This window comes from Parambassis ranga, chromosome 21 (genome assembly GCF_900634625.1).
Source record: "Parambassis ranga chromosome 21, fParRan2.1, whole genome shotgun sequence".
NCBI classification, from domain to species: Eukaryota; Metazoa; Chordata; class Actinopteri; family Ambassidae; genus Parambassis; species Parambassis ranga.
This window is the reverse complement of record NC_041041.1, coordinates 14,258,119-14,374,086: the sequence shown is the minus strand read 5'-3', so window position 1 is coordinate 14,374,086 and position 115,968 is coordinate 14,258,119. Positions and strand designations below refer to the sequence as shown.

Below are 115,968 nucleotides of genomic sequence, written 5' to 3'. Positions count from 1 at the left end.
GCTCTTTGAATGTGCCGTACATACAGAGAGCTGGAAAACAGGATCTAATCAATGTCGCCTGCTTTGTGAGGATAGTTAGGCACAGCCGGTGGTTTCAAGGTAAACATTTCAAGAACGCATTAACCCATCTCAGCCTGTTCACCATGTTTACATCTTGGTTTTAGGCAACATTTACAAGGGAGCCAACCAGAAACACTCATTATAACTCCTTTTTATTGATTTGAAAATAAACTCATCAAATATTTGAGTATCAAAGGTTTTAAAAGTTTCCAAAACACCATTCAGTGTGTGCAGACACCTGTTCATTCATCACTCAATTTACAACCAAAAAAGCCACAGATTAACAAGAAAGGTTACATTAAATCAACATACAAATATAAAAATATGTCATACTACCTAAAGCTAATAAAAAGGGCACAATATACAGTACTTGGTTTAATTCATGTGGAGAGAGTTGCTGCCCTATAGATGGCATAGAAGAGCCAACACAGAGCTGAAGTGCTGACTGCAAACAGTTAAGTCTGGCAAGAATAAAAAGCAGATATGAAGAGTGTCCTGAGACATAAGATAATGGAAATACAAACCTCCTCCAAACTGTCAGTGCATAATATGTTTACAAAGCAGCAAGCTTTTTGCTGTTTGAATCTCTGCTTCTCTGTGTGCACAGAGCTGCTCTCCAAAAGCCTGGTGACAGTGGAACAGGCGCTCTGTGTGCTGAGCAGTTCTGTGGATGGTTGTGACAGTGTTTCACTCTCAGATCATGAAGGACTGGGTTGGTTTGTAGTGCCTGAACTGTAGAGAACAGAGAGACATGGTACCGTAAATCATTTCCCTTTAACTGGCAACCAGTCTTATCAGCAACTTATCAACAGCATTTAGTGGCAACCCAAATTCATGCAAACAAAACAAGCCCCAACACGATAACAATCCCTTTGATCACTCACGTTCCGGGTTGGAGGAGGAGGAGGAGGCGGAGGAGGGTTGTAGGACTTGGCGCTGAAAGACAAAGGGTGACAGTTCAATCTGAGCTCATTACACAACGTTACGGAGAAGACAGTAAAGTACTCACCTCTTTGTTTTCTTGCTCTCTGTTCAATGACAAAAAAAGGAGAAATAATCAGGAAGTGCATTGATCATTTGTGTCGCTGTCAGAAGTATTTGTCTTCTTATCTTTTCTCATTGCAGGCACATTTACTCATAGTCACATTTCTGTCCATCACTGCCTCTCAGCCCTGTTTTAATAATAGATGTAAGTAATATTTGGCTTTTTAACAGCTAGATATTTGACTATGCTCACCAGCATCACTCAGCGTTTTCAGTTAATTTAACTGAAAACAAGTGACCACTGAAAGATGCTAATGCTCGCTCACACTGAAGACACTGATAATGTTAATCTGTGCTCTGCTGCAGGAACTTAAGGCTTGGCCTTGTTGGCCCTTCAAGCCTTTGCGCTTTTGTTGTCTTTATGTGTTGCCCAATTGATTTCTCACTTCTGAACAGTCTGATCAGGAGATGCTGCAGTCAAGACATGCCTATATTTATATGTATCATTAACAGGATGTGCAGTCTGCTCTGACTGGTCATCTCCACTAGTCCAAGTGGGGACAGTCCACACAACCTCTGCTGCTGCTTTTGTATATTGGAAAGCTATGGCTACCATCTTAACATGGAGGCTGTGCATTTAAATGTTTAAAACACACACATCTACAGCAGTATCACCCTACTCACTCTTGCAGCACCCTCTGTGTCGGCAGACACACACACATATGCAGCAGAATAGGAGGAGAGCCACAAAACCTGAAGCACCCGCTATTAAAATGGTCATGTTTAAAGGATCTGTGAGGAAAGAGAATACTTTGTCAGTCTTTTTGTCAGAAGATCATTATGTGTAAGCAGCAATAACTAGTTTTACTCACAGTCAACAACTTTCAGCTGTTGGGCCACACAGCTCTTGGGCGCCCCCACACTGTTGGAGGACTCGCAGCGGTACATTCCTGCATCTGTCTTGGACACACTTTTGAACTTCTGCTCAGAGACAAACACCATTTTTTAGTGGGTATGAGTGTGTGTCTGTGTGTGTGTTTGTGTGTACCTGCTTTACATGCATATTTATATTTGCTCACCAGTGTGCCCTTGTTTGTGTCGATGCTGTAGGGAGTATCTCCTGTGGCTGTCAGTGCCTTGTTGTCTTTGTACCAGCGGTAGGTGGCTGGAGGCACGCTGAGTTTGTCCTTGCAAAGAAGTTCCAGGCCTAAACCAACGAATACGGAGCTCGGCACCTCGCAGGATGGCACATGAGGAGGCACTGAGGTGGACATTTTGGGAAGTCAATATATAAATATAAAACATTGTTTAATGCTGATGCACCAGCAAGTTCCAATGAGAAGGTGGCTTTATTCTAAAAATCCAGTACAGTCACATTCCAGTCTTTTCACTGTGGCACCATTCACAATGTGGCTATTTATGCATTTATAAAATCACAGGCTTTACCAAGCACATTCAGGGTCACAGTTGCCTCTCCGAGGTTGACGTGGTCCTCACTGGCAGTCACCTCACAGCGGTACTCCCCCGAGTCCTTCTGAGTCACTGAGTGTATTGTGAGCGTAGCTCCCTCCATCTTAGCTCGCCCTGCGTAAGACCCTGAATAGAGAAGTGAGAAAAAGAAAAGAGCATCAGTAAAGTGTTTCTTATACGTCAAGAGGGCTTGATGTAGAAATGTATGCAGACAAAGCTTTTCCACTCACCAGTGAATTTGTTGTTAAAATAGACAAACGTCACTCCCTTCCCTTTCTTCTTCCACTCAATTCGAGGGTTCGGATCTTTTTCTGTCCTGAACTCACAGGCCAGCACAGCGTCTGACAGGAAGCACAGCAGTGGACTACTCATTACTTATCATAGATAGATTTGTTTTGTTGTTGTTGTTTTGTTGTAGCAAGTATGGATTATATTCCAAATACATATAAGCATAGTGTTTGTTGTTTTCACTCTAAGGCAATCTCATACATATAAATCTGTTTCAAATCAGCATAAACCTGCTGTGCAGTGGATTATGTGTTTTGGAAGAACACAAATTTATAGTAGTTTGAATTTTTATCTTCCTTTGCTTGTAATTTGCATTCTCCATGTTTTCCATGTCTACAGGGAGAAGTTATCCTGCATTTTGGATATAACTGTGTTGCTTGGCAACCATCCTGGTTTTGCTTGTGTACATCATGAGACCAGGTGCTGCCACGGCCACAGTTATTCAGGCTTGGTGCACTCAGTATTAATTCTAATTACAAAGTCAGAGTTAAGACCTACTTTTTCCACCCAGCTGGCATACTCTGCCCCAGTTATGTTTGTAATTATTCCTTATTTAGGATTAGGTGGTCAAATGCATCAGGACCTACATTTAAATAGGCTCAATAATACATTAAGAAAAGTGGTCAAGGGAAACCATGTGAGAAAGATGAAAACCTATGAAAATAAAGTCTCACCTGTGTGCTCGTGGACCTCCACATTGGGTTTACTGCTGCTTACTGTCACTGACAGACAGACGGGACCTGCCAGAGAATGATGATTAATACATAATACACACTGCTGAACAAAGATCTTTTCCTGCTCATATTCTTTATGGCAACATAAATTTAATCTCTCAGTATGATTTCAGAAAAGTCTGCAATCTGAAGCATAAAAATCAGAATCACTCATTCAAAAAGGATAAAGAAGCACATGGGGATGACTCACAGTCTGCACAAACTACACACACAAACACACAAATCATAAGCTTAAAGAACAAAAATCAAAATCTCTTAACTTTTCGACATCCTCACAACATAAACTGAGACAGTCTCTCAAGACAGTGACCCCCCCCCCCCCCCCCCCCCCCACACACACACACACACACACACACACACACACACACAAACACATGCGCACTAACACACATATGATGTGTGACGTTACGTCCTGGTGGTGCCAGGAGCGGTGGTGTGCAGGAATGCAGGTGATGGACGACTATTTGACAAGCTGCTTTACCCCTACCTGATAACCTCCTTCACTTATCCGTCACTTACACACAAACATACTCTCAATTTTAGCACACACACATACACAAACAAGGAGAAAGACAAAAAACTTTAAAAAGTCATGCATGGAGCCAATAATTAACATTAAATTCTTAACTTCTTCTTCCTCACAGAGGTTAACCTGCAGTTAACATGTCTTTGTCTTATTTAAAAGAAACAGACTGAGGTTGGAGGCTTCACAGAGACACACTGATATCACATGGAAGAAAAAGTCATGAATCCATAAACACAAATAAAAATCATTAGACAGGCCTTTATTTAAGGCATGCAAATGCATATTTCTTTAGTGTTGGTGGTTGGGGGTGGGGGTGGGGGGGTTCTGTATCAGTGTATGTGTGCACAGCGCACATGTGTTTTACTTACGCACACAAAGCCACTCTGTATGACAGTAACCTTACCCTTCTCAGCTGGCACAACACACACACACACAGACAACTGTGTGTATCACACACTTGTGAGGGTCTCTGCTGATTGATCCCCTGCACTGTATGACTTACTTTGCACAGGGGTCAAGGCACTTCATTTATACAGTTGTTCTAACATTATTATTTTTTTGCAAATGTATTTGGAAGCCCCATTTGACACTCTGCAAAACTTTAAAAAATGCTCAAATAAGTTTCAGATTTTCCTGCAAATATTTCTAATGTCACATTGTTAACATCATGTTCTTTATATACAACCTTCAACACACTGGAAAGTTTTTTTTAAGCAATTTTACACAAAATATTCAAAGGATATCTTTTTGGAGTCCAAACAGAAGATTTTAATCTTTTTATCTTTGGTCCTTTCAAGTAAATATATCAAAGATCTAAACACACACACGTCAAAGCTGCAATTAACAGCATAAAACATGTTGTTTAGAGCAAACTATAGCCTCTGCCCTTTAAAATTCCCACAGCAACATCAAATGCATTTTTTCCAGATAGCAAGTGGTGGTTTTTCATCTCAGTCCAATTAACGGCAGGGTCAGTCAGGGGCTATCTTCAGACTGAAAAGCAGGGATCTCAAACTCCTCTGCGGGGCCATGTGACACACCTCATCAGGCCGTGGATCTCGGGTTCAAACAGCATCAGAGCGGGTTTCAGTGTAAACATGAAGCCCGGCCACTCCCTTCGCAATCACTGCGCCCGAACACATCACACCTCCTCACCCCACACGTGGGGCTCTGCACAAACTTTATCACTCAAATGAAATATTATCAATAAAACAATGTGCAGTCACTCATCAATGTATTGAAAGTTGATGAGAACAATGACACTTTCTGTTATGAAAAGCACAATATTTATCATTAATAGCTTAGGAACTGTGCAAAAAAGATTTGGGATTGTCTCTCTGTGACTTTGAGTCACAGAGAGAATCATTTTAACTTTTTCTTTTTACAGTTTGAGTTCTAGTTTCACTTTAAAAAGTAAAATTCTGTTGACAAGAGCCATCCACACATCAGCAATCTATATACACTCCCTAACTGCATCCCTTTTCTCTAACTTTTCTTTTCTTCACCCTTTTTTTACTTACATATAGTGAGCTAAACACAAATTTAAAATGTAAAAACGAGCAACAGCCCATGTTAAAATGAGATGTCATTGGAAAACACAGCACATTGTTTATATACAGTCTGTGTGAAGGTTTAAAACACACACACAGCCTTGAACAGTCAACTACTTCTCCCGCTTAACACATTGAGCTGTGGTTTTGTGTGAGTTTATCAATATCCCAATATTTTTTAAAAAAGCGAAATATAAAACAGAACATAAATCAAATAATCAAAAACTCACTGTGGAAAAATGTGATGAGGAGAGGCAGCATCAGCACCTTCATGTTGGTCTCGTTCCGTCACAGTTGATCTCTGTCCTGAGGTTTCTGTGTGTGTCTGCTGAGTCTGGATGAGTTTTACTACAAACTGCAGCTTCTTCAAGTTTCATCTGCAGCACGCTCGTGCACTCTCACGTATCCTGGACAACTGACCGGGGGAGTGTGCACAAGTTCAGGGGGACCACCCTCCTCTTCTTGGCAGACAAAACACACAGAGGAAATACGAGCCTGGTTTATTTTGACAGGGATCTGCTGGCCTGCACCCACACTGCATGAAACTGTCCAATTGTGTTCTTACTGATCTGAGTTGTTTTTATGTTATAAGAAAGATTCATTACAAAATAAAGTGTAAGAAGTGATTTCCATTGTAGAATACAATGTTAAGATGCAGCACAATTCCACCACACCCAAAACATCCTCATTTATATTTTAAGTGTGTCCATCAAAAAATGATGTGGAAAAAATGTTCTCAGGACTCAATGAAGACCAAAATCAGAACTAGAAGAGATTCATATGGACATAATTAATTTGTAAACAAGTCTGTACTGATATGTTAACAGATAGAGTATACTAGTATATAAATACGTGCAGTTCAACCACAGAAACTATAGAACCATTGTAGGGCGTCCAAGACTGGTGCACGTTTCACCTGCAGAACCTTTCTATATGAGAGAAACTCATTTATTGTTGAGGTTCTGCAGTGGACATGACATTACAACTGTGAATTCACTGTGTTGGATGTGGTGTCATTGTTTTTGTCATTGCTTTGTGAAATAGACATAAAGGGGATGCATAATGTTTATAACTTGCAGCCACACAGCTGAATTCATTGTCAGTATGCAGTTTGTTTTATATTTCATGCTTTAATTTCCTTCTCATTTTGACTTCACACTCACATTGCTGTGTTCAGCCCCAGAAAAGCCTCCTGCAGGATGTCAGGTATGAATGAAACATCTTACATGTTTGGACATACATGTCCGTTTCCCTGAATGTATTTCATAAGAACATTTCTGTACATAAAGGATGGAAATGATTGTGGCTGGAGTTGTGTGTTTTTCATGTCAACAGTGAGGAGTGTGTAGGGGGGGTGCAGAGACGGGACAGCTGCTGTGAGCTACTGTGTCCTTGACTATTAGGTTTCTCAGCAGCAGCGCCCACACAACAGCACGTTGTCACTCATTCTGGTTAATGCGCACACATGCTTACATTTGTGGCCATATGCACACACAAGGGCCATACATGCAGACGCGTGTGTATAAGCACACACACACACACATGGACGGAGAAACAGTGAAATACTAACTCAACAAATCTCAGCTGCAGCACCTGTTCACAATCAACAATCCCAGCTGCTCTGCTGTGAGCAGGACACACTGATGTCATGTAACACACAGTGACACTTAACACACACACATCCATGACAACACAGCTCATTTTACACAAACATGTTCATGTTTTGTAGAAGGTCTAACAGGAATCATAATGACTTCATCATTTAAACTTCTTCACACCTGTTAGAGACCAACATTCACTTTTTTAGGTGCTTCATTATAACTTTAGCTAATAAGCAAGCTAATACCTGATCTGTATCAGGTATGATGGTGAAATATTTCCAGTGTTTTTCCCAAACGCAATGAGGAAATGAGAGGAGAAAGTGTGGACTTTGACAAGATAAGGTAAGAGGACAGCCTTTTTTATGACTTACTTAGAAGGAAGAATTAAAATTGGTGGGACAAATGGAATAAAAGCAACAACAGGTAATAATGAGCACATTAAACCACAGACTATAATCCTGAATACAGTTAAATCGATTGCTGTCAAGATGAAAACACTGGCAATGCTCTCGCTGATGCTGGCAGGTAAGTGATGAAACGTTTCCAGGTCTAACTTCTCCTTTACTTTATTTTGAAAGTTATGTGCTCTCTCACTTCTCCTATACTTAATGATGTTAAATGGACGATTGACCTGAAAATCAAATGGCTTCTCTGTGGCCTGTGGTGGTGCTTATCCATTTAGAGAGTTTTGGAGATTTCTGCCTTCTCTCTGATATGAACTAAGCTTGTAGTGCACATAATGCAAAAATGTGTAATTAAAAAAAATCTATTTGTCTATTTGCAGTTGTTCTGGGAGGGCCAGTGCTGCCTCCCGGTGAGCCTCCAAATCCTGTTTTACTGGAGAAAACCCAGCGCCCTCTGGTGGTAGACCGAGTGCCTGTGCAGGGTCATGTGGAGGTGGAGGATCCAGCACCACATCTGAGACTGAGTTCGAATGACGAGAAGAATAAACAGGCAGTGGACATGAAGCAGAGTCAGAGTGTGGTGGAGCTAGAGGTCAAAGTGGAGCCTGAGGTTAAAGCACAGGCAGGGGAGATGGTGGAGGGAGAGGTTAAATTACAGCCAGAGGTTGAGATGGAGGGGGTGTTTCAGGCAGATCAGGAAGTTAAAGTGCCAGATGTTGAGAAAGCAGAGGTTGAGATGGTGCCAGAGCTCGAATCTGACCAAGAGTTTAACGTGGAATCTGAGGTAAAAGTGGAGCTTCCTTTAAATGAGCTTCAAGAGAAAGATGAGGACCAAATGCAACATGAGGCCGACACTGATGCAGGCACCATGACAGAAGAACAGCACTTTAACACTGGGGAAGAACTCGAAAGCCGGGATGAGCCAGTGGATGACGAGCTAGTGGATGATGACAACATGTTTGAAGAGGAAGTGAGTGACATGGAGGAGATGCCAGAGTTGAGGGGCACATTTCTGAGTCAAGATAATGAGCTTGAGCTTGAAGAAGGTGCTGAGGGGGGAAGAAGAAGAAATTGGATTGAGGGAGATAAAAACCCTGTGGAGAGCAGAGCATCATCAGAACAAGCACCTGAAGGTAAACTACAGCAGCTACTGTTACTGTAAACACTGATGTAGTTTGCAATTCTGAGTACAAATCAAACACCTGTCTGATGTATTTGGGTAACATTTCCCAGTAAGAGAAGAAGAAAATAAAACTATGCAATAGTTCTGTAGAAAACAGAATATATAGAATCTTTTAAATAATTCTCTTTTGAAATATAAACTGCTAAGCTACGAAGCTTGCTCACCAAGAGGCGAAACAGACTCTGGAGAATCACACATTCAGCGAGCAGTCCTTTCCTGTATCTCACTGATCATCTTTTTCAATCATCGCTCAGCCCAGAGTTCAATCATTCTAATAGCAGACGTGAATGTAATCTCAGGTTCTGATGGATTCTGTCGCCTCACAATGACAGAGCACCATATTGGACCCATATTGGACACATTTGTCACAAACCACACGTCTTCTGAACACTCCAACGTTATATTTTTCAGCCAAACAAATAAGGAGAAATCAAGTCACACGTCCTCTCTATAACTCATGTTTGCAATGCTAAATATAGCTGCTGTGGGAAAATATTACTGTATTACAACAAAGACAAATGGAACTGTTATGTGTTGCAATAATAAGATACAAAGGGTGCTTTGATGCTGTTAATATTAAGGCTACATTTGCTTTTGATGAATAAACTCAAACACCAAAATGGAGCATGTTGTAATGCCATCACTTGACCACAGGATGGCGCAATTGTCCTGGTGTGCAACTTTATGGGAAGTGTTACCAGTTCTTCAGAGGACCAAAGAGGGCTGAAGACGCTGAGGTACTTCTGAACCTTTATTCTTCCATTCTTCTACTGGAGAACACTAACCCTGTCCTCTTTGTTTCCATGTAGATCTTTTGTCAGACGCTCTCCTCCCGTGGCCACCTCGCCGCCATCTCTACTCAATACGTCCACAGAGTGCTCATGGAGATGATGCTGAGGCAAAACGGGGCATATACACGCACCTGGGTTGGAGGACTACGCTATCTGAATGTGTGTACAAAACACAAGATAATACTAATCAAACAATGAGAATGATCCACAGCTTTACTGTGCCGTTTCTGGGGAATCATGTAACTGATGGCTCTGTCTGATTACCTGTCAGACCGGCCGCTTTGTCTGGTTGGATGGATCCCACTGGAGCTATGCTGATTGGCTGCCAGGGGAGCCCAATCATACAGCCAATGTAGAGAACTGTGTGGAACTGCTGCCTGGTGGTAAGAGCCTGTTTGTCTCTAACTAAGTTTGTTTATTTCATTTAATTACTGAACTCTGAACTGTATTTATGACCTGCTGTTTATCTGCCTTACAGGAAACGGACTGTTTAATGACTTCACCTGCTGGGAACCTCAGGCTTTCATCTGCTCCTATTAGTGAATGTACAGTGGTGTGTGGCACATTCACTTTTTTTTTACATTTAATCATCGTTGCAAAATTACTCAAACACCTTTTAAAGTAAAAGCTCTATTCCTCCACCAGTTGCTGTTTTGTTTTCTGTTTTTTTTTTCAAAAAGTTTGATGTGAGCAGGAGTTTTTAAAAAAAAAAAACAATGGTCCAGTCAGGATTCAGCAGCTTTTGAATGTGATGAAAGTTGTTGTGCTCACAGGTCCCGTCTGGTTGCAGTGCTGATATTTGAAAAGTGATATAAATGAACATAGTTTTGTTTAACTTTGTGTGTTGCTTATTTTAGTTGTGAATGTTGATGTTATGGAGGATTACACCACATTTTCATGGGACGATGGATGTATGAGAAAATGTTATATTTAATTCATTATTAATACATCAGGTTCATTGTTAGTGCAACGAACTGAAAATGAAATTTAGTGAATACAAATAAAGACAATAACAATAAATATAACATAGCCTGAGTAAGTGTTTCCAGGAAGAAAGACACATAATATTTTAATTCTGGTTACTATAGAATGTCCGTCATCAGACCCTTGTCTGCTACTAGGTGCATGTAAGGGTTAGTGTATATAAGGGTTTTTTCTTGCATATATTGTATTTATTGTTCTTTGATATGCTGCCACTACAACCTAATGTTCCCACTGGGATTAAAAAAGTAACCCTTAATCTTAATCTTAAAATGAGACCTCAGATTTAAATGGAATGAAACATTTTGCATAAACTGAATATACTCTAGATCATGTCTGTAAAGAGATTTGAATCAAATCAAAGTTTAGGTGAAATCCCCATGATGAACCCAAAGTGTTTTCTGTGAAGAAGAGAGAATTGACAGCACCACTGTGGACTCCACACAACAAACAAACCAAACCAGAGGAGAAAACAGCCTGATGGTTCTGAAGTGAGTATACTGATGCTGACATAAGTGACCTTTTCTAGCAGAAACAGATTATTGGCTGCGAGCTGATATGTGATGGAGCTGTGGAACTATACTGTATTTCCCTGAAAGAACCATAGAATGTGTTTGTGTGTCCACAACTCACATGGCTCATGGAATCCAGGCATTTCTCAGATGTCCAGATGTCATGATCGCTGTCTGCACACTATATTTGATTATGTACTGCTGTCATTGCCGCATCCACACCCATTGGATACCAATCCTAGGCTCCCCTTTAAAATTACAGGAGCTTAGCGCCCATTAGGTGATGTATTCACACACACTGAGGCTACATGTGGCGCTACTGTAAATCCCACTGCGCCTCACATGTTGCTGTGTGTGACTGTGACTCATTTTCCACTGGCCTACACATCCTTCTCCTGACCTTTGGACACAGAGGAGAGGATTACAGATTGGTTAACTGGCCCATCTTTATCCCTCTGTTATATCTGCTAATGCTCCCAACTACATGTACATTCATGGCTCTCATTCACAATTATCAATACTGAAATGATTATAGTCTTACATCAGCTATTGTTTGAGAAATGCAATCATGTGCACATGAGAGACCCTCTATTGTTCCCCCACCAGGAAAAGCGACTTGTCCTGGAGTTAAGAGATCACAGGTGTATGTGCATCTCCAGTCTATTACAGGAAAACTATCTGCTATAGCTTTGCATATTTTTAGACTCAGGACATTACCGGGCCTGGTGTGTTCTGTGTATGTACACTGAATTTCATCAGTAGTGAATGGGCTCCTGCTGTGGAGGTGATGCTGGTTTGTTGCGATGGAAATCCCCCTAATACCTCCACTGATTATTAGTGTTGCTGTTTAGATGATAGTGACTCAGTGTTGCTGCTCATCATCTGTCAGTTCGAGTCATTTTCTAGTTTCATGCAGGACAACCAGCTGCTGCTCCACTAAGTGTGTGTGTGTGTGTGTGTGTGTGTGTGTGTGTGTGTGTGTGTGTGTGTGTGCGCGCTCATGCACCAAAGCTGTGAATCCTCCCACCTAAAGCCCCACAGCTTACAAACACTTGGTACAGTGCATGCCTCTGTAACCATGGTCAATTTTAAACTCCCTGCTCTGCAGGCCAGGCAAACAGCTTCTAAACATCATCACAGTCTTTTATAGAGTGGATACATACCAGCACTAATCTGTTTACTTTATTCACCTGAGTTCTTTCTGTCTGTGTACACGGCAGCGCTTTTAACCGTTGTGTTAGAAATGATCTAATAAACTTTCACGATTGTCCAAAATTACATGACACATCGCCACATATACAAAACCTCTTCCTATTTCAGTCAGTGTGGGCTTATTTTCACTGAAATATAATGACCAGCACACTCGTGAAGATCTGTCTGTGAGCAGTCTAACACACAGTTCTACATCACACAAAACGAATAAGCAAAAAAAGTAATTTCTTTTATCATCCATCCATTTGTCCATGACTTAATAATAACAGAATTTACATAAATTTAAGTGCCACCGTGTCGCCAGTTTAGGGGGTAAAAGTGGGAAGCTCCAAATGCTTTAGATATTTAAATAAGTACATTACTACAGCCTCCACAAACAGTTCTTCACACTACTTATCCAGTGATTCCCTCTTAGTTGCATTGTTTTGTTTTTCTTGAGACATTTACCATAATTTAGCGCTGTTTTCTTTTTGTTAAGGTATCACAATTTTAAGCTTTCATGGATCATCGGAAAGTCTTTCTCCTTTTAAAATGTGTTATATATATGGCTAACAGACAAAGCACATACATATATATAGATATTCTATAAATCCTAACTGCTATGAGTCAAAGAGTCCCAAGAGACAGTTCAATTTATGGGAAATATTTAGTTATTTGAGAATTTATTTATGTCTGCAGCAATATTTTAACTCCCTGAATTCACTGGGATTATTTAATCTGTGAAGTGCAGCAGTGCTAGATTACACATTATTAGCTTCCATCTGCACACACAGACTGAAGGTTATTGCTCAGTCTGGTAAGGATGTTGCAGTATGAAAGAACACCTTGCAGGATAATACATGGCACATGTGAAGGGGATGAAGAGGGGGTAGGATAAATGCTTAATGAAGGAATTAAGGGGGAAGTGTCAAGGTTTCCAGGTCAGGCCTGCAGGGCACTCAGTTCATCTGCTCTCCTGCTGATTGAATAATAAATATCATGCCAGGTGGGATCCATCCAGTTCAACTCACACACATCAACCCTCACAGGATCCACATAAAGCTGCAATCCAGGCAGATTTTGTTTTTGAGATTTTCAGAGCCAGATATCTGGTTGGTGTGAGACTAGAATAAAGAATAATGAATTTAAAAAATTATTTCATTGGGGAATGAATGTTGAGGATGCTGTAGTGTTCAACACAAATTGTGAATCAGAAATTGATGTCAACAAGCAGGGAGGGGTCAGGATCTCTGCCTGTGCCTCCGTTTCTCTGTCAGAGACCCCTGCTTCACTCAGGGGTGTGTCACAAAAGATACAGCTCCTATAAACATGAGAACACAGCAGAGAGAGGTACACACACGCACACACAGCACAAAACAGAAACAGGAGGTCGCTGCTTCCAGGTAGGTTTTCCTCTTTCTGATGTCCAATTTTATATAAATTTGTTTCTGTGAACAAGAGAAGTTAGAAACCTAAATGCTAATTATTATTTATAAACTGTATCTTTCATAACTGTATTGAAATTTGTGTGGAATCTGATTTTGAAGCATCGCCCGGTTTGTATGTCTGCCTGCAGTTTGTTGACCTCCAGGTATAACCAGCTGTGTTTCCGAGTCCAATGTCAGCCAGAGACAAGTGGACTAAATCCAGTCCAAATTTTACTGAGCTTACCAGAAGCCACAAACACACAAATCATTTACAAGCACTCTAAAAATAAAAGAAAATTCTCAGACAGAGATCCTACAGCCGAGCATTGTAAACTGCAGCAACTGCAAAACTGACATTTTTCAAATGTTAAGAGTATGTTGTACTGCTTGTTAACTCTTTATGATCCAAGAGCTACTGTAGAAGATTTTGTGAAACGTAAAGTGTGGCTGAACAACAGCAGAGGTTTAATAAGAAAGAATTAGCTCTCACATTCACACAAGTGAAAGATCAGTTGTTATGGAGAGAACAGGTCCCTGTTGTTTACTTTAATCTATAATAGGAGCTAGAAAACTAATAGCTTCCTTTGACCACTCATTTATTGATCTTTAAATGTTTATTATGTCTGTCATGATGCAAAAGTTACAAAACAGCTCTACAACATTTAGTGCCAAAGCAGAGATCGTCTGTGGTCATCCAGCCTGTCAGCCGACAGGAGCCTCCTGAGAAGAAAATGGAAGTGGATGACAACAAGCAGGATGGAAAACTGCAGAGGGAGCAGGGGACAGAAGAAGGTAACTTTGGATTCAAACCTTAGAAACCTAATGATCGATACTTCAGCACAGTCTAATGGCGCACTCTCCTGTGCAGCTCTCTCAGACCAGAAGGTGATGGCTGGAGAGGCTCTGGACAGGAGGAACGTCTGGGAGCCCAGTGTCTACTACGCGCTGGGGAAGGAGTCTTTTTATTTCGCCGGGCACAACATCAGCATCCGAGAGTCTATGGATGCATACGGCGCTCTGATCTGGCCAGGGGTATGACCTGCCGTGAACACAGCCTCCCACGTTGTAACTGGGATAACGAGAGTTTTGTCCTTGCAGGCGATAGCTTTGTGCCAGTTCCTGGAGAACAACCAGCATCAAATGAATCTGATGGACAAAGCCGTGCTGGAGATTGGAGCTGGGACTGGATTACTCTCTATAGTGGCCAGTCTGCTTGGTATGTGGATTTTCTTTTTTTTTAGTAGTCTGCCCTTTGGTAAATTTGACACTGCTAAAGTTAGACACATTTAATTTCTGAAAATGAAGCACCCACCTCTGTGGCTGAATAAAGGAAACCAATGTGCCCCAAACTGAACTTCCTTTAATAGCCACAGGAGCTTGGCTTCAAAAAGCAAGTCAATCCCCATAGACCTCAATGTTAAAATACCCAGCTCTGGCTCTGGAACAAACATGTTTACAGCCTGTTCTTTATGTTTAGACAGCTGCTGACCCTCACAGGTCATTATCTATCTCACCTTTGGCAGCTTTGGGGTTAATATCTACTTTTCACAGGTGCCTGGGTGACAGCTACTGACCTACCTGACATTATGCCTAATCTGACCTTCAACCTTCTGCGAAACACCAAGGGCCGCTCCCGCTACACGCCTCAGGTGGCAGCCCTCTCTTGGGGTCAGGACCTGGAGCGAGACTTCCCCTCCCCATCCTACCACTACGATTATGTCTTTGCTGCTGATGTAGTCTATCACCACGAGTGCCTTGCGGACCTGCTGAAAACTATGCATCACTTTTGCCGACCAGGAAGTCGAACCACGCTGCTGTGGGCCAACAAAATCCGGTTCCAGTCAGACATGAGGTTCACAGAGAGCTTTATGAGCAGCTTTAACGCCACACTACTCAGTGAGCTGCCACAGCAGGAGGTCAGAATATACAAGGCCACAGCTAAGGAGTGACACATCAGCTGCAGGAACAGAGTTCTCAGGAAATGTCGTTTGCCTCTTTCCGATATTAGTCTAAGAAGAGAAAAGTCTGGTTTTGATATGTGCTTACATGACATTCCTGGACTGAGACATAAGCAGAAATGAAATTCCTGACTCAAGCTTCCATTTGAATAAGCTATTTTATTTGCCAATACTTTTTCAACTTTGTTCAACAATTTGTTTTTAAAAATAAATCAATTTGCTGTAAACACTTCTCCTATATATTCATGTCTGTATCATCTACACTACATAAAAAAGAGGGGAAAAAATAATTTCCAAAAACATGAATCTTTGCATTCTGGTGTTTTAGCTTTTGGTATTTTAACAGCTTTAAAATTAAAAACTACAAAGAAAGACAATAAAAGCACTTTCCATTAAATGGCATACACTCTATGGGAGCATATATGTAGGGGTGCCACAACATCAGATTTTCACTACACAATTATCATGATCATAATATCTACAGAAAGTCTGGGGAAAATGTCACTATCAGTGATTTCCATAACTTTGACAACGATTAAATGTCCAACAGTCATTATAATTGTGCTTTAATGACGTAACTAAGATCTTATGTGGGATAACATTTCTTGCTTAAGGGCTGGGAAAGTAACAAGTGACGGACATCAGCAGGATAATGGAGGAGAAAGTGGAGAATAAGCTGGTGGAATTGGTAGTAAGTAGCCAGCTGGCAAATTCATATTTCTGAGTGCAGGTGTAGCAATGTCTGTAATTCTCTTATAACATAATGTTTATTCCACATAATATTTATGCTTAGTAGCTAGCTGGTTATCGTCTTCTTTTTCTGCCATTTTATGGCAGGGGCAAGGTGATTTCATTTGGCAGTAAGTAGCTACAAACTACGCTGTGCTACAAGCTGGGTTACAACTTCTTTCTTACCATTTTATGGCGTGTTAAAGAGAATTACCCCAAGAAAACAAGAATGATTTGAAAACTTGAAATGATTTGAGGGGGGCTGAATGATTGGAAATACACATTACATAGATATTATGTGTATTTTTAACATGATACTGATTGATTGCTGCTGTATCGCAACACTCCTACAGTGTCTTTAACATGTGACTGTTACTTAGCACCAACGAAAGCACGCTAACAGTCTACGTCTAAGAGAGTTGCACTGATTCAGCATGCATGAACAAACATTAGGAGTGATTGAGGGGAGACTGAAGGAAACACAAAGGATAATAATGTTTGGATTTTTCATCACATTAATCTATACTGAAGTCCACTCCAGACTCCCCCTTATCCCTGCTCATGGTACTTTGGGGTTTTTTATTATTAACTGCTTTATTCTGTGGTCAAAAAGTTCAAATGAGACGTGTGTCGGTCCTGAGTGTTTGAGTCTTCATGCCGCATTACCAAGTCTATACATGGTGTTTTCACGATATGCAGCATGTGGAGGACTTTGGCTGCTCTAGTATGGACTCCCTGCGGAGATCGTTGGGCAGGCTCCCTTCAGGGCCCCAAACATTGAGCTCTCCATAGATGCCCATGTCGATCATCTCCTCTTGCCAAGGGATGGGGATGTTGCCAGAAGCAAAATCATCGAAAAAGGTCTTATCAGGGTCCTCCAAGGCCACCCCCTTAACCGAGGAGAAAGCCCCGACATCATCCAGACTTTTAGCATACACCACTTTGGGGTCAGGAACAAAAGGAGGAGGCAGAATACCTGAAAAAAGGAGATCTGATTAAAAATCACAACAAACCGTTGAGTGATCTCTCAAACAAGCAGACAGAAGATGATACCTCCATTCAGTTTCCTCCAGTTGATGTCCTTAAAAAATGGATGCGCTCTGATCTCATCACAGCAGTCATTCTTAAAACCCATCCTCTTATCAACCTCTCTGGCCAACAGCCCCTCACACAGCGACTTTGCATGCTCACTGAAGTTGTCCGGATAGTCCACCGTGCGGGTCAGCATGCGCTCCTTCATCTCTTCACGTTCAACCTGAGCAGAAGAAAAACAACCTCTTAGACCTTTATAAACTTGACAGAGGATGCTGTGTGCATACAGGTACAAATAAACAAACAAACCTTCTCTCCCCTGTTTCTAAATGGATTCTTAGCAGCCATGAATTCATACAAAGTCACACCCAAGGTGAAGTAGTCGACTGAGGTGTCATATTTTTCTCCTTTCAGCATCTCTGGTGCCATGTACCCTGCAGGAAACAAGATGGGGCAATTAGACACAATTTACAAAAGAGGTGTAGGACAGAAAAACATGTTTTTTATAGCTGCACTTATTGTCATCTGCACTACTGCTGTTTTCTCAGTAGATACCTGGTGTCCCGGCATAGCCTTTGGTCATCGTTTTGCCTTCTTTCAGCTCCACAGCAAGACCCAAGTCAGATATACGCACATTCCCTGTTTCAATGGAAATATCTTAATTACCCATGAAAAAAAATAAAAAATGCATTCAGCTGTATTAGAATGAGGGTTATTACCGTCATTATCAAGCAGCACATTTTCAGGTTTGAGATCTCTGTAGATTATTCTGTTTTGGTGGAGATGCTCCAAGCCCTGGATGATCTGAGCGATGTAGAAACAGGCTCTGGGCTCATCGAAGCCCGGGTTGTTCTCATCCACCAAGTAGACGTGGTACCTACAGGCAAACGGCAAACACAGGAACTGTGGCTCCATTGTGTAGAAAGCATAATAAGCTGTACACGTTTGAGGTATGATAGACAAACAACCTGTTGTATGTGTGTGCAAAGTTCATCTAAAGAGTTAAAAGGTTTGAACTTAATGAAGCAAGTCAGTGTTATTTTCATGCCCAAAATAAAAGTATATTTAATTTGGCATAAACTGACATGGCATATGTTACTGAGGCACTATGAGTGAGTGATTATGATTTGCATCCCATAATAACTGCACTATAGACTCTGTATGAAGAGGAAATGCATCACTTATTTCCAAACTAAAGCAGCAACATAACAATAAGGGATTGTGTTGGGGTGCATGTGCTACGTGCATCTCAGTGAGCTGAATGTTCATGTTGGTGTTTTCAGAATGTGAAGTTACTTGAGGTCTCCTCCATTCATGATGGTCATGACCAGACAAAGCTCTTCCTTTGTCTGGAAGGCGTACGCCAGCGACACAATGAAGCGGCTGTGAACCTTCTCGAGAATTCTCTTCTCCACAATCGCCCCCTACAGGGGAAAATTAGAAACAAACAAAAAAACATCTACGCATGAGTGACATTTTAAAAGAGACAAAAACAAGTGAAGTAAAAGGAAGACAAGCAAAGTGTGCTATTTGGAAAACAGGGTCAAATACACTTTTAAGAATGACCTCAGGCAAGTCAAGGGCGAGATATAACTGTGCCAAGGAGTTCCCTTCAGAGGAGCTTTTCAATAAAGCTCCCAGTAATCGCTCTATCCCTGTGTCTGTGTTTAATACAGCAAGCTAAAGCCAAACGAGACAGAGGCAGGGACAAAGATGATTAGTGCCACTGCAGCCAGCTCAGTGCAGAGCACTGTCTCTACAGCACAAAGCCAGCATTATTAATCAATAAAAAAAATCACTATGAGAGTGCAATGTGTCATATAAACAAGTAAAACCACTGCTACATACATTAAGGAGAACAATCTGAGCTTTCAGTACATTCATTACAGTGTAACAGAATTTCTGCACTGTTGTATTGCTATAATGTCTTCCCCCCTCACCTCATAGCCTTTCCTCTTCTTCAGCCTCTTCTTGTTCAGTTTCTTACAGGCGTACAGTTTTCCCGTTGCTTTCATCTGACAGGCAGACACCTCCCCAAACCCACCTTTCCCCAGCACACGGAAGTCCAGGAACCAGTCTGCGTCCATGGGCTGCATCTCAAGCCATTTCCACTGCAGGTACCTCTTAAGGTACATGCTTTCCAGGAAGAAAGTGTAGGGGGCCTCCCGCAGGTAGTTCAGCGTGGCAGTCAACGCTGCAGCAAACAAGTCATCCCCAGCAGCTTCCAGGCCTTCCTTCACCTTGGCTATGATGTCTTCCGACAGGTACGGGCAGTAGTGTTTGGCCGAGGGATCCATGTAGCGCTGGACAATCTTTGAGGATTTCTTTCCCCTGTCAGAGTCCTCTGCCAGGTCATAGTCCTCAATGTCTTTCCACAAGCGACAGGCTCCATGATACTCTTTATTTGCATCCAGGAATTCCCTAAAGAGGCGTTTGCCAATGGGTTGTTGTACACAGACTGTGTCAAAGGCCAAGTCTAGGGTGTCAATCAGGCCCTCACACACAGTGATGTGGGGCAGTTTGAGGCGAGAGTGGTACTTCTTATCCCGAGCTGCTGCTGCATTAGAGCCATCGATACTTCCACGGGCGTTGATGTAAGCAGAATTTGCTACTACAGTGGTCAGTCCTCCAATATCCATGTTGAGAGTGGGTGACTGTTAGGCAACGCAAAGAAAAGACATTGCAAAAGAGAAGAACCGAAGCAGAGGATGACTAATGTGGAGAGTACAAAAAAATGATAAAGCAAGAGTGAGACAACAGGAGACAGATCACAGCGAGCAGCGACAGAGGGAGCAGGAGAGAGGAACAGGACCTCGAGACTGGTGCCTGAACAAGATCCCAGCACACTTTGAGCGCTGTACCACTCTCATTCACACACACTCTCTCTCTCTCTCCCTCTCACTCTCCCACACACCTACACCTGAGTCAACACCTTTCGGTAATCCATTAAAACCCCATTGCCCCAGACAAAGTGTGCGAGCACATGCTGGAACAGAACAACAAGCAGCATACACTGTGCAGGAATATCACCAGTCCGTACACCTGCAGGTTGTTGCTATAGATCCAGTTTAATTAAGTAATCATGTTTATATGATAGATCATACATTATAAGTCACCCATATGCAAAAACAGTCTGGGCCAAGAAGCTGTTTTTAGGTATCCTCAATGGTATTTTTTATTGAAAAAACATGACTCCTCCTGCACTAAGATGCATGTACATCCAATGACATGCTTTCCGACCATATGTCTATAGCAGCAGCATTTTACAACAGAGCTGGTGCAGAAGGGTTGGTCGGGTCGCCCCCCCCCCTCACAGGAGCTAACTAAATATAACAAACAGAAGTAGGCAGCATCCCTTAGCATGTAAACGTAATAGTAAAATAAACAACTGTTAATTATGTTCCTTCTTGGCAGATCAGGTTACATTATGATGAAATCTGAAGCAACTGCCTGTTAGTGCAGTTTATTCAAACAAATAACATGGACCTAAACTCTCCTGTTAAGTCCTCAGTGCACTTTAAGAGAAACGTGAGCATAGTGCTGACCAGAAACATCTCAACTAAGCAAAAACAGGAAGTGATTTCTAAGACACCAGGCCAAAACTCACATGAGTCAGAACTATACAGCTATCATTTTGCACTTTGGTTTGTTAAAAACATCCACATCAGTGCTTAGCAAACTAGAAATTTCTCTGCGTTGTTCCAGATCAAGAGAAGCACACAGGCAGGAGCACCCTATTGCTATTTAAGATGTTAAAAACAATGTGCCTCCATCATTCAGCTGTAATATCACACATTAAAAAACTGTAAGCTACATTTTCCAGGACTCACAGCATGTGCTTCCTTGGCTCAACTCAGTTCTACATGTCAAAAACCTTTGGCCAAATAGGCTCCATCCTCAGTGTCAAGATCTGCTCTGTAGAGCCATAAAATTAACTGCCCACAGAACTGGAACTAAAGCTGCGTAACGCAAGTACAAGCATGCAATCTACCAGTCTCACCTCAGACATCATCTTCATGTCTGTGCCATCTGCAGCAGTGGCTTTTCTTGTGACAAATAGACACCTCCCTAAACATGCATATGTATAGAAGCCACTTCACATCCACATTTTTAAAGGAGCCTCAAACCAACAGGTTTTATTACAAGTAGAAGGGGTGTTGTCTGTTGGTCCACTTTTTTTGTAATCCTGCAACAAACGCAGAGAAAATGTCAGTACAAACTTATTAAAACAATCTATATTTATTTTCCAAACTTATATTAGATTACAGAAAAAGGTATTTTGGAAGAGTCAGTACACATGTTGCTCAGTTTTAAAAGGGAGACCTTCGAAGGGAATACATAAAGACCTATACAACCACACATTTTGTTACATCAATTTTTGAAGGTCTATTGTTACCACTGGCCTCTAAAAGGATACTATAAGCTACAATCGTAGGATGTATATACGTAATTAACAAACAAAGCTTATTTACCTATCAGGAGCCTGGGTTGTGAAAGTCTTTACCTTGCCATTGCCATTATTTTGTAAACTCTACCAAGGCGTTTACAGGGAGGTGATGGAGAATTCATCAACTCCAGAATACAAAAGAAAGAACATAAACAACATAACTAGCAAACAAGATCAGGAAAAGCAGCTGCCTACGAACAGAAGGAAGCCAGCCCAACACAATGGGGGATGAGAAACTATTTCAAACAATTGTCCAGACCACAAAACAACAAAGTATCAACACATCTGATGGAGCCCCATCCTAGGTTGTCATGGCAACAGTATTAGGCCATTAAGAATCCACAGTGTTGCGCTAACACGGCATGTCAGCAGACACTTTGGCCATCTTGGAACATTGTGATCATCATAACTGCAACATATTAATTGCAAAATAACTATTCAAACAAGCACATTATACATTCTCCAACAGCAGTTACAGAGTGTTTTCAGAGGGATGGCTTATCGAGAAGTGGAACAGACATACATAGACTTCAGGTGGCAGGGCCAGAGACTAAAGTTCCCTTGGACGACACCTCCCACTGACCTGTGGTGCAGGTGCATGTGATTCAGGAGCAGAAAAAAAAGACAGGTGCAAAAATTAACACCTCTGTTCTTTCAATATTCATCTACACCCCTGAGAGAGCCAGACAGAAATACAGGCATGGGTAACGGGGGGGAAGGGGGGGGGTTAAAGAAGCACACACGAGAGTGGACTAGGTGTCCACTGTGACAGTGGTTTGAAGGACTGTGCTTGCTGGGAGTGCCGAGGCGTAGGTAGGTTAGTCTTCATCATCATTCTCGTCATACTCATCCTCGTCGTCATCATCCCCCATGTAAGACACTGGAGTCTCCACACGAGACCCGCTGTAGTGAGAGTCATTTGAACTGGAGGCCATGGTGCCATCAGTGCAACCATCACTGCAGCAGAGACGCATGTGGTTAGAGAACAAAGGAGGACGAAATGAAACAGAAGGGGGGAGGGTTCTACCACTCACCTGCTTGCAGGGTAACGGGCTCCATTTGCAGAAGATCCTCCAGTGATGTAGACGTTACTGATGGGACCTTTGGCCATTTCTGTAAAGAATACATAATACGTCATATTATTGCTGGATTAAAGACATGACATTTCAGTTCTTTCACCTGCAGATCTTTGGGTGATGCAGTATTTTTACCTTAAAATAATGCCCCAAATAATGATGAGGCTGGTCCATGACAAATTTATCAGATGCTAGGCTGTTGAGGTTCTACACTACTCAGTTTGCAAGCCAAGATACTGAAGTTTTTTTTTCCTGTGGACCTTGTTTCCAAGATATACCAGTTGCTTTTCCATTAGCTTTTGAATAAATATCGTAACAGGTATTTAAGGTATCTACGTGCAAATATTAAAATATGTCCCATGTAGTCAACACCCATCAGTTCCATGCTAAGTGCAAACTTCGCAGAGGTGTAGTTGGTAGAACAAAAGCTTGGAAAATATAGGATCAACCAGATGCACATAAAGCATATTTATTTTCAATCTTCATCTTGAGCATAATCCAAAAACCAAAGACAATGGGTCCCAACAACTTGAAGGATGAAACTGAAGACTAACAAATCTGTCATGAACAAGATGTGCCAAATTTGGTTTCCTTTTTTGAAAGATGAGTTCCAAAAATTGAGCAGACCCTACATGCTAGTTGGTCAGTGGCTCTTCATCATTGTTAGCTCTTTGATGTGGCTGCTGCTTCTTTTACACTGTTAATTGTCCTTCGCTCATCCCCTAAGAAAGCTTTAAAATTTGCTTGCTGTGAAGCATTTGGTGCACACCAACAGTCTTATCTCGCACTTACCAATAACATAAGGCTCCAGAGCTTTGGGCACCAAACTACGCGCAACCTTCAGATCCTCTGGAGAACACTTCCCCACCTCCAAGCCACAGGCCATGCCCATTCGTTTAAGCACCTCAATGTCGTCGTGGATCTCAAACATGCTGTCAAAGTTAAACAAATACTCAAACCTAGAGATGTGAGGGAAAAACAAGACACAGGGACAGGTTAGTTCTCCAATAATCAAAACCAAGTGCTGCCTAAAGATGCTGCCATTTTCCCCAAGTTAAGATCACATAATTATTATTTATTAACATAATCAGTGTTTGCTTTTTGCTTGTTTTCATCTTAAGACTTCATACAGCACCAGGATCAATGTGAGTGAGCAAGTGATGCCACATGCCACATGACCTGAAGAGTAAAAAATTAATGTCATTTATTTTTGCTGTTTGGAGCTGAGCTGGGCATTGTTCTCTCATTTGTTACTTAAACTATTTCTGGAACACTTACTGAGCAGCAGTGTTAAGGTCTCCCTGGAGAGACAGCCTGAACACTTTTAGTGCAACAGATGATCATTACATACTTGTCATTGGAGATGCTGCAGTCGATGACGGTTTTCTTGCTGGTGTTCACGATAATGAAAGGTAGGTGGATGATGGAGTTAGAAGGTGGTGGTCTGCCGGCCTGCTGCTCTGTCTGCCTGTTCCTCTGAACCAGGTTCTTAAAAGCTATTTGCTGTAAGACAAGGAGTCAAGAGGTAAACACAACTGACATATGTTTCAATCTGATCAGCACACTTTTAGGTGACACAAGAGAAGCAACGTGTTTACATCTCAGCACAGATAAAAGCAGCGTAACAGTCCACATTTAACCACGGAAAATTAAACAGCCATTTTTAAGCTACTTCATACTAATGGTCTTTCCCAGCTTCACAGTATTGTGGTGCCTTGATGCATAGTTACATTTGAGGAGGCACATATTAGCGTCCTCAGAGACTAAACAGGTTCAAGCCCTTGGTTCATTCCCACCTGCAGTATGAGCTCCTGAAGCTGTGACTGTTTCTGCTTAATTCTCTCCAGCCGCCTTTGTCTCTCCACCTGCAGTTCAAAGAAAAGAATGATGTTTCAGGCTAAAAGCCAGGCCAAACCCACAGCACATTCATGTGAGGATGCTCTTCATACGGCGTCTGTACCTCCAGGTTTTGGCACTCCTGTGCTGAGTTTGTGGGCAGGCCGATCCATTTGATTTCCTTTTTTTCTTTAGAGATGATGTTCATGGCCATGAGTACATTAAGTGCATCGTAAACACGCCGCCGAATGTTCTTCTGGTCATACACGTGCTAAAATGGATGATCCAAATGTTAGCAACATCTCTGCAAGAGTCTGTATAGTCTACATCTACATATAAACATCAAACAAATTGCAGTGCTCACAGAGTCATTCGGTGACATGTGGTTGTCTGAAGAGCTGAATTCCGCCACCAGCTCGTCTGCTACTTCATTGTAGGTGGTCACTCCTTTTTTCTGCACCTTCTCGCACACTTTCATGGAGAAATGCCTCAAGCCCTTTCCATTTTTTTCCCCCTTTTTTCCACGCTTTCTGTAGACAGAACAGAACTCCACGTCACTACAGTAACGAGCACATTAACTACTTTGAATCTTATAAACGTAGGCTTTTTGAAAACTCACCCTGATGACCAGGGGGAGGCATCAGCTGGTTGACTCTGAGTGAGGAACTGTGAACTGGGTGTATGTGGACTATTTACCAAAATGGCATTTGATACTGTAGGCCTCTGGGGTGTTCCAATCACCTGTACAGGGAAGGACAATATTAATACTCAGCACTGGAAGTAATCTGGATACTAAAACTGTATTATGGTAACTGCAGGGATTAGATAACATTACACGAACATTCAAGATGGGGTTCACTTCAGTCTCCTAAGGAAGAATATCTTATGTTGAGCTATGTAATCATCAATCAATCAACACTGACCTTTGAATTTTGTTTATCACCTTTTTACGTCAAGTAATAAAATAAATTTACTCTTCCTTTGTATTAAACAAGATGAAACCTATTTGTGCTGTAAAAGTAGTTTAAAGAGATGGGGGGGGCACGTCATGTACATTATTTGTCACAGTGTGGCTGAAGATGCTGCTCGAAATTGGCATGAGGCCTCTCAGAGCTAGGTGATCTATTCCTTCACTAAGGTGATATCTAAGCTGATTTCCGTTATGTATACATTCCTTGTATATAATGGGATGATGGGTGTAATCCTGCTGACTGGAGAGTTGATAAGCTTAGGATCAACTGCCTGCACCTACCCTCCGCCCGGTCACCTCACAATGATAATTGAGGGGCTTACACAACAGTAAGACAAAGCGGAGAAAAACAGCAAGCAGAATTATGTGCGACTGCATCTGCTGGTGTGCTTTGATAAAACTACTGAAAGATTCACATGGTACATAAACATGATATTATGTGGCTGTTCACTCACCATGTGTGGCACATGTTGCATGTGAGCAGTAACGTTCACATTGGATGGCCCAAGGGTTTTGGGTAGTAGCTGTTTGGCCACAGGGGCAGCTGTAGGCTGGACTGTAACCAAGGACAGGACACCTAACAGACGAGAGAGAAGATCAGTGATGAGAAAAGCTGTTTGCTGAAACTTCATTGCCCCCTATTGTCCACCTACGAACACACAGGCCAGTACCTTGAGAAAAACGTACTAGGTGGAAAGGACTGCCAAAAATCATGACAACATATGAAATGTTTCTGTAAGCATTGAAACTATTAGTAGTTTCTACCTTTACTAGGGCTCAGATTCTGATCGATGAAAACCTTCAGCTCTCCATTTGTTTCAATCAGACCAGCCTGTGAAGGACAAAGGGTTAATACACAGCACACAAGCTACAAAACTGAAGTGTTACAAGAGTAAAGAAGATGAAAGCTTAACAGGCAAAACAATGCTGCATCAGATATCACAGCACCAGAGCCCACACAGTGGCACATGCATAAGGAAACATGTCTAGTGAATCAGTTTGAATTGATACTTGCATCTTTAGCCATGATCCCAAAGGACCGACAGGAGTTAGGCTTCGGGTTAAAAAGGTTTTCCTCTGTCAATCAATATTCAGACCCCTAAAAAAACAGAAAGTTAAAAAAATAAATAAAACAAGTAAATAATGACTGGTGAGTTTGCAGCTTTTTTTAAACATAATATTTTCCAATAATAACCCCAAGAGTAAAAATATCTGAATTTGTTTCTGGATTCATATTTAAACTTATTTCTAAAGTAAGGCCCATTTGTACTGCTTACTACGAGCACACTGTACAAAGCTAACTACATCAATGATGTTAGCTTCAGGGTACTTTAAACAAGACCAAGTTGACGGATATACGCACATTTCACACTTGAACACTTGAAGCGCATTTTTAAATATACCGGGTATGCAAAAACACATTAAACCATCTATAGATGCTCCCAACTTTTACTACGCTAAGTGTGCACAGGGCCTACTTCAGGTACCGAGTATGTCCGGAGGAGAGGCATCGTCGAACTTCTGCTACAGGTCACGCAAACATGCTAACTTTACCACAACAGCACTAAACTGTAAATGTGACAAAAATGACACCACTATACGTTCACAGACAGCCCGGGTGCACGCGGCAGCAATAGCATTCACAATATTTGCCAATAACGAGGAACAATCTTTTGTTGAGTGTAGCTAGCTAACTGTTACAGCTAACAGCTAGCGTTTCATCCAGCCTGCTGGCATTAGCTTGCTAGTTAGCTCATGCACGTTTTGAGACGGTTCACATTAAATTTAGCAGTTGTTGGTTCCATGATTCAGATTCGAGCTACAGCTGAGAATGAGTTAACATTTAAGAAACCAGTGTGCATTTAGCACAGTGAGTGGAGTTAATATTGTGATTGTGTGCACTTACGAGTGCACTCTCCAGTCTCTTCGACGGCTGTTGTTGTTGGCATTTGAGAATGGAGGAAGAGGAGGTCTAAATCCCCACTAAACAGGAAACAAACTAAGCTATGTCGGTCTACTTTTCAATAATTTTATAGTTATATATAAGCAATTATATATTTTTAGGCTTCAAGTATTTAACTCCTGAATTGTTTTATTCAGAAGTTTGTGTTTTGTGCGATAAAAGCCTCGACAAGGTTCGGTCGTGTATGGCAGCTGTAAGAAGAGTGATTATTTTGTAAAAGACGAAGCAGTGGAAAAGTAAACACATACAGCAAAACTAGATGTGATGTGTTTTTATTTATTTATTCATAAAAGTTCTTTGACATTTTTAATGCCCAAAATAATTTGTCACGTATTCTGAAATGCCCAGTACTGGTAATTACATTATTTATATGAAGCCTCTAAGTTAATCATGTTTACTTAGTTGTCAGATACTTGTTACCTCTTCATCTATTAGCAATAAACACAGTTAATAATAACGAGGAGTCTGTTCGCCAAAAGGTATTTTTGTTTCCAACTTTACTTATAGAACTACTTGTTGTGAATTAATTTTAGTAAATAAAATGTTACCTGCCTTTAGTTGGTTAACTAAATGGTGAAATGCACATTGTAATTGCACTGTTTGAATGAATTGTTGAAAATCAAAATATAATTTTAAGATATTAAACAACTGCCTTAAAGCTCTGTGCGGTCGCACAGCAGAGTTTAATATAACCAGTTCGATCATGATCACCGTGGACCGTTAATTTAGCCCTGTCGTTGACTCCGTTGCCGTTGGCTGCAAACGATAAGTTGTGAATTTGGTAGAAGTTACGTTAACCTACATGTATAAAGTACTTCGACAACTTCTAGTTAACAGTCGGTTGTTTTTTATTAACAAGCTAACTCGCTGTGACGGAAAAGTAGGACGTTCAGGCTTTGTTAGCCCACTGGTGTTATGCTAGCTAATGTTGTAGCGGAGAAGCTAACCCACAGCTGTCATCGGCGACACTGCCAGTATGAGCTGCAAGTTTTCCGTGGACACCTTTGAGTCTGCTAGCATTCAATTTTCAAGTCTGATAAAACATAAAAAGCTGGCAAAACACGTTTCTAAAGTCAAGAGCTTTCATTTGTGACAGCCCAGTATCGAGCCACAAGTCAGTAAATGCTGCTTACCTGTGCACTTCACAAGTTAGCAAAACGTTAGCTAGCCTTTTCTATCCACTCTCTGCTAGCCTTGCTACAGCAGCGCGTCTCACAATCTGATCTTGGCGGTGTCTCGCTTTAGCCGTATCTGATTGGACAGCATGGAGCAGACGAAAGCAAAGCGGTCAAAGTAGTTCATGCCCACAGCCTCCACCTCTCGGGATTGGTGGATAACTGTACCAACCAGCTTCAAAGATCCACACACTGCCACCTACTGCACGGGAGGGTGAGCTCACCCATGTAGCAACGCTTACTACAGCCATGGCTGCTGCAGCTGAGACTGCATTCAGCACCAAGGATCTATTTGTTAATGGCAACACTCACAAGCTCAGCTGTACACCAAGATAAAGATTCGATCATCTCTACGTTCTTATTACAATTTGAATCAAGGCTGGTGGAGGAAATAGATCAAATATGTTTAATGCATTATAACACAATGTTTAAGACATAAATCAGAGAATAAAAAGTTGAATTTCTTTGACTGCTGAATTTACAAATTTAAACAAACTGGGCATTTCACACAACAATTTTATCTTTTTACTTTTTCTGATTTTTAACCTTTTTTTGATTATTAATTTACACTTTTGCAAGTGGTGGAGTTCCGATGGTTAATTAAACAAAATGTACACTTCTGTTTAGCATTAAAGCAGCAGGAAATGATGATGGTACATAGCCTAAATGGATTGAAGGAAAAAAAAGAAAGAAGCTGAAGTCCACAGATACTCTATCAGTGACAGTGCTGTGTGTGTTATGCACACTTTTTTAAGGGTGTATTCATTTTTACATGAGATAAAACTCAGGCTGAGCCCCCTGTCAGCTCAGCTAACAGTGACAGGTCACTTTTCTTGAAAGATGATTACTTCATTATTGACAAAATTAAGGTTGTAGTGGCAAAAGAGTATGGTTAAAGACATGTTTGTTTTTTAGAGTCAGAAACTAAACATCTCTACGCACACAAGCTAAAATAGTTAATTTAAAGCATTTTTATATAGACAATGTTGTTGACCACATCACTGCATACGGCTGCCTAAAAGACAGGTGTGATGTAGGCCTACTGTGCACGAAGATTACATTCCTGTGTTGGGGACAGTGTGTGTGGATGCATGACATGTGGGTACAGAGTGAAGTGTGGTGGGCTTTTTGTTTTAAACAGCTACGTGTGTAGTTTCGGGGGAGTTTCTATTTACACAAAATATATTAATTTGTGTTAGTTTTCAGTTAGTAAGCGTAAATAATACAAGTAACCACAGTGACTTAGTGTAAACACAATCTTTCTCCTTTTGAACCTTTGATGTAAAAAAATAAAAGAACCTTTGATGTTGCCTGTTCGGCTACTTCCGCGCATGCGCACAATGAGCGACAGTCGGGCTACCAAACTGGTCAAACAGCGGGTGTAAAAATGGTAGGTAACCAAAATAAACACAAACCCAGGTATTGCGTTAGTGCCACTAAGACTTACCTTCAAAACTAACGTGTTATCAAAGTGTACGTGTTGGGTGTTTGGTGAGTTTACAGGGATCAATTATTTGTGTTCGCTGCTGTTACAGGGAAGGTCAGTTGATATTTTGAGAGCAGCTAGCATTAGCTACACGTCCCTTTTTGGCAGTCTGGTAACTTCGGCTGTGAGCAGGTCAGCTGCTGGACCACAAAGACGGACACACACGGGGTCGTTTCAGTAAAATGCTGGTTTATCAATAACCACACTGACAGTCCACTGTCGCGATATTATCCAGCCATCTGTAGTGTCAGTGATACATTCTGGCTAACTTAGCTACTGTTAGCTAATGTAAGTTACTAGCTGCTGGTGGTGTGTGTGTTTGGACGATGCTAACGTTGCCCATCTGGTAGCAAGATAATCCGTGCTGTGTCAACATCAGCCTTATCACGCTGTCTGCCTTGATACGCCGTCATTAACAGCACGGCAGTCACTATCGGTAGGTGAAGTCATAGCAGCTCGGTGAACTCTCCGGTTTCAGGAAATGCTGCTCCTCAGTGTTCAGATGCTGCAGCTACTGGGAGGACATAGCACGGTGGATTCACAGAGGACCCCATCTACTGCTCGAACGCTCAGCTCATTCTTAGTTCTATTAGTTAAGAGCAGTGTTAAATAAACTAAGCTAATCACATTTTCAGGGGTTTTTTTTCAACTGCACAGTACCAGACCCAGATATATTCATGTGACTATAGTCATATATAGAAGAATGAGGGAGTACTTCGTTTCTCTTCTTCTAGGCTACATCAGAACATTGTGAACTTAGCCTTTAAAGCCTCGAAATCAAATGTTTACAGATAGTGTTGCAGCCTGAATCAACTTTAGCAACTTTAAGTTACGGCTCTTTAATGGAAACATTAAATGTCCAGATCCAAGCCCAGTCACATGTAGTAACAGTCTGGGTCTTTGCATTTATAACTGAGTATAAATGATAAATAATACGTTATTCTCATAGTACTGTGTGGTCAGATTTTTCTATTTTTGTCCATATTGCCAAGTATTTCTAGCAGGGTGCTAGTGTTACACTCCAGACTTGTTGCACCTCTAGGTCCTGGCAATGGCATCCCATGTCTCTACTCATGTTACATCTATGACCGTAGTTATCTGAGGGGCCCTCTGAGGTACAGCATGTGCTTTGAGAATCCACAACATCCCCCTTCAGAAAAGCCAGCGTTGCTTTTGAACAGGACGCAGCGTCTCACTGCTCTTTTGTAACATGTTTGTTGGTGTGATTGGCTAACCCTTTGAAATATGTGTCAGAGTGTTTCCCAGTCTTCTCTGTCCTTTCCTACTGCTGCCTGAATGCCTGTAGATGTCTGCGTCTCGCTGTGTCTTTTTGTCTGCGTGTCACTCTGTGTTTGCGTGTTGTTGTCCATACTGCCAGGCCTGATCACGCCGGTGTGTGACAGCCCCTGTCCTGTATTTGTACAGCATAAGCTGAAGTCATCGCAGAGGGACAAGGTACGGCAGTTCATGTCCTTCACACAGGCTGGGGAGAAGACAGCTGTGTACTGCCTCACACAGAATGACTGGAAACTAGAAGTTGCTACAGACAACTACTTTCAGAACCCAGAGCTTTACTGCAAAGAGTCTATGAAAACCTCAGTTGACCGGAAAAAGCTGGAGCAGCTCTACAATCGATACAAAGGCAAGTAGTTAAAGGAGTATTCTGTGGTTTAGGATAGAGTTGTTCCTGAAATGTGACGTGAGTGTTACTTTTCCCCCCCTGATAGACCCCCAGGATGAGAATAAGATCGGTATTGACGGGATCCAGCAGTTTTGCGATGACCTCTCACTGGATCCAGCCAGCATCACTGTGCTGGTTGTTGCGTGGAAGTTTCGCGCCGCCACTCAGTGCGAGTTCACCAAGAAGGAGTTTCTGGACGGAATGACAGAGTTGGGGTGAGTGTTGACATCAACAGCGTGTGACACGCTCAGAAATGGGACGTAAACACTGAAGTGTCCTCACACCATAGCTCTCTAAGTGTAGCTCCAGGGAGGGAAGGCAGTCTATTAATAGATCCGCCCACAGCTTGAGTGTTCTGTGTCTCCACAGAGATTGACTCAATGAAAAGAGTCACAGTGTTTTGACTCTTCAGGCATCAGTCAGCTTTAACCAGTCTGCCATCAATGTTATGACTGCATTGCATCGACACTGTGGCCATGTGCAGTCCCTCACATGTTTGTTCATCTCTTTTTTTAGGTGTGACAGTCCAGAGAAACTGAAAGCCCTTCTGCCCAGATTAGAGCAGGAGCTAAAAGACAGCGGGAAGTTCAAAGACTTCTACCAGTTCACCTTTAACTTTGCCAAAAATCCTGGACAGAAGGGGCTAGGTAAGAAGAGTGACAGCAGTGACAACAAAGTTATTAGTTAGTTAGTTCAGTTTAAGACAAGTGTCCTTTGTTTCCATGTGCAGACCTGGAGATGGCTGTGGCCTACTGGAACCTGGTTCTGTCTGGACGATTTAAGTTCCTCGATCTTTGGAATAGATTCCTTTTGGTGAGTCTGCACAGAGAAAATAGAGATTTAGCAACACGGATGCTGAAACTTTGTGTGAAATCTGTACTTAGTATTTGGATTGCTATCACGTACAGATGGAGCAACATGTCTGCGATTGAGTGCAAGAATAAAACTCAATGGTTGCCATAGTTAAAGTTAAAAAGACCAGTTTTCAGACTTGTAAAAATAAAACTGGGGAAGCTTCAACAGGTACATTTGGAACAATGAGCATCCGACAAATCTTCATTTATACAGGTCTATACAAAGTCTTTATTTTCACTTAAAAATACTATACATGTTGGATGGAAGCTATTAGTATGTAGAATTGAACAATCTTGCTGTAGATTGAATGCCACACAGTTTGGTAGCCTGGCTGAGTCTCTAACTGTCACAACAGTACAACAAGGCCGTCATATTTCTAAAGCTATGGATTTCCAAGATGTTGGTAAATGAATAAAGTCCATATTTGCAGCTGCTGTTTTCATCAATATTTCCCCTTGCAGGAACACCATAAACGATCCATCCCAAAGGACACATGGAACTTATTGTTGGACTTTGGTAACATGATCGCAGATGACATGTCAAACTATGATGAGGAAGGTGAGTGATGTATGTACCTTCAGATTGTGTCCATGTCTGTTGCTTTGACTAATGCTGAAATTTTTTTTTCTTTTTAGGAGCATGGCCTGTCCTTATAGATGATTTTGTGGAATTTGCTCGACCAATTGTAACAGGATCAAAACGTAAAACTCTCTAAATCCAAACCCCAACTCTGGAGGAACCAGAACGTTGTTTCTTTTACAGTGACTTCATAGTTTTTTTAAGACTTGTACAAAAAAAAAGTGAAAATTGTAGACTTCAGAGAGACAACAGAAGCACTTGAAGCTGTCAGGAAACCACCTTTCAGGGAGCTGAGTTAAAAACTTATGAGAACAACTGGCCACATTTTCTGTCCTCTGGAGACTTGGGCATCACATGGAAAGTTGCCAGATTCTCAGTATCCTGGATGCCCCTCCTGCTCTGCTCCGGGAGGAGCACTGCTGCCCTGTCAGTGGGCATAGACACCGCCGAGAGGAGGTCCACTGGCTTGCGTGGACTGGAGAGGAGAAAGCTGTGTGTTTTAAAGATTCTTCCTAGTCAGCTTTGTTTTGTTATATGAAGCTCTGCGTGGCTGTGCATATGTCCCTCTGTCTAACTCAAACTTTGGGACGGAGTGCTCACTACACCAGCACCAACAGAACTGTTGCAGTTTTTACTGTACATACTGTATCAATTGGGACAGTTTACAAAGAGAGCTATATGAAGAATAATATAAATATGTTCAGTTTATAAAAGATGATTGTTTTATGTATAGTAAATTCTAACATCTCTTAATGGGATGCCTCAATATTGTGGATGATATGGTTTCATTGTTAAGTGGATCTGTCAAGGCATAAATTATGAGCTTCTCATCGAAAGCATGTTAAAGATGTTTTACATCACCTCGACCTGGTTTCACAAATTTCACTAAATTAAAGGCAAAGCTTTAATTTAGAGGATGGATAATGGTTTGTGGCATTCATTTCTCCTTGAAATCTAAATGTAACTCCACAGTTTATTTTAATTGATAAGTTCAGGAATGAGTTGTTTTATTGCTCCAAAGCATTTTTGATGCTAAAGTGACTTTTCAGCAGCATAATGAGAATTTTAAAAATTACCAATCGGCCAACCTTTAAGAGTGCATGACACATATCTGTTCGTTAGGTGAGGACAATAAGGAGGGCAGTCACAAGATGACGTAAAGTAAGCCTTAAGAATAAGAAAACTGTTTGATATTTATGTTTTTGTTCAACTCCATCTGTCCAGTGTTACTGAGGGTAGTGACAATTAGAACATATTGTTGATACATCTTGTAAGTAGCATAAGTATATTGTTCATTTAAGAAAGATGAATAAAGCATGAGTTTTTTCCATAATGGTATGTGTACTTAGCTCTTTTGTGTTGATAAGGTTGATAATGGTCGCACACAGTATAGAGCAGCTCGTAATGAGAGTGTATTTTTAATAAGAACCGTTTTTAGGGAAAAACTATAAAATGCTGTTTTGTAAATATTACTGAAAAAATTAGCATATTTACAATAGACACATATGTTGTGTCATTGGAGCACAGGTGCACATTTTGTTCTTATTACATGTGTGTAACAACTTTTTTTGTGACTTCACAGCCTATGAAGGACATGCTTTGGGTTTCATATCAGCCCATACTGAGTAACATACATGCACATCTATACTGATATGTCTGTTATTACTACCATCTCAGCCAGTTTGTAAAGCAGGAAGTTTACTTACTTATTTGGAGCGGGTGGTTAGGGGCTACTTTGAGGCAAAACTAATGAATCGTAATTCATTGGGGGAACTGCTCAGTTAAACCTATGTAATGGTGCATGTCTTAATTATTATTTCTCACGTGTATTTAGCCATTTCACATTTTTTTGCATATTGATCTGAACTGCTGCACTGACTGAAGAAAACAACATGAACATTTGTTCATAATGAATTATTCTGCCGCACAGTCTCATTATATGGCAACACTGTAACCGGTATTATTGTAATACAACAGGAGCATTTATGCCATTGTGATAATGTGATTAACTGTTCATTACTATTCCTTATGTATGGTGTGAGGTTCTGCAGGGATCACAGCAGTTTACATGGCTTTCAGCACTTATTGACAGAGTGACTTTTATGGAAACATACAGAATGTTAATTCCCAATTGGATATATGAATTTACTATTGTGAATAACCTTGTACAACATTTTCAACCAGCTACCTTAAACAGTGTTTGAAATATGAAACGTGTGTTTCCTTATATAATTTCTCTGCTGCCTTCATATCCAGCCACAGACGTCCTGTGTTTGGTGCCCTCTAGTAGCAGCGTGAGAAAACACACTGACAGAACACAAACTCCATTCCCTTCGACCATCTTTATTTCTATAGACTTCAATGCCTCCATCTACAGGAACATGAAAAGAAATGTTTTTCATATAACCTATGCAATTACTGCAGTCTGTCATGGTTAGTGATATGCAAGAGGATTATGTCCTCTAAGCAACATTACTGTTCCTCTTCCTCCAACTGTTGTGCAAACAATGCACACACACACACACACAGACAAACACACACACACGTCTGTGGATGTTCCTCTAGTTATAGCCCCTCCTCCAGGTGAGCACTGTAAGGTGAGACACATGAAACTCAGACTGCCCTGTTATTTACCTCCACGGCAGCACAGTCCTTTACCGAGGGGAAAAGATGAAATAGCGTCCTGTTTTATAGGCAGCTGTACCTGCAGCACATGACACGCACAATGGAGGGAGAGATGACAGGAAACGCTGCCCAGGCTCTGGCGTGTTGTAATGACACTGACAGGTGAGCTTTGTGCTGGTTTTTCTGCGTTGTTGAAGTGTATGTTTTCTCGTTGTTTTATTGAGTTTTGATGAGTTCACATTCATAATAGACTAGTGTGGTAACACAGTGTAAAGGCCTGTCGCTTCCTCTCTGACGGCTGGTTAATATATCAGCTTTCTGCCCTGTATGTTCACTTAATATTTTACTTTGTAGTATTGTAAAGATGCTACAGGATTATTTAGAGGAGGGAAAAACACAAGCTGTTGTGGAGTTATGTTGGAGCTTGAATTTTACTCCTTGCTCCCACTTACAGGTAATATAATACTCACTATTCATCTGGTGAAGGCACTTGATCACCCTGAAACCCTACCTGGTGGAAGTAGCCGCTGTCATTGCTGAAAAACAGGGAAAGAAAGAGGGGTGGGGAGTCCTTTAAGTCCTTTTTTATATGCATGTATTGTCATTGTAGAGGACTGTGTGTATTTGTCCCTGCAGAATTGACCCCTATGGCTTTGAAAGGCAACATGACTTCGAATCCTACAGAGAGATGATGAACGAGTATGTAGCTGTCCTCCACAGGAGGTCCATGAGATGGACGAAGCTACTTCAAGAGAAACCTCAAGTGGAGAAGAACCTCACAGGTACAAACAATGAGTTAGAACACTCAGGTGCGTTGATGTTCTGTGATTGTGTGGTTTTAACTTCAAATGTGTTTTTCGGAAGTCAAGAGATTTGTGCGTAAAGGTGTCCCTAATGAGCACCGGACCAGGATCTGGATGGCAGCAAGTGGCGCTCAGGAACAAATGGAGAGTAAACCGGGTTATTACCAGTCACTGCTGGCCATGGAGCATGACCACAAGCTGAAGGAAACTATTACTACCGGTGCAGTCCACCTTCACATGCCAACTTCTATCATTACTTAAATCAATTTACAGCAGAAAAATCCTCCTTTTCAAGAATTTCCCCTCAGGGATAAATAAAGTAACTCTGATTCTGATTTCTGCCAGATATGCACAGGACCTTTCCTGATAACATCCTCTTTAAGAACAAAGCTGAGTCGGGCCTGCAGAAAGAGCTCTTCAATGTCCTGCTGGCCTATGGTCACCACAATCCCACAGTGGGTTACTGTCAGGTGATGAAAAACACACTGTCAAAGAGAACAGTGACTCCACACTCTCACACAATGTTTACCTAAAGAACAGGACCAGCTACTTATATATGGAGGCTTTTTCCCACAGTGACTTTCTTAACTTACTGCCTCACAACAACGGATGGTTGTAAGAGAGTTTTGACTGATAAAAGCCTGTAATCTAAGATGCTCTGTATGTTTTAGGGCATGAACTTCATTGCAGGCTACCTCATCATCGTCACCAAAGATGAGGAGAGATCTTTCTGGCTTATGGATGCCCTGGTGGGCAGAATACTCCCAGGTAGACTTTCCTTTTTATATAAAACTGTGATCGCACAGTTCTGGACTGACATAAAACTACAACATGTACCTGCTAGACTATTACAGTCCAGCCATGATGGGGCTGAAGACTGATCAGGAGGTCCTTGGGGAGCTGGTGAGGACCAAAGCCCCTGCAGTAGGGCAGCTCATGGCCCAGTATCCAGGCATATGGACACTGGTGGTGTCACGCTGGTTCATCTGCCTCTACATCGACATACTGCCAATTGAGGTGACGGATGGTTTGGCTTTGAAAGGGGCTCATGGTGATCATTTATCAGACGTTCTCCTTGTGTCTTGTACTTGCAGACAGTTCTGAGGGTCTGGGATTGTCTCTTCTATGAGGGCTCCAAGGTACTTTTCCGTGTTGCCCTGACTCTCATCCTTCACCATCAAATGGAGATTCTGAGAGCGCGCTCTCTGCCTGACGTATGTCAGTGTTTCAAAGAGATCACCTGTGGAGCGTTCACTCTGGACTGCCACAACTTCATGCAGGTGAGATGAGGAAGGGGGAAACCTTGTTCTTATCCATCCCACCAAGGAAGTATCCTTGACCTTAGGGTAAGGTCTGTAGAATCCTCGCATTATTTAGAGGATTATTATCAAAATCTATTAATTAGGCAATCTATTTGCGTCCTTCATGATAACTCAGACTCAATGTTCAACTATGCTCCATTAACGTTTGCCAGAACATTGACCTGTATTGAGTCCTAATAGATAAACCACAACCAGAGATGAATGATAATAACATGGCTTTCTCTCAAACGCCTTGTTTACAGAAAATCTTTTCTGAACCTGGAAGCCTGTCAATGGCAACCATCACTAAACTGAGAGAGAAATGTAGACAACAGATCCTGGAGGAAGAATCCAGACAGCCATGAAGCTCAGGACTCCGTGTTTCACACTGTTTGACTGGATGTTATTTAGGATTTACGGTAACCGATTCCCCAACAGCTGGCGGAGTCGGACTGTGGCTCTGTATGTGATTTAGTTTTTAATTGCATTCTAACCCAGCAGACTGATCATGTAAATGTAAAAGGTGTATTTAGGATTTTTAAGCTTCTCTTTGCATTTCATCTTTTATTGAAACTGAAACCGAGTGAATACCTTAACCTTTTTCCGCATTTTGCTGATGCTCTTCTGCATTTTGCTGATAATCTCTGAGTTAGTGAGTTTTAATAACTCCCACAGCTACAGTTTATATAACCATTACATACTTCCTACCACATCTGATTTTGTTTTTAATGTATTTTTGGTCATTGTGTCTGTTCAGTCATTGGACATCCTCTCTGGCTCCAGTTTTGCAAATTCATCACATGGACAGATGTAAATTTAAAACAGGCCTGGGTTGTTTTTTTTTCAGGTAACTTAGCCAACTTACTCAACAGCTACTTTAACAGTCAAATGCCATGTTTGTCAAACTTCCTTCTACCCCACTTCTACTCACATGTATAAGTCAGGAGCAGTGTTGTTAACTAAACCTTAAACTGTGTAAATTTTAATCAAACTGAATCTTAGTTCAGATTCTTTACACAAGTGTTAAAATTTTATAAAATACTATAATCTACTTCTATAAAGTCAAACAAATAAAACCAACCAGGAAACAGGTTTGACTACTGCTGAAGCATGAAGGCAAAACAAACGTTAAATAGGTTGAATCACTCACTTTTATTGACCTCTCCTTTAAAAAACAGTTCAAATAAATGCATTAAAACCTTATTAAATCACTACTTGGATATTAAATGAGGGAAGGAAAAAACATAAATATCTGTACTTTCTCCTATACATGGAACTAAATGCATATTTATGGTAGTAACAGTACACAAAAGGCTGTGAGAGACACAAATGTCCTGTATGGCAGCACACAGTGTCAGTGAGTGAGTACCTCTGTGATAATTGGCTTTATTTGAATCCTATCCATGTTAGAGCTGGAAAGGCACTGATGAACACTGACCAGAGACATTTGGCCATTTAAAATCATTAGGGCTGTCACTCAGGACTTCAGTGCAATTTCTATTTCCCTTCAGCAACCAAAATCCCAAGTGGGCCCAAATTCAGAGCAAACAAACAGAACCACCCAGTGGAGTATGTTTAATTAACATTGTAACAACAAGTCCTACAACTCCTGAGCTTCTTCATCTAAATCAACAATGCTGCTTCAGAGATTGTTTAAGCATATCCTGGTGTGTGCGTGTGTTTTGTAACAGCAAAATCCATTAGAGTGACTATCATCATTGTGGGAAATGCACTGTTTTTTTGCTTTCGTGCAAACTTACTTAGTATGAAGATAAAGGATTGTTTTAGTTCAGCTTTAGGACTAGAGGAAAAGAGAGAATGCTAATCCACAAATCATAATCACTAACATTCAACACTTGGCTTTCATTTATTTAATCAAAGAGAGACAAGCCAAAGGGTAAAATAATAAGCTGTGGTTCAACAGGCGGGTTCTGAGCAGCATGTTCACTACCTAGCATCTTTGCAAAAACATGGCACCTAGCCCAGAAATGATCTGGCACATATAAGCAAAATGTAATGTGAAGTTTACAGAGTTGGTACATTTGATTATTGCACCCCTTTCTTTCTAGTTAAAATGCTAAGCTAACAGTCTTCTAGATGTACTTTCTGTCAAACTATTTTCAGCAAAAAGCAAGCAGATTTCCCACAGTGAATGAGGGCCTGTGTCCACAGGCAGCTTTTTATTTTCTCCAAACAAAAAGCTCATATTGAATCTAGCTGAAAACAGTTCAACTTCTGTTCGCGCAATGTCACTGCACATCACTGCACCACCAATCCGAATCAAGAACAAGTGGAACAAGTGGAACTTACAATGACATTCCTGTCAACACAAGAGCAGAGAGCTGCTGCTGCTGTCAGAAAGCTACTTCTCTTCATTGTTTTTACTCACCTTTCTAAGGTAAATTAGAATTGCCAAAGTGTTAGAAGACTATTTTGTAACCCAGCATGAGGGAAACACAGAATTAGGTTATGAGCACCTTTACTGCAAAAAAAAAAAAAAAAGCTGCCTCTGGACACAGACTCTAAAAACTAACACTGACTGTATCTAGTCTCCAAACAAAACGTGCCGTGTACATTTAAGAGGGAAAGAAGAGAAATTCATCAACAACCCCAGTTAAAAAAGTAGTTCTCAATGCCATCCTAACTGAAGGACTCTTCAAGTGTCCCTTTTAGTGTGTTCCCTAAATGTCAGATTTTTACTTTCTCAGCTGAATGAAGTGTTACTGACAACAATATTCCCTTTATAACAAGAAACTTAATTCCAGACAAGACCACTTAAAAATGGTCACCCCAAAACAAGACATGGAAAATTGGCTATCCAATCAGATCCGTTCAGATCCCAAATTTCTTTCATAGAAATCGCTAACAGTACACCAACACGAGAACTCTCACTGTCCTTCTAATCAACATGCATCCCCTGCTTTAATTCCAGTTAAGAGTTTTACTCCCTTTATTTTTTATGAAAGAGCAGGTCAGTTCTGAAATGCCTCCACATAGTGATAATGACTAGTGTTACTGATGAGGGCAAAGCAGCACACACAGGCAGGGAGACAGATGATGGAGGGGGAGAGACAGCAGAGAGAAAAGGGATGAGCATCTCATAAAACAGTGGTTAATTTCATAGGTGAACAGAGCCCTCTGGCCTGGGGGAACATGTGAGACATATGACCTCAAATGGTCTGGTAGCCGGCATGGCTCCTCTTTCTGCCAATGAGATAGGCCAACAGCACAACGAGGACAAGACCTGCTAAAGCTGCTCCAACTATGATGGGGATTAACATGTCATCTTCATCCAGCTGGCATTCCTCAGCTGACCGATAAACAGGGAGAGACAGAAAGGGGGGTTGGGGGGGACACATGAGTGCAAAATAAGCGGATGTACATTTCTATCAGATTCTGTTTGGTGACTGTGTTTACCTGCTCCAAACTGATCTCCTGTGACACCAAAGGGCTGCAACTGCACCTGGAAGGTGTTAATGGACAACCCTGGGGCAACACTTAGAGTTTGCTCCTCACGGCACATGTATGAGTATCCTAGGGTTCCCCGCAGGTAGTCAAGACTGCGGTTACGAAATGAGACAGGCTCTGCAGGAGAAGACAGTGATGAAACCACGGCAGAAAGCATGCTTAACAAGATCCATTTTCATTCATATGGCACTGATGACATCCAGAGTCTAATATGTGTAAAATCGATAGATGAGGATGGTGACATGCAGCAAAGAGTCAGGGACTGGAATCAAACCCAGGCCACTGCAGTGACGACTACAGCCTCAGTTTATGAAGCATGGAGGTTTTTGGTTATATGCAATGTTTGATTAACCTAAATGTTGTAGGGTACATTTATAAATCAGTCAATATATTGTATGTGTCAGTTCACAATGTGTAGCTCTGTGTGAAACACCTATCACTTTCAGGTTCTTCTTGCTATCTGCTATATTACAATATATCCAACTGTGTTTTAATAATTTATTCTATCTTCTATCTAAACAAAAACAGACGACGCAACAAAAAGACACTATATTGAGCTATTAGAATAGGGTGGATGCTTATTAATTATATGTAGGGTTGCCCACACGCAACCTCAGGTGTGAAGTGCACTTACCTTTCATGTCTGGCAAGGCAATTGTCAGAGACACTTCACTCAAGTAGTACTTGTTGGATGTAGAATTCTGCAGAAAAACAACAAGGTTGTCAAGTTAGTGATGCTGCTGTCAAGCACATAAACTTTAAGCTCCTGCTGACATCTAGTGGCTTTGTCAGGAAGTGCAAAACAAAAGTAAAAACAGCCAAGAGGACAAATGTCACATGATGTATTATCTCACCAGAGAGAAGACAAAGGTGAGGTTGGTTTTTCCTGCATCTATCAGCAGCAAAAGTGAGGCGGTGTCTGCCTCACAAGATCCAGAGGTTGTTGTCTGATTGGGTTTAATGTTCACAACATCCTGCACAGTCTGGAAATACACAATGAAAACATTTAGAGTTAACACTGAGTTCCTAAGTCCAGCTGTGTTTTTATATTTTAGACATACCTTATTCTGAGGGACAGAGCTGATGGAGATGTTGAGCTGGAGACCCATGTATGCCAGTAAACAGGTAGTGCCGTTGCTGCTGGTGACCTTGTAGATTCCTCTCTCAGGTCTCTCGGGGTCTTTGTGAGGTGCAGTGGTGGTTTGGACAGTCGTGGGTGGGGCAACAGTAGCAAAACTCTGGTGCAGGACAACAGCTGCAAAACATATGCTCTTATAGGTCAGGGATTTGAGGCAGTAAATATTCAATAACTGCAAAAAATAAATAATAAATAATTATTAGACACACCATAGGGTTATTTTAGCTAACATTCAACATGTTTCATCATTATCAGGCACAGAATGAATAGCTGACAAATTACCAGCTCAGTTATTTTCAATAGTACATCCTAATGTGCATTGCTCCAGAAAGCCTGCTTCTCCAAGCAAATACAATGTCCACGTCAACTATCAAAAATACTACCAACGTATACGAACAGCCTCCCTGGTTTCTGACCCAAACTAATTATTATTTTCTTAATTAAGAAATTCTATTTTACCTATGTATAAAAGAAAACGCAGGAAAGTGTGTGACGTGTGAGTGGTATTTATTTTTATCACCGTAATTTAACTGATAGTACAACAAAAACCTAGCTACACGTCTTAGTAAGTAGTTTTAAAAGCCTGTAATGTTAGCATCGTTGTCCAAACATTTTGCTATGCACATCGACAGCAGGTTTTCAGCGTCCTTTAGATATGGTACCGTTGTTGTTGTTTTTCTGTCCGCAGTTGATGAGAGACAAATCAAATACTCACCTAAAATCAGCGGTAACGTTACTCGCAGGCACCATGACTGGACACCACCAATCTGCGTCATGCTTCTCCTGCTACTGGCCGGCTGCCTCAGCTCTTTATTCGGGTGAAATCACAGCAAAACCGCCGCAGACAAACGCAGCTAGTTAGCTCTGGTTAGCAGATGTTGTGCTAGCTAGCCTAAAACGTTAGCGTCACAACAACAGTAAGGAGGAAAAAAAGTCAAATGCACGGATTAGCGGGAATAATAAGGCAGCGTTCCTCGCACTTTTAACAAAAGTCAACACTGTTCCAGGTAACTTAGCTTTGCTTAGCTTTCTCCTGCTCTGTGTTAGCTGTGAGCTTAACCGAGCTCGCTTTTTACACTTTTACCACCGCTGCGAACGCTGACATCGGAGTCACGTGACCCACGAAACACCCAGAAAATCACGTGGTACACTGTTATAAAAACACATGACGGAAGTAGTCAGGTCTACGTCAAGTAACAAAAATACTGCATCGAGAACACCATTTAAAATACTACCGAGGAAAGGCACCGGGTAACAGCATAGAAATAATCCAAATATTCAAAACATATTGCTAAAATTATTAAAAGTACTAATTTTACAGCAAAGCGAATTTATCACCAGCATCAGTGACAGTATGCAGTTTTGTACTATGTAAACAAAACATATACAGTAGTACTGTCAGGTTGTTGTCCAGGATGCTGTCTGAGGCTGAGGCAGGTGAGGGTCTTCTGGTTTACTGTTAGAAAGATAAGTAGATAAGTGCTGTTAAAATGTATGATAAACACCTAACAACTAAGGAAGCTTACTTTTACACCAAGAATTAGCTCGGCTGTTTATTGTTACGCCCCTGGGTCGTATTATGCGACATATTTTCACACATAAAACCTGTCCCCCCTTATAACACATCATTTCTTAGCTTTAAATACCTTTAAAACTAAGATATATATGTTTCGTTCAACAAATACAGAGCTGATGCTGGAATTGTTATTTTCCCTCTTCATGCTAAACTAAGCTTAAGGCTAACTATCCTGCAAACACACACAGAGTAGCTTGAATGTGGGCATGTGAATGAAGCCTCCTGGGGTCAGGCCTTAAGTCAGAAGTATTACTTTTTACACAGCGGTGTCAAACAGAAGTGTCACCTCTGCAACATAACCTGGCCTCACTTTTCTGTCTGGTGGCTCCACAGGCTCCCAAAATGTAACAGATCAGTGTGATTGTGCAACCTGACACAGACACGAGGCTCTCCAAAGACGCAGAGGTCCTGTGTCTATAACCCCTTCCTTTACACACACACTCTAACATTTGTGAATCAGAAGGGCAACCTGTCTTCTGACCTTTTGTTTAAATGCAGTTACTTAAAAAGTCAAATCAATCTGCCTGCAGCCTCTTGGTGAACTGCTCACATTTCTCTTATTGACACATTTTGTATCTCAGAAACTGCACAGAATGTTTATCTTCATGTTGATACACATACACATGGCTTGGTTTGTGCACCACATTTTTGACTGTTATGGGCACTGAAAGCTTGTTATGCACAAGTACGTCAGAGAAGGACGTGTCAGATTAGAAGTTATATGCTTGATCATCCAGTCATGAAGACAGAATAATTCAAATATGTCTTTACAATGCACTGATGTGTGCCTCTGATTATAAACCACTGTATATCTTTCAAGAGATTATTGTACATCTGTAAGAAGCTGTAAGAGTGGCCGTCAGTAGTGTTCCCACTATATCATGATCAAAAGTTTGCCTACCTGTTTCAGCAATGCTAAAACCACTCTGGAAAAAGAAAAGATAATTTTCTTTAAGCAAAACAGTTGAACTAACCACAGCTACTGAGACGGCAGTGGGTGTTTGAAGAATTACGCACCACCCAGTCTCAGTCCATCGGCAGGTTGTCAGTTCAGCCACTTCCTCTGATCAGAGTGATCAGAAAATAGAGTCAACAACAAGAAGCAACCAAGATAGAAAAGTTGATTCTTCAAGGAGAGAGAGCCATGGGCACACTGACAGGGGTCTTGGTGCTGTTTGTGCTCCTGGTGCCTGTTTCTTGTGCAGGTAAGTGACGCAAAGACAAATTATTTTCTGATTTTACACGCTCAATGATCTTGACGCCCTAATACGGAAGTTGTCCTACACTTCATGCAGTTTTATTATATTTATTTGAAATATCTCTCTATAATATGAACAGTTTTGTTCTGCAGTATTTCTTCATGTCTAGATCTGTGTTTGTGTTTTTTTTAATATGTCCATATGAATCAGTGAATGTATGAGGTCTGTATTGCAAAACAACTGCTGACAGTAGAGAAACATATTTTTCCACACAGCATTATCTTGAATGGAAAAAGTTGTTCAGGGTAAGAGAAAGAATTTAAATATGATCAGTCATTCACCTTTTACATTTCCACACACAGGAAACATCAGAGATCACAGTCCCTTTATGTACAAGGAGGCCTTTTATTGCTTGCTGTATAAATGCATCTGTATTACAACGTTTACAATTTGCTTAAAAACATTTTATGAGCAGAATATGTTCTATGGATAAAACCTCTTAATTAAAGACCAGGTTGAATAAAAAATGATGAACACAGTCAAATCTTGTCATGTATTGTAGTCAGATCTGCCATGAAGACAGATGTAGAAACATTTATTGACCTGTTAATAAATTAAGGGTGGAAATATTCTACCAGTTAAACATGTTTAAAGTGTAATATATTGCATTAATCATACTGCATTGTATCAAATTACATTTTGTTAAATGCTAGACCAACACTAGAATGTGCATCAAATTATTGTCGGTAATGTGTTTAAATGATTCCCCTCAGTGTAACCATCATAGTCCCATCATAACACCCTACTGCTCATTTATATGTCAATTACGTATACGATGTCATCTCAGGTAGAATTTAAAATCTGAACTTGACACGCAATGATTGACACATTGGCAGTTTATTGCTCATTAAGTGGATTTAACAGGCACAGTTGAACATTTTTAGGAAATAGGCTAATCCTCCTGTGTCTGAAAAATATTCAGGCAAAGGAAGTATTTGTTACTGCTCCTGCATGATTAAAGAGGCTTAACGCTGGCTGAATCACAAGGCCGTGTGCTTTCAGACAATGTACAATGAAGGATGAGGACATTCAAAACACAGGAGCAGAGTCTTCACTGAGGCTTCAGAGGAACTGAGCGCTCACTGTGAGAAACATTTAATCACATAATAGTTGACACAATGCGCAGATGACAAAACTGTTGATGAGCTCAGGAGTTGCTATGGCAACTATTTGGAGAATTACAGTGGCTGACTTGTTTGTAACCTGTAATCACAAATCTAAAATCTAGATTTAAAATCTAAAAATAATCTTGGAGTAACAAAGCATTAGATTCGATGATAACGTTAGAGTTTATCAGAATCACCATCACGCTGCTACAACATGGCTTCTGTTCCAACCGCACAGCACCATACATGAGCCTCAGCGAAACCTCAGAGCGGCCCATAGCTCTGACAGGAAGACTCTGACTGAAGTGCAGATATGTCGTTTCTTGTTTCCTGTGTCGGGGGTCTTGCTTCATTTTCTCATGTGTCTTGCTGTGTTGGTGTTTTCCATCCATGTCATGTCACAGATTCACACACAAACATTCAGAGTTTCTCCCTGAAGAAGCAGAGGTGAAGCAATCGATCCACTCTGTATGCAGTAACTTTGCAGAAATTAGATGGTTTAGTTGGAAGCGGCGCAAAGTAAGAGCTCATTTGAAAATACTAGAACCATTGACAATGGAGTGTGTTATCAGGAGCACAGAGACACAGGACTTAGGGTTACTGCTACTACCAGTACTAGTTCCTGGGCATCACTTGGTCCATGCACACGTCTCACCTGGTGAAGGAGGCCCAACAAAGGCTCTTCTTCCTCAGGAAGCTCAAACGGACTGGACTGTCCCCTCAGTCCTGACAAACTTCTACAGAGCCACAAGAAAGCATCCTCTGTGGTCTGGGAGCTGCGCTGCACAGGACAGGATGGACTTGGTGGTGAAGACAGCACAGGGGGCTGTAGGGAGTCCTCTCCCACCAGTGTCCATATTTCATACCATGTGTCTTACTGTGTGTCTTAAGCCAATTTCATTGTGTCTTGCATGATGACAATAAAGATTCTTGATTTTTGATACTATATCAGGAACTATTTGCTGATAAAGAATCATTTCCTGCAGGATGCATAATTGTAACTTTTATTTTAGATGAGTGATTGTGTGATGGGAACTTATTCCTACGATCAGCCGTCAGTGGAATGATTCTCTCTGTTTGTCCTGTAGAGTCATTTTTCACTGAGCCGATCATCTGTTACTTCCTGGATGCGTTTCTGATGGTTTACTGCATCATCTTCACAGCACTCTTCTTCAAAGAAAAGGTGAGCATAAAGTCAACTGATCGTTTAGTTTGGTATTATAAAGTTACTTTAGTAGCATGAAAATCAAGTATTTCCTTAAACAAAATTTAATATATAAAAAAGTTTTTTTCAGTAAATGTTCAAACTAATTGTCAATTTATTGAATGATTGGCAGGTTTAGGAGAGTTAATAACCTCTGCTCTCCTTTCTCTTGTGTAGTTTGCCAACATGCCTCCTGTTGTTGTGCCTGTAAGTCTGCATCATCTCTTCAGTGTTGTTATGTTTGAAACATATGGACATTTCTGCATGTAAGTTTCCCTTTGTGCTGTCTTTCCTCATCGAATAAACAGGAAGATACAGCCATCTACCAGGTAACCACGTCAGTTTTAACATCATGCCTCTGGTGTGATATACACTCTAACATGTGTTTTTCTGTATTTGTAGGAACTTGAGAGACCAGCGGACGCTGATCCGTACCAGGTGCTTGAACCATCAAAAAGACGGGTATGCCATCATTAATATACTTTTGTTTTGAATGATCACCTTCTCTCCTGCTCCTGGTGCTTAATTTGTCCTTATTCATTAAATTCTAGAAAAAAGCTGGGAAGAAAAAGAAACCTGAGGTAAGATGGTTTCATACCTGCTGTCATCAGAGCTGGAGATCAGCTCTGACTTTAACCATCTCTCCTCTCTGCAGCAGAACCAAACCCAAGCAAGCAATATGGCCCAAACAAGTCTCTGATTCCCACAGTCCCGCCTCCAGTTCCCCAAACATCTCACTGATGTTCTTCAGTGCCAGGAGACTGCTTAAGTACACCTGCAATCATTCACCCATCGGTCAGTCATTAAGCAAACAATCAAATCTCTTCTTTGTGATGAGCTGCTTTTTATTACTGTTGTATATTTATAGCATTTTATAGACTGATGAAATTATCATGAGCTCCTAAACTTGTATAATCTGACAGAAAATAAACTCTTGCCATGTTGACAGTGTTTTCCATGTTGTTTAAAATAACCACCAAAACTATCAGTTTATGGAACCCGATGGTTACTTTTATACAAATCCAATTTTCACTAAAAGCATTAAATGCATAAAGATATATTATTCACATGGCTAGCTTGCCCTTTGCACATCCATTAACCTGCGTCGTCCTGCAGTGCAGGGTCACAGGGAGGCCAGAAGGTTCCTGGTTCGATTCTGAAGCCTTTCTGTGTGGAGTTTGCATCTTCTCCTTTTGCCCGTGTGAGATTTCTCCGGTTACTCCGGCTTCCTCCCACATTTTTAAAGACATGCTTGTTAGGGTAATTGGTCGCTCTAAATTGCCCATAGGTGTGTTGAGTGTAAATTTGTCTTTATGTTGCCCTGCGATGGATTGGGGACCTGTCCAAGGTGTACCCTGCCCCTCTCCCATAGATAGCTGGGATATCCTCCAGCCCTGATGGTGACTGATCCCAACACAAGACAAAGCACATGTCAAAACACTTGGAAAATGGTTTAATGATGTTTACAACAAAAGAGAACTGTACATTTACAGTAAAAGATTATCTTTATGTGTATAAAAAAAACAAACGAAAATACAGCAGACAAAATGCATCAAAATCTACTATGTATCCTGATTCACATACTTAAAACTCCTACACAATCTTTCAGTTCTATGCCTCCATGACTGAAGGTGTTTTTTTCTGCTTCTTCTTTTTTTTTCCTTTTTGTTTTTTTTTTCGTTTTTGTAGTCATCTCAGAGCAGTGTCCCTCAGTGTTGTATTCCATAATGGAAACCAAAACATTCGAGTCCCGGAGAGTGAATTAACATCAGACTGCAGGATAGGAAAAGAAGGGAAATAAACGGGGACACATTCCTTTAGATGAGCCCAAGCTTCCAACGTGAAATGTTTTACAGAATGCATTTCTGGAGATACACAGACATAATATGTACATGGTTGGCTTTTTTCAGTTTTTTTTTTTTTCCTCGTTTTGAAAGCCGTGGTCACTTGGGCTGTGAACTGATAAATCACACACAACACACCCAAAAACATACAAAAATACTATATCTTGAACCTACCAAGAGTAAGACAGTTCTGCAATTAGTTCCATGCTGTGACAGAAAAAAGAGATTACAACAAACGAGAAACAGACGCTTTTTTTTCCCACGCAAGTTTTTCTCAGAAATATACCAAAATATACATCTAAGCTTTGGAATTACTGAGGCTAGGACTAAAGCCAGTGCTGGGTTTGTCTCTTAATACACATGCTGCAGGGTGGAAAGGAGAGAGAAAAACAGACACACAGGACAGAGAGTTATCTTTGGTATCTGCATTTGTCAAAAGTTAAATATTTGGATTTTTGCTTTGGAATAGCGCTTGTGAGGAATCTCACTTGTAGTAAAGCATTAAACAAAGTGTCACCGAAGCCCACCGGGCCAGAGGTCTGAGCCGGAGGGACACAGTCCATGCAGAGTGAAGGACCATGATGCATAGTGTCACAATTGATCAGAGTCTGTAGTGAAGAGACAATGTTGAAGCTGGGGATGGTGAGGAGGGGGAGGAAAGGGGAGGGATCACACAGCAGTGAGTTTAAATGACCACAGGATGTGTATTCCTGGAGTCAACAGGGGACTACAGTGTATGGGTGATGAGGAAAAGACAGAAGCACTGAGAGAGACACACAGAGAGGCAGGAACAGCATTTTCACCACAGTCCTTAAGAGACAGAGAGAGAGAGAAAAGGAGAAGAAGGAACATCCTAGCAACAATGCTCAAGACAGACAAACATATAAAGTCCTGAGCAGGTACAGTGTGCACAGGATTAACCCTCAGTGTGTATTAACAAACATCACCCAGCTACCACCACATTGGTTCATCGTGTCTGTTGAAGAATCCCGCTCAGCCACCTGTTCACCGTCCCATCCCCGCCCACCAGGCACTGAAACCGCTGCAACCCGACAGGGGATGTCAAAAAGCACATTCACATGCAATAAAAAGCAAAAACTCTTTTACAGACGTGTCGAGGTGAGAGAGAGAGAGAGAGATCGTGCAGCTGGGATTTGATGCTGAGCGGTGAGGCGGGGATTGGCGAGAGATGGCGTTGCTCATATACAATCAAGATAGAAGTCTTTGGTTAATGTTGGTACCACAGGGAAATGAGAGCAGGCTGCAACAGTGAATCATCAAGTGGGAAGACACACACATACCTGTACCTGGTCAGACATTTAAAAAAAAAAAAAAAAAAAAAAAATAGGATTGTCAACTCAAAAAACATAGTAAGGGGTGATAAACTTATCGGACAACAAAATGTTTCTCTTGAAATGAAAAACAAAACGTGTGCAACACAGAAAGAAACATCAGACATTCATGAGTACTGGTATGTATTCTGTCGCCCCCTTGTGGCAGCTTTTCCCACAACCCTTCACATAAGTACGGATATGAGCAGGCTTCTCCACAGACATGTGTTTGTGTATTTTTTTAACATTTTTCTTATTTCTTAAGTAGATTAAAGCAGGTTTCACTCAGTCTTGAGTTAGAAATGAGGTATACAACAGCTCCTTTTATCCTTATTGGTGCTCCACACTTTTTTTTTTTTTTTTTTTAAATCGACATTAAAAAACAGCAAACCAGTGTGGTGGGTCAACATACTCAGGATTACCTACTGAAACTGAAGCCAAGTAGACAGATCATATAAGCTGACCGCAAAGCATAAAAGATAGCTTGGCCTGTAGTTAATCAGCAGAGAACCTCTTCATGCAATGCTTCAAATACGTTCTCCTGTCTCACCATATTAAAAAAAATACTCGCTGGAAGATGGGGGGGAAAATGCACCATAATGGTTTGCAGACTGCCCTCTCTATTCTCTCTTTATAAGACTCATTCACACACACACACACCTGCTGGAATTATTAGCAAAGCTTTTCTCACAGGTCATTTCAACCTGTCCATGTCACACCTAACACAAAAGGTAGCAATGCTATCATCTCGCGCTTGAAAATGCCCAAAGTACTCTGTATCGTTTCAGTGAAAAACAATGCACCAGGTGAGCTCAAGCTCTCCCTCACACACTCTCACACACACACTCATACAACAACAATGCTACAATGCTCATGTCATCTACGTAACAATAAGGCATAAATGATAATGTTAATCTTCTTTGAAACTAAGAAAGCCAGTGATCTTGCCCTCTCACACTATACAAAACAATTAAAGGCATAAAGTAATATTTCCAAAAAACAAATGATTGTTAAAGACAGCACAGCAAATCAAGTCCACAATGACTCAAACAAAAAACAACATATCTATTAAAAAGTTTAAGATCAGATGCCTCAAAGTCTCCTACCAACCACAGGACCGGTCTGTCAGGAGCGCCTGAATGAGACGCACTCTCAGCTTTCTCCTTATTTTTTGGTCTTAACAGTTAATATTTTAAAGAAAAGAAAAAATAGAAAGAGAGAGAGAAAGAAAAAAAGGGGTTGGGGGATTTTTTGAGTAAGCATGATAAACACTACATTCAGTCTTGATAACATACTGGTTCAAATATAAAATATGAATATCTTACACGTGTTTATATATATTTTTATATGTATAGAATTAAGAAAAGATCGTTTCTCTAATTCTTAAGTCTTTCCTCAGATAAATATTTCATTAACATCCTATGGTGCCATCTAGCAAAGTAACTACAAACAGCACTGGAACAGGACTGAGTTCTTCAGGCCCAGACGAGGGGAAACCAGCAACACAAGCAGCCAGACAGCCACCAAGCTGCAAAGACAAAGGCTTTTACTTTGGCAAGAAGGATCTCAAAAACAATATTTAAACCTGGAAATACCCCATAAATAGTAGTACTAGAAAATAGCAGTAGTAGGTTGTCCTTTTTATGTATGGTTCATCAGTATAAACTCTGAATGGCGAGCCAGACAGTACTTATACATTCTATACACAGAAATGTCTCAAGGTAAACCTTTATGCTGAAGTGCTGCTGAGGTATATTCAGTCGAAATAATTCAACAGAAAAGAAGTACACACAAGGATTAACATGGACAAAGTTTTCACTGCTTACAGTCTGTGGTAATTTGTCATTGTGAGCAGAACAATGCTACTTTTGTGTGGGGTTTAGCTACACCCCACCACTGTGTTGGGCAAGATCGTTTTGAAACTAGTCCGCAGACAGATTTCAGGAGCAACACATTGGCTGCGTCTCAATTCAGGGGCTGCATAACAGTTGAGTGACAAGAATGTCAGAATGACTCATTTGAAGGAGCCAATGGATGCATCCTCTGTGAACTATGCAAAGATTTACTCTGCACTGAATTTTGGTGTTTTCAAAGAATACAGCAGACTCTAATGCCTGAAGAGAATGTTAAATGTATTATTTGCAGTTGTCAGGGTTTCTAGGCAACAGGAGAAACATGAAATCATGAGCTCTTACAAATCTGTCTTCCTAAGCTTCAACTGTGTTCTTCCAAGCAAATCACGGAGGGTTCGGCATTGAGTTATGGGTGTGTTTTAGATTGGTTTAGGTTTGATGATGCCCTGTGGTATTGTTATTAGTGAAGGTGACTTTTATAATTACTAGCTGAATTGCTAGATTTCACTGCTCCGAGTGGTTCAAGTTAGTCCTTTACAGCGGGTGATAGATGTTTTATCCAATCACCTGCCAAGTAAGAAAACATTAAGATTTGTGAGATCACAAACTCCCAAAATGCATCTTGCCAGTGTTCAAGCTACGTGCTTGTGGTCAAACCACAAACGTTCAGTGTCTGTGTCCTCTGAGGAAGTACAGAGGGCAGTTTCCTAGCGAGACTTCCCAGATGGTTCTGCGTAACAAACCCTGTGGATCATGGCAGCTGATGGCACAATAAAAAAATCCTTTGTAGCCCAGGCAGTTTTATTTAACAGCACTCAGTGCAACCTCTGTAAGTCTTAAAATAGTGTAGCCCCTGAATTGAGAAACAGCTACTGTTTCTTAACATGCTGGTTCAAGACAGTGGCAATGAGAGGTGAAGTAACGTCATCTGACGATCAGATTAATGCATTTACACAGGTGAGCCCTCTATCTGGGAGGGACGAAATTACCGAATCCTGATTTTCTCAGGATTCAGTTGTAAAGCTATAAGTAAAAGCATGCAGGCCTCTCAACAGCTCAGCCCCAACAGGAGCTTAAGCAGCAGGTTGTTAAAGCTAAGTTAGTTTCTGTGATCCGTATCCAGCAGCACCAAGAGTGGGAACATCAGGTTATAACCAGGGTGGGAGAGAGAGGGGAGGAAAAATTATTTGTGGAGACTGTATGAACTTGTGTGCTCAGACAGGCACATCAACTACTGAGGAAAACCACTTTGGTTCAAGCTGTTGTTTATGGCTGAATATTAGCACAAATCCAAAAAAACAGACCCTTTCCACTATGCTTCTGAAAAACCTCAAACTGCTATCACAACAGATCAGAAAGGAAAACAAGCCATCAATGGCTTTCAGGGGAAAAAAAAAAAAGACTCATGCCACAACACACCAATCCCTCTCTTTTTGGTCAGTTGTGCTGCCAATTCAAAATTGAGTTACGAGACACTTGATCAAATTAAAAAATGTTATCTTTGGAAAATGATCATCAAAATATTGCATTTCTATATACTGTTGACAGTGAGGAGAGATTCTGTACTCATAAATATATCGACTAGACTAAGCTACACTGACTAGACACAGAAATTATTTTAACAAATATTTTTGGTATATCTTAAAGTATGTAAGCCAGTCAAAGGACTGCAGACAAAATAAAAAGACAGAATTTCATTCCTTCCAAAACAGGCAGACTGCAGCTCATCAATCCAGTTTTTGGTACAGATACTGTGCACAAGTAGATACGACGGTACTACCATAAAAAAATGAAAAACAAAAAATTACAATAACCCCATCTAGCCAACAATGCCACCATATATTTGATATGATGACCACATCCAATGACTAGTCTTCCTAAAAAAGCAGACCTGCAGAACCTTCAGCATCTGCCTGAGCTGTCGACAACACATGACAAACATCAACCTCTGGATCCAAACACAATGTACAGTTTGTCCAATAGATCACAAACCAAAACAAATCACCCTTAATCAGACGCAGGACTGCATGTCTGCAGCTTACCTTAAAGCTCTCAATGTAATGTCATTTTCTGTCGGTGTCTATAATCCTCACCTACACCGTCATTTTACAAAACCTCAGCAGCCTCTTCACTGCTGCAGCACGTAAAACTCAGTGTTTCCAGAAGAGTGACTCGAAGAGACACACCAGGTCCCTTCGACCATTAAAGCAATGATAACCTTTATCGGCCACTTATTACTTGTTTTTAAAGCCTTATAACCACGATTAAAAAGTGATAGTTAAAATCTTAACTTAATATTAGACTTACAAAGTTTTGAAAAAAAATAAAAACAGTAATGATAAAGAAAAAGGTTTCTAAAATATAACTTTGATATGATTTACCTCAAGGCCTGTCCAAAAAAAAAATGGTGACACACAAAAACCTCCATTAGTGATGATGAACATTAGTAGTAAATGAGTTAAGTTTGAATGCTAAAAGTTTGTTTTTGGTTAGAAGTATTTCAGAGAAAATTCCGACCTGGAAATAGAAGGATATATGTACAAAATGTGAACACCTTGGGGGTGCCAAAACAATTTTTCTTCCTGGACACTTGTCAAGGTTCATGAGCAGTGGCAGGCCAATAATGACAACTGTGTCCATCTGGCTACTGTTTGTGGAAAAAACATCCAAGAATTAAAGCAATAAAAAAGCAAAAAAAAAAAAAAAAAAAAAAAAATCAGAAAGTCAAATCCAACCTTTTTTGAGGTTGTTTTCTTTTTGGTGGCAGCAAAAAAGATTAAATAATGGTAGATACAATGGAAAGAATGTGGGGTGGTTAGTGAAGCACACAGCCTATATCAAACAACCACCCTATTCCCAACACGGTGTAATAGGAGTAGTGCTCTGGTATAAATAGGGTGCTCATTTTTTGATTGCACCTCGATGGAGCTTCAATGAGCCTTGGAGGCAGTGGTTATGGTCGAAGCTTGCACAGGCACAGCAGCCGTGGTGGCTTGATGATGACCATCGGTGGTGACCTGGATCCCCCCCGTCCCAGCTGATACCAGGCTGACTGGGTTGCTGGTGAGCAGCGACAGGTTCTGCGGGTTCAGGAAGAGCGGCGTGGTCACCAGATTGGGCGTGTTACCAGAGGAGGTGTTGGCAAACAGCAGGTTCCCACCATCCAGAGAGGTGATGGGGATTGTGCCACTTGATGCCAGTGCTGTAGAGAAGATTTAAAAAACAGAGAGCCAGTTACAATATAAAGCAGTAAGGCAACGAGAAGACAGCGAGAATCAGATATGAGTTTCGAAGCCTTTAAACATTCCTTAAGAAGATAAACTAATTCAACAAACCCACAGCAAAACTATAAAAACAACATTGTCCTGGCTTTACTACACACCTTGAATGGTAGCCAGGGTGCTGTTGCTCATCAGAGCAGGACTCAGAGCACTACCAAGGGCACCAGGCGCCAGGCTGAGGAGGGCTCCCCTGGACATGAACACAGATCATTTAAATCAACATAAACAATACGACAGATGGTCACATTCAGAGACCTTGTTTGAACGTGGCTCATACTAACCCTGGAGTGAACTGAGAGGATGCCATCAGTCCTGGGTTGAGCCCTGCAGCAGCAGCCATTGCTGCAAAGCTAGCACTGGTGGGTAACTGTGCAGCACTCTGCAGCGCCGCAGACAGACCTGGAGCTGCTACCATCACCTGACCCATCCCTAAAGTGGTCGCTATGGATGTTGGGGCCTGTGTGACCATAGTCTGCGCCTGTGTGGCAACCTTACTCTCTGTGGTTGTGGACTGAATAGCCGTTGGGGATGGGCTTAAAGATGGAGAGCTGGTGGCTGTGGTAATCACAGGTGCAGTGGAGATAACAGATGCAGTGTTTGTCGCTCCCACTGTTGTGCCTTGTTAGAAGAAAACATTTTACATTTCAAGCAATTTCATACACACTTTCATTAAGGCACACCTGGACACACCCACCTGTGAAAGACAAACTGGAGATGCTGGTGCTAGTGAGAGGCATCACTGGGTTTACAGTCAGAGTGGTGGGTGTGTTTATAGTCGGACTGGTCACAAGGCTTGCTGTGCTGGCCACCTAAATGACACAACAAGAGGCAGACATTGGCATTTTATGCACAACCATCCACTGTCAAAATAAAGCAAAAATAAGTGGGATCAGTCCTCACCAAAGGGCTGCTGGGGGTAAAAATTGTCTTAATGGGGTTGCTGCCTCCTCCACTGTTGCCACTACTCGGGGGGTTGATCCTTTTCTCTTTCTGTCGGCGATTGCAGAACCAGACCCGGATCACCTCCTTCTCCATGTTGAGCTGTTCAGCGATCATGGTGATCTCTTCAGAGGTAGGTTTTTGGTTCTGCTTGAAGAGGGCAAAGAAGCCAGAGATTCCCTGTGAGCACTTAGGAGATCACTGTGTGGCATTTTCCTAAGCTACATAACAATTAAACTTCAATAATCAAACACATAACACAGTAAAATCGTTCAGTTTTTCACCTCCAGAAAGCTCTTTTCTAAGGCCACTCGGATGTTGGTCTCAATACTGGTCCTTTTCTTGCGTCTGCGGTTGATCCCCTCTATACCCATGCCCGGGGAGCCCAGGGCACTGGGGCTGGACAGGGCCTGGTCAGATGTCAGGTTCTCTGCACAAACAGCACCGACGCAAAGGAAGGGAAGGGAGGTAAAGACGAGGTATGCATGGTAAAAGGCACACAGAATACAATGGTGAATCACCTGATGTTTCAGGCGGGTTCAGGGACAAACCTGCATCATTGAGCCACTTCTCCAGCAATGGCTTGAGTTTGCACATGTTCTTAAAGCTAAGGTTCAAGGCCTCAAAGCGAGAGATGGTAGTTTGGCTGAAGTCATTTCCATACAGCTTCCCCATGGCCAAGCCAACATCCCCCTGCACCAGACACAGAGAAATATGAATAATGTAAATAAGAGTGTGCTGTATTAATGAGTCTGATGATTAATTCCACTTCCCTCTTTCCTAAACACAGAAGAGCAAGAAGTTATCAGATCTAAAGAAAATATGACTGAACCTCTGATTACTTCTGTCTTACAAACCTGCGTGAAGCCCAGTTTGATACGTCTCTGTTTGAAAGTCTTTGCAAACTGCTCCAGCTCCTCCAGATCACTGGGCTCCTCCAGGGTGGGGGTATCCAACCGTTTGGGAGGTGTCGGACTTTGGGGCAGGGACTGAATAGGTGTGACAGCTGTTGTGCGGGTTGGAGTTGCAGGCTGGAGAGAGAAGAGACATTTTAAAAAAAAATGTGATTAGAAGACAGGAAAAAAAGCTAAATAGGAACCAGTGTCAATAAAAACACTGCATCAAGCATGATTTGTTTCAAACACCTGGATTACAGCTGAAGATGTGAAAGCACTGCCAAGAGTACATTACCAACCTGAGGTGCGAGGGTGATGCTTGGTTGAGACGGCAGGAGGTTAGCTTGGCTTTGAGGTAGAGTTAGAAGACCCTGGGCTTGCAATATGCCTAAAGAGTGAAAGATGGGTAAATATACAGCTTCATTGATTACCTAATTCACAGAATCCATCGCTTTTGATTTCTTTAACTGTGCAGGAAATTTGCTTACCCTGTTGGGCCTGTGTTGGCTGTGAGATGATGAACTGAGGCTGCAGTGGTGTCGCGATCGGGTGGCCAGGCTGAACCAGTAAAAGCTGAGGCAGACTCTGCTGTTGTAGCTGTTGCAACAAAAAGATAGTATCGGTACTGCACACAGCGCATAAAAAGGAATATGAAAATTACAGACTTGCTAGGCCTAAACTGTGAAAACAATTCTGCTGACACAAATTTAATTTGTTAAAATATTTTTCAGGATTTGCAGGAATTCTGGGGTGTGCCTTACGGAACCAATCTGGATGGGCTGTGACAGGGGCAACTGGGTAATAGGTGTAGCTGCAGAGGCTGAGATGTTGGCCCCAGTGGTGCTGTTCTGGTGGCTGGCTGACTGCTGCACAGCTGCAGCCAGAAGCTGAGCTTGGGCCTGCTGGAACAACAATTGCTGCTGCGCTGGGGTCAGGGTCAACTGCAGAAAGGTAACACAGAGAGAAAGAAGGGAACCAGGAAGTAAGAAGTGTGATTAAAATTATAAGCCACAGTCTAGCAGATGTTGTCACGACACCAAGTTTTGGCTTCGATACCTTTGTAAAGTTTCATTTCTAAGATTTCTAAGAACTGTGATAGAACAATAATAATTGTGTATAGTAGTTTTAGTATCACCGAATGGTTGACTGGACTATTTGACGCATTTACAGTTCATTTACCTTGACCTCAGCTTTGAGAATCAAGACTTTTGATCTAAATGTAACTTTTCACAGAGGTATCAAAGTAGAATTAACACCAGCTACCATGCAACAAAATGAGCCTTTACAGGCAAATGGAGAGAGGACTCATGCAGCTGAGCCAGGCACAAAGCGCAAATGAGCATGTTGATGTCATGTTCAAACTCAAATCTACATGCACAGTAAACATTCACTCCCGCATAGCACAGCAACAGCCGCATTCAACAGTCTGGTCTTCTTAACTACAGTAAGGCCTGAGGGAGAAAATGGATACGAGACATGTCAAGTGATTGGCCTGACAATGAGTGCAAAGACACACAGGCTATGTTCAAACACATCCCTCCATTTTCAGTTATGGAGGAATTTGGACACATAGACTGACGACCAACAAGGATGAACAGGCGCACAGGCAGAGAAGACACCAGTTGTCCACTGCAAAATCAGGGCAAGCCATCATTTTACCAGTCAATCTTTTATTCAGTGTCAGGTGTCATCCCAGAACACATACACCAGGTTTTTAACGCAGAGCAACAAGGCCACTTACTCCAGCAATCTGTCCCCCGGCCAACATTAATTGGGTTTGAGGCAATACGCTCTGCTGGACGGAGGTCGGAAGAGCACCCGAGTCTTCCGACTTAGACTAGTGGAGGTGAAGCAGAAAAGGGGCTTAGAGGAACTATTCCTTGGGGCTATGACTTAAATTCATGTCATAGTTGTTATCATAAATGTAGGAATAGAATACTATATGCTGTCATCAAAAGCATATTTGGTTCAGGTTTACGGTGACATTCTAACTGGCAAAAAGCATAAAACTGACAATACAGTGAAATAAAAAGCAAGTATTTGTGCTACCTTTGTGGCTTTTTCAGAACCAGCCTTCAGTCTTAAAGCAGGGAGAGGAATTCAAATTAAAAGGCAGCGATAAAGTGGGCATTTAAAATGTGCTGCAGCCTTCAGAGACAAGGCAAGTGAAGAGAAGGGAGGGGGAGTTGAGATGCTAATTAAAATAACTGTTATGCAGTGCATGTAAATTCTGCATAGATTTGCATATTCTCGGCCATCTGTTTCCGAGCAACCGCAGAGCAGCTAATTAGCATATAGGGTTGATTAATCTGCCTTGTTGCCAGGCGACACTGGGAGAGCCTGGCTCATTTAAATGAACTCTTTCTGCTTGTGCATGTTTGAGTGTTGATGAGGAGAATACCTCTGTTCAAACTTCACATTTCATTTTACAGCTACAAAAAAAATCCCTTATGTTAAAACAGTACCTGCTCCTTATACAAAAAACAGGAACAATCAGTTGAGGGTGTGATGTTATGCGTGTGTGTCAGATGTGGTACCTGTTGGAGGAGGGCTTGTGCATGTGCATTAGTGATTGCACTTGTGGTTGGCACTGTCTGCCTCTCAAAGTCCAATCCATTGGTTTGGATTCCTGGGGACAGAAATACAGTTTATAAAACATGCTGTCAGGAATTTAATAAGTTTTTAAGGAGGTTTAATAGGGGACAAAATCTAAGCCATTGTTAACACATAAAAATGAGGAACACAAACTGCAAGCCCAACTAACAGTTTTCAGGTGCAAAGAAAACATATTCAAATAGGCTACAATGTAAAAGCTGTATGTGTCTGTTGAATAACAGGCTGGTGAATCATCCCAGAATTAATAATTCACATGAAAATTAGAGGCATGCAACATCTCCAACGAAACAGAAATATAGACCTGTGTAATGAATACACAATGCTCACTGACTTTGATCATTTGCATCACAGAAGTGCTGCGGTATTTTAAAAAAAATAGTGTAATCTGAAACACGAAGAAAAGTGCACTGCGAGGAAAACATCTCATTTGACACCCAGGACTACTCACAAGGACTCAAACCTGCCATCTCTCTTTTAATAATGAAGTGGACTGCAGTGTGGTTTCTCTGATTTACACTGCAAAATGCTTTAACCTGTTGAATGTTAAACCTGCCCTGAATGAGTAGGTGACACATCCTGATTTCAGCCAGGCAAAAAAAAAAAACATGGTGGTCACTCACCGGTGTTCTCGTCACCACTTTCCATTGCACATTTAGTAGTTTCTGAGTGATTATTCACTTTAGCATCTGAAAGAGCCAGACAGAGTCATAGTGAGACAAACTTGCACATGGTGCCGCTAAAAAAACGCAACAACCCTGCCTCAATAATAAAGTGTATCGTCAGTTTTTTGTAACCTGAATATTTACCATTATGGCACAACATTTACCTTATAAAAATCCATTTCATCCAGTAAATGATATTAATAAAAGGTGTAATCATAAACAACTGATGTCACAAAATAAATAAATAAAAATAAACACTGACACTATCCAGCAACAAATCATCCAGCTGAGCTCTGTCATCATAGACTCACCCGCTCTTGCTCCACCTGTATTTTCCAGCATGATTGCTGAACCTATCAATTAAAATTGTCACGGCCGGTGCAAACCCACCAACAGGGCGGCTGGCGCTCTCTTCTTCCTCCTCCCACTCTTCCCTCTCTTCACTCTCCACTAGTCAACAGCAAGCAGACTTCAGTACCACCAGAGTTGCACACAGACACAGTGGCAGTGTCCGCCCCACGGTTCAGTGAACAACACTGGGAAACGCACACTGGGAAAGCCAACAGGGTTTAGGCAAACAGCTCTGCTAGCCACTCTCTGCACTTTTCTTTTCTTACAGCTCTGCCGCCTCCTTTTACAGAGCCTACTCTACACTCCCTCTCTCTCTCTCTTTTTCTCTCTGTCTCTTGTGCCAAGATTGTCTGTACTTCTGAAAAAGTTCACCCTCTCTCTCTCTTGCTGGAATGAAACAAATGACAAGTGCAGCTGGCGGCCTCCTCCAACTCCACTGCCCCCTCCTCTCCAACTCTATAATGAAGCATAATCAGTATTCAGCTGATTAAAGCCGTATGCAAATCTGCCCCTGCCTCGTTAGCAATGCAAGGCTTTGAAGTCCTGCGAGCGACGCATTTCACACCGGGCTCTGAAAGCTTTCTGCATAATTTAAACCCCTATAAATATTTATCAGCTCATTAGCATATTAATTGGATGGCTTTTGGAGGACGATAAAAAACAGGGGAATAAGGACGACAGAGAGAGGGAAAAAAGTGCTCAAACTAGCACTTGGCACAGCAGAGTGTATGGAGGCAGCAGCAGAAGACCAATTACTGAGCGAGTGCAGGCCTAAAAAGTAATTAGCTAAGAGCAGGTAAAGGGCTGAAGATATCCCAGAATGCAGTATGAGGTCTGTCGGCAGTGGTCTGGGCATGTTAGCAAGGCGGACTGCATTAATAAAGCGGCTACGACTGCTTGTTCAAAACATCTCAAAGAGTCTCAGAGACCCGGCCCAACTGCTAAAAAAGGAGGAGGTATGAGTGGGAGGGGGACTCGCTCAATCGGAAATAAATAACTCCACATTAATCCACCACAAGCCTGTCATTACTGCTAGACCCCCTGTGGCTAAAGCATTCCACGGCGAGTGACTACAGAAAGTGGGTGTCAGGCTATTGCTGTCTATGTTTATGAAGTGTTTGTGGATTAGCATATTTAGATTAGCTTTACATTCCATTAGTATTTCATTTTGGGGGCTTTTTAAATTCATTTTCAGCTTGTGCCCATGAGTCATTACAGCAGAGAAACACTCTGGCTACAGGGCTGCACAGGTGTCCAGTGAATCAGAGTGGCTGAACTAGAATGCATGGCTGTACTGTGGTCTACAGGGGAAAGGGCTTACCAGCTAAATCCATAACAACTGCTCCTGGCTAAAGCTGGATCCATACTCCGCGAGACAAAGACATTTTCCCCCCCTGCAGACGTTACGCCCACAAAATGACGTCATTTTTTGTCTCTGACCGCCCGCTGATCCGCACTCCTGTGCACAGGGTCCGGGCCGAACTTTGTCTTTCAAGGCTGTGCGGCAACCATGCTGTGATTGGTCGGAATTTATTGTGGGCGTGATGAAAGTGGAGAAGCGCAAGAGCCTCTCCAGGTATATAGGTAGGTGTATAAACAGCACTGATTCAACAGATTTAGATAAGACCATACCGGTTTGGCATGATGAGCAATAAAATAAAGAAAGAGGCAAGTCAGGGTGATTTGTCACCAATAACTCCAGACAGCCCTTCACACATACCAGATGTTATTACCATTCTATATACTCCTACATACCCGGGCATAATAGGCTCGTTAACAATGTCTGTATATCTTTGCTATTGTTACTTTTAATGTCGCATCTTCACAGCTCATCACCGGACAGTTTGAAGTATCGCAGGCACATTGGAACACAGTAGATGTGCAAATGTGGTCATAAAGGCACAAACACTGAATCTTTGCTATTGTTACTTTTAATGTCGCATCTTCACAACTCATCGTCGGACATCTCACGCTGTTGCAGGCACCCTCTCTGTATAATGCCCTCTTGCCATGGCACAAGTCCTTGTGGTGTGTTAAAAAACTCAGTAAAGTCTTTCCTTATAGTTTAGTGGGCGGGCCGTATGAGGAGTTCTGCACACACGCGTCTCGCGGAGTATGGTACCTCAGTGCGGAAAAGACCTTTTTTTTGTATCTCTTACCACCCGTGGAGCGCGTTCTCCGCTCTTTGTCTCGCGGAGTATGGATCCAGCTTTAAGCTCCAGTCAACTTCATCACTTATCCCACTGCTTGATGAAAGGCATTTACATACTAACTGACAAAATCAAACAAAGTCAAAAGGGCCTGATAGCCTTAACACACAACATACTGAAAAACAAATAGACCATTGTCAGCAGGGTGAGGAGCGCCCCTGTTTCTAGTATCAATTAATCTGACATATTCCTTGTTTCTTCAGTGTTTAATCTGACTAAATATTAAGACGTTTAATGTGAATTAAATTCAAAAAGAACCCAGAAGATTTTGGAGAGGCAGAAACATTTCAGTCCTTTTGGATTACTGTGCCATGGGAGGATGCGCCTCAGCAGACAGAAGTACACTAGATACGAGGTAAAAAATTTGCGTGCCCACCCAGGGGTCATTTTTATCTGTCTGCCAAATTGAGTCAGAGCTGATAAACACTTTGTGACTACGGCAGAGTAATTTAAACCAGGGTAAACACATGCTGACTGTACCCTTTTCCACCACAGACAGAAACCAGACATTAGTGAGTCTTAGTTATTCTGTGAGGTATAAAACGAGAGAATATCTTTTATTTATATCATTTATTATGTGGCAGGTAATGTGAAAATAGCTACCCTGGAGAACTTATAACAAAACTGCATTATATATCATCCAACTGTTGATTCCCAGAGTGCAGTTTTTAGTTTCACTCCAACACACTGTTTACCAATGTGGCTTGTGACAGGGCACATACAGATGTCACACTAGTGTAAAAGGTCTGTAAAGAGGTCAACCCAGTGAAAAGTGCCTTAGAGGTCAAGAAATCATGACTTCATACAACCAAAAGGGAAAACAAAGGAGAAGTAAAAGCAGAGGCAGTTATCAGCAGTACACTCCAACACATGTACAATTACTTGGTTGAATGGTTTGCAAATCCTTGCTGTGGAACAATGCATTACACAAATATCTTGCGAAGAGAATTTTAAATAGGTATCTCATTAGCACTGTAATATGGGGAAGGCTGGCTGAATACTGCAGAGCCGTTAATGTGAGCAGTGAGATTCAACATCAGACACAGAGCAAAACTTAATTAGCACATCCACATTCTGCCCTTCTACCTACATTCTTCATCATAAAACACAGAATAATACATCAAGACCTCTTTTTCCACATCTGGATCCGTCTGTAGAATTTGGAGTAGTGAGGGTGTGTGGTGATGACAGATAATCATTTAAATTGTGGCACTTAATAACCAGGCAACCTGAAGCTTCCTGATTTAATTCAGTGTCAACAGGAACATCCAAACAATTTAAAAAATCTTTTAGTCTAAAAACAATCTGACGGCAGAGAATAGAAACAGCAACACCAGTCCACAAGTGAGCAAAAAAAAAAAATACAGGATGCAGTGAATTTGATGAACAGTAATGGGGCTAACACTGTGGTCTCTCTCTCTTGGGTGGTCATTAGCCAGCTGTCTATAGGCTAGGTGGAAAATTCAATCTAACCAAATTAAAGTGAAGTTTCTCAGGGATGCAGGAAGGAACATTTACCTACTTCCAATCAGCACATGCAGAGTTCAGCCATATAATTCGCTCCTACAGCTGGATACACACAACCTGTGTACATTATATGTGTATTAGCTGTTGTTATTTACCTTATTTTTTTGTCATTCTTAATTGTTGACATTTAGACTCATTAAACTGCAGCACCTCATTTTTGACAGCAAAAGCCATGTTTTAAGTTGTTAGCTTAAAAAAGTGTTACTGAAATGATCACTAGTAGTCTCTACTATGTCAAATACAGGACAGCGGCAAGTAACAAGATAGCTGTTGCTTGATCATCTACCATTCAATACAGACTCTCAAAACAAATTCACCTCAAAAAACATGTTTACATCTTCCCTTGGATGGTAAGCATACAGTGACTGACAAAATCTGGCAGGTAAGTGTGTTAGTTGCCTCTGCATATAAAGAGCAACCACACATCTTCTTTATCTTGCTGTATTTATAATTAGGCCCTCTTGCTCTGGAATGACTTCACTTTACAAGAGATCATCAGAAACAACTAGTTATAGTACCCAGGACACCACCCAACTCTTATCAGTTCTGATTTTCTTCTTCCACAATGAAAAAAAAGCTTGTCTGACTGAAGCCTTCACGGAGGCCTTCTCAGTACTCCGAGATGGCAAGTACTGAATTTATTACTGCAAATGATGCATTATTCATACCGACTGTGTTTACATCAATGAATATTCATGATGGAACTACAAGGCTGGAATGAGGGAGGAACTGTAAAACTGATTAAATGAGAAAAGTAGCCTGTGAGGAAGACAGAATTATTTCTCATCTGTTCTTTAAGTAGCCCAGTTTAACAAGCCATTTTCTGAGTGAGTCTATTTCCAGACAAGCACAAAAGGCAAATAAAATAATCAGAAATGTATTTATAAAATGTGGCTACTTTTTCTTAAAACCAAGTTTATGTTGTGTAACAACTGTTACCTGTGAAGTATCAACATCAAGATGAACTTTTTTTGACATTACAAAGAATACAACCAAAAGCAACATTACATCCTGAAACATTTGGATTTCAGTGGTAAAACCACACAAAACAAAACTTTGCATTTTCATTCATGCAAAAATGATTACGTCCTGCTTGACATTTACCTCCTAAAAATTTTAACATTGGACAACAAAGAGGACTCATTGTAAGACTCGAAGTACAGAGAGGTTGCGTCTTGCATGTTCTTCCACAGGACACACCTTGTGGTGTCGAGTGTGATTCCATCTTCTTTAAATTCTGCCATAAAGTACACAAATCATGCAATATAAAAGACGACTGTACGTCAAGACAGTCGTTTTTACTTGTTAAAACTGTTCAAATACAGACCCTTTCACACAGCCTCTCTGTTGCAACACTATCTCCACTAACCTAACCACTCACCTCCACCAATTGCAGGAGAACAGGCCAGAAAAAGAAGAAGGTATATTACAAAATATACATTTTTATATACAAAAATCATGTTAGCAGGATTTTAAGTTTGTGATTGAGCACAGGTAGAATAAAGCATGGGTTTCCAGGGTTGCATTTAGACGCACAAGCTTTGTGTGAAAGTGGCTTATTAGACGAAAATATGCAGAATCCAGCATCTTTGTTTCTAAGGGCATCTCTCATTTATATCAGGCCATGGTATAAATGTACGAACTTTTCATAAAAGTAATCGATGGCATCAGCATTGTTCTTTTCATGTAATCAATGAGCAAGTATGTGGACTTGAAACCACGGTTACAGGAAAACAGAGGAAAAGCTTGTTGTCGCACAACAAAACCCATGATGCACTTTTCTGTAAGAAAAAAAAAATATATATGTAGCCCTTCCGCCTTCGTTTTGCTCTCAACATGACAACTTTTTTATTTTCACATATTTTTCCTCTCATTCTAAGATCTGCTGAAGAGGTACAAATCAATGAAGTTTCAAACAAAACTAAATGATATTTTACCAGCTACATTCTTCCACATTCCTAACCTGACAAGCAAAAAAAAACTTTTAAACTGGATAAGCACTGCATATTTAAATAACTGCACAATTCAAATAGAATTAAAAAGTGTCTGCATCTATACTTTATTTTTCTAAAAACATTCCTGCACTAGTTATATTAAACGTCTTTTGCGTTGTTACAACAAACTAAATGGCAAACCTATGGAGTGAAAAAAAAGTGACAAGCTGTGTCTTGCCCAGCCATGAAAGCAGCAGAGAATAATAATGCCCTGCCTGTTATTACTGTGGCCTTCCGGAAGTGGGCCTCACCACCCCTCCCTGTGCCTCCGAGGGGGATACACAGGTACAAGCTTTGAATACAGTACAGCCTACAGATTTAAAATCCTGCGACACAGAAGGGTGTGACAGGTCCACACCAAGCTTTACAAAAACTGCTTAGTGATAAGCAGGAAAAGTTGGACCAGTACTAGTAAATTATTTATTTTAATGAGATGGATTAACAACCAGACAACTCCCACCTGAAGTGAAAAAGTGCTCTGCCAAACTTCACTAAAACTGCACACAAACACAAACAAGAAACATCTTTACTCTTCACAGCCTCTTCAGCAGCCGAACACAGAAATCCTATCAGCATTTAAGACGCTAGATGAAATAAAAACGAGTGTTAGCTTCGGGGCAAAGTTGTAGCAAGTTAGCTGCTCGGTACACAGTCGCATTCCAATTAAAACAGACAAGGCCACATTTTCACACACGCTGCTAAGTCTGTGATACAGTGTTGTGTTGACATGCATTTATTGTGGCGCACAGCGTGAGCTCCAGCTTCTCGTCGGCTGATGGAATATGCTGAACTCCGCACTCTGGTTCAGGCAGGCCCGCATGAATAACACAACAGGCTGCTGTGGCTCCGCTGCGCCGAGCACAAAAGGCTCAGGAAAAAAAAATGCTCTGCTATAAAATCACGTCGAGCCGAAGCACACCGAGCTGACACCGTGTGTTTTCACGAAAGCCTGCTTTGCTACCCATTTACTGCCCACGAGTAAACCGCAGTTTAAAAAAGGAACAAGCACCGGCCACTACCCGGCTCGTCAAAAATGAATATGCAAACCTCTTTCAAAAGCTTCAGTGTGCGCATCAACACAAAGCCAAGCGCTAGCAGGCGAGCTAAAGCTAGCTTGCTAGCATCCTTATTTCAATCAAACTGCGTTCGCTAAATATCTAAATATGTCACATATGAAACAGAGTCACGACGGCGATTACTAATAAAATATGCTAAATTGTATTTGTCGACAGGGGTATGAATATGTAGCGGCGTACAGCCGTCTAATCACACAAAGGGGGGAGGCATGTTTCCATGTAATTTGCCGTCGCACTGCAATAGCTCGTTTCCTCCTATGTCAATTTACAGTTGGCTAGCTGTGTGTACAGCAACACAACGCTTATTATCGCCTGCCAGTCAATCTGCCTTTCATCAGCATCCCGTTATCATAAATTGTGAGTAACACAGTTTGAATATGAGTATGAATATGTAAAATGCTGTAATCATTACCTGGTCCTGAACTCTCATCTTGACTCGCTGCTCCTCCGTCCGCCATTTTGAATATTTAACCCGAAATCCCAGCCCTGAGCCAGACACACACACACACACACACACATATACACACAGACACACCAGCAACAACAACAACATGTGCACGGACACACACACACGCATCCCCCTGGGCAGAGTGGCGTTTGTTGGTGGTGTTGCTTATTTACATACCTAAGGAATCATCCATTATATTAAACATGTATTATTTTTACGCAACACTTTTACATACTTTTGAATGTTTCAAAATTATTGAAACATGTAAATTAGTCTGATTCATAAAGACTAATGTCAAGTCTAAATAATTAATCTACACATTTTTAGGGAAGTCAGTGTGTTACAGTCAGACTCCATCTTAAATTGAAATTGCAAGTGACTTATTATTAATCTAAATAATGTACAACCTGAGATAGGTGTTATCTAGAAATGTAAAAAGTTATACAAAGCAACAAGAAGCAGTAGAAGAATGCATGTGTTTTCATTTATTGATGAGAGAACAAAAACATCATTTTAACATAATCAGATATATTGGTGACCCTGACTTGACCAGATAAAGTAAATTTCACTTCTCTATTATGAAGGGGCATATTTCCTTATATCCCAGCAACTTCCTTCATATTGCCCATTGAGCTATTGTGCTGATTATGTCATTACCGCCATCTCACCAAGTGTACAGATTAATTAACAGGACAGATGTGTATTGGCTCTTTAACTGCAAATCTCTAATACTGTAAATTTACCAGTTTACAAACTGAAATCCAAGATCCAATCATTCAGCTGATTTTCCAGCAGTAACAGATGCTTGACAGAAGTTAACGCAGCACAGTATTTTTGAATTGTGTAACACCCCCAAAACTAAATGCATACCTGTTTTTTAATATGGATGATTACACAATACCAAGTCTGGGGCAGTACCTGTTTAACAGGCGCTCTGCACGGAGTCCCACATTCATTACAATTGATGATTGACAAAACTGAATACGCCACAGCAACTGAAGAAGATTGTGCTCTGACTTTCCTGGCATGGTACCGTGCCAAACTTTAATTTTAACAGCTTTATCATTTGAACTGAAAATGTATTGATCAATTTTAGGCATACAAGAAACTCATAGTGCCATACAATAATGACCAGGAGGACACACATAAAAGAAAGAGGGATGGGTAATGTAAGACAGTAACTTACATACACATATACACAAATGAATGTTATATGTATGTGCACGCCTGTGGTCAGTACATTCAACCTGCTTGAAGGTACAATGTGTACAATTTCTAATGTTTAGCAATGTTCAACAAATGAATCAGTAAACCAACAACGGCTGAAGCTCATGATTCCATTTCATTCCTCTCCAAGACTACGACTATGCTTTACACAGTGATGGATGATGATGGATGACAACGATGTTTAAACAACTACAAATGCATTCTTTAGTAACATTACAGACTGAAGCTATTTGGGGTTATTAATCTAGACTATTAGTACTGTCAGTTGATGTCTGAAGTTACCACATGTGTACTTGTACTTGAAGGGAACAGGGTGTACATACAATACACTGGTGACAGAGTGCACAACAGATGATGTTTGCCCAGGGCTTTTCAACAGGTAGATCTAGCCATGCACAGCTCCACAGCGTCTGCTAATAAATGTTAATACCATGTAGATGTCCTACCTGGAGTCGTGTTTCCTGGAATGTGGACCAGGCTTAAGCAGTTATTGACCTGTTCATACCATATGAAGCCTGATGGAAAAACACTGCAGGTTTTAAAACTGGTTGAAGGAAAATATTCAACACATCCTTTAGAACTAAAATACTGTAACCAATATATATATTTAGGAAAAGATCATAGCTTTTGATTATTAAAAAGCCACCCCTTCAAACTGTGGACAAACTAACATGCTCTTATTCTCAAGGCCACAAGAGGTCACTGGCGTAATCTGTTATTGTCTTCTTAAAATGTCACCCAACACACCAGTTTACAAGCAGAAAAGAGATCCCCACATGCTCACTTGTATGGAAAAGGTGTGCCATGATAACAATGTTGAATAGCAACAGACTGGATACTCTGGCTTTTGGCACAGTATGAGTTTATTATTGTCGGGGTTCTATCTATCTATCTATCTATCTATCTATCTATCTATCTATCTATCTATCTATCTATCTATCTATCTATCTATCTATCTATCTATATGTATGTTCTTTGATCTTAGATGAAAGATCTTTGCTTATCACATTTAGCTCTAATTTCCATGTTTGATCAGAGAAAGCAGATCAATGATTGGACCTCTGGTGCCATGTGACCATGATGACTTATTACCTGGAAGGTACAACTTCTTCATACTGCGCAGTTCATCACGAAGGTCATAGGCGGGCTCCCGCTCTCTCTGGACTGAGAGCATCAGATTCAGATACATTTTTACTGGCTGGATGTTTTTATCCTTTTATTGAAATGACGATGGAAAAGCAGCTGCGATGGCGACAGCTTTTTCTCATTATCACAGGTGGGCTTTATACTTTTTGTCCTATTCTTTCTCCTATATGTGACAGCCATTGCCACACCTTATTGTGCTGGTATAATCAGAGTTAATCATTAACATAACTGCTTGCCACTTATCCGGAAGCAGGCTGAAAAGAGATCTTAAGGTGGAACCACTGAAAAGAAATGCTACATTACACAGTTGATGATAAAACCGATGTAACTATGACTTGGAGATTTATTCTGTGTATATCTCCTTATCCCAGTGCTCCCCTGCTGCAGCAGTTTGCAGGTTTCTATTCCAGTGGCAGAATATGAGGTTGCAAGAGGCGGTGATATTAGCATGACCTGTTCCTTCGTCCCGGCCCGACCAGTGGTGAATAACTTTGTCCTCTCATGGGAAGCTTACCCTGACAAAGACGGCGATGCATTGGTAAGAAGACAAACTCTGCATAAAGATTACTGTTTTCAGCTTTATCATTTAAATCCTAATCTTACACAGTGTAAGACCAGGCATCAATCTGCTTTCTGTTTCACTGAATGTAATTCGGTGTCTGTGCATGTAATTGAAGTGAACTTTGTCCACTGGGCGATGAATGGGTGGGAGAGTCAGGGTTACTTCTTGTCACTGCTGCACACATCAGATGATTCAGAGACTGAGAATTTGGTTTTTATTCATTAAAACTATGTACATAAAAGGGCCTCAGGTAGGAGGTGTTAACTGTAACCCAGTGTTGTCAAAATGGCAACAAATGGGCTCCACTAGGTGAAAATAAGGTGAATAAGATGGTGGATCAGGTCAAATCATCACCACTGGACTTGTGAGCTTGTCAGTTTACATTATCTGTGATAACTTTTCTCATGTCATAGTGTTTACTTGTAAACTAAAGCTGCAGTTAACTAAGCAGAAATCTCATGTGTTTAATTCTCCAGAAATCGGTGGCCACCTACTTTCTGAACAGCCCAATTGACATCGCACCTGCTTATGAAGGCCGAGCCTTCTTGGAGGTTGACATTACCAACCAGGTGAGCACACTCCGATTAACAAAGGTGACCATGCAGGACAACCGGCGATACCAATGCAGCGTAAAAATACCCGGTGATGATGAGGGAACGACAGCTGCAAGCACTTCCCTTCTGGTCCTAGGTGAGAATTAACTGATATGATTTATGTGTTGTTTTTTGTACTGTGACAGATGTATGCTTGCATTGTCTCATCTAAAAACATCATTAAATAAAAACAGTAACATCATTTTTGGGTGTAATTCCTTACATTCCAGTGGCTCCCTCTGCACCAGTCTGCATACTTCAGGGAAAAGCCGAGTACTTTCACAATGTTACACTCACCTGCAAATCTGAGGAGGGATCCCCACTACCTGCATATGATTGGAAGAGCAACAGTGTCAACAACATTCCCAGAGAATTTCCACCGAAAACCGTTCAAAGTAGGCTTTTCAACAACCCACACATTAAATGCCACACACACATTTGTCAGGAGTCTGTCTCTTTAGTGTGTTGTTTTTGTATTGCAGAGAATGGAGCTCTATCTCTTTTTAACATTTCAAGAGAGACGTCTGGCTTCTACATTTGCACATCAACCAATCGGATTGGTTCTGCCAGCTGCAACTTTACCTTAGCTGTGGTGCCCAGTGAGTCTTAACATTATTTACCTCCTCATATATCCACAATGAACACATGGTTATCTCACTTTGATGCCTGCCCCCTGGTGGCCAAAGATAACTTGATGTAGCATTAAAAAATGTACTTGAAAACTGAGGAATCTCATATAATAGATTAGTAATTAATTATCAAAAGGCAATGATTGCTGAAGAAGAATAAAGTCTATATTGTAGCATTGTGTCATCCACAGAAAGACCAACAATAGGCAATAGGTAAGGACATAATACTAGAAATTAATTTCCCTCACTTTCTCTCTCTCTCACCAGTATTATTATTTATTATTTAACCACAACCATGATCTCTAACCTTAAAATGTAAACATATTTATCTTGTTAAAAATAAGCTGTAAATGCTTACGGAATGGGAATCATCTCTAGACTGAGTATATTATCCTTTTCCCTCAGGCAGCATGAATATTGGCTCCACTGCAGCTATAATTGGAGGAGTTGTTGCAGGTTTTCTCGTTCTAGGCATTCTCATTTACTGTTGCCGGAAAAAAGGCAAAAAGGAGAAGTATGCTGAAGGGTATGTAGGCTGGCTGTTTCTGTTACAACAATATTTCTGTTTGTGAGCTAACAGAATCCAAGTCATCCGACCATCCACCTCTGTTAAATTTCATGTCCTTGTCTTTCTTAGCGCGCCCAGAGAAATGGAGTTTTATGACCGAGACGCTCCTGAAGCTGGAGAACCGTACTTGGATGAAAAGTCAAACAGTGAGAAGAAGCAGGTTATCCAGTATGAAGACAAAGACACTGATCATCAGACCAGTTACAGTGAAGGACCAGTGGGGAAGAAGTCTGATGAAGATCAGCACAGTTATAACAGTGGTAAAGAAAGGCATAATGGCAAGGGTAGTGATGCTGGCTCTCAGCATTACCAGGGCAACCAGCACGATGGCTATCGTGGAAGTCGTGATCACCTTGACGATCAGCGTGATCGCTCTCGAGGTAGTCGTGATCGTCTTGACGAGCAGCGTGAACGCTATGGAGGTAGTCGTGATCGTCTTGACGAGCAGCGTGAACGCTATGGAGGTAGTCGTGATCGCCTTGACGATCAGCGTGAGCGCTACGGAGGTAGTCGTGATCACCTCGATGTTCACCATGAGCGCTACGGGGGTAGTCGCGATCGTCTTGACGATCAACGTGAGCGCTATGGTGGCAGTCGTGATCGCCTTGATGATCAGCGTGAACGCTACAGGGGTAGTCGCGATCGCCTTGATGATCAGCATGAACGTTACGGAGGTAGTCGTGATCGCCTTGACGATCAGCGTGAACGTTACGGAGGTAGTCGTGATCGTCTTGCCGATCAACGTGAGCGATATGGTGGTAGTCGTGATCGCCTTGATGATCACAGTGATCGCTATCATGGCAGCCAGTACGAATAACCATGTTACTGAATGTTGTTTTCTATTTTTTGTCCTAATTGACTTACTTTTATATCATTTCATAGCTAGAGAACCTATGCCACAACCTACATGTTGGTGGTGATGCAAAAAGCAACAACTGTGGTTGGTATTTTTGGTGGTATTGTATTACCTTACACACACTGTTGGGTTCAGAGCTAATAATGGATCACAGTTTCTCTTTCATTGTCTGTTTTGACATTTTGTGATGTAATTTTATAGGAAAGCTAACACACTGTAGCTCACAACAGTATACAGGGTACAGTGTAGATTTGATGCACAGGTATAATTCCAACTCAACAAAGCCTTTCTAGCATACGGAGCCCCTCTGATGACATGGTCAAAAAATAAATAAATCGTGGTCACGAAATATGTATAATGTGAGCACGAAATACTAGTTTGTTCACACAAAATACTATTTCGTGGCCACAAAATACTAATTTGTTCACTCGAAATACAAATTTGTGGCCAAGAATTAGTATTGTTGTTGGCGGGGTGCACCCTTCCCTGGCAGCTGCAAACGAATTAGTATTTCATTTTATTGATTTTTTGACCATGTCATCAGAGGGGCTCCGTACTAGGGGACAGTTAGTTAGTTAGTTGTGAACGCCTTGTCTCTGCCATGCTAACCATGCAGATGTAAACAGGTACACTGACTTCTTAAACCAGGGTGCTAAGTGCAAGTCTTGGCCTGTCTGCCAGTGATAAGCAAAATTAGCAATCCTAGTTTTTATTTTTACGTTTTATCTTGTATTGAGCTTGTTTAGCATGTGTAAAATTACAATTAAAGTATTTCAATGTTAAATTTTTTCATGTGATAAAGAATCTGCATTGAGAGTAAAAAGTGTGTTTTTATGTTAAGCTCAATAAAACCGAGTTTTACTTTACTGTGCGAACTTGTGGCCGTTTGTGTGCAGTGAATTCTTCAGAAACTCCATGCCAACTCTGACCTGCTTTTATCAGCCGGCTGCCGTCCTCCTCCTCTTCGTCCTCCTCCTCCTCTTCCTCCTCCTCACAGACATCTGCACACTGCTACATTAAACTACAATGACCGCAGCACAAACACTGGCATTACACTGTAAGTGAACACAGTGCGGGGTCTCGGGAAGTGGTCTGTTTCCTAACATACTCTCTGCCTGTGTTGTGGCGCTGGACTCACCTCTTCCTGGAGTGGTACAGTCCCGTTAGACGCAGTCAGTGCGCAGAAGCCAGCCACAGTTAGCGGACCACGACATGACATAACATGCGGATAAACTGCACTTTACTTTAACAAACGGAGTGTATGATGAACTTTTACCGGCTGGCTTTATTATTGGGAGCAACAGGTGAGTCCTATTTCTTTCCTTAAAATATTAGAAATGCGTTTTACGACCGCAGCAGCAACAGGTTGATCCGATGTAAACTTACTGATAATCACATACAGGCTGTAGAAGAATGAGCCAAAAATCCTTTATGTTTTACATGTTATTTTTTTGTCATTAAAATGAGTTATTCCCCCCCATCTATAATGGTGGTTTGCCCCGTTTTAACAAATTATTGACAGTGTGGATTTTAGGGGCAAACCAAGTAATCCTTGCTGGATTTATGCCTGGTGTTCACTGTTGAGTAGAAACTATGTGATACTTGGATGGTTGTGGCAGTATTTAGATACAATAATAATATAAATCTGTATGTTTTGCAGGATACATATATTTTATAAGAGCACAAAGTGCTGAACATTACCTGGTTTCAGCCTCTTAAATGTGAGAAAATCATTCACATCACGCCATTTCTAGTAGTATGCAGGGTTTAGACTCTACTTTAGACTGCTTTGGCATGAAACAACAGGCATTTTACAGCAAGGAAACTCAAGAATAGACATAGGCTGGCAGTGTACCCATGGCTGTGCATCTGTGAGATATGCATGCTGCAAACTTTCTGAGCATTTTGTCATTTTTCAGTGAAACTCTATCATCAGACGTGGAGATTATATTCCAGTTTATCAGCCCCTTTTTGTTGGGTTAATGAGTCAATGTGAAGGAATGCAGTGCAAAGTAAAAAGGCAGGAAATGTGACAGCTCAGGAGAGGAAAAGGCCGCCTGTATTCAGGAAACATGCAGGGTCCAGCAGCAGAGCTTTGACCCACAATACCCCCCTCGCTATAAAGTGTGATCTAGTCTTGAAATGAGGACTTTATTCGGTGTGAATGCAGGGTGGTGAAGAAGAGGCTATAACCTGCTCATTACCCTGCAGTGAGTCACAGTAAACAGCAGTTAACAGGTGTGATGCACACAGTAGTTTCTGATGGCATTCATGAGCAACAGTTTGGTTTAAATCTCTTGTGAGTAATTGGTCTGTTCACATCCAGCTGGATGAGACCTGCTTACTCCCATTGGTTGGGAGTGTAGGACCTCCTCCCCCACCTCTCAAGTGAGACAGGAGAGGAGGGGGCCCTAACAATGGACTGGTCCATGAAAAAAGACACAAAGAGAAGACCACAGCTTTTCTGTGGGAGGAATGCACCCCTCCTCCTGTGCTCCATATATCCTGTAAAATCATTTGGCCTAATGCCGAGTACCAACCCCTGCTTGTCTGAGGGAGGTATTCATAATAATTGAATGACAAGAAAAGCTCATAAATTTCTTTCTGAATTATTCTGAATTTCTTTCAGTCATTTTAAGCCCAAGTGTTGATGTGCAACTCTTAATTTGCTCCTTAAAACACAGTAAACAGTACACACCCTGAGTGGGAAAAACACTGCGTGGTAAATTTTCTTCATTTTTAAGGGATTAATCATCATTTTTAATCATTTGTTTGTGAGTTTTCTGGTCGGTTAGTCAGAAGAAACATTTATCATCATCATTACCTTGGACCCTGAGAAAATGTTAGTCACATAAAAATACTAAGTATAGTTCACTGTCAACCTGGAAATAAACTGGTTTGATCATATCAGATAAATGTGTTAAACACAGGGTGTATGATCCTCCTACTGGTCTTAAGGAGAGGCAGGCCTGTGGACGTGCTTTTGTTTTGATTTCCTGTTCTTCTGGGAAATGTTTAGAGCAAGTTCCTGCCCCACCTAGAGCTAATATGACTAGCAGAAAGTACCCACAACTGCGTCTGACCCACTACCATCTCCTCCCTCTGTGATGACAGCCCCCCCGCCTCTCCGCAGGCCTCCCCTGCCCCCCACGCACACACTGGAATTTAACCTTCCTGACCCCTGAGTACTGAGCAGCAGAGGAGCCCCTACACGCCTTATCTCTGTTCCTGTCTGTGCTCCTGTTTGGATATGATGCAGATTACAGTTTCTTATCATAAAGTCATCTGAAAGAAAAGACACATCTGTTTCTTCAGCAGTTTAAAGTCATAACTGGCACCATTTTCCTGACTTTAAACTGCTTTTGTCAACACTCAGATCGCCTGGAATCAATCCACACATCATCTACTAAATATAGATGAATTAAGATGACACATTTTACATAAGAGACATAACCATGACCTTTAAAACCATTGATACAACTCTGAAAGTCACAGGACTACACCTTATAAACCGGCAGCTAAGCTTTGATGAAGAACATCTAAGTAAGAGAATTTAAACTGTATATATTTTTATTTTTGTATTGCATTATACACTGGTTCATTAGCCAGTTGTTTTAATGAGTGTGTTACAGCCCCTGGATATGGGGAGAAATAAACTGAATGTTAACACCCTAATCAGAATGGTCTCTCTCACAGAAAAATCAACTCAATCAGCCAAAAAGCTACTGACAGGGGTCCATTTAGAGCCAGTGGTGCAGGAAAGTGATCAAAGTACAGTAAAATCAGTATTTCTAGTGCTGTGGTCTAATCTAATGGCTTCCCTGAGAGGCTGTCTGCTGTGTAAAATGTTTATAAGTTTAGTGGCTGCTTTACATAAACTGCTGTTCTTTGGTCAAGTAACATAACATTTGTGTTATTCATTTGTCAAATTAAATGTCAAGGAGTCAGACTGACTTCTTTCCACTTGCTTCCTCTCTTTGTGTGTTTGTGCGTCAGTGTGTGTTTGTGATGGTGTGCATGTCTCACTGGGGGAGACGCAGCGTTTTGCGATGCTCTTTCAGTCCGTGGTCCTCAAGTGTAGGTACCAGACGGCCTCCATCCAGACGCCGGTGGTGCAGTGGTGGTACAAGTCCTACTGCAGAGACCGCACACGGGAGTCCTTCACGCTGCCGGAGACTCTGGGCATCACAGCTTCGGAGCTGGGAGCCACATCCCACCTGGAGTGCTCCGACAGCAGCCGCACAGTTCGGGTCGTGGCCTCAGCGCAGGGAGCCTCCATGACGTTGGCTGAGTACTACAAAGGCAGAGACATCGGCATCGTAGACAGTAATGTTATCAGTTTTCTGGCCTTTTTCTAAATGAAACTCTTTTGTCTTAGTTACACAATAAAGCAGGCACAACAAACACAACCCCCTGCCCTTTACACCTCAAGCCTTATCAGAACAAAACACACATCTTCTTCTATTCAGGTGTGTCAACAAGACCTCCTGCTGCATTAAACTCTGGCTGCCATGACAGTATTTCATTGATTATCTTAGGGTTTATTTGTATGCTGTTTTCATTTAAGATGTGTATGTAAGTATAACCTTGTTTTTTGTGACTGTGCAGAAGCAGACCTGCGTATTGGGCAGCTGCAGTGGGGCGACAGTGGAGTGTACTTCTGTAAAGTCATCATTGCTGATGACCTGGAAGGGAAGAATGAGGCCCAGATGGAGTTACTGGTGCTCGGTATGTGTGCTCATTATTTCTGGCTACACTTCTTTTTTTGTTACTTCTGTTTGTTTGCATTATACTGTAAGTTAAGCCAGCATTTTATCTTGTTAGTAAAAGTTTTTTTTCATTGTCCTGCATTCCCAAGTGTCTGTACTTCTGCCTCCATGGAGCCAGCCAAATGCTGTTTGCTTCTTTCCATGGCCCCGATCCTCCATGACAGACTCTATTGTTTAGACACTTTAAATGGTGGTGTGGACTTGGCTGGACTGGTACTGTCAGTTTGACACTTGGACAGAGATCCAGTCTGTCACAGACCTGAATGACTGTACGCGATCATATCGTGCTTTTATTTGTGTTTTTGTGTGTCTGTTCACCGAGGACTGTGTTATTGATTAATGATTACATGCGGCCTCCTAATCTTCACTGAACTTATATTTATGTGCTAAAGGTCAGACAGTCACCATCTGTAGTAGTGCTGTAGCAGCACTGAAAGAAACTGTGCACACTTGTCTGTTGCCATGACAACATTCCCATTGAGATGAGCCACGTGTTAAGGTTTGCTGGTGGAGCATGTGAAGAGAGAGAGAGATGTAAAAAGGGGAAGATCTGTGCTACACTCTCCTTCACCGGTATGATCTGGTAGTTTGCTGATGTTAGATGTGCTTCGTCTGCTCATTCATTCAGCTCCTCCACTGAGCACTAAGCTGATTATAATCGGCTCTCAGGAGAGGAGAGGGGGGAGCTTAAAGTTGTGAGAACAACAAGACCGGTTGGATTTAGGTACCAGACCTCTTAGCTTTACTGCATTGCAAGTAGGAATAATTACAAAGTAAACACACTTTTTATTTGTTGTTTATTTGTTTGCCAAGAGTATGGAGTAACTTAACAATTCAATCTAGACAATAAAATGTAAATGTAAATCAATGCTTAGCTCAGCATAGGTGAGGAAGGGGTTTTGCTGAACTGCAAACTAATCTTAGTGCTAGTAAGGTCTAGTGATTATATTTAGGCTTTGAAAAAGGTGTTCATTTGTAAGGATTATCATGTTAAACAAAACGTGGAAGTGTCCTTTACGTTTGCTTATAAACCTTTGGGCCTTTGGCTTTCTGTTGAGGGAGCCTCTGCAACACTTCTGGGTTGGCTTACAAACAGTAACACCCCTGCAGCACTGTCATTTGGTGACTTTTTACTTCGTCTTATCTTTAAGGCAAACACTGTTTTTCCAAAATTCCTTCAACAACTTGTTTCTTTGCCCACATTCCTCTCTGGTTAAAAGTCTCTCTTGGATTTAGACTTCATTCGCACTCGCTCCCTTTTCTCTCCCTTTGTGTTGCAAAATCTTCTCATGTACCTCCTCATTTCTCATTCCCTGACCCTCCGTGCCCCCCCCCCCACCCTCCCTCTCAGGGCTGCATAGCTCCTCAGGTTGCTCTGTGTTACTGATGGTATGTAGATGACAGTGCCAGGCCAACGTAGCAAGGTGACTTTTTTTCCCTCTTTGTATTAAGATGCTTATTCAGTGCCTGACTGCCTGGAGGTTTTTCATCTATCCACGTTAGTCAGACACACACCAGTCAGTGACTGGTCTTTACTGTAATCACAGCCTTATCAGAGCTCATAATCAGCACACGCTAAAACACACCTGTTGCTGTCCCTACTTATATCTGTATGTAACAGTAATCAGACTCCCTGAATTATTCTGACCTCTTTATTTTATGAAGCACATTGTTTCCCACTTTAAATACTTGTCCTAGAATGTGTCCCAGTTTCCACGTGTCCTCCCCCACTTGTCTTTCACCCTGCCTGTCAGAGCACATCTCTCTTGTTGCATGTGGGTGTGTGTGTATGCATGTATACCAGCATGTGCAGTTTTAATGTTACCAGAGAGGCGTGTTTGGTGTGCACCTAAGGTTAGAGTCAAAGGAAAATGAGTGTGGCTCTGAACTGTAAACATGAATGTTCATGGCTTATGCTCATAGTCAAAGAAACTGTTTGGGCTTATATATTAGCAGCATGAACTCCACAAACTCTAATGTCAGCATGCTAATATGTTTAAGGTGCCTACAGAGAGCTATTTTACTACACTACTACACCACAAAGCAAGTATATTCAAACGTACAGATATGAGCCCTTCTCTCTGTCTCATGCTTGTTATCTATCATTCAAGGAACTGAAGGGTTTAGTTCAGCCTCAGATGTTTGTGTGGCTAAAAAAGAAAGGAATATGTTTGATGTGGGCTTGTTCTCTGAATGTTTGCTGATGCTGATTGTGTAAATAGTTTCTTCATATTGCATGACTTAATCATCCACTCTGCTACCAAATTTGCCTGACCTTTTGACCCCTGCTTCCTGCTTCCTCTGCTGGCCTTCACCTGTGCTCTCCCTCTCTCTGCAGGCAGGACAGGTGAGCAGGACGACCTACTACCTGAGTTTGCTGTGGAGATTATGCCAGGTACGGCCACTCAGCTGCACTGTTGTCTCACTGCCTGCCTTTTCCTCGCTTTCCTAATGCCTATTCCTGACTCTCAGACTAACACGTGGACATTCATTCCACTGTTGAAACTGAACTTTCCTCTTTTCCTTCACTACGTCACACTCCTGCAGTTTTATCACTTCTGCTCGTAACTTACATAAGTTCCACAGAGGATAAATAGATTGTCTTTGGTTTTGAGGGATTTCTGTTTTTCGGTGCACCCTGAGGAAGTGTGTTGTTAGTGTCTGCAAGCTTTTGAGATGTGCTGGTGGATAAGAGTCACTCAAAGCTCTCTCGAGATCTGAAGTATCCTATTTTAGAGCTCTGGACACATCATTGGAAAGGGTTCAGATTCAAAAGATACGACCACTGCAAACAATTTTACTTCAGAATTCTGACTTTTTCAGAGTACAGCAGTTGTGCAGGACTTTTTTTAATGTATTGTTGTAATGAGCATGTTCACATTCAATCCACTGCCAAATGAATCCTTACAGTACTGAATAAGCCTCTCAGCAGCAGGTAAATGTCTCCTGTGAACTGGAGCGTAAATCTTGTTTTAATTCTCACCCTGGCGTCTCGGTCACAGCAGCTTGGTTTATGTGGAGCCTCTGGTGGAGCAAAAACATCCAAAAACTTTCTAGTAATAAGAAATAAATAAATCAGATCCAAGATGAGGACAGACACTACATACACATGATCTGATTTGATGAGACCAAAGCCATTCAAATAAAAACCTGTAAAAGTTTATTGTGTTGCTGACCTCCATTGTTTGGACTCATATTGTTGTATATAAGTGTGTGTCTTCTAACCTAGAACAGTGTATTCAGTCGTTTCCCCTTGCTCTGTGTATTTATCAGTGTTTGTGTGTTTTTTTCACACCAGAGTGGGCCTTTGTGGCGTCTGTCGTCCTGGGCAGTGTGCTGCTCCTGCTCCTGTTGGGAATCTGCTGGTGTCAGTGTTGTCCTCACTCCTGTTGCTGCTACGTCCGCTGCTGCTGCTGTCCTGACACGTGCTGCTGTCCCACGCCACCGTGAGTGACACCATCCACCACACCGCCTTCTTAAAAACAGGTGTTTTTCAACATGAGTGCTTAGAAAGTTCAGTTTCACTTGACAGTGTATGAAGCGGGGAAGATGGCAAAGCGTGGACAGCCTCCTCAGGTTCCTGTGTATCCCTACTACATTCCTGGTGTGCCTGCTGTAGTTCCTCTCGCTCCTTCATCCCAAATGGAGCCAAAGATCACCTCCATCCCCTCAGTGGAGAATACCCTGGGTGGAGGTAAGTCTGTCTTTTTGTTTTTGTCTCTGTTGTTTGGTCTACACTGGGTTTTATAAGGTTTTCATCTGCTTCATTTATTAGACAATAGAACATATAGAAACAGTAGATTTATAAAGCCAGAGTGAGATAATGATTCTTTGGAGTGTTTCTCATTGTCACACAGTCTAACACTAATTACTCTGAAGAAATACTGGATCCAAACCACTAACTGGACTAACCCTCATTTCACCTGTGATCTGTCAGAAGTGTCTGTCAGCATGATGCATGTTTGTGATTTTAAATACTCACATGTGTCTGTGTGTGTCATTGCATGGTTATGTCCTTGTGTGTGTGTGTGTCCGCATCCACAGTGCGCAGTGGTTATCGACTGAAAGCCAGTCCAGACCAGGACTCAATGAAAGTTCTGTACTACATAGAGAAGGAGCTGGCTCAGTTTCCATCCAACAAGATGGCTGCACTTAAACGTAAGCCCGCACAGATTAGGCCAGTTTATGTCATCTGTGTGGCAGCCTGTGTATGACTGTGTCTGTGTTTTATGTGCATGGTATGTAGTGCTAGTTTCCATCTTACATTCATACCATCTAACAGGGGTGTGCTGGTTTGTGGGGTCACTTCATTTGTTGCTTCATTAATGCATTACAGTAAAAATCAGCAGAATCCATATCGGGCCAACGACCATTGTTGGATTTAGTGTTTTACTCAATAGAGTGGAGAATAACAAAAATAAAGGTGCTACAACATTACAAGAGTGTTTAACTCAGTAAAAACATCAGTGTTCATATTTGCAGTTATTAAGTAGTCTTAAAAATGTTGTTTTTAACAAAGATTGAATAGCAGTTATTAAAGTGAAGTGTCTGTCCTAACAGCCCGTAGCCTTTCAGAACTGAGCTCTCTTCATGATGGAGGGAATTCAGATTTCAGACACACCTATCAGACGGTCCAGATGAAGGCTCTCCCGCCCATCACAGACATCGATGACCAGTCAACGCTGAGAGCACCTGCACAGAGCCGGAGGCCCCGGCGAGACAGAGGCATACACTCAGATGATGAACTTGACCGCAGGTAATGTGAAGAGCTGCATGTTGCTATACTTGTTAAAATAATGGTGCTTGGTTACTATTTTATTAGTATGCTAACATGCTTATTCGTGCAACCAAGGGGATGTCATTAGTTTTGCAGGTGATTGGTCTTAAAAAACGAATGTAGTCAACTAATCGCTGAAGTACTCCAGATATATTTAGCCTGGACAAACCTCCTATACTACTTAACTGACTGATGCTGCCAAAAATGTGGCTAGAGGTGAAAAACAAGAGTCAAATGTCAGAGTGATAATCCCAGGTGACTTGAGAGTGTCTGTGTTTAAAAATTCTGTTATGAACATGTGTAAGAGGCATGCTCCTTCCTGCTGTAGGTGGAACCCGCGCTCAGAGCACCTGCAGAGGAAAACATTAAGCAGAAGAGGACGCACTGGATCCCTGGACGAGCTGGAGGAATTTGCTCGATCCTACGGCTCCCGTGGTCGTCGTGCTGAGCCTCCAGACCGGCCCTATGCACGGGACTACAGTCCTCCCAGGCGCTTCTACAGAGATGAAGATGATGGGTGGGGTCGCCGCAGCCCCTCACCTGCACTGCAAAAGAGAAGGGACACATGGGACAGCGAACGCTCTTTGAGACCATCCCAAAGCAGAGGCTATGACGACGCCTTCCTCAACAGTGTGCTGGAGAGTAAAGCGAGGGCCCGGGGAGGGGACAGAGGAGCTGTGAGGGTGGACGAGGACAGTGACACTCCTTCTAAAGGCAGCTCCAGAGGAAAGGGCAGTGATAGTTACTACAGCCGGTCACCTAGCAACCGACCGGAAGAGGAGGATCCTTTGCCTCCCTACTCTGAGCAGGAGTCGGAGCGGTACCGTAGGCCTGACCTGACCAGAGACCGGTACCGTACAGCAGATCCTCCCAGGTCAGAGAGATACAAACCGCCTGAGCCAGCCATGAGGCCTTTCTGTTACACCCGCCCCCATCAGGGGATGTCCCTCACACTGCAGGGGGGCAGAGAAGACAGAGAGAGGAGCAGAAATCTGGTGAGTTACTTGTAGCAGGAACAAGGACTTCCTTCCTCATCTGCTCTGCAGGAAAAGAGCCACTGTAAATAATCCTTTAGTTTTCTTATTGTCAACAAATACCAGTATCTGTAGCTGGAAGTTGAACCAATGCCTAGTTTACTTCTGTTTATGTAACGTTTGCTAAAAAAACACAGAGCCAAGCTGTTTTAGTAAATGCCAGTTAAAAGAATAAAACCAGGACCTGTCCTTTGACCCACATGTCCTGTTTTGGTTTCTGTTGGTACAATCACCTGTTGTACCCTAAATTTAGCTGCTTACTGTATAAACAGTAATTAGCGGTAATCTCCTGGAAATGTCGATAGCAACATTTAATTGGCTAATGGGCAGAGCTAATATTAGCTGCAGCATTGAAGCATTGCTGACTGCTAGCTTACATAAATTCCTTAGATGAAACAGCATTGTGGTACTTAGTGAAACATGACCTGTATAATGTACTGTATAACTCTTATGTGGTGCTGCATTTACTGTTTCACCTTAGCTACCATGTCCATCCTGAAATGTCTCATCGTTTCACACTCATGTGTCAGTGTGGATGCAATTATATACCCAAACTATCAGGTATTCTCTGTGCACAGCAGTGCTCGGTTAGACGGGCCATGTGGGTACAGTTTGTTCTGCTGCCCTCTAGTGGTAAAAATGCATTATTACACGTTTTACAGTGTGACTGAGTAGCTGTGTGGAATGTGGACCTTACATGAGATTTGTTGACAATAAGAAAACACACATATTTGTCCTTTATTATCTGAAGATGTTTTACAGTATTTGTCAGCTGTGCTTTGTGTACATAGGATTTAAAGTCTTAACACTGAACCATTATAATTTGAGGTTTTTTCTTGTTTTTTTGTGTTTTTGTGTTTTGTGTTTTTTTACATAAATTGCCATTGAATGAATGCAAATCTCTCATGACATTGACTTTCTTACACTATCACACTGTTATAAATGCTTCCTGGCTTTTCAAGTATAAACTGGTTTTACCTTCCTTGGTATGCAGTCACCAGCACTAACTGACTGATTTCCGTGAGCAGTAATAAATCTCACCAGGCTGCACTAACCCCGCATGAGCATGAATGTGAAGTCTCTAACATGTGGCTCTTGGTGTATTTCTTTAACAGAGCACTGCACTGAGCAGAGACTCTCTCATAGTGTGACAAGGCTTCCCAGCCTCGGCCCGCACAGCGCAGCCAGTCCGTTCATTAAACCCGTCCTGCAGCTACGCAGGAGGAGCTAACTGTTCCACCATCAGCCACGTGAAGTCTGCCTCATCTCACTGAAATAACATCACAGAAAAACTCTGTATGGATTTTACTCCTGCATGTACTGTACTTTTTTATTTTTTTAATCTGTTGCATTTAAGTGACCGGCCTCACACTAGTGCCAATATGTTTGTTTTTATTATAATTATTTGCCAATAGTCTAATGTAACCCAGTCTTCACACGTCTCTCTCAGCACTCAGGTTCACTTCTTTTTGCATCTGTTTGTTGTTATATTTGTGACTTGAACTGCACCTTGAATTTGTTCTGCAGTTTTTTTTATTGCACTGCTTAATTACATTTTTAAATAAAGAAAATCTTGCAGAAGTCTCTTCTCTGTTTCCACGTTGGGGCCCATACAGCTCTTGTGGAGTTCAATTCTTTGCCCTAATTGGACCGTTTGTAGTATTTATGTTTTTATATTTGTAAATCAGCACGAGAAGCATCATGTCTGCTGGACTAGGTGTGTAAATAACTGGAGACAAAATTAGCTTTTTGAATATTTGACCCTGTCTAACATGCATATCAACCCCCCTTGTATACAGCAAAGACTGTATGATATGATTTACTGGACCCTTTCAACTGAATATACCTATTGTGTGCCATCTATAAGTGGTAATTGTGTCTGATAAAGTCTGTGTACCTTGAACAAAGCCTGTGTTTTTATCAGAACTTGTCAAATATACACAGCTAAACTAACAGAGCTTTACCAACAACAGAGTTACACACAGTCAGCAGCATTCACGTGTGCAGCTTTATCATGTTTACATGAAGTGTTTCATGGGTTTCTGTCATTTCTTTAAGTCTCACCTTTGCTTCTTTTCGTAGGTGTTCTTTTTATCGTTGTTAAAGAAAACATTTAGTAATGCACACACACAGGACTGTCACCAAGTGAAAAGGTCCTCATCACACATGACAAAGACGTGCACTGAGTTTAGGAGCGGAGCCGCAAACGGACGTGAAGACAGATCTCTTCATCTATGCAGAATTCACACCGGTGTTCAAGCCCTCTTCTGTGAGCTGAGAGCAGCACTTGAGCTCAGCTCAGATGGGCCTGCTTTGTGTTTTTATGGTGGAGTTCTCTGGGGTCCATGTCCTTGACGACAGATGTAAACATCCCCTGCACAAAGAGCTGTGACTCTCATGAGTCATTGTGGGAGTGGACTTTGCACTCAGACATGCATGACACGATGGCCCGCTGCTCCTTCACTCAATTTACATTCAGATTAACCAGGATTATTATTTTCTCAGCTAAAGGGAACAAAAGCTTGAAGAGTGGCTGAGTGAATGAAGAAAGAATTCACATCAAAAGAAACACAGAGGGCCGTGTCTGAACTGGAACTTCTCTTTATTTATCAATACTTAATACTTCCACTGCAAACTATTGATCACATGGTTTGCATATAAATTCTAAAGTGTCGGAATAAGATGGGAACCTTTGCTCTGTATTGAAGAGTAAACACAGTTTACAGATCATTGGAGGAGGTGATTTGTCACTCATGGTTACACCTGTCGGAGGGGGCGGGGCCTGTGATGTCACCTGAAGCTGAGTGGGGGGAGGGGCGGCCTCTGCGGGAAAGTAGTTCGTCAGTGAGGCTGTGAATTTACTCCTCTTTGACGGCAGATAAACACGGCCTGGCTCAACATGCTGTCCTGAGTGGGTGCCGTGCCGAGCAGCGCCTGCATGACGCCTTTTTACACACAGTCTGGGCTTTTTATTTAAGACGCCAAAGGATAAAGGAAAAGAAAAGAGAAAGACGCTTCCGCGGAAGAGCAGCGAGATGGGAAATATGATACTGATGGCGCTTCTGCTGGTTCACCTGCCAGGAGGTGAGGCTTTCAAGTCTTTACAGTAAACACGCTTTAACCTAAAAGTCCTGCTGATACCGTGTGTTTTAAAGATTATATTGAGGAATGTGGGGAGAAGCTACTTAAATAAACAGAAACTGGCCCAAATGTCTCCACGTTAATGATCGACAGGTGCAAACAGGATGAGGCCGACGTCACGTGACTACACCCCCAGTTTATCAAAACAGAAAAAAAACATTTATACAAGTTTTGACTAGTATCAAAGGCAGAGTTTGTTCTAATACATTAGATGACATGTTGTCTCATTTCAAATTAAAGTATGTTTATTTTTCCCCTGTTGGTCTAATTAATCCTACATTTAATGACAGAAACTCAAATTTGATTTTATACATTTAGTGTCTGCTATAAACCAGAATTCATAATCAAACCATCCATTCAGGGCTTCCATAGTTTTGACCTTGGATTTTATATATATATGTTAATGTGCACTTCTTCTCTGCTCGGCCCTCTCATTTAACTGTTTGATATTTTGTGTAGTCTCTTCTTTGCTTCCTGTAAACATTGAACACATTCTGCCAATATGTTCACTAAAAACAAACATGATGTTATCAATGATTTTATCAGCTGAGTAGGCTTTGTCTGCTCCTCAGTTATTTGATAGATGTGTAGTGAATCAGAATTGCTTTATAACAAAGCTCATTAATTTCCTGTTTTTATGGGAACAAATTAAATCACTCATTTTTATTCATGAAATTAAAAGTAATTCATGTATTATTCATTATAGGCTGTTAGCCTATAAGATGTGGCCGTATAGTATACGTTAAGAATAATGATTACAATAATATTATTTAGACTTTTTAAATCAATGGAGAAAGCTTTCACATGTCATTTATTGTAAACATTATCTGATGCTCTTCTCTATTTGCTGAGGTTTCCTGTCATCAGCTTCTGCTCTTAAAGTTCTATTCAGATCATGACTGACAGCTGTTATTACTTCTAAAGATGCACTACAGTGAGTGCACAGTGGAGAAAACTGTTAACCAGTCCGGTCAGATTCTTATCTATCCTGCACTCAAGCACAAAGCTGTGAGTTACTGTAATATGAATCTGTGTTATGATGCCTGGCGCTTCATGTGTCACATTTCTTTCTGCCTCCATCAGAACTGCTGTCCATTCAGGTGATTGTCCTGGAGCCGGTGAGGAGTACGACTCTGTTTGCCTCTGTGATTCTACGCTGCGACTATTCAACCTCAGCAAACCCTCAAGATGTCCTGGTCACCTGGAAGTACAAGTCCTTCTGTAAGGACCCAGTGCTGGAGTACTACTCCACAGGTGAGGCTGCAGGTGGAGGGACAAAGATGGGATTTTAAATGTAGTGATGCGTGGGGGGGGGGGGGGGGGGGTGGCGGCAGAAAGGCATACAAACACTGGACTTTTGACTATGTTTATTATTATGTCTTGTAGTATTAGAATAGCCTAATTTTACAGTAAGTACTTTAACACATGCCATAATAATATTAAGCATAGACAATGAAGGCATTATTTATTGTTAATTTTGCAGTATAACAAAAATACTGCTATTTTACGGTGTTGCCTGTTTGTCTGTAGGTTATCAGGCTGCTCTGCAGCTGGGTCAGGACCCCTCAAATGACTGCCCAGACCGCCAGCGTACTGTCCGCACAGTGATCCAGAAGAGGGGCCTCAATGAGCCCACACTAGGAGTCGAATACAGAGAACGGAAAATCACCATTCAGAACAGTAAGTGTGATTCCATCATGAGTAAATTCTTTACTTAGCACTTAGAGGAGTACACAAAAGTCAACGTAAACATCTGTGCAGATTTCATGCTTTTACTGCAGTGAAGCAGTTCATAAGAATTCAGTTTAGTGTATTTACTAATCCTAATATGGTGTCATCTGTCCCCAGAGGCTGACCTGGTCATCAATGAGGTGATGTGGTGGGACAATGGTGTGTATTTCTGTACCATTGATGCTGCTGGTGACACAACAGGCGACTCGGATAGTGAAGTCATACTCATTGTGTACCGTAAGTTGCTTCAGTTAGTCGAGGTCACACCAAACACACCAAATGTCTTAGCAGTGCTGGAGTCAGTAATTGTGCTTTCTTTTTCCAGACTGGCTGACGGTCCTGCTCATCATCCTTGGTGCTCTCCTGCTTATCATTCTCTTCTGCATATGCTGCTGTCAGTGCTGCCCGCAGAAGTGCTGCTGCTACGTCCGCTGCCCTTGTTGTCCTCAGACATGCTGTTGTCCAGAAAAAGGTAGAAAAGACACTTTGTTGTTGTTTTGTTGTTTCTTGTACATAGGACAGGATTGGAGGCAATAAAATTGTGCATTTGATTTTTAGGACTTTTTGCATGTGTATATACAGTCTAAGCTACAACTAGAAGCATTATAATATTATTCTTAATCAAAATTGTTCATTCCAGCTGTGATGCAGCATCGAATGCTGCGAGAAGCTCGGAAGGCAATGGCTCCTTGGATGAATGGTCAACCCATTTACGCTCCCATTAGCTCCAATGCCTCCACTCAGGGCGTCCCCATCCTGTATTCAGGTGAGTAACACAAAGACACAAGACTTGTACTTTAATGTTTTGTTACATAATCTGCAGCTGTATGTTTGGTTTGGCTTCAGAAGTGGGAGGAAATAAAACCCTGAAACTATGTGAACATTGAACTTTAACACACCACCACAGCAAATATGTTGTGTACCTGTACCAAGTTTATATTTGTTACTGAAAGAAAAAAGAAAGCTAAACTGTAAAAAAACAAAGCTGCCTGAAAACAACTAGCTCTTTTCTCTGAATTCTGTTTTGAAGTGATCTCATTGTGACTTCCAGGTTCATATGCAGACTATCCAACCAAAGAAAACTTTGCCATGGCTCCCATGCAGCTGGCTCCCATGCAGCTGTCACCCATGGCCCTGCAGTATCAGCACCCCCCTCCTCCTCCACCACCACACCATGTCAACAGCAGCAGGCATGGCAGCCTTCAGGGTGCCAACCAGGTGTTGGACTACCTGGAGAACCAGGTGAGAGGGCTGGATGTTGCAGCACCGCAAATAGCTCAACATCCTGTTCAGAATATGCCCCCAGTACAGCCTCACCTGCAGCACACTCCTCCAGCAGTCCCCTACACACCTGGACCCCCAAGTATGTTGTCAGCACTGGATGAGATGGGGGTCAGAGGAGTGGAGAGACGGGTGATCACCCTGCCACCTATTATCCAGCGGGTACCCAGCTTTTCCTCACGCAGGGTGCCTAGTGGAGGGGATGTGGCCCGGGGTGGCCCCAGAATGTCCAGCCAGTCCAGTGGAAGTACCAGTCGCTCAGGAGGAGGCCTCCCTCGCAACAGCCGAGGGTACAGAGACGCCTCCCCTCCGAGGCGGGGGATCCTCCGTGATTACAGTGATAATTCAGATTGGGACAACAGCCGGGGAAGAGCACCTCACAGGGGTTCAAGAAATGAGAGAAGAGGCTCGACAGGAAGGAGAAGAGGTGGGTCCAGGCCTAGTTCCCGGAGCCATGATGATCTGATGGAGGAGCTGCACAGCAGAAGAGCTCGAAGAGATGCAAGTTATTCTCCTCCTCAGCGCCGCAAAGGCTCCTGGAGCTCTGATGAAGAGGACAGCAGCAGGAGAAAAGGAGGCAGAGTGAAGGATTGGCCGGAGAAGCCCCCCAGCTACTACTCCATCGATATCCAGCAAGGACGCAAGAACGGACACAGAAACTACGACCGCCTTTCTGTAAGATCCACACACAACCACTGACACACACAATAAGTCAGCAGTCTGCTGAGGTATTCTGTGCTGTGTATTCTTGTGCTGTTAGGTTTGTCTGCACCTTTTCAATCTTGGTCATTGATGAAATTTAGATGGGCTTATTTCCTGGCCAATATCCATTTTTCTCTCCTTACAATACAAAATAAATAAATACAATGCACTGTTTTTCTTCAGTTCAACCCTGCAGATCTGTTAGAATGACTTTAGACCATCTTTTGACTAGTTTATTTCCTCTTTCTGTAGGTATTGTGTGTGCCTTTGGTGACTCATTTTACCTCTCTTTAATCCTAACCCCACCTTTGTCACTTTTCTCTCTTAGGATAGAAGCTCCCGTAGCAGCACCAGCGTAGTCATCTGAAAAATGTCTCTTTTGAAATGTGTAGCTAAATGTTTTCACTCTGTTAAAAGTGAAGACAAAGTGTACCTTTAATCTAATTCAGTTGAAAGAATAGTTGTTGTAAAACGAAACAGTAATGTACTGTATTGATATATGCATACTCTGAGTGCACTGCAAAAAAAATAGTTTTCTTTTTTGTTATTGATAAAATATGCGAGTCATGTCCCTATGTGATTTGTGTTGGCCTTCTGATGTGTGACAGCATGTAATGTGTGTCTGCAGACACAATCTCTTGTGTTTTTATTAACAGTAATTCTTTTTATGTATAAATTCTTATACTATTTAAGCGTCCTTTTTATATGTTTACTGCTAACATAAGCAGCATCAGCATCCATGGAAGCTGTGCTACATTAACATTTGTAGGAAGACAGAAAGATGAGTGGACATTTTGGAGGCTGGATGTGTATAAAAAAATGTTGATTTTCATTAATGTTTGTTACAACTATAAATATGATTGTACTATCATGAAATTTGTTTTTAATAAAATATTTCTGTGAAGGGTTTTTTATATATATATATGAGAATCAATGGTAAAATCTAACTGCTAGAGACAGCCCGTGATGTCGTGCTGCTAAAAGTCATTGCTGCTGTTTTTTTGTGGTATCGGTGCTCCATTGATGATATATCTGTGGATGCTCTCATTCATCCAGGTCATAGTCATTTCCAAGAGTTTAAATCGAGGCAACTGGACTCAAGGATTGTTTTTTGAAGACGTTTCGCTACTCCCCCAAAAGGCTTCTTCAGTTCTGCTGAAGATCCATTGATCCATTGATGATGGCTTTTTTATTGTTATGCTGCACGCACAACTCAGAGTGAGCATACAGTTGCTAACTCGTTAAACTCCTTAAAGAGACATGGGTCTGCAGTAGATTTTGGGAGAATTGGATCTCCACCAGGAAGCTGTATAAAAATGTACATGTATCTGAGAAGGTGAAATGACAGCTGAAATCAGAGTATATAAAGTATGTCATACATTATTCTGAGTAATGAGGGGGGATTTTGACACATTGGAACATCACCAGACATCCCTCATTCAGTGTAGAAGCCTTTTTTATATCTGGTGTATACTTTTAAATGCTTATGTGGGAATAACATTGGTTATGCCTTTAGTTGTGTAGCTGCAAATACCCCCACCTAGTGTTTGTATTCTAAACTGCAGCCACTCTTTATTTAGCATAAAGACCTGTGACCGGTTCCTGCAGGTGGTGAGCCCACGGAGGTCGGCCCCACATTGCTCTTTCGGGCTGTACCCAGCTGGGGAAAGACCCGGCCACCAACCTCAGGCCTGGCTCCAGGGTGGGGCCCCAGCTGAGAAGTACTAGGTGACATAACGGGTCTTGCTGTGACTTTCTTCAGTGGGGGTTTTTGAACTGCTCTTGGTCTGACCTGTCACCTAGGACCTGTTTGCTTTGGGAGACCCTGAGCTATGTTGACCCTGAGCTATGTTGTTGGGGGCATTAAGCCCCCAACAACATAGCTCCTAGGATCATTCAGGCACAACAAACAAAATCAGGGCCACAATAGAATAGAAGAGGAAGAGTCAGCCTGCTATATTACTGCACAATCACAAGAACAGTGTGTGTCTGTGTATATGTGTGAGTGTGGACAACTAAACTAGAGTCCCTTTCCCACCAATCTCATGATGGATGAGAACACATGTAACCATGGTAACCAGGCAAAATAGAGGTTGTGATGTTGTCCACCTTTTTTAAACGGCCCATGGTCAGTGCAGTTTATTTTTGACAGGGAGTCAGATCAACAGGAGAATCAACTTCATTGAACATTTTACTGATTTTTAGTGAACTTACATGTCTAGGAATCAGCAAGCCGGACCACGAGCTGGATCCTGTTGAAGGTTACTTCCTGTTAAAAGGGAGTTTTCCCTTGCCAATGTTGCTCTTAAGGGGGTTCAGGCCCTGGGTCTCTGTAAAGTGCTTTGAGGCACATCTGATTGTAAAATGCGCTGTATAAACATAACTGAATTGAATTGAATGTAAAAGGAAACAAGAACAAAGCATATAACCGTATTAATGTAAACACTAGTTGCTATTAAATAAAGGCATTACAGTGAGTGTAATCTTATTGAAACAGTGTGATGCCGGGTTTGGTGTGCAGATGCTGAAGATGGAGCCAGTGTGTTTACTCTGTGAGGCAGCAGCAGCAGGGGCGGGGCCTCCTCTGATTGGTGGCTCGGAGCTCGGAGAGGATGACTGACTGGGGAAGTGAAACTGCCCAATGTCAGAGGAGCCTGAATCAGCTGTTAGCGTTCGGTCCACCCCTCTGAAAACAGCCACCGTTAATACCAGCAGCAGGCGGAGAAGAAGACAGAAGTGCCTCATATGAAGATAGAAATCTGGTGCACAGCATTTTCTCGCAGTTTTCAGGTGAGGTTATCCCTAAATGGTAGCTGTGTGCTAGCTAGCGTTAGCAGCTGCGCAGTTGCTCCATAAACAATACTTCTAATACAAGCTGCGGGAAGCTAACAGCAGCTGGTGATCTCATTGGAGATCTGGTGTTGATTTATGCTCTTTAGTCTCCTCATCTTTTCTGAACGGAAGAGTTTGTGAACACCTGCTGTTTACCCCTGTATGTGTGACTCAGCTCAAAGCTAACAGTGCCTGTGCGTCATATTAAACCAGTTGGCTCATGTTTACAGCACAGACTGCTGAACTTGTGTTATTCTTTGCATGTCTGGTATTTCTAGGTCGTGTGTAGTCTTCCTCTACTGGAAGGTGACTTGCACTAGTAGCACATTAACTGACTGTTGTGTTTTTCCCCCCTAAATGCCCGCAGGCAGCATGAACTCCCTCCCAGCAAGAGTCGCACTCTCTCTCTGTAGGCGCACGGCGGCGGCGGGCGGGATGAGGGTCCTGGCGGGTTCCACGACTCATCCCGGAGTGGTTCTGCCGGCTGACAGGGCCTCTTTCCAGGCTGTGCGGGTCTGCCACTCCGGGACGAGCCGCAAAGGAAGTGTCAGCACCAAGAAGCGGGGATACGACATCACCAGAAATCCACACCTCAACAAGGTGAGTGCAGCAAGAGTCCTGAAAACAAAACACAACATAGCATGCAGGAGGCTGAAAGTTCTGCTCTCATTATGCTCAATGTATGCATTTTAAATGGAGCCAAGACATGTGCAGATTACTGCCTTTAACACACATTAATATCAGCTTAGATACTGTAAATCCTTCAATATTTATATTTTTTTTAACATAACATGATGCAAAAAACATGCATGTGTCATACAGTCCACACTTCAAGTCATTTGTTTTTGTCGTATTTTTATTGTCATGTTAAGTAGATATTACTGTATGGCCAATATACAGATTATATGTTCAACACACCCATAGACACACACATGTACAGAAGTGATAATGTCATAGGTCTGATGGTCATGTGCTGTGGACTACAACAAAACCCACTCAGTGTTCTCAGTGAGACGTTATATAAACATCAGTAAGCATCTTCAGTCTTACATCACAGTGTAATCATATAAAATGTGTAATTTGATTCAATGAGGTATTAAAAATGTTCCATAATGAACTCACCTGACTGTGTCTACAGACAACATGACATCCTGCACATCAAGTGCTATGATGGTGGAACACATTTGCAGACAACACCATATAAGCACCGCATAAGTGCCACAGCTCGTATCTGTGTGAGATAGTAGACTGACAGAGCCATAATTGGTCTCCCTGCAGATTACACGAGCCTTAATACAACAAAATAACAATATTAACAATATTACATTGAATTCTCATTTGCACTGTTTTTATGGAAATTAGGTATACTTTATGTTTCTCCATCTGTATATGCAAATTATGAGTATGAACGGCACAGATACTGAGGCTTTAGCTGAGTTTAGTGCTTTGATTTTGGTTAACAGGAGGTCGGTCACAGTTTTTCCTTTGCTGATGCTCAGTCAGCAGTTATATACATGCTGACTCACAGGTCAGTTCAGTGCAAACAATTTCAGGAAGTACAGTGCTATCTAAGTGTTTAAAAAAGTGCTCAGTGTGATTTCTACCATGGTTTTGTGTAGAAAGCAGTGCAGCTGACACTGAGCTGCCCTACTGGCTGCATTCATTATCACTGTAGCAGGATGAGGTGCTGCTGTCACAGCCAGACCCACGTTACTGACAGCTTACTTTCTGCAAACCGTTTCTTCCATATCAGCTTATGATCATATAAATTAACACTCCAAATTGCTTCACTGCTATAAACTATAGTACAGACACAGTAATCCATGATAAGGTCTGGATAAAGGTTAATGTAAGTGCAGGTTATAACTCTCACCTACATTGTTTTTAGTTTCGGTCTCTGGTGCTGGTGCATTCTTGCTTTGACCTCACTGTGCATATTGACCTGAAATACAGTATGAATTGATTAAGCAGCCCAGATTGATCACAGCTGCTGTTTAACAGTGTCACCTTAATAGTTTTACTGTCTAAAGTATGCAGTATTATTTTTTACTTAAGTACAGTATAAATATGTAAAAATATACTCAAGTACAGTAAAGAAGTTACTTAGTGAAGATGCTTAGTTACATTCCACCACTGTTAATAGGTTTAGCTTAGCTAATCTGTGACTTTCTTTCATTCACATCACCTTGAAAACACTTGTAGGTTATTTTCAGAGAGTCTGGAGTTGCATTGGTATTTACAGTATGATCAGTGTCTCCTTATAATGACCTCTATTGACCTGCTCTGTTGTTGACGAGCATCTAACATCAAAACACTCATTCAGTAACTGTTGATGTAACAATTGTAAATCTCCACTATCACATTTCACACCCTACTCTGCCAACATGAATAATTCAGCCGGGCATACAGAGCTACACTGTAGAACTGCGCTGGTCTGAGGATCTGTTCGTTCCCCATGTAGGTCAGTGTTTTCTTTGGTGTTCAGGAGTCAATGAGTAAAGAGAAGTCGAGCTGACAGGGGAGTGGGTTCAGGCTTCCTCACTATTGGACAGAATAAATAGATTAAACCTCACACTCCCCTCCGACTGCCTTTTGGGAGGTTTGCCAAGACAGAGGAGCAGGAGCAACAGTAACTATAACCAGAAGGCCGAGGGGTACAGTACAAGGCTTTACTACCACATTAAAAGCTTGGGCCTCCTGTTGTTTACTGCTCTGATTTACCAACTTTTCTGTGCTCTATTTAGTGTTTCTCTTTCACTGTTCTCAGGCAAAAATGTCATCAAAAAGACCACTGCATTTAAGCTGGTGTGAGTCATAACCAACCTTAGTGTATGATGACTAACACATGAGTCATTGTGGTCTGGATTGTTTGATAGTTTTCAGGCTTTACCCTGCCCTGGTTTTCCATTCATAGCGTTGTATAATTGCCCCTCTGCCACCCTGCAGGGAATGGCATTCACCCTGGAAGAGCGCTTACAGCTGGGTATCCACGGCCTGCTGCCCCCCTGCTTCCTGTCCCAGGATGTGCAGGTGCTGCGCGTCATGAAGAGCTATGAAACACGCGTCAATCCTCTGGACAAGTGAGAGAACAGATTCAGACATTCACAATACTCACTGATGCTAAATGCTGTGACGCTACAGCTGCAGATGGTCAAAGCGCTGTTTATCAGGGCTGTTCCACTCATAAGGTTAAGTCTTCTTTAGCATGTCACATCTGTTGCCAGTCCAGCATCAAATTATCTTCATTCTTTTTTTTCCTTACATGATTAAAAGCCTTGTGGACGACTGACTGAGTCGTACACCAAACCACCATACAGTAATACCATCGCTGCAATAGCACTGGTTCTTTTTCCTGTATGATCCGTAGCTACATCTTTCTCTGAGCCTGTATTTACATTATAAATAGTCAACGCTTACACTAAGACAAAGTAGCAAAACATCAAGTTTAAATAAGGCAGCTAAAGTGTACTTAATGTGCTACACTGTTTAAAAAAAACGTGTGTGCTGATGTTAGCATTCATGTGAAATGTCTAAAACAACTATATTAACACTCAGGTGTTTATGCAGTAAAAATGAGAGTTTCTTATAAACTAAAGGACACAATTTTCTGTTGATGATAACATAAGGAAATGTCAGGGTATTATTAAAATTACTGCAGCTCATCCTGCAAAGATCACGATGGCTGCAGTAGAAGCTCTGTGATCAGAACCATATTTCAGTCTGGAGTATTAATCAGTTATTAGAAGTAATGGCATGCCTCTGCTACAACGAAGGTGTCAGCACGGCTAAAAGGACGAGATGATGTAGGTGGAGCCTGTGGACCATGGATATGTGTCCATGTGTCCATTTTTCATGGAAGGCCTTTCAGTAGTTTTGGTAGTCTGTGCTTTGGTTGTGTTTTGGACTAAACAGATCAGACTTTTTAGAGCAGTCGCTGACAGTGACATCTTTCAGTAGAAATGCTGAAATAGCACAATTGCTTGTGTATTTTCACTAATCTTTAAGGCTAACATTTACACAACATGTTTTCACATTGCTAACATAGGTCTTTAGAGAGCTACATAGGTCATAAAAGTTTAAAAAAGGGCTACCGGTATTTGTTGTCAGTTGCTGCTGAATCAACACATTAAAACAGGTTATTCCACCAGCTTCTGTAGTTTCTTATGGCATGCAGCTAATCTAGCTTTTTAGTGCTTTTGACTGTCTGCATAGAAAACAGTAATTTAGATATAATTACAACAGAGAGGACCTTCCGGGTTTCTCAAATAAAGATCTCAATGTGAGGCTGGTTCTATCTGTCTCAGGTACATCCTGCTGATGACCTTACAGGACAGGAATGAGAAGCTGTTCTACCGTGTGCTGACCTCTGACATAGAGGAATTCATGCCCATTGTGTACACTCCCACTGTTGGTTTGGCCTGTCAACAGTATGGACTGGCCTTCAGGAGACCACGGTGAGACCAACAACATTTCTGTGGAATTCATCTCATGTTGGTATTGACTAACAGCAAAGAATAAGTAAGTGCTGCATCATTTAGATCTGCTGTATGAACCTGGTCTTCATACTGCTTGTTTACAGAGGACTTTTCATCACCATCCATGACCGAGGTCACATCGCCACCATGCTTAACTCTTGGCCTGAAGATAACATAAAGGTACATGCACTCAAACATAGAGCTTTCTGAGGGATTTAAAATGTGATGCACATGATGTGGACACCGTGTGTGTTTGTGTCTACGAAGGCCATTGTGGTGACAGACGGGGAGCGTATCCTCGGCCTGGGCGACCTGGGAGGCTATGGGATGGGCATTCCTGTCGGGAAGCTGGCACTCTACACAGCCTGCGGAGGGGTTCCACCACAGCAGTGTCTTCCTGTGCTACTTGACGTTGGCACTGATAATCAGGTCAGCATGAACTCAGGAGTCGTTTTTTTTATGAGGTGGCACAGCACTTTGTATCTCCCTCACATATGTCTTTATAGATTACATATCAGAGAATTACTGATGGCAGTTGGTAATTATTGACTGATTCATCAGTCCTATAATCAAAAAGACAACTGCAGTCACGTATTTTTGTGCAGACGCTGCTTAATGACCCTTTGTACATCGGACTGAAGCATAAAAGAATCAGAGGAAAGGAGTACGACGAGCTGATTGATGAGTTCATGCAGGCTGTGACAGACAAGTGAGTATAAAACACAAGCGACAGAGGAATGAGCACATTGTCCTGATGGCTCACTGATTGCTCTGATCTTCAACAGGTATGGGATGAACTGCTTGATACAGTTTGAGGATTTTGCCAACAGTAATGCCTTTCGCATCCTCAACAAATACAGGAATCGATACTGCACCTTTAACGATGACATCCAAGGTGCTGTTGTACTCACATGCCCACAGTAGACCTGATAGAAGCTTTGTTAAAAATATTATTCTTATGCTGAAATAACTTTCAAAACAAACTTCACAAAAAAAAAACACCAACAGTCCCAACTCTTCTTCAAACGATATGTTGGACTATGACTAGTACACATGATCTAAGAAGTAGACATTGTTTCACCGTAAGGAATCACAAGCTAACTGAACTATCAAAGAATCAATAGAGAAATTACTCTATTAAGTCTTTCTGTCTTCCTGCAGGCACGGCCTCTGTAGCTGTCGCTGGGGTCTTAGCTGCTTTGAAGATTACCAAAAACAAACTGTTAGACCACACGTTTGTTTTCCAGGGGGCAGGCGAGGTGAGTGATGATTTTCTTTCAAAGATTTAATTCAGTTTTTAAGTAAAAAAATACTCTTTGATCCCCAAGAGATAAGAGGGCTTCATTTCAGATGACAAAACTGAAAGTAGCTGAAAGTAGTAGTAGATACAGCCTGTGACAGATGGAGGATTGTCCTATTTCACCAGGCTGCTCTGGGTATTGCCCACCTCCTTATAATGGCCATGGCCAAAGAGGGAGTATCTAGAGAAGAGGCTGCCAAGAAGATATGGATGGTGGACTCGAAGGGCCTTATTGTAAAGGTAAGCAGCATCTGTTTGTGTATGTCACCCAAAAAGCTTCATGTGATACTCAAAAAAAATGTTTGTTATTTTACACATATTAAGGGGAGAAGCCACCTGAACCATGAGAAGATGGAGTTTGCTCATGAGCACCCGCACCTGAAGACACTGGAGGAGGTGGTGCACACCATCAAACCCACCGCCATCATAGGTGAGCTTACAGGGAGGGTCACTGTGGGGGTTACATCTGCCTTAGTAGCTGCAGCTAAAAACTACTTTAACATTGTTTTGTTCTGTGTTATATATATATATATATATCTGTGAGTATATATATACACTTTGTAACCTTCATTGCGTGTTTCATCCATTTACTCCTGAGCAGATAACAGAGACACAGAAATCTATTAAAGGTGAATGTTTCCCTGTGACTCTACCCAGTGTAACAACCTGGTCATTTTAAAACAAATCAACTAATTCACCTTTTTACTGTTAATTTGTCTGGATCATTGTTTCAATACAAAGTGGATGTTTGCATCTATGGCTCCAAAATTCAAACACTGCATGCTAATGACCGGGCAGATTATTACAAGTTTTAATCTGTTGCACCTAGGTCCAATCACCTGGACACAGAGATGGGCCCAGAATGGACCCAGGTCAAAAACAATTTTGAGACTTTAAAGGTACAATTTGTAAGTGTTTTAGTTTAGGATATTTAAATATTAATTCAGAAAGGTAACCGAGAAAAGGTAACCGCTATGACATCTTTGTATTGTTATTGTAGATACCTTTTAAAGGTATCAGCTAGCAACAGCCTATAACATCACATAACATCACTGGTTTCCCCTCAGTCCAACATGATAGGTAGGGCTGCCAAGAGATCTATTTTTTTTCTATACAGCTTGTTATTCTAACCCCATGTCAATCATATCGATGGACAGGCAGTCTTTGAATGCAATGGTAAACCTATCATTGGCTGAAACTCTGGGGTTTACCACCGATGTGTGTTTTTAGCAAGCATGACCATTTTGTTACTTTTGCTTCATGCACACCACTTTCAGTGTCCCATTCACACTGCCCCTGCTGTCATGTAAGCAGGTTGGCTGTTTGTGGATTTCTGTACTGTAGCAATGTCAAGCGATGGTAGAATTACCACCACTTGAAAGCACACGTGTCTTTACAAATTGTACCTTTAATTTTAATCAGATTAATCCTACAAATGGCAGCATTGTGATGAAGTCTGTGGTGTTGAAACATTGATGGATGCTCCCTATGAAATATGTCCTGAATGTGAAGGGGTGGCTGCAATTGGAGGAGCATTTACCGAGAAGATCATCAAAGATATGGCGTCCTTCAATGAGAGGCCAATCATCTTTGCTCTGAGTAATCCTACCAGCAAGGCTGAGTGCACTGCAGAACAGTGCTACAAGCTGACAGAGGTAATGTTCAACCTTGTAAAGCTGAGGCTGAATGTAATCTTTATTCTTCATATTGCTTGAAAGTTAGTCATCTTTTATCTCCCTCACTTTATTCAGGGCCGGGGTGTCTTTGCTAGTGGAAGTCCGTTCGACAAGGTTACATTGGCTGATGGACGCACCTTCTACCCCGGGCAGGGAAACAATGCTTACGTCTTCCCTGGAGTCGCTCTGGGGGTAATAGCCTGCGGAGTGCGCCACATATCTGATGACGTCTTCCTCACCACAGCAGAGGTACGATCCCCACTTACTAATGTGGGCATGCTGCAAAATCTTTACATCCACATAAAGTTATGAGGATGACACTTCCTGAGCAAACATCTCCCTCCTGTTCATACTGTTATCTAACGTTATCACTGCTGCACTCAAACTATTGATTTTGTCTAACAGGCAATATCTGACATGGTCACAGAAGAGCACCTGGCTGAGGGAAGACTTTATCCTCCACTAAGCACCATCAGAGAGGTGTCCTTCAAGATTGCAGTCAAGGTAGATGATTATTATATGAGGCCAAACATCACTTCTGGAGTCATAAGCATACAATTCTACACATACTTCTTCCTTGTACTATGTGTTTTACAGTAGGATTTCAGAGGGCACTAGAGAACACCATACTTTATCATCAAGCCATTTGGTTACTATTTCAGTTTAAAGAAAATGACACCTTAAACACCACATACTTAACAAGATCAAACAAAGCACAGCCCATAGCAAGCTGAATGAATAGTCTGGGTAGTGCACATCAACTCAAAGTGACTGATTTTTATTTTCTTTCCTCTTTCAGATTGTCAACTATGCATACAAAAACAATGTTGCTTCGTTGTACCCTGAGCCGAAAGACAAGGAGGCGTTTGTGCTGTCTCACATCTACAGTCCTGATTATGACTCCTTCACTCTGGACACATACAGCTGGCCAGAGGATGCCATGAACGTCCAGGATGTTTGATCATCTGGCTTTTATCTCCAAATGTTATATGCTGCAGTGGTGTTATTGTTTAACTTCTACAATGCCTCTGTTTCTCGCCTTTTACCTTTTTATTGTTTCTTTAAGTAAGGTCAGTTAACGTCTGCCTCTGTCATTATAATGAAATGCAGAACAAACAGTGCATAATTCTATATGTCCTGTATCAGTTGATATGTCAGTCAGTTTTTTTATCTGTTTATATCTGCACAGAGCATATCAGATGTTTGCCTAAGCTGCACTCCTTACATTATATTTTCTAGCTAAATTGTCGCAATATGAAGCACTCGGGTGTTCAACAACACATCTATGGTTTGCACTGCCACAATGTGTTCTCTTGTCTCTCATGAAGGAACAGAGGACTCAGTAAGTCTGTGACTCTTTCTGTGTCCCCTCAAGACATCGCTGCTCTTCTGGTCTTTACAGAAACCACATGGCTTGTCCCTGTAGTAGCTCTTCAGACTTTACACTCCATAAACATATGCACATGATTCAGCCTGCACACAGAGCTGAAAACACTCCCCTGGCTCTGCTCTTCTGTAAGAATCACTTCCTTTTTTTCTTGAATGTGTTCAGAGGGGAGGCCTAATGAGAGGTTAAGTGTCACCATCTGGATGTTTTGTGTTTTCCATTTTGGTTTTGTACAGAGATTTGCCTGTCGTGTTTTTGCCAAAGTTAGTGATGGACTGTATCTTTTACTCCTAGAGAACATGGCACTGTGTAAAGCTTAGTACTGAGAGAAGTGTTTGTGAGTTTTCAGAAGGGAACATGAAGCTTTTTGAATAAAATTCTTAACTAAATGTGGAATTTGAGTTTTTCAGTCATTTACTCCAGGTTTGCTGTGAAGAACACCCTGCAGGTCTAAGTCATTCTGTACTCCCTGAGCACACTGCATTCAATAATCTGTTGTAATTATACAATCATTTTCTTTAAAATAATAAGCACCACCTCCCCACAAGACAGAACTGCTTCAGTAACAGGGTTTATTATCGCCCTCAGAGGCAGATTATTTTTCTTGATTTTACCACATTTACTTTAAGAAAAATCAATGACAAAAATGAGTTGTTTCCATTTTATTTGACTGAACTGTCAGCAGCTCATAAGGACCAAATGTCTGTATTGCTTCATTGGACCTCTCGGGTCTGAGAAAGCAAATGACAATGGCTTTCAAAATACACCCAACAACACACTGGCAAAGCTGGCAAGCAGTAAAGCCACACACTGCTGAAAATAAATGATGTCAAAGTGCCTCTGATAGGTGTTCTGGCCAAACAGACTTGCACACAAGCAGGCACATTTTCTCTCTGTCACACAGACCCTGTAATGCACAGAATCTGCACGTCCTTTCTATAAAGCATGTAGCATACAGTATCTGATCCATGATAGGTAGCTATATAAACAACTATAATCTAAATTATATATAAAAACTTGTTTAAATTTGAAATGTAAAGGTACTTATTATTGTAAAATTATGTTTAGGTTTAATGAACACACTCGGAGTCGATCTGTCAAATAAAACATGTGGAGGGACGGTCGTAAGAATCAATTACATGTCAGGGCTACATGATTTTAACATTTTAAGCTCTCCTGTTTGAATTATGACCACAGCACCACCTCATTTTATTGAGCTACATGTTTGTTGTAAAGGATAGTAAGAATATGCACATGACATCAATGATATCTAACCACAACAAAAAAATGGAAAAACTGAAAAGGTTCTAACTATAAGACTGTACATGTTCATGAAAGAAAACATTACCTGTCTCACTGTTTTCTTGTACTTTTTTTTTAAAAGTATGTACATGTTTAGTGGTAATACTGATAGAATGATGTTGGAAATGGAGCTGCCAGGCAGGAGGTCAAGAGGAAGGCCAAAGAGGAGTGTGCTAAGGGGGGACATGTTAGGTGGTGTGAAGGGAACAGCTGAAAGGAGAAGAAGATGTGTTGTAACTGAGAAACTAGATTCCATGTATCTTTATTAGGTGGAGTTATTAGCTTTTGCTAATGGATATAAGTAAGCATGCTAAGCTCAGCCAGCAACAAGTAATTCACATTATTTTGCTACATTCCTGTGTCGGCAGGTGCGCTAGCATTAGCGAGCATCCTGGTGTGGTGTGTACATAAGCATCACTTTTCAAGGAAAATCCATCCTTCACATAGAAATCAGTCCATGGGTGTAATTGTAAAATTACATTCCAGTGTGTTCACAGATGGGTAATGACAGATCATAGAACACAGAACCTTACATAACCAAAGACAAAGACAAAAAATACACATTTTTAACAGTCTGAACAAATGTTTGAAGTAGAACTCGTTTTCAGCTTTGGCAAAACCTACATGTGTGCAAAGAAAAACACTGTAAACATAAAAACACTTTGGTAACCACAACAGATGAGCTGTAACAATCACTATGCTCAGGTCTTTGGGATTGCCATAATAAAATACGTTATGGTGCAGTGCAAAGACAATGTCTTTTTTTAATAAAACCCCAATCAGCTAGTCCAGATTTCAATGAGTTTATTGCTCAATTGTTGTCATTTTGGCATTGGGCATCACCCTATGGCTCTGGTTCTTCTTTGGGCACATGAAAAACCTGACTGGGCAAACACATCATTTCTTTAAAGAAGCCAAACAAAGATGTGATGTTTAGAACTTGGTTCATAGTCTCCAAGCGTTAGCCGTCTATTTCTGCCTCTTTTTCTTTTCTGGGCAAACATAGGACAAAAGCATGTCTATCATGTTTTTGACAATGACTGGAGGAGGATGGAGGTCATGAGGGAGATGGTGTGCTAGACTCATTTGCCAGGCGTCCACCACCGGAATGTTCAGTCCCTTGAACATGGCTCTTAGAACCTTATTAATCTGCAGTGAGTACCAGTCGCTGTTGTAAAGGCTCACCTCTTGGTCCAGGGCTTGGAGATTAGCTGACCGGATCACCACGAGCGTCCCCGGTGCTCGGTCCAGAAGTCTCACCACGGCCCGACGAATGTGGCGGAGTCGCCGTATGTAAACCTCCACTGGAAAGGTGCTAAAATGTGCCCAGATGCTGAGGACCACTACAGTGTTGGGACCCCCAGCGAGACCGTCCAGCTCATTTGAAATGTATCGCAACTCGCTGGACGTTACTGTGGAGAAGCGAATGGGGGGGCCATGGCAGCGGTACCGCAGCAGAATGTTATGGGTGCTGTCCACCGCCATGAATGGCCCGACGTTTTTAGGACTGTGTAGGTTGAACTCCTTTAATTCTGCGTGAGATGCAATAAAAGGAAGTTACAGTAGGTAGAGTAAATGTAAAACTCCACCAAGATCATAGAGAAACACAAAGCTGCTCACCTGGTACAAAAGCAATGAGGTACTCAAACCACTGCCGGACAGTAGAGTCCCCGTACATGTTGATCACTTTGTTTTTCAAACACTGAGCAACAGCAGATGACTGATTGAACCGACGTATTTTTATCTGACCTAGGGGCCTCCAGGAGTCCTCGTAGTAATATCCAGACGGTGCAAGGTCAAAAGTCTCTGGCTTCATGCTGCTTTCTTCCTCAACTTTATCTGAAACAAGTCAGAAATGTTTCAAAAATGACACCAGAGGGACAAATAAAGTACGATTCCCCTGCAGGTATACAGTACCTTTTGGTGCGAGCACAGTGATTTTGTTGGACCCTGACGGTTGTATGTGAACTTTGATGTTTACACCACTGAAACAAAAAGAAAAACAGAAGAGTTTTTAACAGACCTGTGCACCTACTACACTACTGCAGGACTACTAAACCACTACAACTGAGGTGCAGCTGCTTCTGGCGGTCCATGCAGCCTGTTATTTTCAATAAAATATTCAGTGTTTGGCCAATCAAAAGACAATCAAGTGAATCATACCTGTTTGTGATACATATAGAAAATATAACAAATACTAAAAATCTCTTCAGTTACCTCTGAAAGAGTAATGCTTCCTTGTTGGTGATGAGGTGTTTCAAGTAGCCTCCTTTGGCATGGTTGACTCTGGTGTCACAGCTGAGCCTCTTGGGCTTGTAGCAGTACCAGGGCTCGCCCGTGTAAAGGTCTGTGTAATTGCACAGAGGCTGCTGGTCGGACGGCAAGCACATGTTGCACACGGTGGTTTCTGACATGAAGCCCTGGCGGAACAGGCTCTTGAAAAACACCCGATCAGGCCGTTCCTCCCTCAGCCGTCGCAGCACAGCGATGGCCTCACTGGAGTGCACCAGTTTGACCTCAACTTGTGCAGGCCCCATCCACAGCAGTGGGAAAAGAGCAGAATAAAATCCATTCCTGTGGTCCACCACACTGCCTGCTACACCTGCTCCAAGCTCTGGAGAGTGCAGTCTGGCCAAAAGAAAATCCCCACCGTATCGCTTGGGACGACCATGGAAGTCGTGCATTTGGATGAGGACCTCCAGCTGGTCGCCCACGTGCCACTCCCTGCCTCCTTTCTTTGTGGGAAGGATGGCGAACAGGCTGTGCACTGGGTCACTGGTCTGAAGCAGGGTGGGTGGTGTGGAGTGAGGTGGAGGGCCAGGCCATGCAATAAAGTCCAAGAGGTAGCGCTCTTCCAGTTCCTCCTCAGGTGAGGGTTTCTGGCCCAGATGGGCACAGAATGTGCGGTTGTGATGAAAAGTAGGGAGATTCAGTGGGACTAAGGAGGACTGGATCCTGCTCTGCAGCTGGTAGAGGGTTGAAACAGTGTGGCAGTTCCAATTCTGAGAAAGAAAGAAAGAAAGTAGTAAGTTGGCACAATGTTTATTTAAAGAGAAGGAGGAGAAAGTACAGCAATTGTTATGAAAACCTACAAAAACAACAGGGAACTCTTCATAAAGAGGAATTTCTATGAGGTATGTGAAAAAAAACCCATGTGCGGCCCACTCCACTCCTCACCTCTACAGTGTGGATGTTGCGCAGCAGGAATATAAGGCCAGAAAGAGCTAAAAAGAGGAAGATAAGGGCATATTTGGATAGATTTCGGCACATTGTGACCTCCTTTTGTCTCCCATGATCAGGCCCTGTTTCACGCTCTGCTGTCACCGTGGCGATGATGACATCATTTCATCAGCATCCATGATCGCTGTCAAAGAGAGGGATGGACAAAGAGAGCACATGTGCTCATTAAAATGTAAAATGAAAACAGTTAAGATTATAATAGTCCCCATGAACGAACAGTAAACTAAGCTGAGCGCAGATTACTACCAACTCCTGGTACTCCTGACTGTCCAGCTTTGCCTGATGTTACACTTACAATAATTCTGGATTGTAAAATGTCCATAAAAATAAAACTGTAAATGAAGCAGTAACAGGTCAGATTAATGGATAATCTGGATTTTGACAAAACATTAACAGGAGTTTATGTTTTGCAAATAGAACATAATATTATGTGATAAAATAGGATACATTTAAATTAACATTATATTTTACACTCCTTGTAAGATTAAGATAAATCAGAGCTGCTGCAGCTTCCTGTAGATTACTGTCTGTGCTGAGCAGACTGATGCAGCAGCAGCACTACAGCTCAGTTTTCAGGGGACTTTAGACATAAACGTCGCTGCTGCTGCTGGTTCCACCCTCCGTGTGTGTTACGGTGTGTGCAGCTTCTTCTCCATCTTGAGACACGATCAGATGTCCCCCCCCCCCCAAAAAAAAGGTCACATGAACAGCTGTAATGACGTCAGAGCCCACAAAAGAGACTGTCCACAATAAAACACTTCATACGTGGGGGCAGATTACTACATATGTAGGATTTTTACCATCACCACCCCCCAACCTCCCGTTAGCTAACGGCGCTGATGCTGGGTTAGCCTTGTGCTAATCTTTCATACTCACAGATCAGCTCGACGTGGGGCTGTTGCAGCGAGTAAACGAAGAAGACCGAAGCGGTTCGCCGGGGAAACGGGCTCTGCGTTTGGGAGAACATCGAAGACGGACTGACGGAGACTCCTAACGGGTTGTAAAGCTGATAGGAAGAGGGCGGGGGTGGAGGAAGTGGAGCTGAAACGATCAAACTGCGACCTCTGCTGGTCAGATCTTATAACAAGGATTAACCGATATTATAACAAAACACGGATGCAATATTGATCCAGTTAAAAACGGATAATATAATTAAATATTAAAAATATATTATCACGTGACTTAGTTTGTAACGTATGAAGGGCATCCTCTGCACAAATGTATGGACTTCAGATTATTTGCCCAAATCAGATCACAGGTGATAGAAGTTTTATAAGAACAAGAGTAAATCAAAACTGTAAAGTCGTACACTGTTATTTTAAAAAATGTCTTCAATAGCTGCTTGATGTGAGCAACCATTAGGTAAAAAATAAACTTAACCTGTCAAACTCTGAAAATTGTTTCATGATGTTCAATCAGATAACTGATCCGCACATACATAGTAGTGTTTTAATGGTACACTCCTTTTACCAAGGAGAAAGTGCTTCATTTTATAATTCAAAGGTAATTGACACTAAGTGAGAGGGAGCTCATGGTCCCAAACAGTACCATACTGTATGGTGGATGGGACAGGTCTAGTAATTCAGATGTGTACATCATAACTGCGAGCCTAAAACATACATGCAGACTGCATTAAGAGTGGAATAAACAGATGACATACATTTACCACCAGGTACTGTGACAGAATTGTTACATCACTATACATTTATTCATTCATTCATTCATATTTATACAAGATTTACAGAAATCACAAATCACGAGGGATGGTGTAGTCGGCCATGTTGGGAAGACCAGAAAGCACACAGCAGCTCAGATCACTGCGGTCGACGTCCATGTCGCAGGCCTGAGACCACTCATTCGTCTCACTGTCATAGTATTCAACATTAGAGGTGATGGTGAAGAGTCTCCTGAAGCCCCCGACAACATAGAGCCGGTCCTCAACTACTTCGATGCCAAAGTCGCGGCGGGGGGTCATCATGGAGGACACGTTGCGCCAGGTGTTGGTGTGAGGGTTGTAGACCTCAGCGGTCTGCAGACATCCTGTTCCATCAGAGCCACCAACCTTTGGAGTCAAAGATGAGAAGAAGATGCATCACTTATCAATTCAATTGTCACATAAAAACTAGCCGCTTTAAAGCGCTGATGAAAGCTGCTCACACATTTCTTTCATGCACTTACTGCATAAACATGGTTGTCATATGCAATGACTCCTACTCCACTGCGCCGGCTGCTCATAGGAGAGATCAGGGTCCACTGGTTGGTCTCTGGGTTGTAGCACTCTGCTGTTCGCAGGCACTCATTCCCGTCAGATCCACCACATATGTAGATCTAATAACAAAAAGGGGGGTGGGGGGGCAATAAGAAATGGTCATTTTTGTTGGATCAGACTGGCAGCAGTGTTTTGTAAACAGATCTTTCTGTTCTCTGGTATGTTCCATTGTGTTCCACCCACCTTGCCGTTGAGTGCTGTGCAGCTGGCGCTCCTCCTCTGCTCATGCATGGGTGCAATTTGAAGCCACTGGTTGGTTTCTGGCTGGTAGAACTCAGCACTGCTGAGATGTGTGTGCTCATCATAGCCTCCCATGGCGTAGATGCACCCGTTCAGCACAGTCACACTCACATTAGCGCGGCGATAGTACATCGGTGCCACCTCTTGCCATGTCCATGTGCTCAGGTTAAACCTGCACACACTATTGGTAGCCATCAACACCTGGTCAAAGCCACCAACACAGTAGACATACCCACCAATGTACGCTGCACCATGATAGGTGCGAGGAACCTCAGAAAGGTTTGTTATGTTCATCCAGTGATTTGCACGGACGTCAAATGCCTCGATTACATTAGTTAGATCCCTGCTGCTGCTCCAGCCTCCAATGGCCAATAGGATGGCAGAAGGCAGACGAGGCCGACCGAGGATTCTGTCTTTGCATTCAATGACTTCAGAGACCATGGCCTGGCACCTCAAGTTGTCCGTCACCAGCTTATTGGACAGCACATGACTCTGTATGTACTCTGTAGGCATCATGCTCAGCCTGACCTACAACAATACAGAAAATAAAGAGGATATAACTTAACAGTCTGTGTCAGAATAAATAAAAATACATAAAAAATCACGGTTCCTAATAAAGAACATCACAATAAATGCAACAAGTAAAACAATAAAACAATGGTCAGTTATTTGAAATGCTATTAGCAACCGGAACAAAGGAGGTCTTCATTCTCTTTGTTCTACATTGTGGCAGTCAGTCAGATGGACTGAGCCCTCTTTGAAGTCTTATCTTTAATATATTTTTTTCATTCCTCTCATTACTCTCCTCCCTTCATCATAGTATCATTATCAGCTTATTGATTGTCTGAGTTGCATTAACCTGGACACAAAGCTTATGCAGATAGCCAGCATTACATGTATATGTTCCTTATTAGTTTATGCACTTGTACTAATAATAATAAATGATTATAAATGCTTGTGCCAGTGCCCAGCTTTAACAGGAGGTTTAGTAACTTTTGTTTGGTTTTCTTATATTTTATGTTTTGCTCTTTTATAGGTAGGTTGTCACACCACAAATGCTTGGTAAGGTTTTGGAAAAGATGATGATTTGCATAAATTCTCCTCCATTTTCAGAGTCACCCAGAAGACCAGCATGCACATGAGCACAATGCGTCACTCTGTAGTCTGCGTTGCTTTCTATTTATCACTCATCAGGATAGATGATATTGCAGCTTCTAGCCTATAAAATGGTAAAGGATGGCTGTACTGGCCATCATCATGACATGGAGCACATCTAATAACTGATAACCCTCTATTGGGCTGATGTTAGCTTCAGTCACTGTCTTGAAATAGATTAACCTATAAAGTGAAAATTATAATGTATAATATAAAGTACCTCTGACAAGAGAAGATCTGTGTATCCTTCTCGTTCCTGAGGTTCATGTGTGATCCACCGAATGATGGCCTCAAACACAGCTGCCTCCTGTCTCACATTGAGGTCGTCACGGCTGATGATGTCACTGACATCCTGGGCCGAGAGCTGCAGGAACTCTTCGCCGAAAGCCACTTCCTCAAAGTGACTGAGGACATACTGGAAAGCCTTGAGGTGCAGTTCAGGGGCGTGGTAGGTTTTTGTGAACTGCCAGATGCTGTTGAAGAATTTCACTCAACAAAGTATTCCAAGTTTGCTGTAGTGGGTTGTTTAATAGCATACCAGTATACGGTGGACTTACAATCACAGAGAGTGGGTCTGAGATGATAAGCCGACCCAGAACAGTGGAAGGATACAGCATTTATACAGGTGGGATAAAAGGGTGGTGGGTGTGTTCACAGGTAGGGGTCAGGAAGAGATTTTACAAAGGCAAGATGAAAGGAACAAAGGAGTGGAGTCACAAGGTCTGGGGTCTGGGAGCGTCAACAATAGACAGGAGGAGTAACACCTCAACCACTAGGGGGTAGGGAATAGGTCCAGGTTTCTAGACGCTTTGCGACACCTTAGCAAAGAAATGTAAATTAGCTTAGACAACAAGAGGTTAGGAAATGATCAACACTAGCCAGCTTGATCAGTGGGGGTAGACAACAAAAGGTTAGCAAATAGATTCTTCATCAATGCCGATGCAGTTGTCTGGGCAGAGCGTCTTTTCAAAAAAGTTGCAGCATATTTGCACCAGCTCCACTATATTAAGGTAATCAGCTGCCATGAAAAGCCTCCGTACATTGGACTCTGTCACGTTAACAGAGCCGGTGTATGCAAACTCAATGATGAGCTCCATCATGTCTGAGGGTAGGTCAGGAATAATGTAGACTTTCTTGTCAGGTTCAGACCAGCGTGTGAAGAGAGCTCTTTGATGCATTTCAGTTTTTAAAACAGATACTAAAATTAGTCACAAGTCACTGGTGGATTTACGGGTAACTTTATTCAACAGTCTAGTGCTTGTGTCATGGTTTCAGCCAGGTCTTTTATTTTGTAGTCCATTTTCTGTTTGTATTAGTTCTAAGTTTTACTAGTCACTTCCTGTTTTATTTTGAAACTTGATCTTCCCCTTGTGTTTCAGTTCTGTTTACTTCCCCTTCCTCATGTGTGCTCCCTTCCCCCTCCTGTGATTACCTGCTCCGCCCTAATGTGCTTCACCTGTGTCCAATTGTCTTCCCGCCCTCCTGTGTATAAAGCCTGTGTGTTTCCTGCCCCTTGTTGCCAGTTCGTTTTGTGAGTTATCCTGCGACACAGCCGTCCAAGTAGCCTTCCGCTCTTGTGATTTCCCCAGTGAGTTTTCCGAGTGAGTTTTGGAGTTTCTGAGTGAGTTTTGGAGTCCCTTGTGAATGAACTATTTTGGATCTGACTACTGTTCGTTGCCTTCGCCCCTTTGTGATACCTTTGCCTCGTGGACTGTACTCCTGTGTACTGATTACTGCTTTGGACTTTGACCACTGGTTTTTGCCTGTGCCCTTTTGGATACCTCTGCCTCGCGGACTGAACTTCTGTGTACCGAACCTTGCCTGTATTAAAACACTGAGAATTGCCTGATACTTCCGGCTCAGCATTTGTGTCCTCCACCTTATATTAACCCTGACATTACGAACTGGCCCTAACTGGACGCAGCAGACTGAGCAGCTATGGAGGATCCAGTGGAGGTAATATTTTTATGGGAAGGAATTTCTGAAGAGAAAGCCCAGCTCCAACAGGCTGTGGACTGCATAGACCACATGTCCTCTCCTCCTCTGGAAAAGACAGAGGTTCGGCGGTTGTGTTCCCACCGCGTCTCACTGCTGCAAAAGCTAGGGGCCCTTTGGAACACGACACAGAAGCTACAGGCCCGTATGAAGGAAATTCTGGTTGAAGAGCCGTGGATGAGAATTGACTATGAACCCGTGTTCGAAGAGATGGACAATTTCCATTCTCCGGTGGCTCCGGTGCTCCCTGCCTGGGCCGTTCGTACCGCACCAGCTCCGTTCACGGCTTCACCACGGTTATCACCACTCACTTCCGGTTCCGCCCGGAGGCGGGCTCCCGACGACGTCACCACTTCCGGTTCCGCCCGGAGGCGGGCTCCCGACGACGTCACCACTTCCGGTACCGCCGGGAGGCGGGCTCCCGACGACGTCGCCACTTCCGGTTCCGCCCGGAGGCGGGCTTCCGGTTCCGCCCGGAGGCGGGCTCCCGACGACGTCGCCACTTCCGGTTCCGCCCAGAGGCGGGCTCCCGACGACGTCGCTCCTCCCGTTTTGGCCAGAAGGCGGGCTCCAGACGGCGTCCCTTTTCCTCCCAAGAACACGCCCCAGACTACACCACCTGTTCTGGGGCCTGCCTGTGTTACTCCTGATGGAATATCTGTCATGGCGAAGGACTTGATATCTGTTGGGACCAAAGAAACGCAGACTGAGACTTTGGGGAAAGCCTGTTTGGACTATGGGGGGTCTTCTGTTCTGGGCTCCAGTCCTGACCCAGATGGACCCTCAGCTCTAGTGACCAGCTCTGTCACTAGAGAATATCTGGCTCCGGGTTCCAGCCCTGATCCCGCAGAGTTGGCTACCCGTTCTGACCCAGAAGGACCCTTAACCATAGTGACTGAGCCTGACACTGAAGGGTCCTCAGTTCTGGGTTCCAGTTTTGGCCCTGGAGGGCTTCCGTTTCCTGTTTCGAGTTTTGGCCCTGGAGGGCTTCCGTCTCCTGTTTCGAGTTTTGGCCCTGGAGGGCTTCCGTCTCCTGTTTCGAGTTTTGGCCCTGGAGGGCTTCCGTCTCCTGTCTCCTGTTCCGACTCCGGTGGTCCACCGCTCCCGAGTCCCTGTTCCGACCACGGTGGTCCACCGCTCCCGAGCCCCAGTCCCGACGCTGGTGGTCCATCCCCTACTGTGATCTTCAGTCCTGACCCCAGTGGTCCTTCGCCTCTGGTCTCCAGCCCCGACACCGGGGGCGGACTCCAGACGACGTCGCTCCTCCCCGCTCCGTCAGAGGGCGGACTCCAGATGACGTCGCCTTCTCCTGCACCACCCGAGGGTGGGTGTTTCTGTGCTGCCCCCAAGGATTTATCTGCTGAGCTTGTGGATTTTTTATTCTTTGGTGTGTTTGCGGCACTGACACTGACTGTGGGGGTGCCTTTCCTCAACACTAGAGGGTCTTCGACCCTGGGTTCCAGCCCAGGCCCTGATGAACCCTCAGCTCCGGGTCCCAGTCCTGATCCTAGTGGGGTTCCGTCTCCGAGTTCCACTCCTCATGGGGTTCCGTCCCCAGTCTCCTGTCCTAGTCCTGGTGGGGTTCCGTCCCCAGCTTCCTGTCCCGACCTCGGTGGTCCACCGCTCCCGAGTTCCTGTCCTGACCTTAGGGGTCCACCGCTCCCAAGCCTCTGCTCCGGTCCTGGTGGGCCTCCTCTCTTGAGCCCTCGTCCTGACCCCGGTGGTCCACCGCTCCCGAGTCCCTGTTCCGACCCCGGTGGTCCACCGCTCCCGAGTCCCTGTTCCGACCCCGGTGGTCCACCGCTCCCGAGTCCCTGTTCCGACCCCGGTGGTCCACCGCTCCCGAGTCCCTGTTCCGACCCCGGTGGTCCTTCGCCTCTGGTCTTCAGTTCCGACGCCGGTGGTCCTTCGCCTCTGGTCTTCAGTTCCGACGCCGGTGGTCCACCGCTCCTGAGTCCCTGTTCCGACCCCGGTGGTCCACCGCTCCCGAGTCCCAGTCCCGACGCCGGTGGTCCTTCGCCTCTGGTCTTCAGTTCCGACGCCGGTGGTCCTTCGCCTCTGGTCTTCAGTTCCGACGCCGGTGG

The 115,968-nt window shown here is 42.2% G+C and overlaps 15 protein-coding genes across 26 annotated transcripts; 9 read left to right on the top strand and 6 right to left on the bottom strand.

Annotated features, from left to right (window-relative positions):
* Positions 1-651: 651 nt before the first annotated feature.
* jam2b (junctional adhesion molecule 2b) lies at positions 652-5,977 on the bottom strand. Its single transcript, XM_028394036.1, has 10 exons — positions 5,843-5,977; positions 3,477-3,542; positions 2,745-2,855; positions 2,491-2,640; positions 2,124-2,305; positions 1,917-2,025; positions 1,729-1,836; positions 1,070-1,088; positions 945-996; positions 652-792 (listed from the first exon to the last, which is right to left on the bottom strand). Exons 1-10 carry the CDS (start codon positions 5,883-5,885, stop codon positions 754-756), a joined length of 879 nt encoding a protein of 292 aa, XP_028249837.1. The 5' UTR covers positions 5,886-5,977; the 3' UTR covers positions 652-753.
* Positions 5,978-7,566: 1,589 nt separating this feature from the next.
* On the top strand, positions 7,567-10,489 carry LOC114426581 (proline-, glutamic acid- and leucine-rich protein 1). 2 transcript variants are annotated; one of them, XM_028394088.1, is made up of 6 exons: positions 7,567-7,636; positions 7,998-8,750; positions 9,455-9,537; positions 9,610-9,750; positions 9,863-9,974; positions 10,070-10,489. In XM_028394088.1, exons 1-6 carry the CDS (start codon positions 7,576-7,578, stop codon positions 10,129-10,131), a joined length of 1,212 nt encoding a protein of 403 aa, XP_028249889.1. In that variant the 5' UTR covers positions 7,567-7,575; the 3' UTR covers positions 10,132-10,489. The 2 variants fall into 2 exon arrangements, with proteins under 2 accessions (XP_028249889.1, XP_028249890.1); XM_028394089.1 differs by having other exon boundaries at positions 7,603-7,738.
* A 3,156-nt stretch (positions 10,490-13,645) lies between these two features.
* Positions 13,646-15,784, top strand: mettl21cb (methyltransferase 21C, AARS1 lysine b). Its single transcript, XM_028394081.1, has 5 exons — positions 13,646-13,678; positions 14,369-14,494; positions 14,571-14,734; positions 14,801-14,918; positions 15,254-15,784. The coding sequence occupies exons 2-5, from the start codon at positions 14,434-14,436 to the stop codon at positions 15,649-15,651; spliced, it is 741 nt and encodes a 246-aa protein (XP_028249882.1). The 5' UTR covers positions 13,646-13,678; positions 14,369-14,433; the 3' UTR covers positions 15,652-15,784.
* A 499-nt stretch (positions 15,785-16,283) lies between these two features.
* On the bottom strand, positions 16,284-20,284 carry LOC114426307 (rhodopsin kinase-like). Its single transcript, XM_028393614.1, has 7 exons — positions 19,362-20,284; positions 18,718-18,845; positions 18,141-18,298; positions 17,977-18,060; positions 17,731-17,855; positions 17,443-17,644; positions 16,284-17,365 (listed from the first exon to the last, which is right to left on the bottom strand). The coding sequence occupies exons 1-7, from the start codon at positions 20,058-20,060 to the stop codon at positions 17,076-17,078; spliced, it is 1,686 nt and encodes a 561-aa protein (XP_028249415.1). The 5' UTR covers positions 20,061-20,284; the 3' UTR covers positions 16,284-17,075.
* Positions 20,285-21,644: 1,360 nt separating this feature from the next.
* tfdp1a (transcription factor Dp-1, a) lies at positions 21,645-28,971 on the bottom strand. Of its 2 annotated transcripts, none has more exons than XM_028393616.1 (12): positions 28,847-28,971; positions 26,766-26,849; positions 26,516-26,582; positions 26,206-26,327; positions 25,400-25,521; positions 25,145-25,310; positions 24,905-25,051; positions 24,741-24,809; positions 24,296-24,447; positions 23,737-23,903; positions 22,903-22,981; positions 21,645-22,825 (listed from the first exon to the last, which is right to left on the bottom strand). In XM_028393616.1, the coding sequence occupies exons 2-12, from the start codon at positions 26,775-26,777 to the stop codon at positions 22,687-22,689; spliced, it is 1,242 nt and encodes a 413-aa protein (XP_028249417.1). In that variant the 5' UTR covers positions 26,778-26,849; positions 28,847-28,971; the 3' UTR covers positions 21,645-22,686. The 2 variants fall into 2 exon arrangements, with proteins under 2 accessions (XP_028249417.1, XP_028249416.1); XM_028393615.1 differs by lacking the exon at positions 28,847-28,971 and adding an exon at positions 27,657-27,731.
* Positions 28,972-30,224: 1,253 nt separating this feature from the next.
* Positions 30,225-34,822, top strand: dcun1d2a (DCN1, defective in cullin neddylation 1, domain containing 2a). 2 transcript variants are annotated; one of them, XM_028392952.1, is made up of 7 exons: positions 30,225-30,278; positions 31,800-32,016; positions 32,102-32,270; positions 32,572-32,702; positions 32,786-32,868; positions 33,372-33,468; positions 33,546-34,822. In XM_028392952.1, the coding sequence occupies exons 1-7, from the start codon at positions 30,276-30,278 to the stop codon at positions 33,623-33,625; spliced, it is 780 nt and encodes a 259-aa protein (XP_028248753.1). In that variant the 5' UTR covers positions 30,225-30,275; the 3' UTR covers positions 33,626-34,822. The 2 variants fall into 2 exon arrangements, with proteins under 2 accessions (XP_028248753.1, XP_028248752.1); XM_028392951.1 differs by lacking the exon at positions 30,225-30,278 and having other exon boundaries at positions 31,515-32,016.
* Positions 34,823-36,139: 1,317 nt separating this feature from the next.
* LOC114425957 (growth hormone-regulated TBC protein 1-A-like) lies at positions 36,140-38,930 on the top strand. Its single transcript, XM_028392950.1, has 8 exons — positions 36,140-36,276; positions 36,751-36,896; positions 36,979-37,137; positions 37,263-37,387; positions 37,589-37,685; positions 37,762-37,934; positions 38,012-38,197; positions 38,482-38,930. Exons 1-8 carry the CDS (start codon positions 36,203-36,205, stop codon positions 38,581-38,583), a joined length of 1,062 nt encoding a protein of 353 aa, XP_028248751.1. The 5' UTR covers positions 36,140-36,202; the 3' UTR covers positions 38,584-38,930.
* A 1,031-nt stretch (positions 38,931-39,961) lies between these two features.
* On the bottom strand, positions 39,962-43,961 carry lamp1b (lysosomal associated membrane protein 1b). Its single transcript, XM_028392953.1, has 6 exons — positions 43,540-43,961; positions 42,748-42,941; positions 42,541-42,669; positions 42,321-42,387; positions 41,636-41,803; positions 39,962-41,528 (listed from the first exon to the last, which is right to left on the bottom strand). Exons 1-6 carry the CDS (start codon positions 43,598-43,600, stop codon positions 41,389-41,391), a joined length of 759 nt encoding a protein of 252 aa, XP_028248754.1. The 5' UTR covers positions 43,601-43,961; the 3' UTR covers positions 39,962-41,388.
* A 1,482-nt stretch (positions 43,962-45,443) lies between these two features.
* LOC114426553 (T-cell surface glycoprotein CD3 zeta chain-like) lies at positions 45,444-48,913 on the top strand. 2 transcript variants are annotated; one of them, XM_028394043.1, is made up of 7 exons: positions 45,444-45,605; positions 47,854-47,948; positions 48,147-48,176; positions 48,278-48,298; positions 48,372-48,431; positions 48,521-48,550; positions 48,628-48,913. In XM_028394043.1, the coding sequence occupies exons 1-7, from the start codon at positions 45,545-45,547 to the stop codon at positions 48,667-48,669; spliced, it is 339 nt and encodes a 112-aa protein (XP_028249844.1). In that variant the 5' UTR covers positions 45,444-45,544; the 3' UTR covers positions 48,670-48,913. The 2 variants fall into 2 exon arrangements, with proteins under 2 accessions (XP_028249844.1, XP_028249843.1); XM_028394042.1 differs by having other exon boundaries at positions 48,625-48,913.
* Positions 48,914-49,629: 716 nt separating this feature from the next.
* pou2f1b (POU class 2 homeobox 1b) lies at positions 49,630-69,026 on the bottom strand. Of its 8 annotated transcripts, none has more exons than XM_028393044.1 (15): positions 68,962-69,026; positions 61,350-61,415; positions 60,651-60,742; positions 59,855-59,950; positions 58,875-59,054; positions 58,602-58,710; positions 58,413-58,501; positions 58,075-58,248; positions 57,769-57,910; positions 57,502-57,656; positions 57,179-57,367; positions 56,973-57,087; positions 56,560-56,896; positions 56,380-56,468; positions 49,630-56,199 (listed from the first exon to the last, which is right to left on the bottom strand). In XM_028393044.1, exons 1-15 carry the CDS (start codon positions 69,005-69,007, stop codon positions 55,928-55,930), a joined length of 2,151 nt encoding a protein of 716 aa, XP_028248845.1. In that variant the 5' UTR covers positions 69,008-69,026; the 3' UTR covers positions 49,630-55,927. The 8 variants fall into 8 exon arrangements, with proteins under 8 accessions (XP_028248845.1, XP_028248846.1, XP_028248847.1 ...); XM_028393045.1 differs by having other exon boundaries at positions 57,179-57,364; XM_028393046.1 differs by having other exon boundaries at positions 57,502-57,647.
* A 2,286-nt stretch (positions 69,027-71,312) lies between these two features.
* Positions 71,313-75,449, top strand: LOC114426279 (cell surface A33 antigen-like). Its single transcript, XM_028393573.1, has 7 exons — positions 71,313-71,500; positions 71,742-71,908; positions 72,409-72,622; positions 72,756-72,920; positions 73,008-73,124; positions 73,560-73,680; positions 73,792-75,449. The coding sequence occupies exons 1-7, from the start codon at positions 71,449-71,451 to the stop codon at positions 74,537-74,539; spliced, it is 1,584 nt and encodes a 527-aa protein (XP_028249374.1). The 5' UTR covers positions 71,313-71,448; the 3' UTR covers positions 74,540-75,449.
* A 185-nt stretch (positions 75,450-75,634) lies between these two features.
* LOC114426831 (immunoglobulin-like domain containing receptor 2) lies at positions 75,635-86,660 on the top strand. Its single transcript, XM_028394478.1, is given in 11 exon segments — positions 75,635-75,882; positions 78,575-78,904; positions 79,187-79,306; positions 81,686-81,742; positions 82,646-82,782; positions 82,784-82,793; positions 82,880-83,041; positions 83,392-83,505; positions 83,908-84,103; positions 84,453-85,119; positions 86,274-86,660. Coding segments are annotated over 11 exon segments (1,872 nt in total). The 5' UTR covers positions 75,635-75,839; the 3' UTR covers positions 86,310-86,660.
* A 1,311-nt stretch (positions 86,661-87,971) lies between these two features.
* ildr1b (immunoglobulin-like domain containing receptor 1b) lies at positions 87,972-92,917 on the top strand. Its single transcript, XM_028394512.1, has 8 exons — positions 87,972-88,242; positions 89,383-89,553; positions 89,830-89,979; positions 90,148-90,267; positions 90,356-90,502; positions 90,671-90,796; positions 91,082-91,986; positions 92,342-92,917. The coding sequence occupies exons 1-8, from the start codon at positions 88,194-88,196 to the stop codon at positions 92,378-92,380; spliced, it is 1,707 nt and encodes a 568-aa protein (XP_028250313.1). The 5' UTR covers positions 87,972-88,193; the 3' UTR covers positions 92,381-92,917.
* Positions 92,918-94,626: 1,709 nt separating this feature from the next.
* Positions 94,627-104,079, top strand: me3 (malic enzyme 3, NADP(+)-dependent, mitochondrial). Its single transcript, XM_028393828.1, has 15 exons — positions 94,627-94,803; positions 95,213-95,445; positions 97,792-97,925; positions 99,150-99,299; positions 99,425-99,500; positions 99,588-99,749; positions 99,926-100,029; positions 100,106-100,215; positions 100,482-100,579; positions 100,747-100,860; positions 100,945-101,050; positions 102,133-102,275; positions 102,372-102,545; positions 102,702-102,800; positions 103,096-104,079. Exons 2-15 carry the CDS (start codon positions 95,218-95,220, stop codon positions 103,255-103,257), a joined length of 1,860 nt encoding a protein of 619 aa, XP_028249629.1. The 5' UTR covers positions 94,627-94,803; positions 95,213-95,217; the 3' UTR covers positions 103,258-104,079.
* A 444-nt stretch (positions 104,080-104,523) lies between these two features.
* nxpe3 (neurexophilin and PC-esterase domain family, member 3) lies at positions 104,524-109,238 on the bottom strand. Its single transcript, XM_028394481.1, has 6 exons — positions 109,102-109,238; positions 108,163-108,349; positions 107,203-107,987; positions 106,903-106,970; positions 106,606-106,824; positions 104,524-106,517 (listed from the first exon to the last, which is right to left on the bottom strand). The coding sequence occupies exons 2-6, from the start codon at positions 108,253-108,255 to the stop codon at positions 105,955-105,957; spliced, it is 1,728 nt and encodes a 575-aa protein (XP_028250282.1). The 5' UTR covers positions 108,256-108,349; positions 109,102-109,238; the 3' UTR covers positions 104,524-105,954.
* Positions 109,239-115,968: the final 6,730 nt, after the last annotated feature.

What these genes read in the sequence shown, in the direction of transcription:
- jam2b (XM_028394036.1), bottom strand. Translation starts at nt 5,885, where the DNA reads ATGAAGGTGCTGATGCTGCCTCTCCTCATCACATTTTTCCACA. An exon ending in CCTCATCACATTTTTCCACA is followed by an intron (nt 3,543 to 5,842) that starts GTGAGTTTTTGA and finishes ATTCTCTGGCAG; the next exon opens with GTCCCGTCTGTCTGTCAGTG. An exon ending in TTTTAACAACAAATTCACTG is followed by an intron (nt 2,641 to 2,744) that starts GTGAGTGGAAAA and finishes TTCTCTATTCAG; the next exon opens with GGTCTTACGCAGGGCGAGCT.
- LOC114426581 (XM_028394088.1), top strand. Translation starts at nt 7,576, where the DNA reads ATGACTTACTTAGAAGGAAGAATTAAAATTGGTGGGACAAATGGAATA. An exon ending in TGGAATAAAAGCAACAACAG is followed by an intron (nt 7,637 to 7,997) that starts GTAATAATGAGC and finishes GTCTATTTGCAG; the next exon opens with TTGTTCTGGGAGGGCCAGTG. An exon ending in GAGGACTACGCTATCTGAAT is followed by an intron (nt 9,751 to 9,862) that starts GTGTGTACAAAA and finishes ATTACCTGTCAG; the next exon opens with ACCGGCCGCTTTGTCTGGTT.
- mettl21cb (XM_028394081.1), top strand. Translation starts at nt 14,434, where the DNA reads ATGGAAGTGGATGACAACAAGCAGGATGGAAAACTGCAGAGGGAGCAG. An exon ending in GGAGCAGGGGACAGAAGAAG is followed by an intron (nt 14,495 to 14,570) that starts GTAACTTTGGAT and finishes TCTCCTGTGCAG; the next exon opens with CTCTCTCAGACCAGAAGGTG. An exon ending in GCGCTCTGATCTGGCCAGGG is followed by an intron (nt 14,735 to 14,800) that starts GTATGACCTGCC and finishes TTGTCCTTGCAG; the next exon opens with GCGATAGCTTTGTGCCAGTT.
- LOC114426307 (XM_028393614.1), bottom strand. Translation starts at nt 20,060, where the DNA reads ATGGATATTGGAGGACTGACCACTGTAGTAGCAAATTCTGCTTACATC. An exon ending in AGGCTATGCCGGGACACCAG is followed by an intron (nt 17,856 to 17,976) that starts GTATCTACTGAG and finishes TGTTTCCTGCAG; the next exon opens with GGTACATGGCACCAGAGATG. An exon ending in CTGGAGGAAACTGAATGGAG is followed by an intron (nt 17,366 to 17,442) that starts GTATCATCTTCT and finishes TCCTTTTTTCAG; the next exon opens with GTATTCTGCCTCCTCCTTTT.
- tfdp1a (XM_028393616.1), bottom strand. An exon ending in TTCAGGAGCTCATACTGCAG is followed by an intron (nt 24,448 to 24,740) that starts GTGGGAATGAAC and finishes CTTGTCTTACAG; the next exon opens with CAAATAGCTTTTAAGAACCT. An exon ending in TGCAGCATCTCCAATGACAA is followed by an intron (nt 23,904 to 24,295) that starts GTATGTAATGAT and finishes TCACATCTCTAG; the next exon opens with GTTTGAGTATTTGTTTAACT.
- dcun1d2a (XM_028392951.1), top strand. Translation starts at nt 31,671, where the DNA reads ATGCCTGTAGATGTCTGCGTCTCGCTGTGTCTTTTTGTCTGCGTGTCA. An exon ending in GCTCTACAATCGATACAAAG is followed by an intron (nt 32,017 to 32,101) that starts GCAAGTAGTTAA and finishes CCCCCCTGATAG; the next exon opens with ACCCCCAGGATGAGAATAAG. An exon ending in GTCAAACTATGATGAGGAAG is followed by an intron (nt 33,469 to 33,545) that starts GTGAGTGATGTA and finishes TTTTCTTTTTAG; the next exon opens with GAGCATGGCCTGTCCTTATA.
- LOC114425957 (XM_028392950.1), top strand. Translation starts at nt 36,203, where the DNA reads ATGACACGCACAATGGAGGGAGAGATGACAGGAAACGCTGCCCAGGCT. An exon ending in AGTGGAGAAGAACCTCACAG is followed by an intron (nt 36,897 to 36,978) that starts GTACAAACAATG and finishes GTTTTTCGGAAG; the next exon opens with TCAAGAGATTTGTGCGTAAA. An exon ending in GAAGGAAACTATTACTACCG is followed by an intron (nt 37,138 to 37,262) that starts GTGCAGTCCACC and finishes GATTTCTGCCAG; the next exon opens with ATATGCACAGGACCTTTCCT.
- lamp1b (XM_028392953.1), bottom strand. Translation starts at nt 43,600, where the DNA reads ATGACGCAGATTGGTGGTGTCCAGTCATGGTGCCTGCGAGTAACGTTA. An exon ending in TCACCTTTGTCTTCTCTCTG is followed by an intron (nt 42,388 to 42,540) that starts GTGAGATAATAC and finishes GTTTTTCTGCAG; the next exon opens with AATTCTACATCCAACAAGTA. An exon ending in TGCCTTGCCAGACATGAAAG is followed by an intron (nt 41,804 to 42,320) that starts GTAAGTGCACTT and finishes CTTCTCCTGCAG; the next exon opens with AGCCTGTCTCATTTCGTAAC.
- LOC114426553 (XM_028394042.1), top strand. Translation starts at nt 45,545, where the DNA reads ATGGGCACACTGACAGGGGTCTTGGTGCTGTTTGTGCTCCTGGTGCCT. An exon ending in AAGATACAGCCATCTACCAG is followed by an intron (nt 48,299 to 48,371) that starts GTAACCACGTCA and finishes CTGTATTTGTAG; the next exon opens with GAACTTGAGAGACCAGCGGA. An exon ending in GGAAGAAAAAGAAACCTGAG is followed by an intron (nt 48,551 to 48,624) that starts GTAAGATGGTTT and finishes TCCTCTCTGCAG; the next exon opens with CAGAACCAAACCCAAGCAAG.
- pou2f1b (XM_028393044.1), bottom strand. Translation starts at nt 69,007, where the DNA reads ATGGCGGACGGAGGAGCAGCGAGTCAAGATGAGAGTTCAGGACCAG. An exon ending in GAAGTGGCTCAATGATGCAG is followed by an intron (nt 57,657 to 57,768) that starts GTTTGTCCCTGA and finishes GCGTCGGTGCTG; the next exon opens with TTTGTGCAGAGAACCTGACA. An exon ending in TCCTCTCAGTTCACTCCAGG is followed by an intron (nt 56,469 to 56,559) that starts GTTAGTATGAGC and finishes GTTCATGTCCAG; the next exon opens with GGGAGCCCTCCTCAGCCTGG.
- LOC114426279 (XM_028393573.1), top strand. Translation starts at nt 71,449, where the DNA reads ATGACGATGGAAAAGCAGCTGCGATGGCGACAGCTTTTTCTCATTATC. An exon ending in GCTTTTTCTCATTATCACAG is followed by an intron (nt 71,501 to 71,741) that starts GTGGGCTTTATA and finishes TCCTTATCCCAG; the next exon opens with TGCTCCCCTGCTGCAGCAGT. An exon ending in CACTTCCCTTCTGGTCCTAG is followed by an intron (nt 72,623 to 72,755) that starts GTGAGAATTAAC and finishes CTTACATTCCAG; the next exon opens with TGGCTCCCTCTGCACCAGTC.
- ildr1b (XM_028394512.1), top strand. Translation starts at nt 88,194, where the DNA reads ATGGGAAATATGATACTGATGGCGCTTCTGCTGGTTCACCTGCCAGGA. An exon ending in GCTGGTTCACCTGCCAGGAG is followed by an intron (nt 88,243 to 89,382) that starts GTGAGGCTTTCA and finishes TGCCTCCATCAG; the next exon opens with AACTGCTGTCCATTCAGGTG. An exon ending in GAAAATCACCATTCAGAACA is followed by an intron (nt 89,980 to 90,147) that starts GTAAGTGTGATT and finishes ATCTGTCCCCAG; the next exon opens with AGGCTGACCTGGTCATCAAT.
- me3 (XM_028393828.1), top strand. Translation starts at nt 95,218, where the DNA reads ATGAACTCCCTCCCAGCAAGAGTCGCACTCTCTCTCTGTAGGCGCACG. An exon ending in CTTTAACGATGACATCCAAG is followed by an intron (nt 100,216 to 100,481) that starts GTGCTGTTGTAC and finishes GTCTTCCTGCAG; the next exon opens with GCACGGCCTCTGTAGCTGTC. An exon ending in TTTTCCAGGGGGCAGGCGAG is followed by an intron (nt 100,580 to 100,746) that starts GTGAGTGATGAT and finishes CTATTTCACCAG; the next exon opens with GCTGCTCTGGGTATTGCCCA.
- nxpe3 (XM_028394481.1), bottom strand. Translation starts at nt 108,255, where the DNA reads ATGTGCCGAAATCTATCCAAATATGCCCTTATCTTCCTCTTTTTAGCT. An exon ending in GAAGCATTACTCTTTCAGAG is followed by an intron (nt 106,971 to 107,202) that starts GTAACTGAAGAG and finishes TTTTTGTTTCAG; the next exon opens with TGGTGTAAACATCAAAGTTC. An exon ending in CACTGTGCTCGCACCAAAAG is followed by an intron (nt 106,825 to 106,902) that starts GTACTGTATACC and finishes GACTTGTTTCAG; the next exon opens with ATAAAGTTGAGGAAGAAAGC.